Source organism: Erpetoichthys calabaricus, chromosome 17, assembly GCF_900747795.2.
Source record: "Erpetoichthys calabaricus chromosome 17, fErpCal1.3, whole genome shotgun sequence".
NCBI classification, from domain to species: Eukaryota; Metazoa; Chordata; class Cladistia; order Polypteriformes; family Polypteridae; genus Erpetoichthys; species Erpetoichthys calabaricus.
Genome location: NC_041410.2, coordinates 4,427,895 through 4,552,583, shown reverse-complemented (window position 1 = coordinate 4,552,583; position 124,689 = coordinate 4,427,895). Strand labels below are relative to the sequence as shown.

Genomic DNA, 124,689 nt, shown 5'->3' with positions numbered 1-124,689 from the left:
CAATGCTACACTTTTTCATTAAATATTGGGTCCACCATTTGGGGGCCCCCAAAATTGCGGGGCTCGTAGCATATGCTACATGTGCCTATTGGTTAATCCGGCACTGCTGGCATCTATTGAAGGACAAGATACCAAGCGTGTCACTTAGAATATTCTTTCACATATTTTTGGAGATGATGTTGCAAAAAAGATAAACTGGAAGGGAGTGAATGAAAAACGGGCCTTCAGTCAAATGGCAACCAAAACTCTTATTATGCATAAGTATCAACAAATCCAATTATATGAAATTAGTCTAATTGTATTAAGATATTACATTTTATGCCTTTGTTGGCTCAGTGGTAGTGCTGCTGCCTTGCAGTAAGGAGACCAGGGTTTGCCTCCTGGGTCCTCTCTGTGTGGAGTTTGCATGTTCTTCCTGTGTCTGCTCTGGTTTCCACCCACTGTCCAAAGGCATACAGGTTCAGTATATTGTAAAATGGCTTTTGTGTGTGTTCATTCTGCGATGGACTGGTGTCCTGTCCAGGGTTTGTTCTTGAATGTGCCCCAAAGCTAGCTTAGAAGGCTCCAATGAACCCCCCCCATGGTCTGAATTAAGCAGGTTAGAAAATGACATGACGTATTATTTTAAGATAAAGCCTAAGTATTACAGATTTCTGGAAAATAGCAATTATTAAATTATTTTCCAGGTCTCTCTCTAATACCTTCTGCTCCTCCTAAAACTTCTGCCACATTCTTAGGAGTACTTGGAGTTTCCTCTATATTAAGAAAGATCATTAGGAGAGGGTTTCTGGTTTTTATGCATTTATAACACAGAATCATGTATGAGCTAATTCTCAGGCAGACATGCCTACCCATCTATCTGCTGCAGCCAGGCGTTACGTGGTCCAGCCACTCGGGTCCCCAACAATGAGGATCTTACGAGCCGGATCACCCACGGTGAAACGCGCCACATGGCCGTAGTGCTGTAACGGATGCTCCCTCACAATGCAGGTCACACAAAGTCAAATCAACTATATAAAAACTTAATACGAGTTTACGATACCTTAAAATGCATTATTAACATTATCATTATTATATAGTTTTAACTTAAAATATTTTATCGTATTAAGTTTTTATATAGTATTAACATATTGAAAGTATGTGCCTACAGAAGCTAACTGGTCATTTATAACACTGGGGGGTCCGAACAGCTGAAGCTGCGTGAGAACAGCAACTCTCTGCTTTGCAGTGAAGCCTCAGCACCAAAAATGCTGACATTTGTACTTGAGACCAAACATTAGCGTTTCATAATTTGACTGCCATTCCCCCCGCCCCATCCATCTGTGTTTCTTTCCAGAATTGAACTTTACAGCTGACACTGGTGGGGGAGGAATTGAGGCTTAAAAAGTCCCAAACATTTCACTCGGAGGAAATGTTCATTTCTAATTGATACAACTTCAACAAAGAGGGTGGACTGCGTGGCGAACTTCAGTCAAATCATCAGAAAACCCTAAAAAGCAGGTAAGGGGACTTTAATGAAGGTGGCCGATGGAGACCCCCTGGTTTGTATGTGTGTCTGTAAGGGGGGGTTGAATATTAATGGGGAAAATCGTCATTTTAAGGATTTTATTTTAGGAATATATTTTTTTTTCGTTTCTCTTATGTCTTAAAAGTTTATTTTGTACAACATATACAATATTGTGCAAAGGTTCTAGCACCCTACAAATTTTTGTCATACAGGTTTAGCTTTTTGTTTTCTGCATTAATGCAACAGTAGAAAAAAAAAAAAGCAAATTTCAGATTTCCAAATACACATTTTCCGAAGGATTTGAATGTTCCAAAGAAATTTTTTGTATTCAATTAAAGACAAGGGATATATTAGGGAATGGGGTGCTACTGCTGACTTTCTAGCCTCTATCCTGGTGTGTGGTTCAAAAACATCAAAGACGTGCGGAGGATCGGTGACATCAGGAGTGCATGGAACCAAACTGTGGAGAAGGACCACCAAAGTAAAACAAGAGACTGTGGAGGGCACATGTGACAGCTGAACGTTCTAATCGTCACTTAAAGACTGAGCAGAGCAACCAGGCACGAAGTGGTCATCCTGCATCAGTGAGATCTCTCCAAAGCCATCAGGAGTCCCAAGAGGTGCCGTCCACGCTCTTTTTTGACAAAAAATAAAGAAACAAGAAAGATGGAGGAGTGGAAACGCAGCTCTTCACCATGCAAATGGAAGGAGACATCCGTGAAGCTGATGTTTCCTTGAAACTGGAAGAAGTTGGGCGCTGGTATCGACTCGGTAGAACCCAAGGGTTATCACAAGTGATCTTCATGGAGGAGTTGCTGGAAACAAAGCCAAGAAACTCACTTCCACATGCATAAAAACACTGAACAAAGCACGCTGAACAATGGCAGCAGAGCTGAAAGGCAGTTTGTCCATAGAACAGCTGGAGAACACAACATGGAGGTGTATCTGCAGACAACAGTGAAGGTACCAAATAGACTTAGTGATGAATGGCATCCTTAATGTTTAGAACTGTCAGCCATCACGCAGTACCAACATCATCAAGGCTGTCAACCTGGAGAGACCAAAGCGAGTGAGAGGACAGCTGAAGTCTGCACAAGAACTGGCTAATGCCCAGATAGATGTGAAAGGCACTATATAATAGATAGATAGATAGTGTGGACCACACAGGCCGCCCCAACCCGACACAGACAGGCAGAGACACGAGTTCCAGCAGAGCACACATTTATACACAAGTGTGGAAGTGCTTTTCCCTCGCTCCCCATAGCAGCACAGTATAATGCAGCACCAATAAACACTTTCTTTCCTTCTTCTTCTCTTTCTTTTCCTCATTCCGCCTCCACCCCTCCACTGGCATGTCTTGCCCCTCTTCCTCATGACTCTGGCTCTCCAAATGGAGTGAGGTGGCTCCTTTTACTGTATCTTGCACCTGGGAGTGCTCCAGGTGGCTCATCGGGGTTAAATGGAATCACTCCCAGGTGTGATGGAAACGCAAAATAGAGTTCTGCAACTTTCCCTAGTGGCCCCCACGGAACCCAACAGGGCTGTGCCAAACTCTAATTCCCAGCATGCCTTGGTTCCACAGCCAGGGGAGTCTGCTGTATTCCCCCATCCTTCTATCCAGCTGGCGTCCCGGCCAGGTAATGGCTGTGGCGGTCCATCACAATAAATAGATAGGCATTCTATAAAAGATAGATAAATAGAAAAGGCACTATATAATAGATAGATACCCTCTTTTTCTGCATACTTTATTGTGCTGAATATTTAATTTTAAATCAATAAATTTTCCACTTTTGTCCATCATTCTTCACTCAATAGGCCATAATAGTAAAATGAGAACATGTTGTTAGGTTTTCTAAGTTATTAAAAATCAAAAACTGAAATCTCTTATTCCTAGAAGTCTTCAGACCCTTTGCTGTGCCACTCCAAACGGTGCTCAGGTGCCTCCTGTGTCTTCAGTTCTCCTTGAGATGTTTTTAGAACTTGATGGGAGTCCATCTGTGGCAAACTGAATTGACTGGACATCCGTTGTGTAGAAAGGCAGGCGTCTATCTGTGTATAGGAGGTCCCACAATTTACATTGCATGTTAGGACTAAAACCAAGCAGTAAAGTCCAAGGTACTTACTTTAGACCTCCATAATCAAATTATGGTGAGCCATGGATCAGAGCAAGAGTGTTTCCAGGAGCACAGTGGCCTCAGGAATTGTGGATTTGGAGAAATCTGAATCCGCCAAGTTTAGCTGTCCGACCAAACTGAGCAACCAAGCAAGAAGGACCTGGGAGGTGACCAAAAACCCAATGGTGATTTTAACAAAGCTTCATAAGTCCTCTGTTGAGATGGGAGAATCTTTAAGAAAGGCGTCCATCTGAGCAGCACTCCATTAGTCAGGTGTTTATGGTCAAGTGCCCAGACAGAAGTCTCTCTTGAATAAAAGGCATGTGATAGTTTAAAAGACCCTGAGAGCAGGAGGGGAAAGATTATCTGTTCTGATGAGTCAAAAATTGAACTCTTTTAGCAGAACTACAATAAGTATGTCTGGTGCAAAGAGGCACAGCTCACCACTTGCCTAATGCCATCTCTATGGTGAAGAATGATGGTGGCACCATTGTGCTATGGATGTGCAGGGACAAGGAGACTGGTCAGAACTGAGGGAAGGATGAATGCAGCCAAATACAGAGAGGTCCTTGAAGAAAAACTTGCTTTAGAGTGCATGTGACCTCAGAATGGGATGACCCAAAGCATACAGCACAGACAACACTGGAATGACTTCAGGATTATTTCTGAATGTCACCGAGTGCCCAAATTTAAACCCCAAAGCATACATGTGGGGAGAGACCTGAAGATGGCAGATCAGACATTTCCCGTCCAGACTAACGAAGCCTGTGAGGACCTGCCATGAAGAATTGGGTAAACTGACCAAATCCAGGTGTGCAAAGCTTGTAGAGACCTACCTAAAAAGATTCAAAGCTGGAATTGCTGCTGAATGGTCTTCAACAAAGTATTGAATTAAGGGTCTCGGTACTTGGAAGAAGAGATTTCAGTTTTTCATTTTTAATACATTTGCTAATCCTTCAGAAAACAGGGTTTTCACTTTGTTATTATTGGTAAAAATGGCAAATGTATCGATTTTAAAATGAAAACCACAGCACAGTGAAGTGGCATTAAGTCAAAAGGGCTTGCATACTTTCTGAATCTATGGTATATGTGAAAGACACTATATCTGTAATTAAGACTGTGGGAGTGACTTTGCTCAGTGAAAATCAGAAAATCGATCAATCAATCAATAAATAAATAAAGCATTAAAATGTATATTAATTCAAACAAAGATGCCTCTGGTCTGTGATTTTTGGCGCTGAGGTACTGCTTTCCTATCAATATCTTGGACCTCAGTTCTAAGGGCAGACAGTCATTGTTTTATTTGTTTGTTTGTTTGTTTGGACTCATTCAGACTTATTTAGATCAACTGAAGACTTGTTTTATTGAATTATTTAGTTCTGTATTTAGTCATTTGTGTTTTAACTGAGAATTCTTCACAGCGCTCTGCTCCTGCGCTCGGTGAGGAGCGCTATACAATAAATAAGTTGTAATTGTTATTGTAACTGCAGTGGTATTTCTATATTTTATATCACAGCTAAAGTATGAGCTTACAAATAGTGTTTGACAGAGATAGTAGTGCTGCGGTGGGTTGGCACCCTGCCCAGGATTGGTTCCTGCCTTGTGCCCTGTGTTGGCTGGGATTGGCTCCAGCAGACCCCCGTGACCCTGTGTTCGGATTCAGCGGGTTGGAAAATGGATGGATGGATGGATAGTAGTGGGTGCATTTTGAGAGGATTTAAAGATAATATTGGAAACGCAATAGAAGTGCCAGATCTGCCTCACTGGCAAGTGGGACACGTGAAATCTGTGAAGAGAGACCACCATAAAAAGCCACAGGGATTGGGTGGGTCTTCAGCCTGAACGTCAAAGTCAAAACTGACGGAGCCTGACAAACAGCAGAGGAAGGAGACGCAAAGTCAAACCAGCGCACGGCACCGCACCGAGTCACTTCCTCGTCTATATGGCGCCTTTTCAGTTTTCATCTGAAGGCCATAGACTGACTGCCCGACATTATTGTCAACATTGAAGATTATTTGTTGGGATCCGTGCTTCGTTTCTTGCTCGCCTCCGTATAGGCGGCAATCGCCTTTTAAACTTCTGGTGACAAACACGTGAGTTTCCGCGGATGTCGGACCAGCTCTGTGCGGCACTGGTGATGGGACTCATCCATTCCTTGGCACAAGTAAGAGGTTTTATTATTGTTATTATTATTATTAACGCGACGTGGACCATCAATCTGATTTTTGCTACATGTTCATCGTATTTGTTTATGTCTCCTTTTTGCTTTTACCGAATCACAACATTTCCGTAGCGCAACTAATCCACTGCCGCTTATTTTCCAAAATATCATTTTTTTTTTTATTAATGATAATTAATAAAAATAATTCTTTGCATTTTTATAGCGCTTTTGCCACTACTCAAAGCGCTCAGCAATTGCAGGTTAAGGGCCCAACAGAGCAGAGTCCCTATTGGCATTTATGGGATTCGAACCGGCAACCGGTTGCCAGTGCAGATCTCTTGCCTCAGAGCCGCGATGAAAGTAGCAATAAGGTGTAAATGAATGTGTTAATGAAATACCTCAGGTATGCTTGCAAACCGAGCACTATTGAATAGAAATTACGGTAACAGTTACTACAAAAACGCATCGAATACTCATTTCCGATTATGTACCTTAACAAGCCCTTCTTTGGGTCTTCATAACACTTACAAAGCGCATCAGTTAAGTGTTTGTTCATCTCTGCAATGTGATCGACTAACAAAACTTCTCTTAGGAGTAGTCTGATGTGGTTTAACTGAGACACATTGCTCTTCATATTACATATTTAATATACGACTCGTGAATCCTTCACACTGTAGCAGGGGACACTGAATTATTAATAAGTCACCCCTGATTTTAACTAAAGCAATAGCATAAGAGCAGCATGTAGAGGAGAAAGAGAGAGAGAGAGTTTGCTGCCTGGTCCTTGATAGATAGATAGATAGATAGATAGATAGATAGATAGATAGATAGATAGATAGATAGATAGATAGATAGATAGATAGATAGATAGATAGATAGATAGATAGAAGGCACTATATAATAGATAGATAGATAGAAGGCACTATATAATAGATAGATAGATAGATAGATAGATAGATAGATAGATAGATAGATAGATAGATAGATAGATAGATAGATAGATAGATACTTTATTAATCCCCAAGGGGAAATTAACAATTTGGGTAAGATGTTATAAAATGGGGTTTTAACTTTTCAAGCAGTTTACATATTAATTACTTATTTTTTTATTTTAGCATGTAGGCTGCTTAGAAAGAAAACTTAAAACCCCATTATGAAACATCTTACCCAATGACCAGGCGACAAGCTCTCTCTCTTTCTGTTCTTGTCCTCTACATGCTGCTCTTATGCTATTCCTGTAATTAAAATCATGGTGGGACTGATTAACAATATTTCAATAGTAACAAGTCATTTTATCATCATGTCAATATGCCACACAGCACAGAGATGACTACCCCATCTACGAATGTTTTATATGCGTTATGAAGACCAAAAGACGCCTTTGTGCAGGTCTTTTAAGTGACGCATTTCTACAGTAAAGTGTTACCGAAATTCCAAGTAACATGTAATACGAGAAGGTGAATTCGTATGTGAGCTCAACTGGCAATCGTCATAATCCAGATTAAATCTGCTCAGTTACTTTCTTCACCACAAAACAGGCGTATCTTATGATTCACTTGGCTGTGATTTATTAGTTGCACAGACCCAGGCTTGGAGTGTTCAAGTCTCAGAGGAGAGCAGCAGTTATTCATAAAGCATTAATTGATCCATCCAGGGGCGGTGCTACAGGTGGGCAAGGTTGGACATTACCCACCCTATCAAATTGCTTGCCCGACCAATCATAAATTGAGGCAGATGGAAGACACATCACCTTTTTCTTTCTGATTGCTTTGAAGATGATGGCATCTGGTTTGTCAGAACGATGGTGAATTCCAGGGGTTGGAGGCATTTTTCAAGCCCACTTGTCCAGGACAGGGTCATTTGGATATCCCAGAAAGCAACAATCCCCCTGGGTAAGGTGAACGTCCATCAAAGGGTGAACAAACATACACACACAGCCATAAGAACACACGTCAGTTTGGCATCACCAGCCCACCTAAAGTGAATGTCTTTGGACTGTGGGAGGAAACCCGTATGGACCCAGGGAGAACATGCAGACTCCACACAGGGCGAACCCCGCAACACTACCCATTGTACCACCAGGCCACAGATTTAATACACCAGATAAAAATGACATTTTTGCAGAAATGTTTGACGTCCTCACTTTTGAATCACTAGTGACTGTAGCTTGAAGGCTGGCGCGGTGGTCTAGCACTTCAGCCACACAGATTTGGCGTCTTGGAGCCTAATTTTGCACCCAGCCGCAGTCTGCACCTTCTCCTTATGTCTGCTCGATTTGTTTTCCTCCAGTCATGGCGGCTTTGTCTTCCACGTCCCAAAGACATGGATATTCAGTTTTGATGGACTCCATTTCCCAGCTGCACCAAGGGTATCTCCACTCATTGGACGTCTGAAATGGGTGCAGGGGCTGCTGGAGATAAGCAGGAATCTTGAAAAGTAGCAAACTAAAAAGCAAGGGAAGGTTGTTTCATCTAACATAACCCCTGTGGAATATCGTTTGTACTGTGGATCATGAACCTGTAAGGATCGATGCCTGTCGCATGAATAGCGGTGGATCGATCGTCGTGAGTCTTCGGAGCTCCCACAAATCTCACTCCTCAGGACTACCGGTAGGACCGTTTATTACATTACTTACGGAAAGCTGTTCCCGGGATCTTTCACTCCATACCACTTCTTCTGTTACTGCTGATTCATGGACGCTGTCGTGGGTGTTTATTGTTGTGTTTGTTATCGCCGAAGGGGAAGGTTATCTAATTTTTTTTTCTCGTTTATATTTAATTTCCATTTAATATATTTGTCATTCATTTATTTGATTTATTGGATTTCGTGTCTGTCTGTGAGTGAGTGCGAGTCGGGCCAAGGTTGGGTGCGTTCCTGGAATCCCTCCCCAAAAAATAAATACCGTATATACTCGCGTATATGTCAGGTCTTGAAACCTGAAAAATCGACCATAAAATCAGAGCCCGACTTATACGCCCATTCAAAAATACAACACTTAATTTTATTGTAAAAAAAAAAAATATCTTCTCGCCTCCTCCAATCTCGCACCAGTTTCTCAGACACATCGAATTTTGTTGCAGCAGCGCAGTTACCAGTTTCTTTCGGCACTTCAACAATTTTAAATTTAAAAGCAGCTTCATATTTTCTTCTGATCGAACGCTCCATCGTAGATAATTGATGCTCTTACAATAAAGGTGTATGAGGGTGTGAGATACAAAAAACACTAAACAGTGCAAACGTCGCTACGGAATAGTTTGGGTATCACCGTGTGGTCACGTAGGCACAATACATAGAAAAGAAAAGGCCATGTGCTCCGTGGTTACTCTCTCAGGTGGGCGTCAGCATATCGTAATCTCTTGGACCAATAGCGTGAGTTTTCTGCATTCGATGTATACAACCGACATTATAAAATACCGGAAATTATACAGTAAAATCAAGTCCGTGGGAGAACTTATCTGCAAGTATATATGATAAATCACCTCCCCTTCAACGGTGTGAATCTGAGCAGCACCGGGCCACTACAGGCTAATGGACTCCATGGTCTGGGATTCGGTGGTCCTGAGTTTAGCACTGCTTTCTCACCAATGTCTTGATTTGGACCTAAATCCAATACCAAGAGTCGTCATTTTCGCAAATGGTGTTTCATCAGTCAGTCAATCTATTTGTTTGTTTAGACCCATTTAGACTCCATTAGCCAAGCTGAAGGTTGTTCTGTTTTATTCCATTGCTGTAATCTGACAGGACATCTCTGTGGATTTCTAACGTCCCGATGTCCCCATTTCAGGGAGTTTGTAGGAACGCGTGCCATGAATTAAAGGTGCCGTCTTTGGTGGGCAGGCGTATTTCTACAAGTTTTATTTATTTGTCCTTATGCCATTATTGCTGATTTCATAACTAAGGAGTACAAATGTTTAACGATTCCAAAGTAGCCAACAATGCAAATTCCTTTCCAATGGTGAGGTGATTATTTCAGTTGATCATGGAATTCTACACCCTAATAACTGAGCTGGAACCCTAAATTGTAGGAATCTGGAATAAATTCAAGAGCAGAAACAGAAATGTTGAAGACTTTCACAGAAACATCTGGACAAGATGATTGGGACATCTTAACTCAAAGTCGGATTAAGACCCCCTACGAGCCCCTGGGTGACTTATCTCCTCAGCAGACAGCCGCTTGAACGCCCATTCGTTTAATGCATTGTGGTAATTCTCTCTCTTGATTTCTGCGTGAGACTCGATTGTCTCATTGAGCCGTAGGGGTGGGGTCCACCATGAACATTTTGCTTGCGGATACTCAATCGTTTCATCAGGCTTGGTGGGGGTCTTGATAAAAAGGTCCTTGGGGGTGCACACTGTGCCCCCTAATGGAAGGTCCACCCGTGTCTTAGCTATTAGATAAACAAAGAAGCTTGATGGACTGAATCTCATCTTCTTGATTTGTCAAAGTTCTGACCTTCTCACAGGTGATGTTAGCTGGCCACTGTTCACTTGATTGATTGCTCACTCCTATTGCTGGGGCTCCATTTAAAGTGCTTTTTTCTCCGGTCTGTTTAATCAAATCTGCGTCCTTTATGTGTTCTCATTGTGTCACCTGTAAAGTTTGTATCTGCAGCACTGAGCAAAAATAAACCAAACTGAAGGAGTAGCATTGGGAGTAAAGCAGATGAAGGGGGGCACACACATGCTCACACCTGGAGCATTTTAGTGGCACCCGTCTCCTTGATCTGTAGTTCACTGAGATATTTAGGAAACTGGAGAATCCAGGGAAAACTCGCACGGACACCATGACAATACTGAATTGTCCTCCTCTGTGAATTTGACCAGGCAGCGACTCAAAGCCAACCACCTGTGGTCTGAGGTTGCAATGTTAGCCACTGCACCACCGCACTTTCACTTCTTGGTAATTTAAACTACAAAAGCAAAAATACAATAAAAAAGTCTGCAGCATCCAGGTGCACACCATCTCATATTTTGAACCATACTGTATCTTGAAATAAATGTAACTCTGTTGACTGAATATAAATAATGTTTCCTTCTTAACAGATGTGAGTCCATCTCTGCGGTTTCCATCATGACAAGAATGGTGCACCTCCAAGGACTGATCATTCAGAGTTTGAGTCTGAAAGGTAATCTTCTTCATCTTTTGGCTGCCTTCATTAAGGGTCCGCTCATCTTGTTCCATCTCTTCCTGTCCTTGTCATCTTGCTCTGTCACACCCACCACCTGTATGTCCATAAACCTCCTCTGATGCCTTCCTCTTCTCCTCTTGCCTGGCAGCTCTATCCTTAGTACCCTTTTCCCAGTATACCCAGCATACCAGGTAATCTCTTCTGAACCCTTTCAGCCCTGACATCCTATTACCAGTACATATATATGCAGCCATGTTTGTAAAGCACAGGTACGTTTGTTGGAACCGGGCATGACTGGAGAGACTGGCATACAGTCCACGAAACAAGGAAGTGAAAATGGAAGCTTCCGGACTGTGCACACCAATTTCAATTTTATTTCCTCCAGAAGATTGAGTATTTGGCAGCTATTGTATAATAATAGTGATAATTTTTTTTTTTCATTTTTGAGCTTCCTAGACACCCCAAAGGTAGAATATCTCACAAAATAATTTCTTCCCATAAAAACAGAAAATCCAGGGCCGAAAGGGTTAAAATCCAAAAATAAATCCGTAAAAATGAGAATCAATAAAAGTGAAAACACCGTAGTGTGGACATGAAAATCATGTGCCTCTGCATTTGAAATTAGGATTCAGTGACTTCAAAGTTCAGCCATCTCTTTATGTGTGAATGTTTTCTTTAGGAGAAATTTGTCCAGTGTTCTTCTTGTCATTGCCTGGTGCCATCTCCACCGTTCTACTCAGCTTAGCCTCTTCATGCCCTACTGTTAGCTTTTGAGGTCAGCGGTTCTCCAAGTGTGGTCATTTTTCTTAGAAGGACTTCCTTGCTGACAAAGTCACATGGAATGAGTCTAAGACTTTCTTGTAGACGACGACATCTTTTATTTCTACATCACTCCTGAGCGCCTTACCTGTTTTGTGTGTGTAAAGAAAGCTGATGAGATATGAACCATCACCAGTAGTCAATGTGCCAATTGAATAGTGAATAAGCGACTCTTTGGGGTTCATCTATTTGTAAAGCTCACTCTGAAGGAGTCACCAGCTATGAACCTCACCGCACGTCACTGGCCCTCTTTCCCCTGTTTGATAGCAAAACAGAAACATAAAAAGGCATCAGAAAAAATCATGGGCCCCTATGTTCATGTGGCCCCCATGCAACTGCCCAGCGTGCCCATGCATTAAGATGGCTCTGAGTATGGTCGCTCATAGAGTAATAGAACAAGAATTTGCTTGCAACATTGAAAGCACCTGAGGAGCAGTACGAGTCCAGCCGAGTTTCATTTGTGCTGAGCTTCTGCTGTCTTTCTTATGGCGCCTTCTAAAAACATAGCCGCAGACGTAACACAGGCACTCAAATGAAGGAGGTGCTTTCCAAATAAAGTGCCCCGCTCAGGCCTACTAACTCACTTTTTGTGTCCGTGTGCCAACTTGTTGGGTCATTACCATATTTTTCACACAAGTACCTTACAAAATAAAGAATGAGATCAATGTCATGCAAAATTGATGGTAATAAGTGGCTGTTGGCCAGAGGTGGTCCTCTATATCTGACATTGTGACCCTCAGTCCAAAACACTTTGAGAGCCGCTGCTCTAGATGACCCCATATAAGATAACATCTTCTATATTTTTTTAAAGACTGTTTGATAGCAAATGGCCACCGTAGGTGAGTTATGCTTTATTAACCCGTCCTGTGGAGAGAACATCAGACTTGAAAGCTGCCATTCTGTCACCATTCTGCTCAAGTACAAGTGGGTATTCGGTTTAAGAGTCTACTGCAGGGCATTCTGGGAAGGAGACATATGTATCTGGGCCAATGCCCACCCGTTAATGGTAAGAAAAGTGGCATTAGGTGTGGCATGCTTATGCCCTGATTGCATTTCTTGGCAGAATGTGTTTCTCTTGATTGCCCAACCACACGTCTCCTGCCCCCTAAACTGGGCAGATCTTTTGTTTCATTTTGAGTCGCTCTGAACTCAAAGGGTTCGTGGCCACAGCTGCTCAACTTCCTTTTTCTGAGCTCTCAGTGGTTTATTAGATATTTTAAGGTGGAGGAATAGAAATTGCTCAAGCGGAGTAAGTTGTTTTCACTTTTTTGTTTTTCATATCCTGTCCTAAAAAAGATGATCTACTGTAGTGCCAGCTTACTGTATCTGACATCACTGAGCCCCATATTTAGATAGTGGCCTTCCTCACAAAGAGCCTCTCATGCTTTTGGTCAGTAATCCATGAGAGTAAATTCAGCCATTCTATTAATTTTGCTAAGAAAAGAGACAGCAGCACAAGAACCTGAGCATAGAAGAACAAAAGGGTCCAAAACGGTCCATCGCTGGACTGGAGACCATGGACTACTGTGATAGTGAAGCCACTTGGACAGCCAAGTCCAGGTCTTCAAAAGACCTTATAGATCTCATCTCATAATATCTCATTTTCTTATCTGTGTTGGTCTACTATACAATAATACTATATGATAGATAAATAGATTTGAGAGACCCTATAGATAGATAGATTGATAGTTTTGAAAGGCACTATATAATAGATAAATGGGAAGGGGACTATATAATACATAGATAGTAAATAAGAAAGGCACAATATAATAGATAGATTGATAGATATTAAAGGCACTATATGATCGGTAGATGGGAAAGGCACTATATAATAGATAGATAGGAAAGGCACTATAAGCCTGACAGAGATAGATAGATAGATAGATAGATAGATAGATAGATAGATAGATAGATAGATAGATAGATAGATAGATAGATAGATAGATAGATAGATGAGAAAGGCACAATATAATAGATAGATTGATAGATATTAAAGGCACTATATGATCGGTAGATGGGAAAGGCACTATATAATAGATAGATAGGAAAGGCACTATAAGCCTGACAGAGAGAGATAGATAGATAGATAGATAGATAGATAGATAGATAGATAGATAGATAGATAGATAGATAGATAGATAGATAGATAGATGAGAAAGGCACAATATAATAGATAGATTGATAGATATTAAAGGCACTATATGATAGGTAGATGGGAAAGTCACTATATAATAGATAGGAAAGGCACTATAAGACTGACATAGATAGATAGATAGATAGATAGATAGATAGATAGATAGATAGATAGATAGATAGATAGATAGATAGATAGATAGATAGATAGATGAGAAAGGCACTATATAATATATAGATTGAAAGTTATGAAAGGCACTATATAAGTCCACGCCCCTTCAAACATGATGGGCACAAAACAAAGTAAGGCGTAGATTTGTTGTGTTTTCAGCTGATGGAGGCTCTTTTGTTGAGCAGGTGGTTTTGGCCGTGCTTCAGTGACCTCTATGGATGTCTGACTGGTGTACCATGAACAGCAGACCTGACTTTGGTGATCATCGTGTTTATGTGAAGCCTTTGACACCCTCCCCAGTAACATCTAACCCTGAGTTCCCAGTCAGTTTTCAAAATAATCTGCAAAACTGGTTCTCTGGAAAACAGAGATAGAGCAGCCTGTCGTATGTTCTGCTTTTGTTAATCTGCATGTGCAGTACGCTCTTCATTTGATCATCAGTTTTGCTGCTTTGTTTCATTGTTTTTTCTTCTTATTTGACTTTATTAAAGTTCTGTCAGTTTTGCTCTTCAGTGACACCTTCTGTCTAAAACAAAAGAGACAAGTCAACGCCACGAAAATATATTTATGTGTTGTGACCAGACATTGAATGAGCTGCACCCCCCTAAACTGCACATTGAAGAGGCACTCTGCTCACCATCCACTGAGTGATGTACACCACAGTCCAAATTTCTGTCTGGAGCAGCTCAGCTACTTTGGCTGGAGTTCATATTTGCACTATTTTTGTGCTGTTCTCCTGAGATTTTCATCCCTCTAGAGCTCCACAGGGAACAACAATCTTTCTTTTTTTTTCTTTCTTTCTTTCATGTACAGTATGCCTGCTTTTCCACTGTTAATTAATCTGTGATTAGACCAGCGGTTCTTAAACTGTGGGGAAGTAACAAAAAAGGGGGGCACGAGTGTTGCCATATGTGGCGTAATTTCGCTATTCGTAGGGAAATTTTAAACTTGTAGCGATGCATTGGCAGCAAAAAATATAGCAATATAGCAATAAATTTTATTAGGATTTCAAAAAAACATTAGGGGAGGGCGGCACGGTGGCGCAGTGGGTAGCGCTGCTGCCTCACAGTTGGGAGATCTGGGGACCTGGGTTCGCTTCCCGGGTCCTCCCTGCGTGGAGTTTGCATGTTCTCCCCGTGTCTGCGTGGGTTTCCTCCAGGCGCTCCGGTTTCCTCCCACAGTCCAAAGACATGCAGGTTAGGTGGATTGGCGATTCTAAATTGGCCCTAGTGTGTGCTTGGTGTGTTTGTGTGTGTCCTGCGGTGGGTTGGCACCCTGTCCAGGATTGGTTCCCTGCCTTGTGCCCTGTATGGGCTGGGATTGGCTCCAGCAGACCCCCGTGACCCTGTGTTCGGATTCAGCGGGTTGGAAAATGGATGGATGGATTAGGGGGGCGCGATTAAAATTGTTATGAAAACTCGGGTCGCAAATACTTAAAGGTTGAGAAACGCTGGATTAGACCTCCATCTTTTTTCCAAACCTGCAGCTGAGTGGGGCGAGGAGCCTATCCAGATAGCTTCAAGACAAAGGCAGAAAAAGATCCCCAGACTGGGGGGCTTGTATGTTATGCCTTTCCCAAACTCACGCAGTCTGTTCAGAGTTAAGGAGGCACAACAGCACTTGACAGCACTTTGTGTTCAGTGTGGCCCTCTAGTGGCTAAAACACTGAATTTCAAACCACAAGTTTTAAAGATTAAACGTTTCTTAGTATTAAAGTTCTGTATTGTAAAGCTTCTTGGGATTACATTTGTAAGTCACTATATAAAGTAAAGATTGTTATCATAAAGGACGTACACATAAGCTGCATATTTTGTAGGACCCTTGCAAGTGATGGACATCTGTCTGCTCTTTTTTGTTTCAGTTCTCTATTTCAGTATCCTTTGCCAGGCGTGGGAAGTCCAAGATATCCCTGAAAGTGTCCGAGCCCTCAAAGGTTCCTGTGTGGTCATCCCTTGCACAGTGTCGTATCCCGGGTCACCAAAGCCAACGGAAAACCTGGTGGCAATTTGGAAAAAATCACCAGAGGAGGAAATCTTTAACACGCAGATTTCGAATGACCGAATGAAGCTGGTGGGTGACATCGGCCAGAACAACTGCTCTCTGGAGATCAAGGATGTCCAGCCAAAGGACGGCGGCCCCCTGCACTTCAGAATTGTTGTGCATGGACTCGACAGTTACAGCTTTCTGAACAAAGTCGTGTCCGTGAAAGTTCAAGGTGAGAGCTCTGTCGATTCTGAGTTTCAAAACTATGAGATTGCATGCTGGGCTTCATTCCTTCCATATTTTTATTTTTTTTTAGTGTTGTTGTCTGTAAAGTCAGTATGGTGGTCAGTTCTACTGCATCACAATATTAGGAACTGCACTATCATGTCCGGGTGGCATGGTGGCACAGTGGGTAGCGCTGCTGCCTCGCAGTTGGGAGATCTGGGGACCTGGGTTCGATTCCCGGGTCCTCCCTGCGTGGAGTTTGCATGTTCTCCCCGTGTCTGTGTGGGTTTCCTCCGTGTGCTCCGGTTTCCTCCCACAGTCCAAAGACATGCAGGTTAGGTGGATTGGCGATTCTAAATTGGCCCTAGTGTGTGCTTGGTGTGTTTGTGTGTGTCCTGCGGTGGGTTGGCACCCTGCCCGGGATTGGTTCCTGCCTTGTGCCCTGGGATTGGCTCTAGCAGACCCCCGTGACCCTGTGTTCGGATTCAGCGGGTTGGAAAATGGATGGATGGACTATCATGTCCTCCGTATTTCTGTAGGTTGTGACTCCAGGTACTCCAGTTTTCCATCCATAATAGAAAGATGTGAATGTTAAGGCAATAGGGGTATTTAGTCAGCCCATTCTGATGATACATGTGTGTGAAGGTGCCCTGTGGCACAGGGGGGTCCCCCTCCAGGGTTGGTTCCCAACTTTTGTGATTTGCATTTACTCAGATTGGGACTCTGATTCATTAATTGCTTCTGATTCCAAGACTCCGAAGCCCTGGGTGACCCTCACGTTGAAAATAAAAACCAAAATGGCAGCCCAATTAACATTAAATGAGTGCCCAACAAAAACAGAACATTTTTATGAAAAATAATCAAAATTAACAAAGTGTGTGAAAAAATGAATGGAGTTCAGCGCCGACTCCCTACAACCCTAAGCTGATGGATTTGTGAAGACCTTTTAGAACGTTGGTAGGTGGAAGGCAGGCTTTCCATGAACTCCAGTAACATGCATCCTGGGTGACTAAAATTGCAGTGACACCCAATGAACTGAACAAATAGTGGATCAGATGGGCTTGGTGATATTAGGTTATGAAACTCAAACTTTGCAAGAGGTTAAAAAATGACTTTGGTTAAGAAATTGTATTCAATTCCAACACAGGGTGTCTTTCTTTAATTATGGGCACTGCCAAGCTCTTAGCACTGCTGGTTTAGTGGGTTTACGGCACTTCTGTTCTGAGGTGGGTGGCACTGGAAGGGTCCACTGATTTGAATTTCCAGAAAGGGACAGACAGCACAAGAAGACCACCCAGGTTAAAGTAAAATTTGATTCATATTGAATGATGTGTTTGTGAAACGGGTCACCTTTTGATTTTAGGCCTCCCAGACGATCCTGACTTGATAGTCTCAACCGATCTGCAGGCGGGTGTCGCCGTTGTTGCCTTATGCGTGGTAAAGCACACCTGCCCAACTCACCCCCCTAAAATCACCTGGACTTACAACACGACCAAAAGCAAAGTCCAGCACTTGGCTGCCAAAGACGCTGAATGGAAATTGACATCATCCATTACCCTCATCCCAGAGGCAAGACAGCATGGAGAGAAACTGACATGCAAAGTTAAATACTGGGGTGGGATGCAAGTGGAGACATCTGTCGTTCTGCAGGTCACGTGTGAGTATGCGCCTTAATAAAAGGACAAAAGTCTGTGTGTCTGCCCCGGTCAGTATGTCTCTGGGCTGTTATATGTCATTTGGTATGAGATATGTAAAAGCAGTGCCAATGTTTGAAATGCACCATCTGTTGGAATGAAAAAGAATACGCATTTTATTACTACATGCCTTACAAAGTACATTTGAATAGATGGTGCACTTCAAACACTAACTTTGAAAACGTCCAACAGAGAGGATCAGCCAACCGCATAGAAATCAGCCTATTCACGTTAATATTAGCACAAGTATCTGTGTATTTGTGTGTCCGACCGGTTGATAAGGTTAGGAAGAAAAATTCAAAAAATAGCCAATACATGTACAAGAAGGGTAAATAAAAAAAACAAAAATGATAATACAAATTTGTAATAAGGGTCTAAATATAATAAAATTGAACTTTATTGCCTATTCTGTTGCCTGAGATTATAAGCATAATAGCAACTCTATATAAAATATAAAAATAAAAGTGCAAAAAACAAGGAGCAAAATCAGGGAAGTAGGCAAGTCTAAAAATGTAAGTCTTAAGTCTGGATTTGAAATTGGGAAGTTAATCAATGCTGTGGATATCTCGAGGAAAGCGAGTTGTAATAACAAGCAGCCATGAAGCTAAAAGAGCTGAAGCCTGTGCTGGATCAATGAGCAGAAGGTGTAAACAAGGAGGTTTGAATGAGAAGATCTAAGAGTACAATCAGGTGTATAAATGTGTGACAGACCTGAGTGATATTGGGGTGCCAGATTCTGAAGAGCTTTGACTGTTAAAGCGATATATAATAGCTCACCTAGAATGGGAGTAACATGTTCCTTGGAGGTGGTTCTAGAAATAACACAATCCTGAACCAGCTGAAGTCTACGCAAAATCTTATGAGGATGTCACACCAAAGCTCGAACAAGGACAGCAGTACAATTAGGTGTAAGAAATGAATGAAGACAGATTATATTACAAAGGTGAAAATACGCAGACTGGGTAATATTATTAAAGACAGAATCAAGGATGGCACCCAAGTTCTTAACCTGAGGATAAGGAGAAGGAGTAGAACCATCCAAAGAAAAACTGTCAAGACTAGCGAGAGTGCCAATGAGGAGAACCTCAGTTTTATCATTATTGAGTTGGAGAAAATTGGAGGAGAACCGCACTTTTGTTTCAGCAAGGCAAGCATGAAAGGAGGAAGGAGAGGATTAGGCTTCATAGATAAATACAGCTGGGTGTCATCAGCGTAGCAATGAAAATGAATACCAGCTCTACTAAAAATATTATCAAGTGGTAGAAGGTAGATAATAAATAAGGATGTTCTTACGTTTTCACGTGACTGTTTATAACCAGACTAGCTAAGATTTGCATTGGGTGTGATGAGGATGGACAGGATTAGAAATGAGGACATTAGAGGGTCAGCTCAGGTGGGACGGTTGGGAGACAAAGTCAGAGAGGCGAGATTACGTTGGTTTGGACATGTGAGGAGGAGAGATGCTGGGTATAATGAGAGAAGGGTGCTAAGGATAGAGCTGACAGGAAAGAGGAGAAGAGGAAGGCCTAAGAGAAGGTTTATGGATGTGGTGAGAGAGGACATGAAGGTGATGGGTGTGACAGAATACGATGACGAGGATAGGAAGATATGGAAGAAGATGATCTGCTGTGGCAACCCATAACGGGAGCAGCTGAAAGAAGAAGAAGAAGCTGTGTGAGCCCATGCTGTAAAAAGCCTGGGGTACTAGAAACTATTGAAATCATTATCAAAATTGAAATGTAGAGATGTCAGGTAATTGAAAGGGACTACTCTGAGCGTCTCTCTCCTAGAAGGATTCGTTTTGCCGATGCGCTCGTCTCGCTCGTGTATCAGCAGCTACATGAGTTTCTCTTTTCTCAGCGGTTTCACTTTGGTGACAGAGTCGCTTTCTTTGAGCTTCACGCTGTAGCCTCGCACTTCCGGGCTGGACAGACAGACACACACACTTCCACACGTAGACGTTTATATATAAGATCAGTCACTGTGCTTTCAATGTAAAACTCAAACAATTCAACACTACGCTTTTATGCTTTGAAGAAAATGTAGAGTTTTGTTATTCGGCAGGCTGAGTTGCACTGTTAGCCATAGCAGTACAGAGCTGCTGGATCAATGGCTGATTAATGGGAATCTGGAACAAACAACCGAGACATGGAGTTGAAGCTGAAACCTTTAAGATGAATCTGGATGATATATTGGGACAGCTTAGCTATTCGCTAAACACATGAGCGTGCTGGGCTAAGGGGTCTCGTTTGTTAAATTTCATACTGATGGTTTGATAAGAAAACACATACAGAATAAAGAACGTTATGAAGGACAGTGCTTCCCAACTGTCAGTATAAGTACCAGCAGTGGTCCATTGAAATTTTTGGCAGGTCCGTGAAAATCAGGTATGCCATGTATGTTAATGCTGTCCGTCCCTACTGCCAGCCCCCTGGAAAGCAGGCTATGAATGTTGACGGTCCGTGGTGTTCTCCACTTTTAATAAATCCAGGATCCTCAAAACTCAAAAGTATAACCTGTTCTTAATTTAATGTGGTACTTGTCGCTGTTTGAAACTCTACGTGTTCCTGCCATCTTCTCTGTAATGTTAATCAGTCAGTTGAAAATTCTATGGTGGACTCCCATATTCTTCGATGTAATGTTAACTGATCGAACCACCTGAAATTCCATGGTACCCCCCTCCCTCTCCGAATAACAAACTCCTGCGCTCCTCATTATGCGATTTTTCCTGTAGAGGTCCACGAACCAGACCACTTGTCAAAAATCAGGCCACCGGTCAAAATGGTTGAACACCACTGATATAGAAGATGCGAGACCGACGATTTATTTTCTGAACTCAGTGGGTACTCGTGTGGAAATAAGAAGCTCATTCTTTATGTCGGGCAAGCATATCATTTTGTTCTATTTTTGCAGTGGCAAAATAGTTGTATGTTAAATTATGCGTCTTTGGAAAACCAACTGTTTATTTTAATTGTTATCCGTGTGCAACACAGAAGTCTATAGTTTTTTTCTTAATTTCAGATAAACCAATAATTCTGAAAAATACAACCTGTACCGCCAACAGCAGCTGGACATCATGTCAGTGTTTTGTGGACTGCAATCCACCTGCCGACATCAAATGGCACTTTGCAAATAACGACGTTCCCAGCAACAGCACAGAGCAGCGAGGAACCGTAACAGTGGGAACACTAGAGGGAGCTCTGCACGTGAGCAAAACGATAATTTGTTCGGCCACAAATCCTTATGGAACTGCCGAGCACACCATCACCTTGCCTGTTAAAGGTAGGCTTGAACCTCATCATCCTTCTTTTTCTCAGTATTTCATTTCATGTGAAGTCTAAGGACACAGGTGATTACACTCTTTTTCCAAAACTAAACCAAAGAAAATGATTAGTATTTATTTTTGACTGTCCAAAGGTTGGATGTCGAGAATCACACGCCAGCATCTTAAATAATGTTGATGCAACGATGTCCCACACATTGATGGTGCTGAAACATGGACGAAAAAGTGAATTAAAATAGCATAGCCTTGAAAAGCAAAGAGGAGAAACGTAATGCATTATTATGTGGATGATTGTCTTCCACCAAAAAGATGAGAAAGTCTAAAATTGGCCACAATATTTTCTCTCACTTTCAATAACTCACCACCTGGAGGTGCTGGTAGGGCACATAGTGTTCCTAAAAAGGTCCATCATATCCTCCATTTCCACTTCTAACTCCTAAACATGTCGTCTTGATCTCATTTTCTACTTTCAACTGATGTACATATTCATTGTGGAGGTTATGCCCACTAATTGTGTGCACACTAACACAAAGAGACACCCACACTTGCCCATGCCCACTAACCATGACTATCATGTCATCTCAGTATGCTGAGCCTGACAAGATGAACTCATTCAGTTTTCCTTCGTCTTCCAGACATAGAATAAGTCGAGTAAGGTGTCACTTCTCGGACCTTCCTCAGTTGCTGTTATATCCTTCATGTAACATGGAGGCCCAACTGTGCCCGGTATTTAAAAAATGGACCCATGGCATGTATATCCATAACCTCTTTTATCTTACCATCCATCATTTCTATATAATCTTGCTGTGAACTCAATAATAGTTTTATGTTATTTTTTAATGTATTACACATGCATGCTGACTCAGAATGAGACAGTACGGGTGTTTTGAAAGCTAATGACGGAACGAGCCAAGTCACCAGAATTATAATTGTTAACTAAGCCTCAAAGTACCTAATAAGCAGACCAAAGCTGGACAAACTGGAGCTGCTTTATTCAAATGTCAGCGCCTTCAAATGAACACCTGGACAGGTATGACCATCTCACTGTCACTTAGAGCCCTGCTATTGATGGCAGCAGTTCTCCAGTATCGAAGCCAGAAATTCTTATGTGTGTCAAGGATATCGCTGTTTCTTTTATCTCTCTGTTATAATAAAAAAAAAAAAAACTTGGGTCGAGACGTGATCTCCTCAGAAGACACTTGCACGTCACGCCCTACTTACAAACAATTTCTCTGAGACATTTTAATGTCACGCGAGACAAGGAAATGAGAAAGACAGACAGCTGCTGTACAGGCTTTTAAATGATCGACGCACAGCGCGACATGCAGAACACGCAGCACGGCAGCAGCAGCTGGCTTAAAGGACATAACTCATTAACTACAGCTTTATTACTGGCAAATATCAGGAAATAAAAATGAATGAAAAGGAATTAAATGAAATAAACACTCTCTTTAAATTGTATATCTGGTTAACCAAACCTGGGGGTTGGCGAGCAAAGCAAGCAGGGGGCAGAGCCCCCTAGTTATTTATATATTATTTAAATATTTTGCTTTCTCTCTCTCAAACTCTGTAAAGTTCTAATTTCCTCTGGGGGACAAATCTAATCTAAAGTTCTAAAATGAGAAGATAATTATCAGAAAGATACACACTAACACAGAAATTCTACAATCTCGTATGATCCAGATATGCTCTGGTGACATCACACATCCCAGGCCATGATGCTCTACAACATCGTGACAGAAACTCCTGATGTGAATGTTCTGAAATGTCAGCGCCCATAACAAACAAATATGGCATCACAGCATAGCGCTAGAATAATTCAAATTTTTCGAAATGCCTTGTAACAAAACAAATGTCATTTTCATAATGTTTGGGTTCTAGAACCCCAAACAGATACATATATAAATTAATTCTGTTCAGAGAAGCACAGAAACATTTAATAAAAACTGCTTATCATAACTGCATGAGGCTTTAATTTGTATGTAAAGCAAGCCTTTGCGGACTCTACTGTGAAGGCTGCATTGTGGTTCAGTTCCCCAGTTAGTTTTTGGAATCTTAGAACCATGGGATTACCTTTTGTGAGGTGTAAGGCATAGTGACAATAAATCAAATAAAACTGAATTGAATTAGTGCCTTTCTGTTGGTCAAATATTTAAATTGTTAGCTTCTTTTTTATCTTCTCTCTTTTATTTTATCGTATTCTTATAAGGCATGGAATTGATGACATCCTCATTCTGGTTGCTATGATGCCACGCGTCACTGGAAAGTGTGTCCTACATGCGTACCTGCTTGCATTCAAAGTCATAGATGTATCGGCACATAGCTTTGTCAGCCATCTTATGTAAGGCCGAGCCCTAATCACTATTGTTGTCTTAACTTTGTTTCAAAGGAAAAAAAAACTTGGCAAAACTATTATGTCTTGTGATTGCTTTTCCAACTTTTTTTGACTTTTAATTTTGAATTCTATGTCTTGACCACTGGCTCATCTCATCTGATTATTTTTGCGGATTTCTTAGAGATTTGGCTGCTGACTCTCGATCTGCCCTGATTATCCTTCAGGGTTTACCCATAAAACACTTCCATCTCACTTTAGAAATTCATTGACCTTTAGATTTGATTTGTAACCCTTTGTTAATCCCAGAGAGTACCAGTGATATTTTCATAATGAAAACAAGAACTAGAACTAAAAATATTGTTTTTTGTTTTCCAAGTATAAGAACTGAAATTAAGGCAAACAGAAAAACTAAAACTACATAAAAATTAGTGATATGAGAACAAAAATTGAGTAAAAATGAAAAAAACAGCAATATAATTTCCGTTCAGTCCTGTTCAGTCGTGCAGAAGGGTTGTTTGTAGGTCGCCCTGAGCGTTCAGTGATGTTGCGCTGTTCGCTATGCGGTGATCTTGTAAGTTGGGCTAACTAGAGTGACTTGACACAACTTCTGGAAAGGACCGACGTTTGTTTGTTGAGCACATTTAGCTCGTCGGGTTGAAGCAGTAAGCACGTGTGGTTGACAATGGCGTGTTTTGCACAGATGTTTGCGGGTATAAAGCAAGAAAGTAACATGTGCAAATAGTTTAATTATGGCACAGATGATAATAAAAGCAAATGTAGCATGCGAGAAGAAAAGAGTTTCGGAGTTTAAGTGCAGGATCAGCTGGATGAGTACTTAGCACTTCTCTGGCACCAGGACTGCACTTCAGTACTGGCAGCAGAAATCATCAACATCCAGTCTGCTGGTGCCAGTGGCCGAGGACCTGCATTACAGGCATTTGTCAAATGAATATTTTTACTGTGTGGCTATCTGTGCAACGAACATCAGTGCAACGTGAACAAATCTCTCGAAATGCATGCTTGCACTGACTGGTTTTTTGGGTTGAAACATTTGATCTTGCCGACTACGCTCATTAGGCCACTTCATCTATTTGATCATCGATTAATCAAGCTGTGTTTAACGGCATCATGAACTGTGAGTGTATTTTGTTGACTGAAACATAACTGGCATTGAAATGCGTGTAGGCTGGCGTTTGTGGTCTTGCAACAGGAAAAAAAAACTAAAATTGTACTAATATTATTTAAAAAGGCCAGAACTAAATAAAATAAAAACTAAAATTGTAAACACAGAACTAAATAAAAATAAAAATTGTTGACTCCACTGAAAACTAGAACGAAATAAAAATTAATTTTAGAAAATAAAATAAAAACTAAAACTACCATTAATATCAGAACTGAAATATCACTGGGGGGTACATTGTCTTTTTGCATTTTCAGTCAACTTTTAGGAAAGCTCGACTTGATCGCAACACAACTGCTATAAAAACAAAACAACTCAACACTACAGTTTTATACTTTGAAGAAAATGATTTTTTTTATTCAGCCAGCTAAGTCTCCACAGAGATGCTGCTTGTTATAAAAGAAATTACCCTTGAGGGATTGAGTGGCTGATTAAAACGCAAATGTATAAATAAGAGAGTTATAAAGAATATGTGAGAATGGCGATTTATTTGGTGCAGTGCAAGTCAGGTAGCTCCTCCCGTGAGAAGACAGGATTCTCGTTGTTTACGTCCGATGGAGTGCCGACCTGGGGGGTATTTTTCGTATGTGGATTACTCGCTTAGCCGGATGTAATTGTTGACGATTTGGCCTGATCCTGATCTGTCGGTTTTTTGAAACTCTTGCTGGAAGTGTTGTCATAGCAGCACATCCTAATCCTCAAACCCGCTCGGAGCAGGTTTGTTCTACGTAAACAAGGATTAGTTTACACACGTAATCAGTGACGGTGCGTGGAAGTCATCCAGTCAGGGCTTCGCCGTTCATGAATGAGCGACCAATTGATATCGGTGCGCAAATTATACGAAGAGAATTTCATATAAAGAGGGTTTTGCGCGATCGGCAAGATCCTTTATTGCTCCCGGAGGAAATTCTGTACGAAAGATACCGCTTTAGCTGAGGGGGAATATTGTACCTCAAAGATTTATTAGCTCAGTATATTCGAAGTCAAACTCGGCGAAGTCGGGCTCTCACAACCACACAGACAGTAGGCATTGCTTTGAGGTTTCTTGCAAGCGGCACTTTTTTTATATACTGTAGGCGATGCGGAACATCTACCGAAAAGTGCAGTTTGCCAGGCAATTCGTAAAGTCTGTTTGGCTCTGAAACATTTCCTTCAGGTTTTCATTGTGTTTCCTGGACACCTGCGTGTGCAGACAATAAAAGAGGCGTTTCATGCCATTGCAGGTAGGTAATACACAGGCTAAAACACCCACAATTTCATAAAGAATCTCACAATCAGCCTAACATTCTCATTACCAGGGTTTCCAAATGTGATTGGGGCACATGGGGTTGATCAGAGTGGAGTTTGATCAAACATTATTTGGAAAATGTACCTCTCCTCCTGATGAATAATCAGACACAATGTCTTCATCAAATATTTGACCTTCGTTAATATCTCGTTGGTCAGACACAGGTTCAAGGGATATGACATTCCCTGCAACTGACCCAACAAAAAAGAGGGCTATATGGAACATACCTCTGACACACATGGAGGACAAATATGCAATGACCATCCTTTACCTGAAATGAAGTGACCACTGCATCCTGCCACTGGTTCTGAGGAGGAGCTTCCCCCTGGAATGCCCTCAGAAACTGGGCGATGGGCATTTTGCTGGAGAGCCAACTCTTCTGCAGGGGTTAGGTCTGGACCGCGTGGACCTCCACCTGTTCTTTGCTTGTCTGCCTCCTTATTAGCTTTAAAATTAATGTTTTTTATATTATATATGATTATTTATGTCAACAATTCTTTAAATAGTTATATACCAATGTTTACCAGTTTGAAGTATATTCTTGTACTTCACTTTAACCTGTTCCCATGTTCTCCTTGTGCTCACGTTTGATCTGGAATTATGACATATTAAATAATAATTAATCTGACACATAGGAAATGAAACGCTGCATTCACTAAGTACAATGTACACTACTTAGCGTTTAATTTTTTCGGCCACTTTTTGCCAGCCGTCTTTTCTGGTCTGGGCTGCTTTTGCAGTGTTACCCCTTATGTATATTAAATCTTGAAATTCTTCGTGTCCTTCGAATAAAAGGTCTTGCGCCGCGTGTGTGAAAAAAAATGCGCCCGTTCTTTCGTCATTTTGTTGCAGCCTATCAAAGACTTGCTGATCATGTTTTCTAGACTCAATATATATGGGCTTTTCACTCAGCACGGGCACACGCATTCATCTCGGATGATTAGATCCAGCTCGACTAATCTAATACACGGCTGCATTTGAAAAACCGACTTATCTGGATGAGTTTCACTGGCATTAACTCATTCAGGATGAGGCACCTGATCTCGGATGGTTTAAGCGACGTACGAAAAATACCCCCCTGAGCTCCTTGTTTGTTTTGTTTCTTGGTCACTTGAATTCCCATGTTGTTTTTATTCAATTCTATGTATTTGGAGTTAAATTAAATTGCAGACCATGTGGAACACAAAAGTCCATGGTTTTCTTCTGAATATTTATTTCAGATAAACCAATAATCCTGAACAATACCACATGTATCGGCAACAGCAGCGGGACATTTTGTCGGTGTTTTGCGAATTCCAGCCCGCCTGCCGACATCGAATGGCACTTTGCAGATAATAAAGTGCCCAGCAGCAGCATTGAGCGGCAGGGATCAGTGTCAGTGGGAACACTGGAGGGACCTCTGAATGCCGGTGAAACAATCCTGTGTGTGGCCACAAACATTTATGGAACTGTCAAATGGCAGATCACACTGCCTGTTAAAGGTAGGCTTGTCAATTTGTACATTAGCATATTAGTTTCAGTTTTTATTTTTTTTTTTCTCAATTTGTTTGTCGTCTTTCTATGGTAGGAGACATGACAGCTCTTGTTATGATTTCCAAAAGTTTGGAAAACGTTTGAATTCCGTTTCAGGTTCTTTTTTAATCGTTACTTCCCTAAACTGTTTTTTTGTATTTTTGTAACCAACCTTTATTTTAAAAATAAATTTCAGTTATTAGAAAATTAATTTCTGCCAATTTTTTTCCATGTGACTTTAGTTTCCTGTGTATAATGTGTGCTGATTTTTGATCTATTTAGGGATTTTTTAGGAGACAATTCGGACATTACGCCTACCTATGAACTCAGTTACCCAAACTCTTCTATAACATTTCAGTAATTATTTATTGCTCTGATGCTGATCTTTCTGATCATAAAATAGGTCATTATGATAGCAATTGATGAGAAGAATTCATAATGAATTGTAAAACTATTGTATTTGAGGGTCCCTCTAGAGTGTAGTTTGGCTCAAAAACTAATCAGCACATCGTCACCTCATAACAGGCTTACGTTTCAAGTTTGGTAATTTTCCATCCAGCCGTTTTAACAATAAAAATAATTCTTTACATTTATATAGCTCTTTTTTCACTACTCAAAGCGCTCTCCACACAGGGAGGACCCGGGAAACGAACCCACAATCTCCTTACAGCAAAGCAGCAGCACTACCACTGCGCCACCTGTGAGGATTTTTAACTCACAATTTTAACTCTAGAGCGTCCTCAAGAAACTGTGACACACAAATACCCAGACAGACACACACCCATCATCGAGATATCGATGTTTTCAGTATCTGGGCACCCTAAAATGTTGAAATTTGTCAAAAACTGGAGATTAAAATTTTTGACCAACCTAAAGCTTCCACTCCTCTCTCATAGACAAGTTATGGTGGGAGAGGGCGCAAAGCAAAAATGCATTCCTTTTGCACTCTTTAAGCATAGGACTGGATAACTGATAGGTAGATTATGTGACATAAGTCACTGTACTTTTTTCTTTTCCTTTATCTCATTTGACATTGTACAACATTAGCCACCATTCATTTGTATTAAATCATAAAATTTTTTGTGTGTCTTCTTCATAAAAAAACATAAGATTAAACATTTTGAGTTTAAGACTTTTATCAGGTGTGAAGGTAGATAACCCCCAAGTAGTAACAGGGATTACTAAGGAAGAACTGAGGGATTTGGAAATTGTAGAGAGAGAAGAGCTGCTTAGATTAAACAGGCTGAAATGAAACAAATCACCAGGATTTACCTTTGAGTTCTTAAGGAGGTTAGCGAGTACAGATATAAAATCTTTCGCGCATATTTTTAGGAAGTCACTGCACACTGAAGAAATTCTGAATGACTGAAAAATAATAAATATAAGGTGACCAGGTAGATCCAAGCAACTATAGGCCAGTAAGCATAATGTGCATCAAAGGTACATTAATGGAAGGACTTATTAAGGATACGATTGAGCAACATATGGCAAGAGCAGGAATTTTACTGAATATTAATAAAAATTAGCAAAACAGACACACCTTTTACACATTTTGTCCACACAAATGGATATCAGACATAATGATTATGAGGTGCTACCTGTGTAAGCCCATGCTGTAAAAAGCCCACGCTCCTAGAAACCGTGGATTCTGGCACTTCAATCAATCAATTGCATCGATTGTGCATTAGTGGCTAACTGGCAAAACGAAAAACGCTGAGGAACGAGAACCTCAAAGTGCTCGCCTCACTTGTGTATTAGTGGCTAAGAGAGTCGCTTTCTTTGAGCTTCATGCTGTAGCCTTGCACTTCCGGGTCAGACACACAGACACACACACTTCCACGCAGATACATTTATATATAAGATGAGTTAAGTGAGAATTTTTTTTCATTTTTCATGGACTATTTTCACATCATTTGGCACTGTAGAGCATTCATCACCTATCGACTCCATTGAGTTTAAATAATTAATATTTAGTTTCTTCTTAAAAACATGAAATTAAAATGTTGTCTCGGCCACTATTACAAACTGTAATGGGGTATGCAACATTTTAAAAAGTATAATTTTTAATGGCGTATTCCTTTACGGGAAAATGTTGTCCAAATATTAGAAAGCTTTTCTTCCCCCAGATTCATAACTAAAGTTACCAAGTGATGAATAGAAATTGGTATGATATGTTTGGAGAAGCTGTCTCCATTCATTGTCTTGTTGCCAAACTGCCAGCCAAGCTTCCGGATCCATAATGTTATGTGACCCCTCCAGAAGTACACTTCTCCTTCTCTGACGGGTCACTGGACTTGCTGACCAAGAAAGGAGCAGGCAGGTGTCTAACCCGCTGAGTTTCATAGCATTGTTTTTTGCTGCACTCCTGCTTCCTCTTCCTATGTACCATAACTAACATCAACTTTAACCAGAGAAATTCCCAAAAGCCCCACACTGTATTTTGTTGCACCATTACAAGTGTAAGTCACTGACTTCCTCCCTGTGCAGTTAAGATGGCTTCAGGTAGACATGCCAAGATAAGCTAGTTATTTTATTTTTTTTTGTCAACTGAATTGCCACGTCGTATATTAAATTGTGGTGACTTTGCAACAATAAAATTAGAGTCGACAGAAATGTATCATTTCCTTCTAATTATTTATTTCAGATAAACCAATAATTCTGAATAACACCACATGCATCGCCAACAGCAGCTGGACATTTTGTCAGTGTTTTGTGGATTCATACCCGGCTGCTGACATCAAATGGCACTTGTCAGATAGCGAAGTGTCCAGCAGCAGCATCGAGAGACAGGGGACCATGTCAGTGGGAACACTCGAGGGAGCTCTGCAAGCTGGTGGAACAATCCTTTGCACAGCCAGAAATGACTATGGAACTGTTAGTCGGCTCATCATAATGCCTGTTAAAGGTTGGCTTGAAGCTTATTTTCAATATTTTTCTCAATCAGCATTTCATTTCATGTGAAATCCAAAAGAGACTTTGTTATGAGCTAGAGAGTTTCCCAAGCACACAAAGTCCCAAAAAATACTCAAAATATCCACTAGAGGGGGTAAACCATCAAACCCCAGCTAGTCACAAAAAGGACAATGAGCCTTCATAAATAAAAAAAGTTAATTTTACAAAAAACGCTCTGAAGACCGCAAAGCTCCCAAAAGCACAAAAACCCAGAAGGTAATGCCTTCAAAAATAAGCAAAGGGGAATACGAAAATCACAAAATGGTCAAAAGGCAGAATGAAAGGTCACAGACTCTAATCAAAAAAGAGCAATAGCCACAGGAGAACTCACAAACTCCACAAGTACATTCACAATGAACCGCATGGGACTGTGGTTTTTTCCCAGCCTTTATAGGTGTGAGGGCAGTTCCTGGAGAGTGACAGGCAGGTGGCCCCGCCTCTCGGAGAACCACCCACAGAACACATATCAGATAGTAACATATACTTAGAAAAATAAAGAAACTAAATAATCAACAATATGAACATAAACATTGAATACAATTGAAACAAAAGAGACATTTGAATCCCTCTGGCTTGAGTATATTTATCTTGTGGGACGATTCAGGCCTATTTTAAATATTACAATGGCCAGGTGTTCACCAGGTGTGTTTAAATACAAAAGAAACAGGAAACAGAGGATTCAAAAGGAGGAAGCAGGTCGTAGTGAAAAAGTAGGGTCAGATGTCGAAGGGTGGACTGTTACAATTCTTCATCTCGAAAGCTTGAAAGAAAGACAACACCCTCACTGTACTCACCCTTTGCTCTTCATCCTTATCTCTTGATAATATCCAAAAAAAAAAGCAAAAAGCTAATTAATGTTTTAAGCATTGTAATAAAATACGAACAAAGACAACATAATTTACATATCAACAAAATGGTCCCCACAAACCCCACAAATCTCTTAACAAAAATCCCTTTGAGTTCGTAGCTCAGTGAATTTTACAGGGGATGTACAGAAACAGACAGTTTAGACATAACCAAGAAAAGTCCAGTTTAACAATTAATGGTGGCAAACATGGAATGTGAAAAGGGTCAGTGAAGCAGGTGGAAGCATCTCTACCCAGCACTCTCCTCGACATGAAAATCTGCTGCTGCCTTACCAGATTTAGCATTCTGGAGCTCTCATTCAATGCCATCCAGACAGGGTCCTTTTCATGCTACTGGAGCTATTTACTAAATGCGCCACCTGATGTGGTCACATTTCTCACCACAAACTCTCCATCGATGGTCTGCCAAGTCTTTTATCAGCAGGAGACGTTATTTGAACAATATTTTCCTTTTCAAAACTGTGATGCTGAAATGAATCTATGTAGCGGTCTATCTCCTTCTTCTTGCTACTCTATAGTCCTTTTAAAGGGCTTTCTGGTGGCACCAACACCTGGGTACATTGTGTCCCCAATATCCGACCTGGGAGCAATCACAGTAATGGGCTGTCATTAAGCATTGTGCAACTCTCTCATACATCAGAACAATGAAACAAAATGACAGCTCTGGTAACAGAAAAGAATGCACTATGTGGCAGTGCTACAAAAAAATCCAACAAAACTGATCGACAAAGCCAAAATACTTAAAGTCAAAATGAACATTACAAAGGTCCTCCGTCTGAGTGTGTTATTTCTTGATCCCTGAAGATGAAGTTGAGTACATGCAGGCTTCAAGTGCTATGGAGTTTCAAGTTTTCTTCTGCCTACGATGCATCCTTAGGATTGTGATTGACAAGATTGCCATCATAATTGGCAAAGTGGTGTCATATTACCAGAACACATCTGGTGGCTCATCAAAATGTCTACTTGCGATAGGACAGCGTTTCTCAACCTTTAAGTATTTGCGAGTTTTCATAACAGTTTTAATTGCGCCCCCCTAATGTTTTTTGAAAGGAGCCCACTAATACCAATTTGTTCTTTTTTAATTAATGATATATCATAGATGCATATTTTATTATACCTACTTAACTTTTATCGACATTTATCTAACTCTAGATTTAATTTTCTAGTATCAGAATGTAGTTTAAGTTCATTTGTTTTGGTTTCAATGGATGTATTTTTCATATTTTTGATTCTTGTTTTCTTTTTTTCACATCTTCACGCCCCTTTTTTGTTACTTCGCGCCCTACAGTTTGAGAACCGCTGCAATAGGAAATGAGTCGGTTTTATTTTTTTTTTCAGTAGATATTTTTAATCAAATAATAACGACAGGCAGGTGTGAGCGGAATTAATGCATGAAAACGCTTCCAGACAGGACGAAACGAATACTCCATTCAGAAATTCTATGTGTTACTTACCTCATTGCAGTTTGTAGTGATCGCTGAGAAAATATTTTAAATCTAATGTTTTCATGCAGAAGACAAAGAATAACAATTAATATGGAATATAAGAAAATAGTGACCGATGCTTCACAATGTAAACGATGTGAAAAGTGTCCATGGAAAAAATATTTTTCTCACGTTACTCGTGTTGCAGCAGTTATCCAGCTGTATGCTCAAAACGCGGAAAACGCCTGCATTTTTGCTTAAATATAGACACAACAGTGTTACCAATGTCATAACATTGTGCTTTAATGGCAGAGGTACAATAAATAAAATCGAATTACGTCCCAATGCAGTCGAAAGCGGTGCTATAACACTATTAATTTTGTTATTCATATCTTATTATTACAGTATTTCAATAATTATTCATTTATATGATAAATGTGTTATGCTAATGTTAGGTTAGGTTAGCTTTTGGTAGGTTACTTTGGTTGGAACAGTATGCTGTCATTAAGCGAGATATGACTGTGCTGCTAAATCGGAAACTAAAACCACACTGGATTAAACATTTCTGAACTGAAAACATGAATCTTGGCAATCATTGATGGAGAGAGGCCGGTGTTACAGCAAACATGTAATGTGAATATCTAGCAGAAGAGGTCAGGTGATACCTTTAATCTGAGCACATTTGCCAGGTCAGTTTTTGTCCCAAACTCTTCAGTTGTGCCACCCAAAATTGTAGTGCATTGCTGTCCAGGAAAGCTGTCACAATTTACATTTTTCACAAGAGTAATCTTATTTTTATTATAGATTAAAATACATGCATTAAAAATATATATTGTGTTCTACGAGGGACATGTGGGAGGCAGCTCTGAAGCATTAAAATGTCACTTAAGCAATATGTGCTTCATCAGCAATAATTGAGTTCTCGTTAAGGAACTGGGTTGGAACAAAAACCTGCACATACTGTGGCTCTCCAGGACCGACGTTGCCTACCCCTGTGTTAAAAGGAGGATTTTGAAATCTGCCCTAAACTTAACCGGGAGCTAGTGTAAGGAATTAAGAACTGGAGTTATGTGTTTGTATTTTCTTGTTCTTGTAATAATTCTTGCAGCAGCATTTTGGATTAACTGAAACTGTATAAAGAACAATTTGAACATCCAGTGAACGCCGCATTGCAGTAGTCAATCCTACTAGAAATCTTCTTCTTCTTTCGGCTGCTCCTGTTAGGGGTCGCCACAACAGATCATCTTCTTCCATATCTTTCTGTCCTCTACATCTTGTTCTGTTACACCCATCAACTGCATGTCCTCTCTCACCACATCCATAAACCTTCTCTTAGGCCTTCCTCTTCTCCTCTTGCCTGGCAGCTCTATCCTTAGCACCCTTCTCTCATTATACTCAGCATCTCTCCTCTGCACATGTCCAAACCAGCGCAATCTCGTCTCTCTGATTTTGTCTTGCAACTGTCCAACCCGAGCTGACCCTCTAATGTCCTCATTTCTAATCCTGTCCATCCTTGTCACACCCAATGCAAATCTTCACATCTTTAACTCTGCCATCTCCAGCTCTGTCTCCTGTGCCACTGTCTCCAATCCATATAACATAGCTGGTCTCACTACCATCCTGTAGATCTTCCCTTTCATTCTTGCAGATACCCGTCTATCACAAATCACTCCTGACACTCTTCTCCACCTATTCCACCCTGCCTGCACTCTCTTTTTCACCTCTCTTCCACAATCCCCATTACTCTGTAAATCAATCCTACTAGAAATAAATGCATGAATTTAATTTCTCAGAATCCTGTTTATTTAGAAAGCACCTTAATTTCCCAACATTTTTAAGATGAAAGCACTTTAAATGACATGCTAGAGTCAAAGATAAGTCCCAGATTGCGGGCTGATTCGGTAAAATGAATGGCGATTCCAACTGAGTTAAATGATGACAAAATATTGTTGCGATCAGCGTCATTCCCTCCAATAATTAACATTTCTGTTTTATCGGTGTTTAAAGACAAGTAGTTCTCATCCATCCACTCCTTTAATTCACTAACACAATTAATTAAAGACAACATCAGAGAAACTTAATTTGATCTAAAAGAATAGTGTAACTGGGTGTCATCTGCATTCGAGTGAAAATGAACATGTTTCCTAATGAGAGATCCCAGTGGAAAACTGTAAAGTGAAAATAGTAAAGGTCCCAGTACTGAGCCCTGCGGGACACCATATTGAACTTCTGTGTGTAATGATGGAGTCCTGTCAGCACATTTCTGTATGTATTGGAATCGATTTGATAAATAAGAACTAAACCATGCGAGCACAGTGCCTGTAAGCCCAACAGAGTGGTGGCTCTGAGGCTAGGGATCTGCAGTGGCAATCGGAAGGTTGCCGGTTCGAATCCCATAAATGCCAATAAGGACTCTGCTCTGTTGGGCCCTTGAGCAAGGCCCTTAACCTGCAATTGCTGAGCACTTTGCGTAGTGAGAAAAGCGCTATAAAAATGCAAAAGAATTAAATATAATTATTAATTATAATTATAACATCATTTTGTAGCCTGTTTCTGTAACTATGACCAGTGCGGAAACCAGACTGGAATAAATTCAGTATAACATATTTAGCTAATGGAGGCTCAGGGCTGTAGCGGTTGGCTCTGCCATCCTCACCATCCCATGAACTGCCTCCTGGTCTCTACCACTGTGACCTGCACCTTCTCCCTGAGTCTGTTGTGTTTTCCTCCTGGCACTCCAGTGTTCTCCTAAATATCTTTGGATCGCGTTAATTGATGATTCTACTTTAGCTCAGGGTGGGTGTATGTGAGACTGTCACTAGTGGTGTTTTTAGGTCTTCCTAGGCTGAAGCCCCTGATCAGTTTGGTCACATTATAAATAAACTGATTGTGGCAAACCTCTGAGCTTTTCTTCTCCATTATATATTATCTAACCCATAATCAAAGCATATCTGATTGTGTTGAAGATGCACACAAAACCCCAAGGGGACTCCCGCTCATTGATTTCATTATGTTCCACATACACACTGATAAAAAAACAAGCTGGTTGTTGAATCCTTATACATCTAAAAGCACATATGAAAATCAAAGTTGATTCTTGCAAGTCCTAGAATGCCCCTGCTCTGCGCTGTCATGGCCTGATGTGGGTTTGGCTTCTTCTGCATGTTTAGTGCCACCAGGATAAGCCCTGGTGCCTTATGAATACAAATGGATGGACGGACATTCACATTTCAGCCTCATGTGTTGTATTTTGTCTACAGGTGTCCATTTGTCTCTCCTCGTAGCTGTGCCCCTCACTGCAGTGCTCCTAGTCACAGCTCTGGTGTTTACATGTCACAAAGTGCGGACCTGCACAAACAGGTGAGTCACATAGTGACATCTCAGTAGCTTTCACTATGAGGCCTTTCTGAAACGTTTACTCCATTGTTGAAATGACATGTGGCACCTGTCACCCACTCCCAGTTCAGCCTGATTTCAGTCTTTCCCAATTTTGTTTTTTTTTTTTTACCCAGAAATCCGAAGAACAAATCTTCAAGACATGACGGCAAGTTCTATCCGAGTGATGGCGCGCTGGACCCCCCACTAAAAAGGTGACTGGTTGACCAATTGCACTGAAGCTCTTTGACATCACTTGGTGTTTCGCAGTCCTCCTGCTTTTCCTTGTTTGTGTGTCCGTTGGTCTTGTCAGGCCATCGTTATTCCTTGATTGACTTTAGTTTCTTGAAAGCAGCTTTGAAAAGGAACTGAAGAGCTCAGTTTGGGAGAAGAAGATGACGGGTGCAAGTCAGAACAACAGTGTAGTTGCGGTTGTTGAGGGTTTTTAAAAAATAACTCCAAATACTCCTACTATAAAGATGCGAGTTGGGAATCGGGAGCCCGGGATTCCCAGACATTTGTCATTCCCGCATTCTTGGGAATGAAACTGCTGTAATTCCCGGGAAAACGGGAACGGCCAAGCTTGCATATATAGCGTGTAAAAGTGTAAAAATCGATCAAGAAATAACAGAGTTATAGTTGAAAATAATTAAGGAGGCGCCATTGCTGCAGCTTGCACTTCATCAGAAAACAGCTTTGAACAACAACTTGAAATTGCAATGCGTCAGTCTGTTGCATCTGCATTATATGTGCCAAGAAACTTGCCATCACAGAATGATGACAAGAAACTGGATGCATCAATAAAAGCTGAAATGGCGCTGTTTCAGAGCAACGGCAAGCGCGGGCATTGTTTAGAACAAGTGTATCAGTATCTGATGACTGTGCCGCCTACTTCAGTGGAGGCAGAGTGTGCTTTCTCAGCAGCTGGCGTACTCTGCACGAAGGTGCGCTCTCGCCTGGACGACCGCACCCTGGACTCGTTAATAATAATAATAATTCTTTACATTTATATATAGCGCTTTTCTCAGTACTCAAAGCGCTATCCACACAGGGAGGAACCGGGAAGCGAACCCACAATCTTCCACAGTCTCCTTACTGCAAAGCAGCAGCACTACCACTGCGCCACCTGTGAGGACGTTGTGCTTTCTATGCTCTTATTACCGCAACTAAAGATACATGTACTTCTATGACAGCATGAACTGCTTGTAGATAAGGTTAGTCTTTTATTTGTATCAACATATTGCAGTAGTTTTATTAAAAATAAGTGTCGGTCGTTCTAAAACCGTTCACAAGTGAGATGCCCGGGATTCCTGGGAATGAAATGCGGGATTCTCGGCCCGAACACAGACAGGTGGACATCGTTGGTTTACCCACAACACGTTTATTTACAACTATTTACAAGTCAGTGCAACACAAACCCCCAAAGTCCAGGCCTCTTCACTATGCCTCACTTCAGGCCGCCTCCTTTCCTCTCCTCCCGAGCTCTGTCCTTCTCCTCTCCCGACTCAAGCCACCGAATGGAGGGAGGCGGCCCCTTTTATGACCACCCGGATGTGCTCCAGGTGCCTCTCGACAATCTTCCACCAGCACTCCCCAGTGTGGCGGAAGTTCCGGCTGCACACCCGGAAGCACTCCGGGTGTCCCCGATCCTCTTCCCTCCAGCACTTCTGCCACAACCGGGGCTCCGTAAGCATCGGGGCACCCCCTGGCACTGACCACGGGCCCCTACAGGGCTGAGCTTCAAAGCTCTGTACCCGTGGTCCCCACAGCCACCAGGGTGGTCCCCCCATGTGGTCTGGGGGAGGAATAAGCCCTCCTCCGGTCCTCCAGGGCGTCCTGGCCGGGTACAACCCCCAGCCACCTATGACAACAGTAATAAAGGTTTGTAGAGTGTCCACCACCACACTGATGCCGATTGCCCATCACACCCATCCTGCTTCGCCTTCACTGGCTCCCTGTGTCTTACAGGATCCAGTATAAAATTCTATTAATAACTTACAAAGCTTGAAATGGCCTCACACCAGACTACCTCAGTGACCTTCTCTATCACTCTGCTCCTGTTTGCCCATTAAGGTCCTCTGATTGTGGCCATCTTGTTGTGTCCAACGCTAACCTGCACTCTGTGGGTGACAGCAGGGCCTTCAGCTCTATATAGTGCCCAGACTTTGGAATGACCTCACAGAATGAATCGGATCAGCTGACTCCATTCATTCTGTTTAAAAAGCAAAACTTTCAACTCATCTGTTCAGGAAGACTTGGAACTGAAAGAAGGACCAGAATGTTAAGTTTAGTTAATCTCTCTGCCCAGAAGCTCAGGATTTGTCTGTGTGTTATATCACTGACTATCTGATTTGTTCAGACATTTCTTTTAGTACTGAATTTAATATTATACACTGGTTTATTCCTTCATTTATTCTGTTTAATATATATATATATATATATATATATATATATATATATATATATATATATATAATATATAAAAGTCAATGTGTGTATGTATGTTCCAGCATCACTTTCCGAAGGGCTGGAGCAATTTTCACGAAACTTGGTACACATGTTTCTTATTGGTTTACTAAAAATACTGTAGGGTGAAATCAGCCTAACCCACACCCTCTTGGGTAGGGTGGGGGGTAATCTTGAGGTCTTGTATGCATGTTATCATCCAGTCGACACTCAGAACGATCACCAGAGGGAGAACTGGAGGTGACTGCCAGCATTCTTTATGTTTGAGCAACACCACCGCGCCCCTTTTGCTTTTGAAATTAAATAGAGTTGGCTGAGTTGGCATCCCAGCTATTTTTTAGGACTCATTCTGTCTTTGTGACTCAAACAGCCATATATGTATCTTATATATATATACGTCTACACGTGGATGTGTATGTGTCTGTCCGGCCCAGTAGTGAGATGTAGATGTAGAGTCGGGGTGAGGGCTCCAGCTCCAAGGATACGCAAGCGAGGCCAGCACACCGGCAAAATGAAAACTCTGAAGAAAGACGGTCGCTTAGCTGCTAATGCACAAACGAGGCAAGAACGCTGACAACACGAATACTCCTAGGAGAGAGATGCCCAGAATAGTTCTGACAATTTCAGTACTTTCTAGGATCCCATGCTTGGCTTACATAATTAGTTAATTTTATATATATATATACAGTAATCCCTCACTTATCGTAGGAGATAGGTTCCAAGGCCGACCGCGATAACTGAATTTCCGCGAAGTAGGGACACCATATTTATTTAATTATTTAACGTGTATTTGGACGTTTTTAAACCCTCCCTGTATTGTTTACAACCCACCCTTTACTCTGTTAATAACAGGGACAACTGCTAAGCAATATGAAATCGGTAGATAAGTTTACACTTACTGTATAGCGAACTACACGTAGCTATATATGACGTGATGAATATGCTGCGCAGTAAAAATGATGACAATGAAGGTGATGATCCCCTGAATGCAGTATAAAGAGCACGTTAATGCTGAATGAGTGAGATGAGATGAGACTTCCTGGTTAATGCAGCACTGCGTCGCTGAGCTAATCAGCAGCACACAGGAACTTAACTGCGTGCTCTGATTGGGTAGCTTCTCAGCCATCCACCAATAGCATCTCTTGTATGAAATCAACTGGGCAAACCAACTGAGGAAGCAACTATCAGAAGTAAACAGACTAATTGTCCGCAGAAACCCGCGAAGAATCGAAAAATCCACGTTATGTATTTAGATATGCTTACATATAAAATCCGCGAAGTCGTGAATCCACGAAAAGTGAACCGCGAAGTAGCGAGGGATTACTGTAATGCAAAAGCCAAATCCCACTGACTCACTCATCACGAAATCTCCCAAACTATGAGGACTTGGGACTTGAAATTTGGAATGTAGGTTACCCTTGGCCCATAGGTGCTTGCTAAGAAACGGTCTTAAAAATTTTGTGGTCTGTCTGCTTTTCACACTTAATTACTTAACGGATTTAGATCTGGTTGTTTTCTATAATTAGCTTGAACTTTCTAGTTGATTTTGTGACTTCTCGCATCACGCTAAGTACCAGAGTTCGCTTGCGGTATCAATTTATTTATGCAAATCCAAGAGAGTGGCCGTGGGCCGAGAGCAGGGGGGGCGGGGCCTTCCTCATTTACTCGCCAGCCTCTGTTCGAGTTGGTTTACGTTTCGCCACGTGTTGGAGTGCACCTTGCCTCGGCTTAGCTAGCAATACCGGTTTGTACAACAGATATTATCACCTACAGACTGTTAAGGAGTAACGTTTGACGTGTTTGAGAGAGAGATCAGAGCTTTTAGAGGGTCGCTGCTCATTGGCGGAGATGTCACGGCCACATGCTTTTCTTCCCACATGGAGAGCTGAATATGATCAGATACAGTGCTAACGTCTATTGATTTTTAAAGTTTGTCCTGTTTCATACATGCAAGACCGCAGGACAAACACATTAGTGAATCTTCATGGTTTGTTAATTTATTTTTATTTTTAAAGTTGTGTTTTTTAATTATTTTTCTCAAACAATTAAAAAAAAACCCACTTTATTTTCCTCCCAGGCAACACTGGGTACTTCAGCTAGTGTTTTATACATCCTGTATTTATTTATTGTTCTATGCAGAAAATGTTTGAATCCAATGTTACATCTACCCTGCTGTTCTTTCTGAGACTCTGTGAAGCGCCTTGAGCATAGAAAAGGCACTAAATAATAATAATAATACATTACTACATAATTAATAGGAAAGGTGCTATAATACAATGTATTATTATTAAAATTATTGTTATTCATTATTTATTAATATTTAATTAATATTTAATAACAAATAAATTATTATCCATCCATTATCCAACCTGCTATATCCTAACTACAGGGTCAAAGGGGTCTTCTGGAGCCAATCCCAGCCAACACAGGGTGCAAGGCAGGAAACAAACCCCGGGCAGGGCGCCAGCCCACCGCAGTAAATTATTATGTAATAATTAATTAATATTATTAATAATAATAGTAATAGCCTCTATTTTCCTGGGGTCAGACTTGCCTAGGGGTGAGCGTTGTTGTGTCCACTCCATTGCAGGCCTCACCCCTTTGCTATTCTGTGCTGTCAAATCACAGACGTGGTGTGCTCACTGGATATTCAGTTTACAGACTAACTTTGATTACATCTCTCCCTCTCGATTAGCTATACCCTGCAAGAACTCTCGGACAGAAACGTCTCAGATGTCGAAGATGAAGATGAGGTCTCCTATGAAAATCTCATGGTATGAAACGTTAGGTCTTTGCACACCAAGATGCTATCCTGACTGTCTGTCCTGTCATGAATATTCCTACTTTTAATGCTGTGAACAACAAGTTAATTCTTGTAGTGACCTTCCAATCCTGACAAATCCCATGAAGGCCAGAAAATACAAAAGTGGAGAATTTATTCACAACAAAAGCTGTAAACTGCAGAGTAGCTAGACATTGCGCTCTCTCAGAAACAAGAAAGTAGGGAATCTGGTAGGACCTTATGAAGGAGATCTATATGAAGAACAGACAGGTAAAGTGTGTCAGTGAGACTCATAAACATCCAGGTGGGTTCCATAAGAACTGTGGGGCAGTCATTCCATGGGGCTTTCAGTGTCTTGTGGAATCATCAGAAACAAAACCACAAATAACATCCACTTAAGATAACTGTGGACCAATAAGGCTAATCGACAAATGAACAGAAGCTGGAGTCGGACCTCCTAAATAGCCGTGATGAAGATGATTAATTAACTAAAACAGAACAACATGAAACAGCGAGTACACAAAGATCAACATAAGCAACACAATATAATGTCCAAACACAGTCCACATCCACATGTAGATGCAGATTGGAGGTGATACATGAATGGAAGTCCCAAGTGAACAGCTTTCAGTTTTGTCCTACAAGTAATGTGGTGATGGTGACGAATTTCAGGCTCTGGGAGTTCTTCACAGATGAAGACATTTACCAACTCTGATCAGATGGCACAAACATCACCCACAGGACACAAACACAAATCCAGAAATAGTAATCCTCAGGAAACTGTAGTAAGTGATTTTTGGGGTGAAGAGTCGAGACACAAAGGACAGACGATTGAGCTTGTTTGCCGGCTTCTTCTGGCATCCCTTTTCAAGTCCACGCCATACATTGTTTCCCCCTGCAGTCCCCAAAGGCTGACCAATGCCAAAGTACTACCGGGGCTGCTGGGATTTGTAGTTAATTTAAGTAGTGCTGCTGCAGTCAGAGACAAAGGCACCAGTTAGATGACCTAAATCAGGGTCTGTGGGAGACCTCGAGGAGGCACAGAAGCACAAGTGGGCAGAAAGATCACCTCTCCACATTAGTTTGAGAAGACAAGGGCCAGCAAGGAGCAGTGGGTTTGCCATTGTAGAGTAGGTTGTGCCATGGAAGCGTATCTTCTGGAAATTCCTCTGGGACTAAGAGAGGGAGATACCCTGTTGCTCTGGGAGGAGGAGGAGGAGGATGAGGAGGAGGAGGCTTGCAGAAACCGTGATTCCAGGACAAGAAACAAAGATAGGAATACATTACAAGGGTAATGACAATCACAGAGATATTAAGGAAGGCTGACAGGCGGTCAGCACAAGTTCTCTAAGTAATGTTGGCTCCAGAGTTGGCTTTAGCATTTTTGTTGTCCTAGGTGAAACTGTAAATGGCGCCCCACCAACCCTTTTGCTTTGAGTGGATTTATCACTGCCAGACCTGAACGTAGAAACCTGGAGACACGACAGAGGAGCTGGGACTGGGAAGTGCGAGATATGGAGGGTTTTGTGAATTTACAGTGTAAATGTGTGGACACTAGGGGTCACCATTGCCCCTTTTTCCCCCAACAGACAGACGCAGGACATAGGTTCTAAACACCAAGAAGTTATTTAATTTCTTCATTTCCTTCTATGAAGTGCCCACAAGCACCACAGCCACAAATAAACAGGCAAGAGAAACACCAAGTACAACATTAAATTCTCTTTCTCCACCACATCTCCCAGCAAGCTCTGTCCTACACCTCCTGCTTGCCTGCTGGGTTCCCAACAGTCCTTTAAATCAGGGGTGCCCAACTCCAGTCCTGGAGGGCCAGAGTGGATGCAGGTTTTCATTCTGACCCTTTTCCTAATTAGTGATCTGTTTTTACTGCTAATTAACTTCTTTTGAATTAATTTTACTTGAGTTGATTTTTGAGAAATGTTTCCCTGAATTTCTTCATCATTCCTCTGAATTGCTTCATTTCTTTCCTTAAATGGCACCCAAACAAAAGTGAAATGTGAAGTGAGTGAGCCAACAGAAGAGCAATTAAGTCAGGGCCTCAAACTCCAACCAATTTCACTCCAGCCAGTTCCTTAATGAGGCGCCGAGTCTTGTCTTTAATTAAACCCATTCTTTAATTCCATGGCTTGTTGCTGCTCTAATTGTGCAATAGCAGACATTTCCGAAATTGTGGATTTTCTCTTTTCTAAGAGCAGATCAGCATTCCTGAGACCTTCACCTTTCTTTATTTTCAGCTATTGTATGATGGTCACAGTTTGCTGGTCCTGTTTTGGCTCATTTTGTATCTTATTATTGTTTGGCTGCTAATTAAGGAAAAAGAAACAATTGAAGGGTCTGAGTCTTCATGAGAAAGTCAATTAAAATGAATTCAAAAGAAGTTAATTAGCAGCAAAAACAGGTCACTAATTAAGAAAAGGGTTAGAATGAAAACCTGCAGCCACTGTGGCCCAGCAGGACTGGAATTGAGCACCTCTGCTTTAAATAGTCCTTGTATACAACTAATATGTGAAAACAAAAGGAATAATAGAAACAGTGGCAGACCTACATTTTTGGAGCCCTGCAGGTTGAAGTGTTATGGGGGGCCCTTTGCAACCAGCAAGTGAGGTCTGGGTAACCCGCTGTTATCTTCTTCAATGGGGTTATTCCATGACAGATCACCACAAATTTTTTTAAAATGTAACCACTACATGTAGGGGGTTTAAATCACCCCACCCCCATCGAGTAGACACCCAAAATTTTTAAGCAATGTGGATGAAAGTCACTTCTTTTGTCCCTCTGGGATTAGAAGCCGTGAATCTTGAGCTTCATTAGGTTATAGTAGATCCACCCCTGAACAGAAAACAATATAATTGGGTTAATGGGAATCGGACATTAAAGTGTGAGTCTCGATTATTTAAATTATTTCACCCTCAAATTTTGTCACCCTAGGTGACCTCCTATTTCACCTAAATGGTAGAGCCAGAACTGATTGGTCACACCTCACATTTCAAAGCTGCTTAGATCTCAGGGTGTTGTTCCCACGTGGGCCACTAGATGCCACTGTAAGCTTGTGCCTCTGGACTTGTAGTCCTGCCCATGGAAGTGCTGGCGATGCTGGATCTGAACCCTGGCATTTTAAAGCTGTACTGGTTCAGTTTAGATTTAGGAAGTGAAGGTGAACTGGGCAAAGGTTCAGTGCAATGAGGAAGATGGGCCAGGATGTGATAGGGACAGAAAGTGACTGGGAAATGGTGAACACCAGTAATGAAAACTGAAATTATTTTATGAACAGGATATGTAATTAATTTTAAAATAATGAGTTGGTTTGTGAAATTAGGAAGTTGCACTTTATTATACAACATAATTGGCAGGTTTATATTCTGCTGAGTAGTAGTGAACAGCACAGTGGCTCAGTGATCAGTGCAGGGTTCTGTTAGACTGGATGGGAAGCATCTGTGAACTGTCATCTGCAGGTCTCCCCATACGTGTTCTATGGGGTTTAAGTCTGGGCTTTGACTGGGCCACTTAAGGACACTCGGAGACGTGTCCCAAACCCACTCCACCGTTGTCTTGGCTGCATGTTTAGGGTCCAGTCTGGGGTGCTGTGCCCCCTGGAGTAGGTCACCTTCATGAACCTCTGTGTCTGGCTGCATTCATCCTTCCCTCACTTCTGCCACTGAGGAATACCCCCCATGGTATGATGTGGATCCCACCATGCTTCACTGTAGAGATGGTAGTAAGCAGGTGATGAGCAGTGCCTGGTCCTCATCAGAGACAGCGCTTGGAGTTCTACCTGAAGAATTCAGTTTTTGTCTCATCAGACCAGATGATCTTTTCCCTCCTGCTGCCAGAGTCCTTTAAATGCCATCACATGCCTTCTACTCAAGAGTGACTTCTGTCTGTTACTCTACCATACACCCCTGAATGATGGGGTGCTGCTGAGCTAGGAAAACCTCTCAGAAGCACAATCATCTCAGCAGCACTCCTTCAATGGACTTCTGAAACTCTGCTAGAGACACCTTTGGGTTTGTGGACATCTTCTTGACCAAGTCCCTTCAGTTGGCCAGCTCTAGTAAAAGTCCTGGTGGTTCCAAACCTCCTCCATGTCACACTTCCTGAGGTCACTGTGCTCCTGAACACACTCAGCGTTTCAGAAATGGTTTGATCCCCTTATCTGATCTTTGCCTCACCACAATTTGATGATGGAGGTCTACAGAGAGTTCCTTGGGCCTCATGGTTTGGTTTTTGTCCTGGCCTGCGGTGTGAATTATGGGACCTTCTGTGCCTTTCTAAATGATGTCCATTCAGCTGGCCACAAGCGGACTCCAATCAAGTTCTAGAAACATCTCAAGGAGAACTAAAGCAAACTGGAGACAACTGAGCAGAATTTGGAGGGCCACAGCAAAAGGTCTGAAAATTTCTAGGAACGAGAGATTTCACTTTTTTAATTTTAATAAATTTGCAAACATTTATGAAAATATGGTTTTGTCTTTTTGTTATTATGGGACTATGAGTGTTGACTGATGGGTAAAAATGCCTGGTTTATCCATTTCAAATTAAATCTAAAACACAATGACGCCTGCACAAAGTGAAGGGGACGGAAGACTTTGAGTCCGGTGTAACAATAAAAAAGGAGAACCAGGCCCAGAAACACTCGGCAGAATTCAAAATGAAAAGAGGCTCGCTATAATCCTTAAACCAAAGATTAGTAGAAGAGGCAAACGCACCTCAATGACTAACAACAACCTCAGATGTGACTCAGCATGTGGCACTGCCTTTTAAAGAGTCACAGTGACGGCCTTGTGACGGGGACTCGCGTCCGAGCAGCGGCTACTCAGTGCGTCTTAATGGCAGTAAGTCAAACACGTAACAGTTATAATCACTAACAAATGTCTTGAGACAATAACTTATCTTCTCTGGAACAAACTACCAAGACATGGAGTTGAAGCAGAAACCTTTAAGAAAAATCTGAATGAGGTATGGGGGACATCTTAGCTATCAGCTAAACAAACAGGCTGGACGGTCTGAATGCATCCTCTCGTTTGTCAAATTCCTTATGTTCTTATGTCCAAAATTTTCCAAAATGTCAAAAAATCGTGGAAAAAAAACCATATTTGTCTGAATCACAGCAGTTATATATTGCTTACTATAAGCTGTTAATAAAATGAATTTTCAGACATTAGACACTTTAGGGCTGCTTAATGATTCAGATTCTTGATGTTGTTAACATTTCTTTTGTTTCCTTATTTTTTTATTCTGACCAAAACAGGAACAACCAGAATATGGGAACATGTTTCAAGATGAAATTTATGCAAATCACCAGCGCTGCTCGTAAAAACTGACAAAGTGGAATGGACACGAGTGACATGAGGCATCCCAATGTGGCCTCTGGCGTGGTGTGGCTCTGCTACTCACTTGTGCATGAAGTTCAAAATTCATTTGGCCTTTTATATTTGTTCTAAAAAGTTATACTGATTATCTGTTCATCATTTATTTACGTGTGTGACAATTGATTCCTGGTACATCAAACCGGTGGTGCCACCTTATAGGACGAAAAATGTAACTTTGTGACAAGCACCCTCATTATAAAGGGTGCTTAAACTGAACACCTCATTGTCATCCTCAATCAAACCATCCAAAATATCCTCCTTAATAAAAGGATAAGTGACTGTTTGGCTGTATCTGTGTGTCGGTCTGGTTGCTATGTCTCTGTCATTCCAACAGATGGTGTGTAGCGGACTAAAAAAACCCAGCTAAGATTCACACCATCGATAGGATGGTGATTTATTTATTTTTTTGATGGGGATCCCAGGAACGCACCCAGCCTTGGCCCGACTCACACACACTCCCTCACAGAGACAAAAAAGCAACCGGTAATAAAACAAATTAAAGAATGTATTAAACAATTATAAACAAAATATATGTAAACTACAACGATCCCACCCCAGTTCCCTTTTGGCGATTATACAATAAACACAAATTAAGCACCCACAAATTACTAACAAAAACCACACACGATGAAGTTCATGAAAACGTCGACTGATGAAATGAAATGATGGAGGTGGATAGTCCAGAGATCAGCACGCTGTATGTGAATGGAAAGGTCAGTCCTGCCGGTATTTCCTGATGAGATGATGACGTGTGAATGGGATCAGGAGTGCTCCTTTCTTTACAGGACGACAACAAACCCTCACATAGTCATCATGCAGACACCAGACTGTCCATACACCGAACAAGAGACGATCCCAGACCAAACAAGAATCCACAGGTAGAAAACGGAAAGGCACACAGACAGGCAACTTAAGACACAAAACAACAAAAGACTTTTTTCCTCTGTAGAACTGGCCTCCTTTTAAGTCTCACGTCACCTCCTTGTCCCCAGCAGCCCCTGCAACCTCAGCAGATGACAAATCAGAGCCACTGCAGGGACTGCTGGGAGTTGAAGTTTCATTCCCCAGTAGCACCGCTACAGGTGCATCACATATAACACGAATGAGCCGACCAATCTATTTAGCCCTGAAATCATTTGTCCCCTTTAGCATTTAATGCTGTCAGCATCCCAATTATTTGTAGTAATAAAACGTATTGCATTTTTCATTTCAACAGATACTCATAGATAGATAAACTTTATATCTCCCCAGGGGGAAATTTGGCTTTTTACAGAAGCTCTTAAAATAAATAAATACAAAAAATTATAGATAAGTCAGTAAATAAATAAACAAATAAATAAGTAGATATACACAGACACTGTCAATCTGAACAAAAAAGAAAATTGAAAACAAGGAAAACTTCTGGCTTGGCAGTCCGAGTCCTAGATATGCGCTATACAGGCGTATTTCTGTTTGTATAAAGGAGCTCCCCATTGTGTTTCTTCACACTCTCCTACTGAATAATTCATTGGCTGGAAGTCCTCAGTGTTGCTGTGTAAGAGAGAGGTTGTGCAGCGTTTGTTCATAATGGCACTCAGTTTTATCTTCATTCTCTCCTCCACTTCTACCTCCAAGGGGTCCAGAGTCTGTCCCATCACTAAGCCTGCCATTTTACTTAGCTTGTTAATATGGTGGTCCTCCCTTGAAGTGATGTCACCAGCCCAGCACGCCACACTAACCATCACTGAGCTGTAGAAGATGTGAAGGACGTCACTACACGGATTAAAAGAGAGCATTCACCTAAGGAAAAAGACTCTGCTCTGCCCTTATATACATATATATTGTGGCAGACAACCGGCAGCTCATCCTGGCCGTGACACCCCTGAGATGGAAGGATGGGGGAAGGCAGCATTTCCAGGACTCTGCCTCCCCCAAAATGCTAAATGGAAGCTGCCCTGGAGTGTAAGGGTGCCCCAGATTCCCGCAGGGCATCCTGGGACTTGGAGTGCGGTTTCTTAGCCCTGTTGGGTACTGTGGGTGCCACCAGGAGCTGTGTGAGGACCGGAGGAGCCATGCCTAAGTCACGAGGACGGGAGCCCTGAAGTACTTCCGGGCTGAAGAAAAAGCCAATTCTCCATCTGACCCAGCAGTGATAGCAAGTCCTGTGGATGGAAGAGAAGAAGCATTTCCAGGGCAAGGACTATATAAAGGACTGGTGGAGACCCAGCAAGTGGGAGTTGGGAGGTAGAGGACAGAGCTTGCTGGGAGGTGTGGAGGAGAAATTAGAAATTATTACTGAGTTTTTGTTGTGTTTCTTGTGGCTGTGGTGCTTTGGAGGCACTATTGTGCAGGAAGAAAATAATTAAAAGTCTTCTTAGTGCTTTTAACCTGTGTCTTGGATCTGTCTGTTGGGAAAAGGTGGGCAACAGTGCCACCAAGTGTCCATTCTCTTACTATATATATATATATATATATATATATATATATATATATATATATATATATATATATATATAATATATATATATATATACTGTGGCACCCGGACGGGGGACATGCCCGGAGGAGGGCTCATTCCTCCTGCAGACCGCGAGAGGGTGTCCGCTCTGCTTGTATTGGGGGCCACGGGTACAGGGCTTGGAAGCCCAACTCTGTAGGGGCCCATGGTCACTGCCAGGGGGCGTCCCCCTGCCCGAAGGACCCTGGTCCCAGTACTACCGCAACACCAGGAAGTGCTGGGGGGAAGAACAGAGGGAACACCCGGAGTGCTTCTGGGAGGACAGCCGGCATTTCCACCACACTGGGGCGTGTCCGCGGGATTGCCGGTGCACACCTGGAACACATCCGGGTACGGATAAAAGGGGCCGCCTCCCTTCATTCAAGGCTGGAGTCGGGTGGAAGCAGGACAAGGTCGGAGAAAGAGAGAAGGAGGCGGTCCGAAGAGGAAGAGCGGTTGGCCTGGACTTTGGGGAAGATTGGGGTTTGTGGCACCGTAATTGTAAATAGTATTGTAAATAAACATGTGTTGGGTGACATGAGTGTGTCTGCCTGTCTGTGTCCGAGTCAGTCTCCACAATATATATATATATATATATATATATATATATATATATATATATATATATATATATATATATATATATATATATATATATATATATATATATATATACAGTGCATCCGGAAAGTATTCCCAGCGCATCACTTTTTCCACATTTTGTTATGTTACAGCCTTATTCCAAAATGGATTAAATTCATTTTCTTCCTCAGAATTCTACACACAACACCCCATAATGACAACGTGAAAAAAGTTTACTTTTTTTTTTTTTTTTTTTTTCAAATTTATTAAAAATAAAAAAATTGAGAGAGCACATGTCCATAAGTATTCACAGCCTTTGTCATGAAGCTCGAAATTGAGCTCTGGTGTCATCCTGTTTCCCCTGATCATCCTTGAGATGTTTCTGCAGCTTCATTGGAGTCCACCTGTGGTAAATTCAGTTGACTGGACATGATTTGGAAAGGCACACACCTGTCTATAGAAGGTCCCACAGTTGACAGTTCATGTCAGAGCACAAACCAAGCATGAAGTCAAAGGAATTGTCTGTAGACCTCCGAGACAGGATTGTCTCGAGGCACAAATCTGGGGAAGGTTACAGAAAAATTTCTGCTGCTTTGAAGGTCCCAATGAGCACAGTGGCCTCCATCATCCGTAAGTGGAAGAAGTTCGAAACCACCAGGACTCTTCCTAGAGCTGGCCGGCCATCTAAACTAAGCGATCGGGGGAGAAGGGCCTTAGTCAGGGAGGTGACCAAGAACCCAATGGTCACTCTGTCAGAGCTCCAGAGGTCCTCTGTGGAGAGATGAGAAGCTTCCAGAAGGACAACCATCTCTGCAACAATCCACCAATCAGGCCTGTATGGTAGAGTGGCCAGATGGAAGCCACTCCTTAGTAAAAGGCACATGGCAGCCTGCCTGGAGTTTGCCAAAAGGCACCCGAAGGACTCTCAGACCATCAGAAAGAAAATTCTGAACTCTTTGGTGTGAATGCCAGGCGTCACATTTGGAGGAAACCAGGCACCGCTCATCACCAGGCCAATACCATCCATGCAGTGAAGCATGATGGTGGCAGCATCATGCTGTGGGGATGTTTTTCAGCGGCAGGGACTGGGAGACTAGTCAGGATAAAGGGAAAGATGACTGCAGCAATGTACAGAGACATCCTGGATGAAAACCTGCTCCAGAGCGCTCTTGACCTCAGACTGGGGCGACGGTTCATCTTTCAGCAGGACAACGACCCTAAGCACACAGCCAAGATATCAAAGGAGTGGCTTCAGGACAACTCTGTGAATGTCCTTGAGTGGCCCAGCCAGAGCCCAGACTTGAATCCGATTGAACATCTCTGGAGAGATCTTAAAATGGCTGTGCACCGACGCTTCCCATCCAACCTGATGGAGCCTGAGAGGTGCTGCAAAGAGGAATGGGCCAAACTGGCCAAGGATAGGTGTGCCAAGCTTGTGGCATCATATTCAAAAAGACTTGAGGCTGTAATTGGTGGCAAAGGTGCATCGACAAAGTATTGAGCAAAGGCTGTGAATACTTATGGACATGTGACCTCTCAACCTTTTTACCTTTAACAAATCCGCAAAAACCCCAAGCAAACTCCCTTCACGCTGTCACCATGGGGTGCTGTGTGCAGAATTCTGAGGATAAAAATGAATTGAATCCATTTTGGAATAAGGCTGTAACATAACAAAATGTGGAAAAAGTGATGAAGCGCTGGGAATACTTTCCAGATGTACTCTATCTATCTATCTATCTATCTATCTATCTATCTATCTATCTATCTATCTATCTATCTATCTATCTATCTATCTATCTATCATATAGTGTCTTTCATATCTATCTATCTATCTATCTATCTATCTATCTATCTATCTATCTATCTATCTATCTATCCATCCATTTTTCAACCCGCTGAATCCGAACACAGGGTCACGGGGGTCTGCTGGAGCCAATCCCAGCCAACACAGGGCACAGGGCAGGGAACCAATCCTGGGCAGGGTGCCAACCCACCACAGGACACACACAAACACACACCAAGCACACACTAGGGCCAATTTAGAATCGCCAATCCACCTAACCTGCATGTCTTTGGACTGAGGGAGGAAACCCACGCAGATACAGGGAGAACATGCAAACTCCACGCAGGGAGGACCCGGGAAGCAAACCCAGGTCCCCCAACTGCGAGGCAGTCCATCTATCTATCTATCTATCTATCTATCTATCTATCTATCTATCTATCTATCTATCTATCTATCTATCTATCTATCTATCTATCTGCCTTCATGTACATCTCTTTATTATATAGTGCCTTCATATGTATCTTGTGTTACATAATGGCTTTCCCACTTATCTATTTTGTAGTACGTTATGAGCAGACACACTTATTATTCACTTTACGAGACTTTACCATATTGATAAAACACATTATAGTATGTTTGATATTTCAAGAATTCAGCACGGTACTCAAACTTATGATGGGAATTATTGATTGATGTCAAATGTAAATGTTCACTTCATGGAGTAACTCCATGAAAATGTTTATTACTTAGATACGTTCAAACAGAAGTCGATAGTGATAAAGGCATGTGCCAGGAAGAAGACAAAAAAGACGAATGCTACAAGAATATAAAGGTATGAGACTCATAAAATATTTATTATAGTAATATAATAATATGCCCCCTGCTCACTTTGCTCACCAACCCCCGTGTGGGTGCTATGCATTAGCCTCTTTGTGGTTCTGCCGCTCACGTATGGGGATGCGGATGTACAATATAAACAGATTTTTATTTTTATGGGAATTGTTACATATGCATCAACGTGACAATAACTGCGCATGATTGAATTTCGTTTCTCTCTATTAAATAAAACTACTTTTTCGAATGTTTGGCTCTGAGATTTGTTGATTGTCATAGCAAAATGGGAAACTGTAAACATTTTAATACGAATGGCATATCAAGATCTCCTTTGTTGTCTAATGTTATCCGCGTTTGGACGTAAGGATTTGTATTCATTATTGGCTGTAGAATTTCTAATACATCCAATCGTTTAACTCTTTCGATTCGATGTTGCATCTCTTCTCCGTGATCATAAATCTAAACCTGACCAAATTGTGGTTTCTTTGAAATTAAACTTGTCGTAGCTTTAATTGTTGCGGGACCACTGATTCTCATAGCGTATGGTCCTGAATCGTGTAAATCTACGTTTTGAGCATTGAATGATGGGAATGTGAACAGATGATTGTACATTTGGATATTTTGCCTGTAGCATTTGTGGATTTCACTTTCACCAAATAACCAATCTTTTAATTCTCACGTATGCACCTCTTCATTTGAAGAAACACTACTTTTCCCTGATGGCAACACAAATTAGACAATCTACAAGTCTCCGACTTAAAGTTTAAAGCCGAACAATATATTCAATTTCTTTTAGCTATTCCATTATTTCACTGAGTAATAATTTCCATTTGTTTGCGCTAATGCGATCTTTACTATCAGTTTTTTGAGACATTTGAATTTTTGTACTTCCATTATCTCCAACCTGCTCTGCATGTGTATCACGGCAACGTTTTTGAATTATTTACGACGTTCTACATTGTCTTCTACTCTTTGTCTTTTCTTCTTCTACTGTTTGTCTTTTATTTCTGCCCCCGCTTGGACCTGTTAGGTTTTCAATCCATCTCTTGGCACAAAGTCTCGCCTCACGGGACATGAAATTATCTCTCGGAAAAAGTCTCGTCTCGTCCCAAGATTTTTTTTTTTATGTAATAGAGAGATATGAAAACTTAGCAGAACTATACTTATTAATTCACCCGTCCATGTACAGGACCTGCGTAGTCGGAGTCTTTTGGAGCAGAGCATTGGGCACGAAGTAGAAACCGGACCCCTGATGAAACGCCACCTCATCACGGGGCTACGGAATTAAGAGTTAAATACGAATCTTAGCTTTTGAAGATAATTGTCCCAGTGTTTAGAAAAGTCAGTTGATGAAAGAGGAAAATTTAAATGTTTTCTTTGTTTTCATGTAAATCATTTTCCTTTTATACGCTGTACATTACTGATCTGTTATTTGATGAACTACCTGGTAGGTCAAGTTCAAATATTATTTCTTCAACTTTGGATCAGTTATTAAATTATTAGTATAGTTTTTAATTAAATAACTATTTAAAAAATAACAACAACATTTCCTAATATGCCAAAATAAAATGTATTTCCTAATTAGCGGTTACACATTTTTGAACCTTTTATCTGTTTGATGGTTTATAACCAAAATCCAACTGGCATCCAATCATCTGCTTCTCTTCTGGAGTCTAACCTTGGGTGGTAGGTAATAATAAACCATTTTATTTATATATTTATCTATAAGTTTTGTTGTGGTAGGGTCCTAGGGTGACCCCATTTCCAATTTCAGACCCCTTATTACTCAGACCTTAACCCCCCTAACGATAGACCCGAGCATTGCTTAGGCAACGGTGTAGATGCGTGTTGTAAAAAACGTTTATCAGCAGCCCAGGTGTTGCACGCTCTTGACGGTGATACGAGCAGTGAGGTCGAGGAGCCTCTCATCAGCAGTGATGACGAAGTCAACGTGTCTTCAGGCAGTGAAACTGAAACGGACAGGGAGGCCGAAAGTGAGTCAGGTGAGGGTCATCATGAAAAGTAAAAAAACGAATAATGATAACATAAAATAAATGTGCCCACTGCTCTGTGCTATAAATTTGTTTTCCTGTATGATTCCAATAATTTTGATCATTTTTATAGTCCAAATCGCTGATTTTGCGCATTTCTTGTTCAAATACAAGACAGAAACATGAGGTGTGGCAGGGACGACCCTTTCCTCCCCTCAGACTGCGCTCTCCCTCACACACTGGCTGGCACGTGCCTGTTGCCGTCTCTCTGTATGTCGCCAATATAATGTGTGCAGACACCTTTATTATACACCCTGACTTTCCACACTCCGGCTAATATCTTTAATGAATGTGTGTTTAATATTTAGCCTTGCTGATTGGACATAAAGCCACAGTGGAAAGGCAGAAGGCGAGGCAGACAGTACCGTGCCGCCCTGAAGGGGGCACATGTGAGCCCAACAGGCGCTCGTTGCTGCTGTTCTTCTTGGCAATAATCACCACTGAGGTGGAGAGACTTTTAAAACAAAAGCTAAATAAGGAGGACTTTTACAAGATAGTGACGGAGATTTTCGTAGAGTAGAATAGGCGCATGGACTTCATTTACAAATAAAGGTAAGGTCATAAATGGCTTTCAATTTTATAAAAAATTGGGATCAGACTAAAAAAAAACAGTCCAATATTTAAAAACTTAATTTTGACCTTGAATAAAATATTCTTTTGTTTTTCTTGTTATCCTTTTGTTGATTAAAATGGATTAAAGCATCAGAATTAAAAGCTTTTAAAAGACAATTAAATATATTAACGAAGATCAAAACTGAAATCAGTTTTTTTTGTTCACCACTCTATACTATCATTTGTATTGCATGAGTGTGAATTGTGGAATTGCAACGGCAAATACAACTTAATAAGTTATAGCGTAATGAAAATTGCATAATTAGATCTGGACCACCCTGTATAGAACACATGGAGCATGCGGAGCAAATGCACTCTCTCCACTCTCTCTGTCACCGCTATAAACGTAACGTTCTTTCTTAGTCAAATATGCGCCTTACCTGCTGTAAGTGTGCGTAAAGAATGCTGATGAGATATGAAACATCACCGGTAGTCAATGTGCCAGCTGATTAGTGAATAAGCGACTCTTTAGGGTTCATATATTTGTAAATCTCACTCTGAAGGAGTCACCAGCCATGAACCTCGCCACACATCACTGGCATCATTATTATACTTTTTACACTTCCGACTGTGTATGTTTAGTGTTTTGCACGTGTTACAGTAAAGAAAAAGGCAAAAAATACAACACTTTTTATGTGTTTTTTTTGAGAAAAAATTATAAGGCTAAGGAGGTTAATAGATTGCCCCCAAATCCAATGCTCTTATCACGCTGTCAGGATCAACGCTATTATCATTGAATACGTCCTCCTTACTTTTAAATCTGTGATCACAACAAATTAGATAGAGGACCAGGAAAGGTATAAATGTTTTAATGTATAACAGAAATAATAAACAACTCACAGTGAATAAAAACACAATTATAAAACCTGGATAACAGACCACCAGGAGTCTCTCCGTCTTAGTACGTTGACAGGTCTCTGCTCTTGGCCCTTGGATTGAATGGCAGAAGTAGGCAGCATGGCCTGCCCAACAGAGAGAGACAGAGCACGACGTTACAGGCCTCGTTTATCCAGTCCTTGACAGACCTCTTGCACTTGTGTGGTATGTAGTTCCCACTGTTGTTTTTCATTTATTTACTAATTCGTTTCTACTTTGGTTTTTGATGTATTTGAAGAAATCGGTATCCTCGTATGTGATAGTTCTGTATTTCGTGAGTGGTATCATCTATTGTTGCATTTTTGCCTTGAGAGCTGTCGCCTGGTCACTCGGTGTGGAGCTGTACAAGAACAAAGTCATTTGTACTTCTGAGGTGAGCACGATAGACTGGCCATCAAGCTCTGTGAAGAGAGGATCGCTTGTGTTGTGTTTAGTTTGTTGTATTGATCCCATTTTTTGACTCTCATAGCATGCCCAACCTACCTGGAAGGGGGTCTCTCTCTCTGTCTCTGAATTGCTTTTCCCAAAATTTTTCCAATTTCTCTTTACTGAGAGGTGAATGCTCAGTCGGTAAAAAGTTACCAACATGAACAATTCAGAAAGGACTAAAATTATGAAAGGTGTAAAAAATAACTTTACTTCAACCCCTGGTGTCAAACTAATCCAAATTGGGCTTAAGACTCCCTTCTCTGAGGGTTGCAATCTTTTGTATCTAAATTTAATGGTAACGCCTGAGGCTATTTAATTGCAATTTAACTATTTAGCTCATTATTAGCTGCTTAGAACATCATTTTTGTTTATTATTTAATTTTTTTGTTGGCCTTTTCTTTATAAGTATGTATTGTTTGTTGAGGCCTTTGGCTTTTTAACTGTGATTAACTATTGAGAATCCTCTTTTGTTCAGGTCACTCTCCCTAAAAGCATTTTGCTTTTTGGTTCTTGTTTTTCTTTTCTTCTGATTTCTTACTTGAGACTTGGCCTTGAGATTCTCCTTCCTTTTCTGTAACTAAACTGTGCAAAAAATGAAAGGCACACTTATTAATGAAAGGAGTACAGCATCAAGTCAGTGACACTTCTGGGCTGTTGATCTGGTCAGTTAAGTAACAGAGGGGCTTGTTCATCAGTTTCAGCTGCTATGGTGCACTAGAGGGGCAACAATGAGATGACCCCCAAAACAGGAATGAATGGGTTAACAGGTGGAGGGAGGCCACTGACATTTTTCCCTCCTCATCTGTTTTGTCATTCGTTTTGCAGTTGTCTACACTCGGTGTCACTACTGGTAGCATGAGGTCATACCTGGACCCTACAGAGCTGGCACAGGTAGTCCAACTTCTCCAGGATGGCACATCAATACCACGTGCCATTGCCAGAAGGTTTGCTGTGTCTCCCAGCGCAGTCTCAAGGGCATGGAGGAGATTCCAGGAGACAAGCAGTTACTGCAGGAGAGCTGGACAGGGCCCCTCGTAGAAAGTCCTTAATCCATCAGCAGGACCCACTGGTATCTGCAGCTTTGGGCGAGGAGGAACAGGATGAGCACTGGCAGAGCCTACAAAATGACCTGCAGCAGCCAGGCAGGCCACTGGTGTGAATGTCTCTGACCAAACAATCAGAAACAGACTTCACGAGGGTGGCCTGAGAGCCCAACGTCCTCTAGTGGGCACCGTGGAGCTCAATTGGCATTTGCTATAGAATACCAGAATTGGCAGGTCCGCCACTGGCGGGCACCCTGTGCTTTTCACAGATGAGAGCAGGTTCACCCTGAGCACATGTGACAGACGTGAAAGGGTCTGGAGAAGCTGTGGAGAATGTTCTCCTGCCTCAGCATGACCGGTTTGGTGGGGGGTTCAGTGATCGTCTCGGGAGGCCTATCCATGGAGAGACGCACAGACCTCTACAGGCTAGACAACGGTGGGCACCTTCATTGCCATTAGGTATCGGGATTAAATCCTTGAACCCATTGTCAGATCCTATGCTGGTTCCTCCTGGTGCATGATAATGCCCAGCATCATGTGGCAAGAGGATGAAGGCATTGATCCCATTGACTGCCTATCCTGCCAAATTTGGTAGAATGGAGCATCGGTTTCAGAGTTGGTGGGTGAAGTATAAACAATCTGCGTTATGCAGATGACACCGCGCTCATTACCAACAGCAAAGAGGACAGAGAAAAATAAAAGTCAAAAGTCATAACATGGAATTAGAACTGAACATAAACAAAATGAAGATCATAAACGTGGAAAATGATGAAGATTTTGAGTTGGAAAGTGATAGAACAGAAGTTGTAAAGAATTTTAACCTCCTGGGCTCTTTCGTAAACATATTTGGGAGGATCGAAGGAACCAGGAGAAGAGTGCAACCTGCAACCAGATGGCTGGGCACATTGGATTTGGGCTAGTCTGGTGAGGTCCTCCAGCGTTATCCCCATGGTTGATGATGATGAATGTACCCTGAGTTGGGCTGATGACCTGGCCACGGTGGGCTCCTGCCTTAACCCTGGCACTCCTCAGGACCCTGAATTGAATTCAGTCAGCTCATAAATGTATGGATAGATGGCTAAACCTATAATGTTAAGAGGTCCTCTGGGTGTAACTGGCTAATGTTCAACAGCGGACATCAGACATTAACTGTTGTCATAAAACAGATTTTAATGGGTGGTGTTAGACCTTCTTAATGTTGTTAAAATGTGGTTATTTTTATTTCATTCTTACAGGAGTCTCTTCTTGAAAATGTTCCTTTGAATTAAACTTACATAAATGGAGAAAGCTTTTCAAGATGCCAGCAAACTGGACAGGAGCGACAAGCTGAGACACCTGCACTGATCTCCTCAGTTGTCCCTTAAGCCATTAAATGAGTTTGTAGTTGTTTGGTGACAACAGAGCTACAGCCAGCCTCACGGGTCTTTCAGCATTAAAACTGCACTCCTTTTTTAATTAGCTCATCATTCTGTTCATTTCCAATATATGTTATATATTTCTCTGGCCTTAAAGTTTAAATAAACAGAGATACAAGATAAAATGGTTTGAAAAAACAGTGGCATTTATTATGCAGTGCATGGCTTTGTCTCACATTCAAATTCTTTAAACATATCAGATCAGTTTTCATTTCAAAGCAAAATGCAGCCAGTGTTTTAGTTTAGAACTGAATTACACAAATGAATATATCTTATAAAATAACTGTAAAACAGAACACAATATTTGAGAACACTAAATACTAATACTACTACAGTAGTTATCATGAAATGCTACATCAGCGTTTACTCAGTTTCAGTAGTGCACTTTTGATTTGACTTTATTTAACAACTAACCGCACCACCCGTCACAGACAGGTAACGGAATAATTCAAACCATATTGGCGGTCTCTTACCCTACACGTACCTTCAGCGCCTTCCCTCCGTATTCGGGTGTGTGAACGTCTCTTAGCCGTGTTGCTGTAAAGCCACTTCTCAGACTCTCGGCCGTCCTCACACCTCCTGTCTGCTTTTCTACAAGGCGGCTCTCTCAGTCTGCTTCATGCGCCTGTACTCCTCCTCATGCACCTCACACTCGCACTTCCTCTTTCTTTGTGACACCAAAAGTCAAACTGACCAATCAGATCGCTCAGAGGGACTGGACACACTGACCTTAGCGTTTCATTACTGTATACAGTAGACAGATGGACAGGTTAACTTATTTTTAAAGCTGTTCTTAGAGCCAGTGTTAGAAAGTTAAAGCTTTGAGTTAAACTCATATTAGTGTTTGCTTAAGTATAATAGAACAGAATTTTCTTTCATAGCTATTAGAATATGGTATTGTCGTTTATCCCCTGTAAGTTAATATGAGATAGAATTTTCTTGCTATAATCTGCAATACATCGTATTAACTGAGTCAGCGTGTTATGGAATAGGCTAATACCTAGCAGGGACTGAAAGGGCCACTTACTGTACGATATGAAAATGGGATAAGCATGCAATTATCTGACTGTATAGAAACTGTCTAGATAGATATGAAAGGCACTATATAATAGATAGATAGATAGATAGATACTTTATTAATCCCAAAAGCAAATCTAAGAAATGAAACAAGATTTACAGGCTTTAAACAGAACTTTTCTTAAACAAGAACCTTTCTTTTCTTTGCTACATCAATTTTACTTTGAATTTTTTTAAAGTTTTTAAAACGAACATATTTTGTCTGTGGAATCACTTCAACACGTCAAGCTGTTGCTGAATCCCATTTTGCAAACTACAGCTGCTGAACTTTGGTAATTTCTGGTAAACGCAGCTACACTGTTTATATTTCATAGCAGGACATTTCCAGACGGCACATTTCAAATTTGCTTAATATTTATTTTAAATGCCTCTTTTAATCTGGTTAATGATTTATTTATATATATCATTATACTTTTTCATGTGATTGTTTCAGAATTACTTTTCTATTTTTTTTTCATTTTGGCATTTTCACACAAGATGATTTTCTATCGAGATCACCAGCCTAACGTAATACACCTGACTCACAGCAAAAGCAAATCCAAGCCGATCGTGGTTGCTCTGTGTATTATCGTAGTATTTCCCTCTACCTACCCTTTACCTGTTCTCTCAAGGGTGTGTACTCGTCAAATTCATTCTACTGTTGCATTTTAAGATGAACACACACATACATAGCTATACGCACACACACAGAGCCTAACCACAACAGGGCCCCATGAATGACACACACACACTGATCAAACTTTAGCACTTTAGACCACACAAGTGCTTTAGGAATAACACAGCCTGTCACTCAGCACTTCAAGAGACTTACTTATTATCGGCACGAACAACATACAATGTTTTAATGATATCTCAGACCTAAATATTACTTTTGGTCTACAAGAATACATTTAAACATACAAAGACTCAGCACTCTTGACTATTGGCCATTTATCAGCCAAGAATACCTTCTTTACGTCCTGTTCCCTGCTATTGAGTGGAGCTCCCACCCTCAGCCTTAATACACCTCGCAGCACAGAGCGTATGGCAAATCTCAGGCTGCACTAGGTGCTCAAAGAAATCTAACTTATTATTTCAATCACTCTATAGACATTAAGACAAAGCATAGAAAAGTTAAAAGCAGCAGGGTATTTATTATTACAAGAATAATAATAAAACCACTGGAACAAAGAATAATAGGAAATAGGTACTGACAGGAAAGTCTGGATATATATAGTCTTTAGAAAAAGCTTACGAAAAAGTTACAGATGGAAAGGATGAATGTCCCAGGGCGGCGTTTGATTTAGCAATCGATGTTTATGATGCTTTGCTGATGACCAGTGATGTATTCATCCGTTCATCTTCCTCCCTCCTTCCTTACGTCCTTACTTCCCTACTCACTCCTCAGACGAGGCATATTTATTCTAAAATTGTACCAGGGGATTTTGCAAAATGTGATTGTTAGATATTCTGATTGGCTGGCTGTCAATATGAAGAATTAATTTACTGTCCGTTTTCCCAAACAATAAAACCTTTACTGTTCTTTGAGGTGTTGGCAGATCTTCCTTTCCCAGGCTGTAAAATAATTAGGCATCGGCTCAGTCTTCCTTTCCCAGGTTGTAAAGTAATTGAGCCACCAGCATGTCTTCCTTTCTATGTTGGAACAGCTGTTTTAAAAGTGAGGTTTAAGGGAAGAAAAGCTGCTTTGATTTGTCCTAAATGTAGTTCATCTCTTGTCTTGAACAAAATATGATGGAAAATTAAACCAAAATGTGCAGTTTTTGTACCCCACAACACGCTGTAAGCACCTGCAGTTGATGGGTGATGCAAGGAACATTATAACTGCAGGGAACAGGATTACTTTGCCACTAACCTGGCCACGATCCTGCCTGACTGCCGTGTCTACAGTGGCAGATCCTGCAGCAATAAATAACCCAACTGTTCCTGTTTTGAGTTGAATAAAGTTGCTTTTGTTAAAGTACTGAAATTCGGCCTCGTGTTTTGGGGTGCAAGACAAGGAGTCACATGTCACAATATAAATAATCTGAGAAGAGTGGACAGGTGACATTGAGCGGGGGGAAATACTCATTTTCTAGCAATTTATATAAAAATAGCTGCATCAACTCATTTCCGATTTTTTTTGAAAGAGTACTTTTTTCTATTAAAAGACACAAAAACATGACTCTTCTCCCTTTTTTTTTTTCCATTGGGATTAATAAAGTATCTATCTATCTATCTATCTATCTATCTATCTATCTATCTATCTATCTATCTATCTATCTATCTATCTATCTATCTATCTATCTATCTATCTATCTAAAATCCAAAGTCTAATCTGTAGGCCACGCGACTAACCTGGAAGGCCCTTGAAAACGATAATTTACATGTTTACGGAGAGTGTCCTTCATTCGGTTATCTGAACAGCACGATTCACTGCCACTCTTCTCTTCCAGTTTCCATGCTGAAACACATACTGACTTTGCATCACTATACAGCCCATCATAATGAATGCACACACAGGGCGCTATATCCTTCCTTGGGGGTATCTTCCTTAGTTATGCTGAAATCACAGAATGGTATTCAGTTTACAAAGCTATATTTCCTCTTTGGGACAGATAAAGTATCATCCATCCATCCATTATCCAACCTGCTATGTCCTAACTGCTGGAGCCAATCCCAGCCAACACAGGGCACAAGGCAGGAAACAAACCTCGGGCAGGGCGCCAGCCCACCGCAGGGCACACACACACACCAGGGGCAATTTAGAATCGCCAATGCACCTAAACTGCATGTCTTTGGGCTCTGGAAGGAAACCCACGTAGACACAGGGAGAACATGCAGACTTCATGCAGGGAGGACCCAGGAAGCAAACCTGGGTCTCCTAACTGCAAGGCAGCAGCACTACCACTGCGTAACCATGCCGCCCCCAGATAAATTACCATCTATATAAAAATGTAGAGATGTGAAAGAATATTTAAACAGACAAGATGGCTTAGGAAGAGCACCAAAGAGACACAAGACAATGAAATGAAATACTGTAAATGCTCTGTAGGAACCTTCTAAAACTGCATTGGCTCATTTTCCTTATTAGCAGACTGTGCCAGTTTGTCCGGCGTAAATATGAAGAGCTGAACACGAGCCCGAGAGACAGCGTTAAGAATAAGGTTATCCTGCAGATCCTTGTGTTTTTCATGCACTTCTGGGTGAACGACAAACACGATGTTTCTTTCAAGGCCTGAGAACCTTCTAACCGTATCCAGGATAATTTTGTTTTCATGAACCGCATGTGCCTGTGAAAATGACGGTGGAGGCCTCACTTTTTTGAAAAGGGGAACCAGTGCAGCATAGTATCTCTCATAATCCGCCTGTTTGTTGCAAAGAATAGCAAAATCCTTGTTGGTGTAACCTTGTTTTAGCTTTGCTTTTATTTCTTTAAATATCTCGATGGTAAGGTCTTCACCGTTTTTAAAGTGAATCACTTTACTCACTCCCTGAAATGAGTGTCCACATTTTGCCACATTCATTTGTTTCCTGCAAAGCGCGTGAACGTTTTTTTGATTTTTCAAAAAGGAGCCTTCAACTATTTTGGTCATCTCCTCATACATTACGCCGTAAATGGCTTTGCTATTGCGAACACAAAAAGTTAAATCCACTTTTGGACGTTGATATTCAACTCCTGGCAAACCGTTGGAGTATGGGTGATGCAATTGAAAATAGTCCAGGAAGACCCAGAATACACCGGGGCCACAAGCGTCAGATGCTCTGTAAATAATGGAAATGGCTTTGCTGTACCAGTTTGGCTCTTCTCCACGGAAATTGTGAGCTTCATCCACAACAATGTGTTTTACTTCAGGAAATGAGGAACCAATAAATTTTGATCTTGTCTCACAGTGGCAGATTTCAAATCTCCTAAAAAAAAGAAATAAAAGATGTATATTAATATAATAAATATTACAATCAAAATGTGCATATTTTTCTGTCCCCCACTGTGAGTGCTGTGCAGAGTGGAGGCAGACCTTCTGTGTTTTTCCCAGTTGATTCTGGGGTCTGTTCTGCTCCTACTCTGTTCAATGCTTGTATGGACTGGGTGTTGGGCAAGGTCATGGTGTCCAGCGGCTTTGGGGCATCTGTTGGTGAAGAAAGATTCATGGATCTTGACTTTGCTGACGATGCTGTGATGTTCGTGGAGTCAATGGAGGCTCTGATTGGGGCTCTCGAGAGGCTGAGTGAGGAGTCTGAGTGTCTGGGCTTGCGTGGGTCCTGATAAAAACCAAGATCCAGGCCTTTAATGACCTCTTGGGCACGGCCATCAGCAGTGTGTCTGTCTGCGGAGAGAGTGTCGACCTCATCAAGAGGTTTACTTACCTTGGTGGTGACATTCATGACTCTGGTGACTCTTCCTATGAAGTCAGTAAATGGATTGGGAGAACATAGGGGGTCATGAGGTCGCTTGAAAGGGGTGTGTGGCGCTCCTGATATCTATGCAAAAGGACGAAGGTCCAAGTCTTTAGAGTCCTGGTGCTTCATGTCTTGCTATATGGTTGTGAGACATGGACGCTCTCCAGTGACCTGAGACGAAGACTGGACTCCTTCATGTGTGTCTCTCCGGAGAATCCTTGGGTCCCGCTGGTTTGACTTTGTGTTGCTCATGGAGTCCCGAATGAGGCACATGACCTGCACTGTTAAGGAGCGTCAGTTACGGCACTACGGCCATGTGGCGCATTTCCCCGAGAGTGATCCAGCTTGTAAGATCCTCATTGTTGGGGACCCGAGTAGCTGTACCAGGCCAAGGGGTTGCCCACGTAACACCTGGCTGCGGCAGATAGAGGGTCATCACCGGAGGGTGGGACTGGACCGCGTGTCTGCCCTGTTGGGTTGCAAACCGGGATTCCGAGTTGTTTCGTTGTGTGGTGGGTGCGGCACCGCAATGTACCAGTGCATGCTCCCCAACTTGACTTGACTTGACTGATGATGGAGTGGAGAAATATACAAAATTCCCTGTCTGTCCATAGGGTTTCTTAAATACTTCTTAATTCGTCATTGTCTGGAGGATTCTTATGTGTCGATGGTGTATCTCCTCACTCTGGAGAAACAGCACATTCCAGCGAGCTTCACCTACTTATATTCTGCCTGATAAAACTGCTGGAAAATGAAAAGGTGAAGACCAGGGGCCTCATGAATAATGTGTGCGTAGAATTCACACTAAAACACGGCGTACGGACAAAAAAAAGAAATGTGCGTACGCACAGGTTGAGGCTGGCGTGAGAATGTGCATAGCTATATGGCAAGTTTCGTTTTTATACATCGTGAAGTGAGTGTGGTATGGAAGTAACCCCCGGGGAAGACAGGAATAGTTCAATCAATCAGTCAGTCTTTATTCAGCCGCAGATGAGTACGTGGATTCATGCTTTGCAAACCAGAAGAGCAAAGTTTCCCAGTTTCATTTGGCTTTTAATATTCATTTCCTCCCTCCCCCTTACTTACGAAACAGCATCTAAGCATTTCATTAAATTGGCCAACCGTTTCTTTTTTGTGTATGTGTCAAGAGGGGCCCCAAAGAAGGAAAAGTCATCTTTCGTGTGTCTAACAGATGCGTTCCTAAAGAAGGAAGTTGTCTTATGTCAGCTTACTGCAACCTGTCTTATGACAGACACCTGCATAAATAACCTACTGTTATAGCAAAACAGCTTTTAACACTTAATTGCTTGCAAGCAGTTAAATCTTTCACAGTGGAAACGGGCGTACGCAACATTTTTGTGCATATGCACCATTTGTACATGAGGCCCCAGAAGAAATGGAGATCGTCAGGTTGAAAAACAAGCAAACGCCTAAAGGTCAAGAATCTTAAATTCACAAAACCAAAAAATGCTAACATGAAATCTTTGTTGAAAAAAATATTCCTGAAGCCCTGAATTCCTAAAGTAAATGGATAATAAAGGAACATCACAACCAGGTTTGCTACACGTATCCAAAATCTTACACGCCACAATTAGCACAATGACACTTTCAATAGCACTGCAGTGAGGACATGACATGTTGCAACATCGTAAGTCATGTAATAGCAAAAGGGGGCCATCGTTATCGACAACATAACACAAGCTGTCCAAAAATGCACAAAATTGTAGCCCAGTGATGCCATCAAAATACAGATAAAAATAATAGAAGAAAAACCCTGTTGCACAAAATTAATAGAATAAAATTCAAAGGAGGGAAAGGACCCAATTCACAGCGAGATATTAAAATGCTTGAATTGTCATTTTCACAGCTAGGCCATAGAGCAGTGGTTTCCAATCTCAGTACTGGAGGACCTGTGTGACTGTAGCTTTTTGTTCCCACCAGTTTCATAATCAGTGAAATATTTGACCTATAATTGATTTGTTTGCAGTTTTCCCTTATTTTATTCTGCATTTAAAAAACAGTAGTGCAAGATTTACATTCACAAGCAATATTCATATTTTTGCATTAGCTTAACTGTCTTCTGTAATTTTTCTATTAATTTACTTTATTCAGTAAGAATTTCTACCTTAATTGTGTCCAACTAATGACACTTAATCAAAGACAAGAAAATCAGACATTGACACCGCAAGTGTCAAAACTGGATTTGCTAAACTTTACCCTCATGTCTTCTCTAGTCGATAACAATCATTATTAGGGTTAAACATGGCAGAGTGTGTACTCCACGATACTTGAGCTTTTCTCCTAACACCACCCATCCACCTTAATAAAAGGCTAAGTGTCTGGGAGTCCATCCTGTTGTTTTGTCTCTGTCATTCCAAAAGATGTTACATCACAAATGTTTTCAGTAATAAAATGCTAAAATGCATTGCATTTGTCATTCCAACTGATGGTGCATCACATAAATTAACAGCTGCTTTCATGAATCACATACCAAATAGCATGTAAACATACTTATAAGCATTGCATGGTGGACTGCAAACGTCGCCACTGAGCTCTATGTTAATTATTGATTAACAGATGGATAGCCCAGCTATTATTGTATATATTTGTTACACTGTTGCATTCATTGTCTTTTTAATTGTTGCTATTTTATTATGGTAACTAGTATGAAGTGGAAATACATTTCACTGTACTGTATAAAGTAAAGCTGTGTTATATGTAAGGCTTAATTCTACTAGTATGGAATAAAACAGCAAAAATAAATTTAAAAATTTCCCACAGGCCAGGAGTGCTTACTTTAGAATTCCATTGTGAAATTCTTGTCAGCTTCTGAAACAATTATGAACACATTTTCAATTTTATTTCCCCCAATTTGAGATGATATAGTTCATTGCTTTCCCACTGGGTTAGTTAATTAGAAAGTGGTTTAGGATTTCTTTCAGTTAAACAAAATAAATCTTTGTACAAGGAGGGGTGGTACAGAATATCCCTCTACTGTTCCCTGAACTCAAAAAAATGAATTATTCCTCCCTAAGCTCCATTTTCTTCCCCTTCTATACATGTACAGTTCTCTTATAGAAATAGTAATTTATCAAGTACCTGACTTTTCTCCCTCACATAAAAACTACTGCAACCTTTTGCAAGCCGGGGGAAAAAAGGAAGGTTTGTATCCCAATTTACTCACCGCATGTAGTCTCTTAACGGTTGATTCTCACAGATATAAAGGACTTCTTCTGGTCGGCAGTGAAAGGTTCTTTGGATTCTCCTGATGAGCATCTCTGCAATCACCGTTTTTCCCGTTCCTGGTAAGCCATGAACAAACATGCTACTAAAGTCTTCAATGTTACACTTTGAATTAAGAATTTCAAATTGTTCAATGGTGAGCAAATTTAGAAATTCGCAACCAAGTTGGTCACTCAAAGGTGACTTAAAACTTAGCATAACAAGCACTAAAGATCTCAGAATGGCTTTAACATCAAAAATACGGTAGTCTTCTGGATATTGGTTCTTCAACTTGAAACCGGGACAGTTTGTCTCACTTGAAATCACAGTCCTGGACGGGAGTTCAAAAAGTTTAGGTATCACGCAGATCCAATCAGAGTATCCCCCAACATTGACAAGCTTTTGCTTTATTTGATATGCAGTTTGCCTTGAATACTCCAACAGCTCTTCAGTGGCCTTCTCCACTACAGTGTACAAGACTGGGAAGCTGTTTGTGCAGAACAACAGGGCATCGCAGATAACATTGTCATTCTTCTCCATTTCAATGTCGACTGCCCAACTCTTAGAGAAAATCAGAACACCTTGTTCTCCATTTGGCTTCAGGTTGTCATCAAACCTTTCAAACTTTTCAAAGAGGCGTGAGCATAGTGGAGCTGGGATGCTTTCTATCCCTTCAGACTTAACTACACAAAAGGAAATATTGAGAAAAGTAGTATGTTTAGTATACTGTTGTTTTTGAACTGATAATGACATTCATCCATCCATTTTCCAACCCGCTGAATCCGAACACAGGGTCACGGGGGTCTGCTGGGGCCAATCCCAGCCAACACAGGGCACAAGGCAGGAACCAATCCCGGGCAGGGTGCCAACCCACCACAGGACTCACACAAACACACCCACACACCAAGCACACACTAGGGCCAATTTAGAATTGCCAATCCACCTAACCTGACAAATATATCATATATTCATTTACTTTAATTGATAAGAGAAAAAAACAAAAGCAATAAACAGACATTTAGATAATTTAATGTTCAGTATTTGAATATACTTTGTGCAACAGAAAAATGAACAAACATGCTTTAAAAAATAGCAAGAAAAAATGATGTGAAATAATAATGTAATATATTAAAAAAGAGTAAAGGTTATATTCCCACGCTGAAAAAAACAAAGAGAAGGAAGCACGTTTACATGTGTTTCAATAACCCAATTATTTACAGAAATTTGATTTCTAAAATGTCATGTGAACCTTTATTCTGAATACAGAAATCAGGTTACTGATCTCTGAGAATCCTGATTATCAGAGGTAGATATCCTCCATGAATATTCCAATTATATGGCCATATAAACCCTTAACCGGGTTACTGTTGAGGATTCTGTAGTCTGTGTGTGTCCATTGAACTCTGTCAGCCCACACATGTGTTAGCTTCACACACACTTTTCAGCAGTTACAGGTAGAAGTGAATAAAAAATAAATTTCAAGTGGCAAATGTTCAGATGATTGCATTATTCCTTCTCCTGGCTAAAATAAGCAGTCTCAGTATTTCAGAGATCGCTAAATTTGCGTTGATGAGCCAAATGATTGTGCTGCTGAGTTTAGCACTGTACTCGAGAGCAGCAGGGGTAACGTGCGTTACATAGCTCAATTACTTTTTAAAGTAACAAGTAACCTAACACAATACTTAATTTTACTGAAGAAAAATACTGGTGCTATTATTATTCCAGCAACACTGTGTGTAAGGCAAGAAGCACACGTATCAGTATGCCTGTCTTTTGCAGGGCTTAATCGCACAACCAAGCAGAAAAGAGTGCCGTGTGCAATCTGATAACAGAAACATATAAATAAAGCGTCAATTTGACTAAACATATTTATAAAACATAAGAATATTATTACAGGCATCTTGCTTATTTTCTGATTCACAGTGACCGATGATGACATTTAACTCTATTCAGAGCAGATTAATGACATCAGAGCATTTTGGCAACAGAGAACTCCAGGAGGTTACTTGCGCATGTACAGTAAGTACGGATTACTTAGAAATCCAGGTTTCTGTCTTAATGGTGTTATTCTGCTAAATCCAGTTAGGTGTGTGCATGTAAAATCACTCAATGTTCTGGCAGTACCACCTTCATTATCAGGTGCGTGACTCACCCATATAAACCTGACGCAGACTCTGTAGTCAACACACCTGATGGAGAGACCTTGTGACCAAAACATTCCCTCTCGATTCTCTTCTTTCTTCAATGTGGGAATTACCCTTACCCTCATTTTCTTTTTTTTTTTACTTTTTTAGATGTGTGCTGACATAGCCCTTCATTATGAGATTAATATTTATTATGATATGTGTGCTAGACATTAAAACAGTTTTATTTTAAATTTAGTAAAGGTTTTTACCTGGGTATAGTGCATTTTGCAGCATGTTCAGTCTGGCTGTATTTTTCAGGCCGTACACTGGTTTACATTGTGGTGGTGCCAAGGACATACTTAGTTCTTTCTCAAAATTTTTACAAAGCTCTGCACTTTCTAAAAGATACAAAGAAATTTATATTTATACATTGTATATATATTAGGGATGTTAAAATCCTATAAATATAGCAAATATTTAGCATACAGAAACAGAAACATGTAAATTACAGCAGCTAAAAATGTGCATGTTTAATTTTCGTCATGTTTTTTCCCGTATTATACTTGAGCATAGGTGGGTTCGTCTAGTTAGTACATGTTTTAGCTGATTGATGCTTCCTGCCAAGGCCAAAAACTCATAGGTTAGGTTGACTGGTGGATCTAATTTCGGCCTGCCTGTGCTCCCTGCAGTAAACTGATATGCCATCCACGGTCAGCTCCTGCCTTGCAATGGATGCTGCCGGGATAACTGCTGGTTCTCCAAAAAATCTTTGCTAGAAAAAGCGGCTTCATAAAACAACAAAAGGATGGTTTATTCTCTTTAAAATAAAGTGTCCTTTTACCATCCTCTCGAACTTACACAGTTTTTAATGTTTGTATGGGATTAAATCATTTAGAGATTTGTATATAAATAATGTCTTTGTATCCTATGAACAATTATACTTCAAATGTAATCTATCAAAACAATTTTTCCACTGCCTCCAAATTAGAAACTTTGCTAAACGAAATCTGCCCAGTTTTCCTCACCTCCCACCTATTTCTATTCCTTGGGGACTCAGACACCATTTCTATAATATATAAATACATCTTCAAGTCCATTCCTTTTAAAAATCCTAGAGTACAACAGGAAAGCATCTCTTACTCAACATTTCAGAAACAGAGTGGAAAGCAGCCATGCACAGAATTCACTCGAGCTCCATATGTGCAAACCATTTAATTATTCAACTTAAAATCTTTTATCGAGCACATCTCTCTCGTTTGAAATAGTCCAAGATGATTCTAGGGCAAAATCCAACCTGTGAACGTTGCAATCGAGCTCCAGCTTCACTAGGCCACATGTTTTGGGCCTGCACCAAATGAACATCATGCTGGACAAAAATCTTTAAATGCCTATCAGACAGCCTGGGTGTCCTAATCCTTCCTAATCCACCAATAGCTGTGTTTGGGGGGCTCACAGAGGGTCATAAAGTGGAGAAGGACAAACAAACTGTAATGGCCTTTACTTCACTATTGGCACGCAGACTTATCATGCTCAACTAGAAGAATCCGAACTCACCTTTTTTAAGTCAGTGGGTAACTGATATTATGTACTATGGACGTAATCAATAATATTTTAGAATAAGCATTTATATTGGGGGGAAAATACTCCTCTTAACAGTTTTGCTCTGGTTGTTGGCCTTCCTCTCTTTCTCATGGGGGCGTGAGGGTTGATTTGATTTTATTTTAGCTTTGTTAAGTTTAACTTGATTGTATGGAATGTTATATGCTTTTAATAAATTCAATAAAATAAATAAAGTGTATTTCACAAAACCTGCTGTAAGCTGAGTCATTTACAATATATTTCTGATGAATATGTAATATGTAAAGCTTTCAGGTAGTCCAGACTATTTATGACAAAGAATACAAGGGCTATACAATGTTTATATAAGTCAAACATTATGTCTGCACAAAAATATATATTAAAAAACTTCTCTCACCTGGATCAGTTCCCATCATCATCTGTAACCATTCTCCTGGTTTCATATTTGTTATGGCACCTCCCTCAATTTTGAATGATTCAGGATTTTTTGAAAAAATTACACAGCAGTGCTTTTTAACTTCGAGTGCCATTACATAGCCATGGCGAGTTTCCAAGTCATCGATAACATTTATAATATGCAGATTGTACTCTACACTCCTTTGAGAAGAGCAATTATCAAAATGGATTGTGATTAATTTCTTGAATGTATTTTCCATCAATATTTTAAAAAATTCTGGATCTATGCCTTTCCCACAGCCCACTACTTTTTTTGTTTTATCGTCAATGCCAGTAATGAAAAACCCTCCATTTGTGTTTCCAAATGCTGATATGTACTTTACCAGATTTTCGCCAAGCCTAGTTTGTAAATTTCTGCCTTCAAAACTTTTGAACTCTGTATATTCACTTTCTCCAAATTCTACAGCTTCTGAAATTTTAATATTTTTTTGATTGCAGAAATTCTTTACTACCTTCAGCATTTTATCTTGTGAGTTATTTATTCTCATTCTTTTGGGAGACAAACCTTGTGCTCTTCCCACCATCAATTTCTTCTGATTAAAAAAATGATAAAACTCATTTGGTGCAATTTTTAAAGTTGATGTTCCGCATCTCTTATAAGCCTGACAATCAATACTCGAAATCCTGGCTTTGACACCACCACTGCTAATAAGGTCTGCAGACCAGGATTTGACAAAAATGATGGTGTAGACGTCTACTTGTAAATAAGTAAAGTTATCTTGTATTGTTTGGGGCCTGACAAGCTCCCTTAAACCCAATTCTATATCAAGTCCTAATCCATCAGATAAAGTGTAATTGTCATTTTTGGGGAGCATTAGTATCAGTCCTCCTCCAGAGTTCAAAAGAGCACATGCCGCATTTATAATCTGACGTCTTTCACTTTCACGACCTTGAGTATTCTTCATTCTGTTCCTTGTTTCTTCTCCAAGTGTTATTTCTCCAATATTCACTACTTGATCTGCATATGTAGTGTTTATGAGCCGGATGGCATTCTGATTTGAAACCATCCTTGTTTCCTGTGAAGAGAAGGGAAAAAATAAGTTTGTTTTAGAGTGGACTGCTTTTTTGGTGTTGTGTAAACACTTCAGTTCTCACATACGTCTTCCTAATGAATGGTTTTCATTGCTTTATTTGACTGAACTGTCCACAGAAACACACTTTCTTACACGTTTGTTTTAACCTCCAATTCCCCTTAATTAATGTTCCAGACAGCTTTTAAAATTAAAGTAGTAGCCTCACTTTATTTATTACAAATTACCTGAAAAATTCCAATGTTTTTGCAAAGGACCCAATACAGAAACAACATTAACTCCACTTGTGTTGTCAATGACCTTCTAATGCCTTCTGATGAAGGAAACTCTACAGTTATTACTTTTTTAGATCTAAACATAGCTGTTGGTTCACTGAACACGATCTTCTATTACCAAGGCTTGAAAATCATGTTGGGCTCTCAGGCAGAGTGGTGGCTCTGAGGCTAGGGATCTGTAGCGGTTCGAATCAATGTCAATGTCAGTTTATTTATATAGCACATTTAAACAAACATAGTAATGCTGTGGCCAAAGTGCTTTACAAAAATAGAACAAATTAACATAAAACATAAATAGAAATAAAATATATGAACATAAAATAAAATACATAATAAATAGAAGTAATGTTATATACATAAAAAATAGAAGTAATGTAATATAATCACAAAGAGGAAGCCATCAGTATTACTGAAGGTAACTGAATGCAAGTGAGTAGAAATGAGTCTTTAATCTTGTTTTAAACAGTTCAATTGTAGACGACTCCTTTATATGATGAGGTAAAAAGAGTTCCACAGGCGAGGAGCAGCAGCTGCAAAGGCCCTTTCCCCCTTGGTTTTACATTTGGTACGAGGGACAACAAGAGACAGCTGACCAGAAGATCTAAGCACTCTAGATGGCTGATGTAAAACACACAGTTCAGATAAATAGGCAGGAGCAAGCCCATGTTAAGATTCAAAAACTAGCAGCAGGATTTTAAAATCAATTCAAAAACTGACAGGCAGCCAGTGTAAAGAAGCTAAATAGGAGAGACAGAGTCATACTTTCTTGCCCCAACCAGAAAGCGAGCGGCAGCATTTTGTACCAACTGTAACCTGTGTATCAAGGATTTGTTAATCCCAGAATACAGCGAGTTGCAGTAATCGAGGCGAGAAAAAATAAACGCTTGAGTAGCTATCTCAAGATCCCTAGAAGATAAAAAAGGCTTTATCTTACCTAATAGACGAAGTTGGAAAAAGCAGCTCTTGACTACAGAATTTATTTGTTTCTCAAAAGAGAGGTTACTGTCAAAGGTAACACCAAGATTGCGGACTTGAGGTTTGGAAAAGACAGAGAAAGAGCCGAGAAGACCAAGACCAATTTGGGCTTTACCTGATGGAACCACTATAAGCACCTCCGTTTTATTTTGATTTAGATCAAGAAAATTATTAGCCATCCAGGATCTTAATTCAGACAGACAGTCGTAAATGCCAGAAGTGACTCTACTCCGTTGGACCCTCAATTGCTCCGTCCTGGGTATGACGTTAATCTTCATCCAGCCCTGCTAGCAGGTCCTCCAATTTACAGGGAGAACTTGGGGGATGATGGGAGGATTGGCACTCCAGCCACCATAAAAAACATCACACTGTTCCAGTGTGGTGCTGAGGTGTCACCTGCTGTGCTTATAGAAAATAAAAAGTCAAGTATGGGTACAAGTAGTAACTTAGTATGAACTTTTATAAGCATTAAACTTAGTGTGAACTTTTACACAAATCAGGTATGCCAAGTAAATAGTTAAATAATTTCTTAAATTAAATAGTGACAAAACTGAGGTTAATAATAATAATAATTCATTACATTTCTATAGCGCTTTTCTCAGTACTCAAAGCGCTATCCACACAGGGAGGAACCGGGAAGCGAACCCACAATCGTCCACAGTCTCCTTACTGCGAAGCAGCAGCACTACCACTGCGCCACCTGTGAGGTTCTCCTTATTGGTGCAAAATCAACATTATCCAAAACTGATCATTTTTCATTTGTTATTGATAATTCCTCTGTCTCCCCTTCCCCACAGGTGTCATCCTTGACAGTACTTTATCCTTTCAGTCCCACATCAGTAACATCTCCCGGTCTCCATATTTCCACTTGCATAACTTTAATCGTATTCACCCCTCCCTCACTCCCCAAACCACTTCTCTCCTTGTTCATAGCCTTGTCACTTCTCGTCTGGATTATTGCAATTCCCTTTTCTTTGGTCTTTCTCACAAATCTCTTTATAAGCTTCAACTGGTCCAGAATTCAGCTGCCCACCTGCATCATTACTAGAACCCCCTCCATTCACCATATCACTCCCGTCTTGCAGCAGCTTCATTGGCTTCCAGTTCAGTTCTGCATTCAATTCAAAATTCTTCTGTTAACTTTTAAGGCTCTCCACAACCTCGCCCCTCCATATCTGTCTGACCTCCTCCATGTTGCCATTCCTTCCCGCACCCTTAGATCCTCTTCATCCATCCACTTGACTGTCCCCTTCGTTCGTCTTACCACCATGGGGAGACTCATTCTCATTCAGTTGCTCTACTCCCCAGCTCTGGAACTCAATACCATCTAAGCTTAGAAATATTGAATCATTTTCACTTTTGAAATCTAAACTTAAAACTCATTTAAGATTGTTTTTTCTCTTTGAGTATAATTGCTCTGTTTGATTTTAATTTTTGTATTTTAGTTTTGTTATATAATGTGTGTTTTATCTAATGTTTGGTGTCCTTGAGTGTTTAGAAAGGCGCCTGCAAATAAATAAAATGTATTCATCCATCCATCCATTACCCAACTCGCTATATCCCAACACAAGGTCACAGGGTCTGCTGGCACCAATCCCAGCCAAGATAGGGCGCAAGGCAGGAACAAACTCCGGGCAGGGCGCCAGCCCACCGCAGGGCAATAAAATGCATTATTATTATTATTATTATTTTTTTTTATAATTGAGCTCAGAGAGAAACCACCAATATTTAATAACCCAAAAGGACAGAGAAGGGGGAGAATGATGAATGTAGACAGCCCGAGGTCAGAGAAGGGGGAGCACCTGCCGATTGAGGGCCGGTTAGGAAATAAGGGAAGCAAGGAATGATAATGAGTGACAGGTTATGAGAAATATTGGTGGCTACAGAAAAGGCCTGCAAGGGACCAGCTGGAGTAGGGAGTCCGAATAAGCAGTGGATGAGCCATTTCAAGTGAGGTCAAAATGATAAGAAATGATTATATTAACTGTAACTTTTGGCTTGTTTGGGGCTCAACTCATCTTGGCTTAATTGGGTTGAGTCCATGTTATTGTTTACTGCAATAAAGCTAATTACTCTGTTTGCCTATCCTTCGACTCCTAGAGCCTTCTTTCAAGGAGAGAATCTCTGGTGCATTTTGCACTCCAACACGCTCGGGTCCCAATCCAGAGGGTTCATCGCGTGGTGGGTGCGGCAACGCTCTATCAGTGCATGCTCCCAAAATCTCTCTCTGTACTTATTATCAATTCATAATTACCAAATCAATTTCAGCAGGTACAGAAATGTGGTTCTAATACTACGGCAACCTGCAATCTCCCACCTCTGTCACCAAATGTCAGTTTCTCACCAAAGACAGTCAGAAGCAGAAAAGAGGTAATAAGAAGATGAAATGTAAATATCTCACCAGTTTTAACAGATATGTTACTTAATTTGTTTTGACTTATAACAGGAAAACAAATGTAAAATGAGAAATGCTGGGTCTGAGCCTTTCCGCATAGGACTGCTTGTTGTAATATTTTAATGTTGTCAAAATCTACCATTGAGTTTTCAATATTATATTTGAAATTATAAAACACACTAGCCAACTAGTGATATATATAATTTATAAAATGTTGTTTACATAATAGCGTTTTTTTAAAGTTCTTTTTCAGTACTAATATTGTTTTCTGCCCATGACGGCCATAACGGTGCTTGTTCAGCCTAAATTGAGGTGGGCTGCCAGATAAGAAGCAAAGGTTTTTCAACAGCTGGTCTCCTAAATGCATCACACCTGAACTTTCATTTCACTATTCTCACTGGAAAAGGTTAGCTTTTTAATAATTTGGTTATTTTGATGAATCTGTAACTGTTTTAATGAATATTGCCAGGGCATTTTTGAAGTACTGCGGTGGGCTGCCGCCTTGCCCGGAGGTTTGTTTCCTGCCTTGCGCCCTGTGTTGGCTGGGATTGGCTCCAGCAGACCCCCATGACCCGGTGTTGCGATATAGTGGGTTGGACCATGACTGACTGACATTTTGGAAGTACTGTATTTAGGATCAGTGATAAAAGTGCAGGTGAGTTCCATTGACAGGGCCTGCTTTTTAACACACATGATAAGGACATATCTGAATCAAATCATGAATTAGTGTGGACACCCTGCATTTAAAATATTTCATGAAAACAATTAGAAAAATCAAACAAATACCTGCACTCAAAAACAAATGAGCCATATAATTCAATAAAGAGATTGGAAGATGGCCTGTATATGACACACAGAAAGGATTCATCTGCAGAAAACCGTTAAAGTGACAGCACATCACGGTCATCAAATGAATTAAAAAATAATGAAAATGTCAAATGATATTCATTTGTTGCTAAATATTCATTATGTGCAGATACCACAGATACAGCTCTCTGTTCTGTGACCACCTCAAACCGTGCCTACCCTTTGCACTGATTGCAAATGGTTAGTTCTGATATTCTTTTATTTAAAGATTCCATGTGCTTATTATTTACAAGTTATTGTTGCTATTTGTATATGTATTAATTTAATGTTTTGTTATTCAGCTGCTAATTTAAACACTCTTTTCCATTAAATTTTGGTGTCATTACTATAATTGCTTTATTGAAATATGAATTCTGCCCCATGTTATTTTAGTGTTGCCTGTGGTAAAATAGCCTTTCCTCAGGGTGATATCAAAATTCTCAATATGCAGTATTTAGACTGCATCCAAAAAACGCTTCCCATATCATTATATACAGTGGCTTTTAAATTGCATTTCAATTCTGATTACTCTGTCTGAGGGGGACAAATTAAAATCCTGCACCTTAAAGCAGGGGTGTAAAACTTCTTGAAGACTGCAAGGGCTGCAGGTTTTCATTCCAGCCATTTTCTCATTTAGAAATCAATTACTACCACTGATGGAACAAACTTGTTTTGCCTTAACGTTAATTCACTTGCTTTTTTAGATTCAGAATCTTAATAGCAAAGCAAAATGCAAAACAAGCCAACAGATTACTTAGTTAAATGCATCTCATTTGAACCTTTTTTGTCCATTATATCTGTCTTCCAAACTCGCTTATCCAGAGCAGAGACTTGAGGAAGCTGAAGCCTATCCAAGGCAGGAACAATCTCTAGACAGGGCACTGGTCCATCACAGTGTGAACACACACACACGTACACACCATCTTCTACCCACCTGTCCTAATAATAATAATAATAATAATAATACATTTTATTTATATAGCACCTTTCCCATGCTCAAGGCACTTCATAGAGTTTAAGAAAGAACGGCAGGGCATACAGTATATAACATGGTACTAAACCAGATAAATAAATAAAGAAGATTACGACAGTGAATTTAGAGAAAAAGCCTAACAGACAACATAATTGATGGTCTCGCACACACACACACACAGGTTACATGAGCATCTTGACAGAGAGGTAAACTGAGAGTAATAAAGTCAGGTAGAGCTAAAAGCCAAACTGAACAGATGAGTTTTGAGTTGTTCTTTAAAAGAATCCATGGAGTCAGCTGACCTGATTATTTCAGGAGGTCATTCCAGAGTCTGGGCGCTATACAGCTGAAGGCCCTGCTGTCACCCATGGAGTGTAGATTAGTGAGGGGCACAACAAGATTGCCAGAATCAGAGGACCTTAGTGGGCGGGCAGGCACATAGTGATGGAGAAGGTCACTGATGTAGTTTGGCGCGAGGTTATTTAAGGCTTTGTAGGTTATTAGTAGGATTTTATATTCGATTCTGTAAGACACAGGGAGCCAGTGAAGGCGAAGCAGGATGGGTGTGATGTGCTCGCTGCTGCTGGTTCGTGTCAAGACTCTTGCAGCCGAGTTTTGAATAAGCTGGAGCTGTGATATAAGATTAGAAGGGGCACCTGCCAGTAGGGAATTACAATAATTGATGTGGGATGTGATAAAAGCATGGACAAGTTTCTCAGCATTAGAGGAGAGGAAGGAGTGAACACGGGATATGTTACAGAAGTGAAAGTAAGTCCTGTATGCATTTGGACTGTGGGAGCAAATCGGAGCACCTGAAGGAAACCTACTTGATCACAGGGAGAACTTCAAACCTCCATGCAAGAAGGACCTGGGATGTGAACCATGGTCTCCTTGTTGGAAGGCAACAACACTACTAGTGCTCCACCGTGCTTGCCCCTCCATTATATCTGACTTAATAAAAGAAGAACACTGAGAAGAACAGGAATTCCTGGAGTGAAAATGTTGGTATCTATGAACTGAATTCGAGAACCCTTAGTGAACCCAGAATTAAAGAATGAAAAGTTTTAAATCATGAAAAGGAAATTGATCAAAATTAAAGCAAAAGTGGTCTATTCAGTTCAATGCATTAATTGGCTTACAACTGACAAAATGGCGGACACAAAAACTGCCCTAAAGACTACGCTGTAAAAAATAAAAACCTGCTGTAATCTTATAGGTATTTTTCAGAGTCAACATATTATTTTATTAGTTTAACGGTAGCTATTATTTTACAGTATTTTACTGTTAAATGCAATGCAATACCTTAGACGTATGCATGTTTACAGTAAATTATTGTAATGGGAGTGGAAATGCAGTGCATCCCGAGAGGTCCAACTTCTAACTGAAAATAGAAGAGTTTGGAATAAAATCTGTCATACATACTGCATCACAAACACGTCCTTCTCCTCATTACAACATGTGTAGACTTTTTTTGAACTGCTGAATGTCTTTCAGTGTCCAAAAGAGAGTAGACTAATGACTCTACCGCTGTAAAGAGGCTTTTAATTGCATTTTTCTTTTGCCCAGTCAGTAGTTTATAAAGGTTTATTTTACAGTAAATTACTGGTGCTGTGTAGGTGTTCAGTTTCTTACTGTAATATTTACAGTACTTACTGCCAACTCTGCTGCCACTAATTTACTGTACTTAAATTTACAGATCATTTTGTTATTGTGTAGGGCCAGCCCTGCTTTTCAGTTGTTCCGGCCATTAATCTTCATGCCAGTGTATATTTTTACTTTGTTGTTTTACATGATAGTAACACTAAAGTAAAGTATGTTATACTACTGCACATTTATCGCTGCAGTGACATGTTAAAAACAAACGATTACTTACCTTGGGGCATTTTAAACTTATACTCTATAGAGATAAGCATAACTGCTTTTATTCTGGTGCTGAATTCAGTTTAGCCTTTGTAGCATAATCTTTCTGAAGATAAGTTTTTAGATGTGATAAAGAGGCACGGTGTAGTTAATTAGATAAAAATAAAAAGAATTATGAAACATTGCCAGACAAATTAACCAGCTGGTCATCGAGTGCCGTGAATAATCTAAACCATGCACTGCGTCACCGACCTGGCTTTGCATTCACGAGCTCTGTTGGCAGCACCGTTTAAAAATAAAATGTATTAATATTATTAAGAAAGTTCCTTCTGTGGGGATATCCCGTCGCCGCTGACAATAGATAGATAGATAGATAGATAGATAGATAGATAGATAGATAGATAGATAGATAGATAGTGTTATGTATTAATAATTTGTAGCACTTTATCGGAGGAAAACTACCAACGGTAAATATTTGGGTTCATAAACTATATACAAATCTGCAGAATTGTTTGGAAAAAAAAACAGGCTGTTGCTCCCAAATGCGCGGCACGGCTACTTGCCCGCCAAGAAGCTCCAGATTTAAATTCAAATTTGGCGCCAGGCTGGGCGTCGATAAAAGACGTAAGCTTATTAAAAGTGAAAACTTCATTTTACCTGATCACGATGATCCGATGTGCAGTTACTGGAAAACAATACTAAAAGTAAAACTATCAATATGCAGATCAACACTGCACGTCTGTTTTGTAAATACAGCTAACGTCCGATCACTGTAACTGTCAGTTATTTCTCGTCAAAGTTGCGCGATGAAATGCAAATAGGAAGGTTGGGAATTGTAGTCTTTCCAGCTCCTGCAATAGGGAGAGCGGGGAAATATGACGCAAGTATCAAGCACGGACTCCAATAGTTGTGATTGGTTATGTTATGACCGCTTGCATTAAAATCATAAACTTTATTGGCAAGGCACATTGCAGTTCAGCTTGCCATAGAGGCTGAAAGTGTGTGTACGTATAAAACAGAAAAAAACGTTATAATTTCGGTAATTGGTTTGTTATCCGCAGCTTGAGTCGGTTCGGTTTGGACTGAATAGTATAATGCTTGCAGTTTAGTCGTCGTGTTTACATTATAGATCGTTGTGTATTGAGAGACGCACTTTGTTTTTATTCCGTGTAATTGAGGAGTAGTCTGTGTGGTCCGTTCAGTAGTAGCGCTCTGTCTCTCTCTCTCTCTCTCTCTCTGCTCCTTTGGCTAAAGAAAAATAGCCGTGGCGCCGAGCGGTCTCGGGTTTTCATGATTCAAATAACTTTTGTGTTCGTTACATAGTAGATGACACTCGTCCGACCGGACTCCCTGTGTTTTATTTCTGTGTTGGCCTTCTTTTACCGGTTAGAATTTGAAGGGGATGCAGGGAAAAGGGCGCCGTCGCTTCCAGCATTTAACGAGCTTGTCTGTTTCTTGAACAAAACCCCGTTCAAACCTTGAAGTAATGACGATTTAAACTACTGCATCACCACGATTAAATCATGCTCTATCTGTGGAACTCTGGGGTGTTTCTTTGGCTGAGGGAAGAAGGGAAGTTTAAATGCAACCTTCCAAGGCATTAAACTTCATTCTTTACGGGTTTTCTAAAATTTCTACAATGAAAAGTTAAGATCTGTTTGTAAACATGAAGAGTAATTGTTCGTTATACACCCGAGTTGGGAACAATGAAAATATCCGATTAACAGGCTTGCTTTTCACTTTTTAGTAATAAGGCATGAAGTGCTGTCTCTGAATGAAACTTTCATCTTTACATTCTTGCGGTAAAATTAGAACAGTTTCTCAGTGTCGGTCCTGGGGACCCCCTGTGGCTGCAGGTTTTTGTTCCAACCAGCTTCTGTTTTTAATTGGACTCCTGGGCTAATTAAGTGAACTGTTATTTCACAAGTTCTGTGTTTTGGGAACAATATAGAAATTAGAAAACGAAGTTTGGTTAAAAAGAAAAAATATATATTAAAATGTACCAAGAAGTTATATAGGAATAATGTATTTTTTTTTCTTTTTAACAATATTTTCGTCTTGATTTTCATTCTACTTTTCTAGGTGTTCTAATTGTTTAATTAATCCATTATTTACTAATTAGTGGATCTGATGCTAAAGTAGTTGCAGCCTTTGCTTATTCAGTGTTTGCTAGCGTGTCTGCTCTTATTTTTAATTCTCATTAATAAGATACAACAAAGGGGAAAAACTGCACAAAGGGCAAAATATGATGAAATCGACAAAAGAGAATTAAGCATTTAAATCTATAGCAAAAGCAGAAATATTTCTAAATGTCTTAAATGTAAAAATCATGCTGCTGTGCTTTTTTGAATGAAGGAAAAAAGAAAAATACCAGCTAATTAAATGAGGTCAGTGTTATCAGGTGTTGTCACTGATTAGGAATCTGGTTGGAACAAAAACCTGCAGCCACAGGAGGTCCCCAGGATCGAGTTTGGGAAACACTAGAATAACTTGATCCCAAGGGTCAATCAAGGAGCATTCCAAAATGAAGTTCGAGGGTCTGTTTTGTTTGTGGCATTAGGAGGAGGAAGCATTGAATTGGCAGATTTTATATAAAAACAAAAAAAAAAAAACTCAAGCAGCATTTCTTAACACAGCATGTAGAATGAGCCTGTGGCTAAAAGAGAGCACCTCCTGGAGGGTTGTTTGCATAATGGCATCCAGTTTTCCACAGTGGAAGTCTGGTTGAGTCAGTACATTATGTGATATGAACTGTTCTTTTGCATTTTTGAATGCAGAGTCCTGTTTAAGCCCCCTTAGTTAAAGGATAAGTGTGTGTGTGTCCATCCAGTTGGTATGTTGTTCCAACCGATGGCGCATCATGGTCACTTTTAGTAATGAAATGCATTTTATGCCATTCCAACAGATGGCGCATCATGGTCACTTTTAGTAATGAAATGCATTTTATGTCATTCCAACCGATGGCACATCACAAACCTTGACACTGGTGTTTTGAATCCCAAACCAAACGGCATATAACCGACACCTACTGTATGCATTGTACGGTGTGCTGCAAACGTTGCTGCTGAGGTCTGTGTTGATTACTTAGATTTCAACCCGTCTTTGACAGGTAGCACAGCTAATTCCAAAAACATGCTCATATGGATTTTATGCAATGTTTCTACATAAAATAATTCAGAAATATTTCACGCACTGCTTTCTCATTCTCTAAAAAAAAAAAAAAAGTGCAAAGCTGTGTTTGATAAACAGCTCTAAGCTTTCTACCTGGACCAATTCAAAAGCAGTTTGGTCAACTTTGACTGATGATTAAGTTGTCTGATGCGGTAGCAAGTCCTTCTCTTCCCAGTGTCGCTTTGACCAACCATATCTGTACATGTCCACGAGGTGAGCATGCATGAAGATAACCGATGGTTCAAGAGCTTTGCTTTTACGCCTTTGGAAAATCCAGGAAATGACCACTTAGTTACCCTGCCAGACTGCCCTTTTTACACAGACCAGTTTCATTTTTGCTAGTTTAACCTCCTGTCGGCTATCATTTCCTCCACGTTTAGACACACGGCTTTCAAGTCAAAGAAATGTGGTTAAAGTTAAAACATTCAGCTATAATATTATATGTTGTCTTGTGATAAAAGGTGCTATATTGCGCCTGACCCGGCGCACACACTGAGGCACGTGTAAAAACATAACATGACTTTATTTTTCTTTGCCTGTTGAGCACGTCTTCCCCGTGAACCCCACAGGCACAACAGTCCAAAACCAAGCACAATTTACATTCCTTTTGGAACCACCACTCCTCCTGCCTAGCTTCGTCCTCCACCTCCCGACTCTGGCTCCTGAGTGGTGCTTGCTGGCCCTTTTTATAGCCCACCCAGAAGTGCTCCAGGTGCTTAATTACCTGTTTCTGATTGGACTTCTAGCCGGGGCTGTAGAGTTGTCCAGGCTGGCTCTGGGACCCGTGCAGCACCCCCTGGTGGCCACCCCAAATCCCAACAGTGCTGTGGAGAACTCCATCTCCTATGGAGACTGCGACACCATCATCAGCCAGGGAGACTGCCACCGAGTGTCCCAGGGGAGGTACCGACAAGCCCATTGTTGCTCCCCCGGAACATAAGTAGAAAGGGCATCCAGGCCGGGCATGGGACCTGGCTGCCCGCCACAGTCTCTAATCTTTGTAACAATCTGAAGAATCCATCTCCATGAAAGGATATGTGGGTTGCTTTGTCTCTGACATTCCAAATAATGGCGCATTGTAAACATTTGTAGTAATAATATGTACTACGTTTGCAATTCCAACAGATGGTGCATCACAAATATTAGAGATTTTTTTGTCCCCGGGGGGAAATTTGGATAATACTGCTTTTACGAGTCCCATACCAAATGGCATGTGACGGAGACGTGTGCATCACATTGTGCATTGCAAAGCCTGGCCGTTACTGTATGTCTACACTGATTATTTTGATTTCAGCCCATCTTAGATAGATAGATAGATAGATGGTAGCACATATAGTATGAAATCTAACCTAATAAAAACCGTTTCCTCTACAGTCCTCATTAATCTCATCTCAATATCCGTGTTCTTGTTATGATTCAGTTGTGATTCTGCACAGCTCACTTTTCTTTATAGAAGGTTCTGCTGACAAGTTTTCATTCGAGGGCTCCGTGTTACTACAGTGGGCTGCAGCTCAAAGCTGTCCCCTTGCAACTCTGCACAGAGTTTATGTGATTTTGGAAATTTATATGATGGATGAAATGCCAAGCTTACCTTGCCCAAGTTGTTTTACCATGGTTGGAAAAGAGTGTCAGAAAGTACAGATTTGTAAAATGCCACCACTGAGGAGATCAAGGTGCAGATGATCTTCTCATCCGGCCAGTCGTTCAAGTCCCAGGAGAAAAAAGTACGTAGGTGCAGTGGGTAAACTGAACGAAATGAAGATATGGCATTGGCCATGTGGCCGCCCAATGAGAGTGTTCAGCTCAGGTGGGGCTACTAAGGAGTTTCCAGCACCTCCCACCCTCCAACAGCAGCCCAAACAGATCTTGAAGAGCTGCCATGTCACAAGGGCACAGTCTGAGAAAGACCCACTTAGGTGGCAGTTGTGTTCTTGGAAATGCCCAAGTGGAGCATAAATCGCTGCACCAGCCCCTGGTGGCACCTAAGGGAGCCCAAAAAGGGCTGCTCCATGACACTACAATTCCCATAATGCCCTGCAAGTGCCCATTTGGGTACTGAAGCCCAGGGATGCTGCCATCTATTGTAGGGAGTCCTCCCTAATTGGTCCATGATGCTGTCCTTCTGGCAAATGTCATGAAGTCTCCTGCCTTTTCTTTCTTTTGACCTCCCAGCCAAGTAATGGACCAGGACCCACCCCAGCAGGGATGCCAGCCGAAGCCTGTCGTCCATGACTCCTGGTTATAGAAGGTCCCGCAATTCACATTGCATGCCAGGATAAAAATCAAGTCATGAAGCTCTCTCTGATCAAAATGTGGAGAGGCATCAAAAAGGGAATCAAACCCTTTTTAAAGCTTTTAGTGTCCCTATGAGGACAATGGCCTCAGGAATTGTGAAATGGAAGAAGTTGGGAAACAATGGGACACTTTCTAAAGTTGCCCATCTGGCCAAACTGAGTAACCAGGCACAAAGTGCCTTGGTCAGGGAGGTGACCAAAAAGACAGTGGTCACTCTAACAGAGCTTCTGCTGAGATGGGAGAACCTGTTTGATGGATGTCATTCTGCACCAGACTCCATCAATAAGACTTTCATTGTAGTTTGGCTAGACAGAAGACCATTAAGTAAAAGGCAGATGATAGATTAATGGAGCTCTCAGAGCCCAAGAGAAAAAAAATGTACAGTTTGGTCAGAACTCGGAACACTTCTCCAGGCAAAAACCGGGCACTGCTCTTTATCTCCTTAATACCATCATTATGATAGAGTATGGTGGTGGCAGCATCATGCAAGGAGTTCTGGGACAGCATGACTGGTCAGAATTGAGGGAAGGATGACTGCAGTCAAATACAGAGGGGTCCTTGAAGAAAACCTGCTTCAAAATGCACGCCACCTCAGACTGGTGTGACTGTTCAATGACCCAAGGCGTACAGCCCAGACCACACTGAAGACGCTCTGAGTGCCCTTGAGAGGCCCAGACATAAACCATTAGAACTTCAGACCTGAAGATGGTGTGAATGCTGAAGTCAAAAAACGGGAAAACACCAATTTCTTTATTCTTGGTTAATTAAAAAGACTGTGAGCGCTCTGCCGCAGGTTTTCATCCAGGATGTCTCTGTACATTGCTGCAGTCATCTTTCCCTTTATCCTGACTAGTCTCCCAGTTCCTGCCGCTGACAAACATCCCCACAGCATGATGCTGCCACCACCATGCTTCACTGTAGGGATGGTATTGGCCTGGTGATGAGCGGTGCCTGGTTTCCTCCAAACGTGACGCCTGGCATTCACACCAAAGAGTTCAATCTTTGTCTCATCAGACCAGAGAATTTTCTTTCTCATGGTCTGAGAGTCCTTCAGGTGCCTTTTGGCAAACTCCAGGCGGGCTGCCATGTGCCTTTTACTAAGGAGTGGCTTCCGTCTGGCCACTCTACCATACAGGCCTGATTGGTGGATTGCTGCAGAGATGGTTGTCCTTCTGGAAGGTTCTCCTCTCTCCACAGAGGACCTCTGGAACTCTGACAGAGTGACCATCGGGTTCTTGGTCACCTCCCTGACTAAGGCCCTTCTCCCCCGATCGCTCAGTTTAGATGGCCGGCCAGCTGTAGGAAGAGTCCTGGTGGTTTTGAACTTCTTCCACTTACAGATGATGGAGGCCACTGTGCTCATTAGGACCTTCAAAGCAGCAGACATTTTTCTGTAACCTTCCCCAGATTTGTGCCTCGAGACAATCCTGTCTCGGAGGTCTACAGACAATTCCTTTGACTTCATGCTTGGTTTGTGCTCTGACATGAACTATCAACTGTGGGACCTTCTATAGACAGGTGTGTGCCTTTCCAAATCATGTCCAGTCAACTGAATTTACCACAGGTGGACTCCAATGAAGCCGCAGAAACATCTCAAGGATGATCTGGGGAAACAGGATGAACCTGAGCTCAATTTAGAGCTTCATGGCAAAGTCTGTGAATACTTATGTACATGGGATTTCTCAGTTTTTTTATTTTTAATAAATTTGCAAAAACCTCAAACTTTTTTCACGTTGTCATTATGGGGTGTTGTGTGTAGAATTCTGAGGAAAAAAATGAATTTAATCCATTTTGGAATAAGGCTGTAACGTAACAAAATGTGGAAAAAGTGATGCGCTGTCAATACTTTCTGGATGCACGGTGACATATTTTCTTATAATATTAAACAAGAGTAAAGAAATGATCACATTGATTTATAATATCACAGGGTGTTCTGTTAGTATCAAGAGGTCAGCATTTTCTCATAGAAGAATGTAAGTTAATCCTATAATTCTGTGCACAAGCTTAATTTTTTTCTACCTAAATGAAGAACAAATTCATATAGAAGTTATAAATCATATAGCTCTCTGCCACATGATTAATACAAAATGCGGCCATTGGTATTTGTGAATTAAATCCTTCTAATCATCTGCGGTGGGCTGGCGCCCTGCCCGGGGTCTGCCTCCTGCCTTGCACCCTGTGCTGGCTGGGATTGGCTCCAGCAGACCCCCTTAACCCTGTAGTGAGGATATAGCAGGTTGGATGGATGGACGGATACTTATAATCATTACAGTTAATGTTTTTTCTGCTTTCTCAATGGCAGTTCACAGACACTTCCCACCCAGTCTAACACAGCTTGAGAGGATCTGTCAGGAAGAATCAGATAAACTGCCCAAAATCCAAGGGTGCAAAGCTTGTAGAGACTTACCAAGAAAACTCAAGGCTGGAATTGCTGCCAAAGGGGTCTGAATACTTGTATGAAGGAGAGATTATTTCGGGTTTTGATTTTAATAAATGTGCAGACCTTTGTCATTACGGGTTACGGAGTGTAGATTGATATGCACAAATGGCAGATGTATACATTAAATGTACAACGCAATGAAGTGTTCAGGAAGGGAAGTGGTGTAATTACTTTCTGAACCGAATGCATTCAAGGTGTGAAAATAAGACTTGTTTTTTTTTTTTCTTTTGAAAGTCACATGTGACACGGTGTGACAAACAAAACGGGGAAGTCTTCTGCACTGGAAAAAATGAAATAAAAACTCACATTTTTCAGTGTAAACAAGCCTCATTCTGGAGTTTAAGGCAAATAAAAAGTAAAGCAAAAAGGAAATACTTCGGGCCAAAAAATAGTTTCACTTCCTCAAGTGCAGACGTCTGTTCTCCAGTCTTCTAAATTAGCTGGGCTGCGCTTATCACAGGCGACAGGCCCTCACACCCGCTGCACAACACGAGTCGCACAAGTGTGAAGAATAAACTGACTTGACAAACAGAAACCTGTGAACAAACAGAGGTTTGTAAAAGTGCCATTTTGAATTAAAAAAAGGAAATCGCTTGTAGCGGGGCCACGTAGTGTTTAAATGTCAGTTCTGAGTGCGTCTCGTTTCATTGTCCCGTTTACTGTTTGTGCATCAGTTTATGTCGTCCCCGTAAAAAGGGGGACGGATGATGGAAGGAGACCACAGCCGCCAACCTGGAAAACACCTGTTTACAATCATTCAATCACAGCCGTCACAGAACTATATAAGCCATCAGGAGGAGAAGGAAAGGGAGGGAGTAGAGAAGGAGATTTTGTTTCAACATTACGACCACGAGCAACCTGTACCTGTTTTCCATATTGCGCTTATCCATCCAGTTTGTTTTCCATCTGCCGGATTTATTTCAAGGACCTCACCACGAGATACCCCGGGGTAGGACTTAATCATCCACCACATACACGAGGATTCACGGTGAGGCTGTTCCATTTTTTTCCGGGGAGAATCAAACAACTTAATATCACTAATTCAGTCATCCGCTTTCAGGACATTTTCTTTTTTACCGGACTCACGTACTCATTCATTTTCAGTTTGTCTTTCATTGTCGTTATTCGTGTTGTGTGTTTATTTGTTACAGGGACAAGGGAGGGTTTTTGTTGTATATATTTATATATATATATATATATTTGGTGGTGTGTTATTGCTGGGGTGGAGGGATATTTATGTTTCTATTTTGATATTTCATTTAATACATATAATCTGTTTAATTTTACATCCTGTTTGTATGTGCTTATATTTTTCACCGTCGATTGTGGGGAAAAGTTCAATTGGTAAGAAGTACGGCTTGATAGTTTCTCTCAGTAAATTATCCAGGCCACTGGTCTTGGAGGTGTAGCTGCCGGCTGGGTAAAAGGGGTCGGCCATTACATAAAGTGGTGCCCTCTCTGAGGAATCTAAATATCTATCGCTGTCTGCCTTTAAACAATTTCCCCTATTAATGTCTATAGTGCGTGCCGAGCAGGACGACACCATTGCTTCGCCGCGGTGTGATGATGGAGTAGCCGGGGCGCGGCACGTCACGGTCAGAGCGTGTTCAGCGGTGCAGGAGGTGGTGGATTCGTTGCAGTCGCTGTACCTCGAAGATCACCATGGACCTGAGGAGGAATGCCTGGAGGATGTCTCGCCTCCGTGGGAAGATCTGGCGCAACAACTGACCCGGCTGGATGAGAGAGTCCGCGAGGTTGCTGAAAGTGCGCTCGGGCGCGAAGATGCCTTGCGGGCTCGCATCAGCAGCTCCCAGGATGAAGTAAAAGAATATCTTAGTGAGCAAGTTCAACTCCTGGGACGGGAAATCGTGTTGTGCCTCCAGAGGCGGGATCAACCCTGGCAAGAAACTCTTCAGGGGGAGGTCCGAAGGAGTCTCCAGACGTTACGTCAGTCACCCCGTCATTCAACGCCGTACGGGTCTCGTGTGGGGGGGGGGGTGAATACATCAATCGGCCCTCTGTTCCTGGGGTGCGCCTTTCCTTTCCCAAGTTGGGGGCCCCTTAACATCGATGTCTTCAACTTTGTGGAAGGAGAGGCGTACCTGGCTGTTAACCCTTTAACCCCAGAAGAGCTTATGGGGGTGATAGGGGCATCCCTCTCGGGGCCGGTGCGGAGCTGGTGGCTGACGGCCAAGAAGAACATTAAAGACTGGGGATCCTTTCGTCGATCTTTCCTCGCGGCTTTTCTTCCGGAAGACTATGAATCTGAACTGGAGGACAAGCTGCGATCCATGGTGCAACTACCTTCGCAATCCATCCGGGACTTCGCCTATGAATATCGGGCTTTGTGTTTGAAGTGGCGGCCGGCTATGTCTGAAGAAGAGGTGGTCCGCCGCATTCTTAATGCCTGCAACCCGCGGTTAGCTGGGGGTCTCAGGGGGGTGGTGGGGTCGGTGGAAGACCTGGTGAAGGTGGGCTCGCAAGTGGAACGGGACTGGGGAAACTCAAAAATGTACTGGAATAAAGTACAAGCCAGTACACGAGAAACCCAGCCCCTAAAACCCCAACGAGCCAAACCTTGCCGGTCGGAAGCCGATCTCGCCATCATGCAAGCGAGTACGTCCCTCCTGATCGTCCCAGTGAAGCTGCGGGGGTGGCAGGTGGATGCGGTGGTGGATACAGGGAGCCATCACACCTTAATCCGCTCAAGCATGTGGAAGAAGATTAGCCGACCGACAGACAACTTAACATCTGCCCCGTCTGTCCGCTTTGTATTGGCAGATGGGAGTGAACACAGAGCCCTGGGCAAAGTCCCCTTGAGGTACAGTGTACTTTCCACCACCTGGGAGATGGATACATATGTCCTGGATGACCGGCACCTGTCCGTCCCGTTACTCCTTGGGCTGGACTCTTTAACCACCATGAGGATGACCATCCATCTCAGTCCCAGGGGGTATACGGTGCCAGGGGAAGGGGTATGCGACTTCATTCATAAATCCAAAGATGATCTGGGCTCGGAATTCATTGGCTTCTACGCAGCAGTGAGGAGTGACGCAAGCACCTCGGCGGCAGCCCCTGTAGAGGAACAGCCCGAAGAGGTGAGGCCGGTGCTGAAGAAGTGGGCCGAGGTGTGGACTGAGAAATTAGGAGTCGCCCGTGGAGTTACCCACGTGATCCACACCTCGGACGAAGTTCCAATAAGGCACCGAGCTTACCGTGTTTCTCCACTAAAGAAGGGCATAATTAAAGAACACCTGGATCGAATGCTCGCCGAGGGAATAATCGAACCATCTTCCTCCTCCTGGGTGTCCCCTGTGGTCCTCTTAAAGAAGACGGATGACGCCTATCGTTTCTGCGTGGACTACAGGGGGGTTAACGGGAAGACGAGCCTGGATGCATATCCCATGCCCCTGGTTCATGAGATTCTGGAGTCACTGCATGGAGCTGCAGTTTTCAGCACACTAGACCTCCGCAGTGGCTATTGGTAGGTGCCGATGGACGAGGGGAGTAGGAAGAAGACGGCAGTCATCACCCCTGAAGGCTTGTTCCAGTTCCGTCATGCCTTTTGGGCTTAAATGCTGGGGCCACCTTCCAGCGGCTCATGGAGCAAGTCCTGAGGGGGTTGATAGGCAAGATCTGCTTTGTATACATCGATGACGTCATTATTTACTCCCCTTCTATTAAACAGCATCTCCAGGACCTCGACACCATCTTCCAACGATTACATCAAGCGCACCTTACGCTGAACACGAAGAAGTGTACCTTCATTCAACCCCACATATGCTTCCTCGGGCACATTCTTTCATCTGAGGGGGTCGCTGTAGACCCTGAGAAGACCTTAGCCATCCGAGACTACCCCACGCCCACAGATTTGAAATCTTTGCAACGTTTCCTTGGGTTAGTGGGGTGGTATCACAAGTTCATTCCCCGGATGGCTGATATAGCAGCTCCCTTGAACAACCTAAGAAAAAAGGATGTCCCGTGGGAGTGGACAGCAGAGTGCCAGGACGCGGTCGAGCAACTAAAGAGCCACCTTCAAGAGCCGCCCGTTCTGGCCCAGCCAGATCTGCAGCTCACTTTCCAGGTACAAACAGATGCCAGCAACCTGGGGCTTGGCGCCGTGCTCAATTATTCAACAGCTGAAAAAGAGTGTTTGGCTGTCGTGTGGGCTGTGGAAAAATGGAGACACTATCTGGAGGGGGTTGAATTTGAAGTGTACACCGACCATCGCGCTCTGACCTGGGTATTTAATCACCCAAAGACCTCCTCCCGTCTAACCAGGTGGGTACTCCGCCTCCAGAACTTCACTTTCAAGGTGACCTATCGGAAGGGCTGTGGCAATATTGTGCCTGATGCTCTGTCCAGGGTGTCAGAGCCACCGGGGATGGTGTGTTTGGCAGAGGCAAAGAAGATGATCCTCCCTCTGCCAAGAAGCCTGGAAGACCTGGCTCAAGCACAAGCCACCAGTCCATTCTGCCAGAGCATCAGGGAGGGACTGGAACAGCCGTGTACCGACTGGGTACACTTCGTGGACTTCCAGGGGGTTCTGTACAGGACCACTCCATCCTCCCTTGGGGGTCTGCAACACCAACTAGTCGTCCCGGAAGGGCTCATCCCCGACTTTTTAAATTACTATCACGACAGTCCTTTAGGTCACCTTGGAAGGACAAAAACTTTATTAAAGATCCTGGGGGTTGCGTGGTGGCCGTCTGTCCAGAAAGACGTTTGCCACCACGTGAAGTGCATCACCTGCCAGCAGCTCAAAAACCCACCTGGTAAACCGGCAGGATTGCTACAATCGCGGATGGACCGGGGGAGACTTTGGGAGCCGACCTGATGGGGCCTTTTCCTGTTACCAGCTCGAGGAAGACCGTCCTGATGGTGGTGATTATTTTTCAAAGTGGGTGGAGCTGTTTGCATTAACAGACGCAAAAACTAACGATCTGCTCCACCCTGAAGAACGAAATCTTCACCCGTTGGGAGGTGCCGAAGAACATAATCTCAGACCGGGGTCCGCAGTTCACGAGCTCTCTTAGATGAATTTTATACAGCCTGGGGAGTGAAGAAAAACCTGACAACAGCTTACCATCCCCAGGCTAACATGACAGAGCGAGTGAACCGGACCCTGAAGAACATGATCGCCTCCTATGTGGGTGAACGCCATCAGGATTGGGATAAATGGCTCCCCGAGCTCCGGTTTGCCCTGAACACCGCTGTGCATGAAGCCACAGGTGAGACGCCTGCTTTGGTTGCGCTGGGCAGACCGCTAAAGGGCCCGCTTGACCGACTCCTTCTCAGAGCCCCTAATCCAGAAACCACCACTTACAATAACTTATTCAAAATTGAGGAATTACGGCGGAGAATCCAACAGAGGTTGGGGAGTTCGACATCCAGACATGCCAAGTTATACAATGCCCGGCGTAAGGAAGCACACTTTCAGCCGGGTGATTTGGTCTGGATTAGAGCTCACCATCTCTCGGATGCCAGCAAAAGGTTCTCCGCCAAGCTAGCGCCTAAATGGTTAGGTCCGGCCAAAATCATTTCTCAAACAGGTCCCGTTTAATTTCCAGTTTCAAAGGGGTATCGGCACTGACTCCAAGATAGACACTATCCATGTGGCCAATCTCAAGCCGTACTCCAACCTTCCCTTGTCCAAGGTTGGGGGGGGGGGGGGGGGGGGGGAATTGTAGCGGGGCCTCAGTGTTTAAATGTCAGTTCTGAGTGCGTCTCGTTTCATTGTCCCGTTTACTGTTTGTGCATCAGTTTGTCGTCCCCGTAAAAAGGGGGACGGATGATGGAAGGAGACCACAGCCGCCAACCTGGAAAACACCTGTTTACAATCATTCAATCACAGCCGTCACAGGACTATATAAGCCATCAGGAGGAGAAGGAAAGGGAGGGAGGAGAGAAGGAGATTTTGTTTCAACATTACGACCACGAGCAACCTGTACCTGTTTTCCATATTGCGCTTATCCATCCAGTTTGTTTTCCATCTGCCGGATTTATTTCAAGGACCTCACCACGAGATACCCCGGGGTAGGACTTAATCATCCACCACATACACGAGGATTCACGGTGAGGCTGTTCCATTTTTTTCCGGGGAGAATCAAACAACTTAATATCACTAATTCAGTCATCCGCTTTCAGGACATTCTTTTTTTACCGGACTCGCGTACTCATTCATTTTCAGTTTGTCTTTCATTGTCGTTATTCGTGTTGTGTGTTTATTTGTTACAGGGACAAGGGAGGGTTTTTGTTGTATATATTTATATATATTTGGTGGTGTCTTATTGCTGGGGTGGAGGGATATTTATATTTGTTTCTATTGATATTTCATTTAATACATATCTGTTTAATTTTACATCCTGTTTGTGTGTGCTTATATTTTTCACCGTCGATTGTGGGGAAAAGTTCAATTGGTAAGAAGTACGGCTTGATAGTTTCTCTCAGTAAATTTATCCAGGCCCCTGGTCTTGGAGGTGTAGCTGCCGGCTGGGTAAAAGGGGTCGGCCATTACACGCTAACCTAAAGGAAAACGGCCCTCTTCATGTGTGGCGTGAAGGGGAGAAGCGGAATCCAGAAATAGTGGGGAAACAGAAGGTGACATTTTTAAACACCTCACTTGTCAAACTGTCCTTCTGTTTTCTTATACAAACACTAAGAACCGGCCGCTTGAGCCTAACCAATACGGGCCATTCCACAGAGATGGCTCAACTTACCGTCGTCGACAGGGTAGAGCTACTGGCGTGCCATCTGGGCTCTTCCTGCTAGATGGAAGTCGTCCACCAGCTCCTCCTTGTCACCCTCTTGGACCCCAGCATTACTGGGACTGCCCTCTTGGGAAGATCCTACCATATGTCCTAGTGAATTAGATATGTCAAGGGTGCCCCAGGGACTGGTGCTGGGTCCTCTCTTCTCTATACGCCTCCCCCCTTGGTCCTATCATATCCCCTGGTTTCTCTTATCAGTGCCTTGCTGATGATACCTGTCATTCCTTCCAGAGCATGACATGGTGTCATCTAGAATCTCGGTGTTCCTTCATCCAAGCTGCAATATCAGCATCTCTGGTTCAACCAGGCAAAGATGGACCTTCTTGATGTTCCATCTCCATCACCCCTCCTCTGTTCAGCTCTCCATATGTTTTGCCTCCTCAATAAGTCCTGTCATTGAGTCCCATGGCTTTTGTTGTCGGTGCCATGCCAATGATCGGACAGCCTGTCATTTTCTCCAGAGGACCACTCGGTATCATCTAGAATCTCAGCATGTCTCACTGATATTATAACTTGGATGAAGGAACACCTTGTCCAGTTCCAACAGGCTGATGGACCTTCTCGTTATCCCAGCTCATCCATCTATTCAGCACCCCTTCTCCGTTCAGCTCCGCTCATGATTACCATCACCCGCCATGCCTTGTTGAAGCAGGCTGACACGGCAGGGCCGCCCTCGGCCCCAATGAAGGCACTCAGACTTTAGAACAGACGGCACAATTAAGCTTTGTTGTATGGTGCACATACAGATTCATTAGATGGAACAGTGAGCCAACAACTAAAAAGCAGCTCTTACATTTATTACAATTCTTATCACAATTCATTCCTCATCTGACTCCTTAATCTTTCACTGCTCAAGTTCTGCCCCTAATTTAATCTACCATTATCTCTCGACTTTAACTTGAGAGTTAATGGTTGTCTGTGGCATATATAGGCATGAGCTCCTACATCTTAATATAGCTCCTACATCTTAATACTTAATAAAATAGTGTCTACTTTTCTCATGTGTTTATAGTACTTTTCTAATATGTAGAGTTTGCCAATTTTAAGAATGCAATTTTCTGTAGCCTCTATGCAACCTTGTGGTGATGGTGACCGATGACCAGTTGTCCTTCGATGACCATGTTGCAGCTGTTTCTTGGCCTTGTAGCTTCATGCTGCACAACATCTTCAAGATCAGACCGTATTTGGCATAGTCTGCAGCACAACACCTGGTCCAGGTTTTGGTCTTGCCGTGTCTGAACAACTGTGGCCCTCAGCTGGCAGGAGAAACCTTCATGTGTCACCAAGCTGCTGCAGAAGATTCAAAATACTCAACCAGTTGAGGTGGGCACATGTCCCTCGTCTTTTCAGATCACTGCATTGGCTTTCTGTAGTGGCCCGTATTAAGTTCAGATCCTTGATGCTCGCCTACTAGTCAACAGGTCACCACCAATGTGTATGGAGACACTTGTGAGGTCCTACACTCCCTTTTGACCAGTCGGTTCTGCTGATGACTGGCGTCTGGTGAGGCATCACATCTCAGTCCAGGCTCTCTTCATATGTGGCTCCTAGCTGGTGGCGCAAACTGCCCTCCTCCATGTGAACGTCTGACTTCCTCAGCAAGTCTCAAAAGTGTTTGCAGAAGACTCTCTCATTTGATGAATTTCTCTGATATCGGCAGTTGGGTAGAAAAGCCTAACTAGCTTGCATTTCATTTTGAGCTCTTCACTCATGATGGTCAATTTTGTCCTGTATTCTGTCACACTTGTTCCCAAACAGTCCCCCTGACTGATGTTTCCTCGATTTTGTTGACCTGTTTTGTAAATCCCATTGAATAAAACCATTTGCGCAGCAAATGTAAATTGTAATGTAAAAGTTTTTTTTCCTTACAAACGAACGTTCTTTTATATAGCACCTTTCCACAGTGCGCACCGTCTAATGCAGCTTTACAAGTACACAGATGCGACACTTCGCTTAATTAAATCTAGAGTCGGACTGTAGGTAGCATGGTGGAGCAGTAGTTAGTGCGGCTGCCTCTTCTTGGGTTCAAATCCCGAGTCTGGATGTTGTCTGGAAGGACTTTTCATGTCCTCCCTTTTATCTAGTCTCATTGAAGGTATAGTTGATACGTCCGGAGAGAATCATTAATGATTTGTGCTTACAAGTGGCTGGGAACGTGTTTTTTTTTTTTTTTTTGACATTGCTTCAGTGCATGACGAATGTCACTGGGTACAATGGTGCGCAGCTTTCAGTTATGACTACCAATGAATATTTATGGTGCTCTGATTTATCTGTCCCACAACAATGTGAAATCTAATTCGGTATTTTACGACTTGCAGATATCGGTGTGTAGCTTGACTATTTTCAGTTATAGTGCACCATTGCACATGTGAGAGTAATCCTTGATAAAGGAACCGGGCCAGTTCCACAATGCGTAGGAAGGGAAGTAAGACACGGAGTGACGGCTTCTGCTACAGATGGGATGGCATTGACCTTCAACTGATCTAATGTATTGTGGATCACTCTATGGTTGAGGATCGGTAGTCCTTCTTTGGCTCATTCCAGGACTTAAGAAAATCTGAGCACATCACACCAGTCTTAGCGTCGTTACACTGGTTACCGGTGCCATTTAGAATTGACTTTAAAATCCTGCTGATGGTTTACAAAGCCTTCAATAATCTACTCCATCCTGTAACTCTGAATGTCTTCACCTTACACTCCAAATCGTAACCTTAGATCTTCAAGTGAGGGTCTGCTTATAACCCCGAGAGCTAAGCTTAAAAAGTGGTGAGGTGGCCTTCTGCTGTTATGAACCTAAAATCTGGAATACAAGTTTACCGATAGAAATTCGCCAGGTTAATATAGTGGAGCACTTAAACTGCTAAAAACCTGTTATTATAACATGGCTTCCTCATAACTTCATTTTAGTGTCACCCTGATATTCTGAATATGCATTGAATTATCATTTTTATCATATCTCCGCAATCCATTGTGGACACTTGGGGCCGCTGTTGCCCCATGACAGACATTCAGGACACACATATAAAAGCACAGAGTATAATTTTTAATTATTTTCTTGAATAAAGTGCACAAAGCACCACAATTCACCAGTACAAATAATCAATAATCCTCCACTCCCAGCAGTTCCGTCTCACACCATCCCAACTCCAACTCCCCTTGCACGACACATCAGTTCTCAAGCATCCCGGAAGTACTTCGGAGTCACGAGGACGGAAGCCCACAGTACTTCTGGGTTGTAGGAAAAGTAGGAGTCCCCAGGTCCTTTATGAGCTCCCCCCTGGCCGCACCTATGGCACCCAACAGGGCTGAGAAAATGGACTCCATGTCCCATGATGCCCTGAAGGAGTCCGGGGTACAGTTACCGTCCAGGGGAGCTGCCACCTAGTGTCCTGGGGAAGGCAGTGTCCTGGAAAGGCTCCCCTTCTCCATTCTTCCCATTCTGGGATGTCCCGGCCGGATTGAACTGCCGGCCATCTATTACACCATACTAACCCCTACTTTCTCCTCTGTTCTTTCTTTTTCCGGTTTTCTGTGGTGTCGATCTGCGCCCCCTCCACCTGTTCAGGGCACCATGCAGTCCAAACATTCGTGGTTTGAAGGCCAGAGGTCCACATGACAGTCATCATCATTATCATCTAATTCTTCCATGTGAAGCCTGAAAACCACAAGGACTGATTGAGGTCATTGTGAGGTAGAACATCCAGTGGGAGTTGCCTGGGTGGTCTCGGAACCCCTGCAGATTTTTTTTTTTTTTTTTTCTCCAGCCCTCGAGTTTTTTATTTTTTCTGTCCTCCTGGCCATCAGATTTTACTTTATTCTTCATTAATTTCTAAAGCCTAATCTTATTTTGATATTTTTTTCTTTCTTCATCTTGTAAAGCACTTTGAGTTACATCACTTGTATGAAAACGTGCTCTAGAAATAAATCATGTTGTTGTTAAGCTTTATCATATCTGTATTTTGGTACATTGCGACAAGACCTCCTTTCACAGCATTAACATGTGGGATTGATTTTTCCTTTTGATTTCTTTTGTTCTGCTGTTATTTTCATACCATTTCCTTTGATACTGTTGCTGCTGTTTGTATTCTTCTTTATAACATATATTAAGATATGCTTTGTATGGTGGGGGGGGTTTAGAGTTTTTTCATGGGGGCACTTTATTTGTGGAATTTTTTTTTTGATGATCTATAGTGAATTTAGTGTACTCAGTGTATATTGCTGAGGTGCAATTCTGATATCGATAAATGGATTTACATTTTAAAGATATAGATATTGTAAGGGACAGTTTATCCCGGCTGGGACGCCCCAGTACTGGAAGGATGGGGGAAGGCAGCTTATCAAAGACACTGCCTCTCCCAAGACGATCGATGGCAGCTTCCCTGGACTGCAGCAATGCCCCGGATACCTGCAGGGCACTATGGGACTTGGAGTTCGGCAGCACAGCCCTGCTGGGTATCGTGGGTGCCGCCAGGAGACGCTGTAGGAAATTGGTGGGAGAACAAATTTTCACCTAGTCCGGAAGTACTAATAGACTATGACAACAGAAGCCCCGAAGTACTTCCTGGCTGATTAACACCTAAATCCTCCAGCTGACCCGGGGACGGAAGGACAGAAGCACTTCTGGGTCAAGGACTATATAAAGGACTGTTGTGAACCCAGCAAGCGAGCCGGAGTCAGGAGGAGTGTGACAGAGCTTGCTGGAAGGTGTGGAGGAGAATATTGCATTGAATAATTTATTGGTTTATTTGTGTATGGTGGCTGTAGTGCTTAAAGGGCACTTTGAAGAAGAAAAAATAAGTAAAAGATCTCCTTTTGTGCTTTTACCCTGTGTCTGCCCTTTTGCGTTTAACGTGGCAACAGCGACCCCAAACGTCCACAATATTAATAATTGTGCTGATATTTTTCCTTTAATTGACTGGCTAATCTCACCTTAACCTTAAGTTTCATTAATTTTAACGATACAATTTAGATTTTATAATAGTCTTACACTTCTTTTACTGTGACGCTCTTTTCTGAGTAAGGGTATATTTGAATAATTCTGACAGTTGCAGTGATAGGGGGAACAATTAGCCGGCTCACGGAGTGTCGCGTTGCTAAACCAATCCAACGCCTCCTGAAGGCGGAGCTCAAATTGGAGGCGGGGATTCTGAGCTGTGCAAATCAGAGGTGCTCTCGTTAACCTGGTCCAACAGCCAGCAAGCTTCTGATTATGATGAATAGTCGGTCTCCTAAAAAAACCCTATTTGACGTATAAATGCGTTTCATGTGTGCCAAGAGCACATTGCATATTTAAAAAATTAAACAGAACCTGATGGGAGGGAGAAACCTTTTATACGTTTGCATGCAATGGCATCAATGGACGAATGTTGAACGTGAAATACGTTGCCGCTGGTGCCATGTGTGTGCTCTCTGTTATTCAGTGTTAATGGCGATAGTGTCAGAATCGATGGAAACTTGAAAGAACTGTCAGCAGATAAACGCAGGAGAAACTCTCCACGCCACAAGCACATTTAATGAACCGCAAAGGACTGCAGGTTTTTCTTAGCCTTTATAGGGCTGAGGGCAGACCCTTGTGGTGATGGGCAGGTGGCCCCACAATTAACAAAACATAGCAAAAGATACGCCGACATATAGAAATGAAATGATCGACAATATTAAGTTAAATAATGAACTCAAAAGAAATAAACATTTGAAACGCAGGCAGCCGAGGAATGTTTCTAGGAGCACAACACTGATCTACTCGGGTGACCAAGATCAGCAGCCACAGTCATCTCCTTCAATGCATGAAAGATTTCAGTTTATTTTTAATACATTTTAACGAACCACTCTTGTCACATGTACCCATGTGAGTGTCGATTTGATGGGCAGAAATGACAAATGTATTCATTTCAAATTAAATCTGTAACACAGTCAAGCCTGCAGAAAGCAAAGGGGTCACAACACACTTCTGAATCCACTGTGTGTGAGGCTGAGGAGCGGACCCTTCAGTGGTTCACTGTGGTCGATTTGTGGTTTTTACGAGAAGTGCATCATTTCAAGAATTTTGTTTTTCTCTGGGGTCTGCATTTTTGCTTCTTGCTTATGTTGTGGTTTACCTGTTTAAGCAAACCTTGTGCCTCATTCTGGCTTTTTCCCTTTGAAACTAATGTTCGATTGATTTGAAATAAACAATAACGGAGGATTTAACATTTGATTTTATTAAAATCAAATAGCATTACATACAAGCAAGTCAACTTTAACAACTAGGTATGAAACAAATCAACCCCCCCAGATTTGTAGCAGAAGAAATTTAATGTCAGTAAATGTAACGTATTACACATAGGGAATAAAAATGTGAGGTCTGAATAGACAATGGGAGGTCGGAAAATCGAGAGTCCATCGTATGAGAAGAATTTAGGAGTCATAGTGGACTCTAATCTGTCGACTGGCAGACAGTGTTGAGAAGCCATTAAGAAGGCTAACAGAATGTCAGGTGTTATAGCGCCTTGGCATGTGGAGTACAAGTCACAGGAGGTTTTGCTTGACCTTTATAACACTCTGGTGAGGCCTTGTCTGGAGTCCTGTGTGCAGTTTGGGTCTCCAGGCTACAAAAAAGGACACAGCAGCACAAGAAAAGGTCCAGAGAAGAGCAACCAGGCTGAATCAGGGCTACAGGAGAGGAGTTATGAGGAAAGATTAAAAGAGCTGAGCCTCCACAGTTCAAGCAAAAGAAGATTAAGAGGAGATCTGACTGAAGTGTTTAAAATTATGAAGGGAATCGGTCCAGAGGGTCGAGACGGTGACTTTAAAATGAGTTCATCAAGAACACTGGGACACAGTTGGAAACTTGTGAAGGGGAAATTTCACACAAACATTAGGAAGTTGTTCTTTACACAAAGAACGATAGACACTTGGAATAAGCGACCAAGTAGTGTGGTGGTCAGTAATACTTTAGGGACTTACCAAAACTATTTTTTTGGAAGACTAGGGGGCTTCACCCTCCTGCTCACTTCGCTCGCTATCCCCCTACCCCAGTCTGCGTTTATACTCCAGCCACTTTGCAACTCTGCCGCTGGCGCATGTGGATTTCACTTTCACCAAACAACAAATCTTTTAATTCTCGTGGATATGTCTTTTCACTGGGAAGAAACACTACTTTTCCCTGATGGCAACACGAATTAGACGATCTACAAGTCTCTGACTTAAAGTTGAAATCCGAACGATGTATTCGATCTCTTTTCGCTGTTCCATTATTTCACAGAGTAATATTTTCCATTTGTTAGATAGATAGATACTTTGTGAATTTTCCCCTTGGGATTAATATACTCCAGCAGCACCTTACTGATACAAAAAACAATATTAAATTAAAGATTGATGATAATTCAGGTAAAAACAGACAATAACTTTATATAATGTTAACGTTTATCCCCCCGGGTGGAATTGAAGAGTCGCATAGTTTGGAGGAGGAACGATCTCCTCAGTCTGTCAGTGGAGCAGGATGGTGACAGCAGTCTGTCGCTGAAGCTGCTAGTCTGTCTGTTCAGTGGATTCTCCATGATTGACAGGAGTCTGCTCAGCGCCCGTCACTCTGCCACGGATGTCAAACTGTCCAACTCCATGCCAACAATAGAGCCTGCCTTCCTCACCAGTTTGTCCAGGCGTGAGGCGTCTTTCTTCTTTATGCTGCCTCCCCAGCACACCACCGCGTAGAAGAGGGCGCTCGCCACAACCGTCTGATAGAACATCTGCAGCATCTTATTGCAGATGTTGAAGGACGCCAGCCTTCTAAGGAAGTATAGTCGGCTCTGTCCTTTCTTGCACAGAGCATCAGTATTGGCAGTCCAGTCCAGTTTATCATCCAGCTGCACTCCCAGGTATTTATAGGTCTGTACCCTCTGCACACAGTCACCTCTGATGATCACGGGGTCCATGAGGGGTCTGGTCCTCCTAAAATCCACCACCATCTCCTTGGTTTTGCTGGTGTTCAGGTGTAGGTGGTTTGAGTCGCACCATTTAACAAAGTCCTTGATGAGGTCCCTTTACTCCTCCTCCTGCCCACTCCTGATGCAGCCCACGATAGCAGTGTCATCAGCGAACTTTTGCATGTGGCAGGACTCCGAGTTGTATTGGAAGTCCGATGTATTTAGGCTGAACAGGATCGGAGAAAGTACAGTCCCTTGTGGCGCTCCTGTGCTGCTGACCACAATGTCAGACGTGCAGTTCCCGAGACACACATACTGAGGTCTGTCTGTAAGATAGTCCACTGTCCATGCCACTAGGTATGAATCTACTCCCATCTGTCAGCTTGTCCCTAAGGAGCAGAGGTTGGATGGTGTTGAAGGCGCTAGAAAAGTCTAGAAACATAATTCTTACTGCACCACTGCCTCTGTCCAAGTGAGTGTTTGCGCTAATGCGACCTTTCCTATCCTTTTTTTGAGACTTTCCAATCAATTTTAGTACTTCCATTATCTCTAGCCTGCTCTGCTTGTGTTATCGCACCAGCGTTTTTGAATTTTGTTCTACTTTGTCATCTACTCTTTGTCTTTTATTTCCGGCCCCAGGCGTGGTTAAATCTCCTGGGACAAAGTCTCATCTCGTGGGACCTGAAAGTGTCTATCTGGAAAATGTCACATCTCGTCCCAAGATTTTTTTATTGTAATAGAGAGAAATAAGTGGATAGGACTGGCGAGCTTTGTTGGGCTGAATGGCCTGTTCTTGTCCAAATTGTTCTAATGAGAGAGAGAGAGAGAGCCAGGCCAGCAGAGCAAAACTTTACAACAGTAAAAAAAAATAAATAAATAGAATCCGCTTCCTCAATTTAAATCCTTATTCTAAAATGTTTTTGATTAGATCCTGCCAAGTTTTGAAAGGTTTGTACAGATCCTTCAAGTGAAGTTTTTTTGTCCAATTTCAAATAGTAGATAACATCAGTTACCCACTGACTTAACAGAGGTGAGTTAGAATTCTTCCAGAAGAGCAAGATAAGTCTACGTGCTAATAGTGAAGTAAAGGTCATTAGTTTTTTTTTTTTTTTTTTTTTTAAAGATCCTTTGAGGACAGGTTCCTCATGTCAAAGATTTTTGTGGCTCTCCCCTTTCATAATATTTTGAACTTTAAAAGCCAGTTCTTTATGTTTTGAAGTTTATCAGCAAGGTTTGGGGTCAAGCTGCCTTGGATGAGGCCTCTCTTCAGCAGCTCAGTGAAGATTCTGGCCTGGTTCTGTGGGTCCTTTCAGATGCCTCACATACTTTCACTTATTGTAACACTTTGGTGACCTTTTCAAATTTTGCACAGTCTTCCTCAGCAGTGGGTGATAATCAGAATGCAACACCATGTCTTGTGCTTACTGTATTCCTCAGTATTGTGAATGTGATATTTTGCCAAGAGAGGATGCGGCTTTGGGAAGTAATCATAACTAATATTTATTATCTAAACAATAACAACAACATTTATTTATATAGCAAATTTTCATACAAATGATGTAACTCGGTGCTTTACAAGATGAATAAAAAATATATAAAAAAGAAAATTAGGCAACACTAATTAACATAGAATAAAAGTAAGGTCCGATGGCCAGGGAGGACCGAAAGAAAACTCCAGATGGCTGGAGAAAAAAAGAAAAAACTGCAGGGTTTCTGAGGCCACGAGACCACCCGCCCAGCCCCCTCTACGCATTCTACCTAACCTCAATGATCTCAATCGGTCCTCATGGTATTCGGGGTTCACATAGAAGAACTTAATGATGATGGTCTTGTGGACCTCTAGCCTTCAGTCCATCAATGTAGGGACATCATGGTGCTCTGATCAGGTGGTGGGGTCGCAGATCACCACCACAGAAAACCGGAAAAAAAACCTCAGAGAAAGTAGGGGTTAGCACGGATTTTGGAGCCACCATGAATGATAATTAAATATATATAATATATAATATATATAATATATATATATATATATGAATATCAAGATTAAACTAAAATGAAGCTATGAGGAAGCCATGTTACAATAATGAGTTTTTAATCATTTTTTTTAAGTGCTCCACTGTATTGGCCTCATGATTTCTATCCGTAAACTCGTATTCCAGATTTGAGGTTCATAACAGCAGAAGGCCGTCCACCTCCCACTTCTTTTAATGTTTAGATCTTGGAATTCTAAGCAGACCCTCGTTTGAAGATCTAAGGTTACGATTTGGAGTGTAGGGTGAAGACATTCTATACTGAGAAAAGCGCTATATAAATGTAATGAATTATTATTGAAGGCTTTGTTAACCATCAGCGGTATTTTAAAGTTAATTCTAAATGGCACAGGTAACCAGTGTAACGATGCTAAGACTGGTGTGATGTGATCGGATTTTCTTTTCCTTGTTAAGATTCTAGCAGCTCCATTCTGCACTTGTTGTAATCGATTGATGTCTTTTTTGGTGGTCCTGAGAGGAGTGCATTACAGTAATCTAGCCGAATAAACGCAAAAGTGTGAACTCATTTCTCAGCATCTTGCAGTGTTATAAGAGGTCTAACATTTGTTATATTTAAGTGAAAAAATGCTGTCCTAGTAGTCTGACCTGAATTTTAAATCACATATTAATCAGAGTCAATAGTTACCCCTAAATTCTTTACCTCCATCTTGACTTTTAATCCTAATCCTAATAAAATTATACCTTCACAGATATCGCAAAGGTTTTATAAAATCATACAAAGAGCAGAGTAGCATCCTCTGTCCAAAATACTTCTGAGGGGGCTGAGGTATAAAACAAGTGATCAGTGATCTCCTTTTTGTTCAAATTTATTGCGAGTACTTTTAAGTGTGCAGAAGGTACTGGATTTACCTTTTCACTGGTGTGTACTGCATAACCTTAACTGGAAAAAGATCAAACTGGAAGGGCAAAGTGCATAGAGGACACTGCAGGGCCAATTGGTCCACTCCTTGTGTGGAACCAAGCTGGCAGTACTCTACACACAGACGATTTCACAGGCTACAAGATTCGTCTAGATAAATAAATGCAATAACCTTCTAATATGATATTGGAGAAAATGCTTAAGACAAGATTACGGGTTGTTCTGAACATTTTAATAATAAGAGTACATTCAATTACTGAAGAACACTTGTAACATATTTTGCACAACATCTGGTGCCCCACTAGCCTGTAGTGCAGTAACCTCCCTAAAAAAATTTGTGTGGGGAGTATTTTTTATTAACACTGGAAAGTATTAAAGAAAATTGAGCCCAGTGCCATTGCTTGTAACATGTGAAACCTGATTCAGTAACTCGACCCTCACCCTCCATGTCTTCATCATTTCATGTTTGTCCAGCAACCACATGGCGTATGCTGATGACAGGGGAGACCACTGAGCTGATTCAGTGTCATGGTGGGCCTGCTTACTATCTATGTATGTATTGTTTTCCTGTGTTTCTTGTATTCTGTGGGTGGAACCCCACAGGTTTTGGCCCCCATGACATCACAGTTGAAGACCACCCTCAGCTCCTACTAACAAATGTTGAAGAAGTACAAGTTTTTTTTTGTTTTTTTCTGCTACTGTAACTCCTTCTGCCGGTAATGTTATTAGGAAATCTTATTATGCAATTCATACTTTTTCATGTGAATGAGGAAGTGTAGGGCACTAGTCTAATAAGTTAAATCAGTCTGTAGACATAAAGGTGAAAAGGGAAGATATGTTCTGCTTAATCCAAGTAATCAAGATGGGAAAAATCAAATTCACTAACTTTTATATAGTAGCTTCCTTGACATCTAACCATTAAAAGTTTAAATTTATTTTTAGAAACTGTAAAAAAAAAAAATAAATGAATAAGCCCCAAGTATTGACTTCCAACATGCTTAGTGTTTTAGTAGGAGTGTCCAGCAACTGGTGGACATCCTCAGGCACCCACAGCAGGAGATGCAAGAAGTTGCAGGAGACATCTGAGGGCCAGCAGACAGGCAGGTAGATTGTCCTAGTAAGGCAAGTGTCAGGAGTGGGATTGTTCTCTGCCCTTAGACCCTCCTTTACTCTGCATCTGCTCAGCTCTTAGCTTCTCCTTTGGAATCTGTTTGCTCCACCAAGCCTGCAGTTGCTTCACTCACCAATCCCCTCCCTTGTCCTGCATTTTGCTCTGCCCATAGCTCCTCCTTGAGCCTGCATTTGCTCCACCCTTAGCCCGTCCTTGAGCCTGCATTTGCTCCACCCTTAGCCCCTCCTTGAGCCTGCATTTGCTCCACCCTTAGCCCCTCCTTGAGCCTGCATTTTGCTCCGCCCATAGCTCCTACTTTGACTCCATTTGCTCCACACTCATTCCCTCCCTGATCCTGCATTTTGCTCCGCCCCTTAGCCTCTCCTTGAGCCTGCATTTGCTCCACCCTTAGCTCCTTCTTTAAACTGTTCTTACTCCACCCCATCCCATCTTTGAGCTTGCATTTGCTTTGCCTGTAGCCCCTCCCATTCCAGGGGGGATTTGGCCCTGGCCATGTCCTTCAGTCCCTGTTGATCTAGACACACAAACGGAGGGGCACTAGAAATGAAAGGAGGAGCCTAACTGGAGGTCTGTACTCCAGCATTGGGAATCCTTGTGAAAGCTGCTAGTGAAGCATTTTTAACAGAGAACTGAGTCAAAGGCAAACTCGTGAGCATATCAGCAGTACAAGCAATGTGTTCTAAAAATAATTAAAAAAAAACGCAAGAAAAAAATTCTTCAAACTAAAACGAAAACGCACAACTTCCTTCCCCAGCCCACATCAGAGAGCCTGCACATGGCAGTAAAGGGCAAAGAGATTCCTCATACAGGATGCATTAAAGCAACTGAGGAGACCAAGCACAGACCCGGCAAGCTATGTGATGATACCATTAGGAATTCTTACCAAAGCCTAAAAAAATAACTTGAACCATTCCCTGGAGGGAGAGATTCATTTTTATTTATTTATTTTTATTCTAATGTATCACTTTCCCATTGACAAAGGATGCTTCCAATTGACCGAGACAACTCTCCTAGATTTTCTCAGATAATGTAATCCTATCAGGTGTTGTGATTCTGTTTTTTCCTTAATGACTAGGGGGCTTAGCCCTCTGCCTGCGTTTTGGACCAGTAACTTCACATCTCTGCCGCTCGCATATGTGGATTTCACTTTCACTAAACAACAAGACTTTTAATTCTCGTGGCTATGCCTCTTCATTAGGAAGAAACAGTACTTTTCCCTGATGGCAACACAAATTAAACGATCTTCAAGTCTCTGACTTAAAGTTTAAAGCCGAACAATATCTACATACTTCTGTCATATCACCTGTATCCATATATTACATCTCTTTTCGCTTTTACCTTTTCATCAGTATCGCATTGAATTTTGATTCCGTGTTTGGAATTACATCGTGACAGTGCAACGTACAACTGCCCATGAGTGAATATTGTTTCTTTCTCTCTCTACAAGAAATGTGTCTGACAATAGCATTCACACAAATGAGAAATGATTGAACCGTGTGTGTGGTTGTGTGGCGGGACTTTTTCAAATCTTTTGCATAAGCTTTAGTCTCACGGGGCTTGAAATTTTCTCTCACGAGGATTCACTTTCACCAAACAACAAATGTTTTAATTCTCACGGATACGCCTCTTCATTGGGATGAAACACGACTTTTCTCTGATGGCAACACGAATTAGACGATTTACAAGTCTGACTTAAAGTTTAAAGCCAAACAATATATTCGATCTCTTTTCGCTGTTGCATTATTTCACGGAGTAATAATTTCCATTTATTTGCACTAATGTGATCTTTACTATACTTTTTTTTGAGACTTTTGAATTTTCGTTCTTCCATTATCTCTAACCTGCTCTGCATGTGTACTGCACCAATGTTTTTGAATTCTTCACGACGTTCTACTTTATCTACTCTTTGTCTTTTATTTCTGGCCCCGGGCCTGGTTAAATCTCTTGGCACAAAGTCTTGTCTCACGGGACATGAAAGTGTCTCTCTAAAAAAAGTCACATCTTGTCTCCTTCCAAGATTTTTTTTATAATAGAGAGATTTATAAATTCATTTAGCACAGAGCTGTATGAAGCTCTTGGACTTTAAACTGCAAGGCTCAGCCACCGCCCCTGAGTCATTTAGGCCAACTCCATCTTTAAATTTGCTGATCTCCCGGTTTAGACGTCTGTCTCCTGGTTGGCTCTCAAATCTTTGTTACATTTGCTGACAAAACACTAGGCTTTGGAGTTTAATGTTAGTTTTTGGTTTTTTGACAAATTGAAAAGGTTAAATGTTGAAGTTAAAATCTTTGATTTTCAGTGGACACCACTGGAGCAAAAGCGTTGGGCGTTTTGGATGACAATCCTACCCTGAATTCCCCAAACGTCATCAAAGTGAATGTGTGAAGGTCGGTGTGTGCATTTTCCACGGTGTCCGAGATTATGGACAACTCCTCGTGTTGCGTATGAGCTAAAAGATGTTTAATATTTTCCTGGTTTGAAGTCTAGAACGCCATGAGATCTGCTACTAGAGTTTTTATTCTTGACGACAGATCAGTTTTGATCTTTGGTTTGTCCTGACTTTTTTAATCTCCCAGTCCTTTTCATTCTGTTTGCACGGAGTCAGTAAACATATAAAGTAGCTGTATGTGGGAGGAAGTCAAAGAGAGCACTGTATTACTTTTTTGTGCAGAAGTTATTAATAGGATAATGAAATATCTAATAACTAAGTAAAATGACACCCCATTACAGTAGTAGTCGGCCTTGCAAGTTTGCCTGCCGACTGCGACTGGGGGAGTCGGACCGTGCAGCTCCATACCCATTGTGGACAGCATTGGTCCTTCCTGAATCTCCAAATCTGGGGTCCACCAAATGGTTTCTATTCTGACAGCTTATTGTAGATGTTTACATTGCATTCCTTGTATACTTTTGTTGCCGTTGTGTTACTGTCCTTATTCTGAGGAGACGTGTAAAACTGTGGACCATTGACAGTAGACCTGCACTTGAGCCTGCTGAGGCCCCTGGACAAATCCCTTCATTTTTCTGTTGCACCCTGGGATGGTGCTTGCTACAGAAGGGTGGGCGCTTTATGCCAAGTACAGCTTACTTTTTGGGCTTTCTCCCCATTCACTCTTCGCAGTCTGTCTGGTCACTCCGGGGTTGTTTCCTGTGGTAGACTGGAGCTTCCTCTTCTTAGGAAAAGGAACACTGAGCTGTTTCAATGAAGGTTGAAATGTTAAGCACTTTGGACTTGCAGGCATTGAGCAAGTCGAGCTTCCTTAAAGTATTTTTGGTGCCGGGCCGGCAATGGGGAAAATCTGTAGTGAGCCCGTCCGTCCAAAGAGGTTCAGACACACATGGAACCCGAAGAAAGGCCATGAAGGTGAACGTTAGGGCAGATATTTTTACTTGTATTCCGTTACCTGTCTTTGATTGAGACACAGGAGAATACTGAGAAAAGGTGTAGGAGGAACGCTGAGAGTCGCCTTCAAAGACAGGAGGTAGAGAAGCAGACACGAGGCAAGTAAGATCAGGGCAAATGACAGAGTCTGAGAAGCAGGCTTCATAGGAACGCGCTCAAAAAGGGCAGTGCTGGCTAAGTGAGGTTCAGACGCTCAAGGATACAGAAGGAGCAAGTAGGGCAAGAAATATCAAATATTTTAAATTTTCTTCTGTTTCCTATCTTCGATTAATACACAGGGGGATACCAATGAAAGGCATAGGAGGAATGCTGAGAGTTGCCTTCAAAGACAAAGTATAGAAGCAGACAGGAGGCGAGTAAGATCAGGACAAATTACTGAGAAGCAGGCTTCACAGGAACGTGCTCAAGGATACAGAACGTGCAAGTATAGCAAGAAATATCAAAAAGTTTTCATTTTTATGCGTTACCTGCCTTCAATTGAGACACAGGAGGATACCGAGGAAAGACGTAGGAGGAATGCCGAGTGTCGCCCTCAAAGGTGGGATGTATTTGCGATAATACGGGAGAGGTTTTCACAGAGGTTGATGGAGGCCCATCTGTCAATGTGGTAGTCAGAAAGCAGACAGGAGGCAAGCAGGACGAGTCTGAGAAGCAGGCTTAACGGGAACACGCTAGAGAGAATCTACACTGGTCAAGAGAAGTTCAGAAACTTGACACCAGGGCGAGAGAAATCAAATATTTTCAAAGTGATTCTATTCCCTATCTTCATCCATCCATCCATCCATTTTCCAACCCGCTGAATCCGAACACAGGGTCACGGGGATCTACTGGAGCCAATCCCAGCCAACACAGGGCACAAGGCAGGGTGCCAACCCACCGCAGGACACACACAAACACACCCACACACCAAGCACACACTAGGGCCAATTTAGAATCGCCAATCCACCTAACCTGCATGTCTTTGGACTGTGGGAGGAAACCGGAGCGCCCGGAGGAAACCCACGCAGACACGGGGAGAACATGCACACTCCACGCAGGGAGGATCCAGGAAACGAACCCAGGTCCCCAGGTCTCCCAACTGCGAGGCAGCAGCGCTACCCACTGCGCCACCGTGCTGCCCCTATTCCCTATCTTTGACAGATATAATGTGGCCAGTGTATTTACAAATGTTAGTGCAAGATGAACATCCTATAAAGAGTAGAGAAGTAGCGAATATTACAACTATCATTTGGAAGCAGTGCTACGGTAGGAAGAACTCCATTTCCCAGCAGACCAAGGGGGATTACCCGCATAGAAAGTAGGGGCTGCTGGGGACAAAAGTGCCAGCAGGAAAGTTGAAAAAGGGAGGCCCTGGCAGAGCAACTGTGGGGATCAGTGTTTTTGTGTATCTTGTCCAACGTGTCGTCTGAAAAGTCAATTGTGCCCCTGGATTGTTTCCTGTTAGGATGAATGGACTGTCTCGTGCCTGCCTGTTGTTTGTGTATATAGTGGTGGATTCATCGTCGTGCTTCTTCAAAAGGAGCGCTCCTGGAAATTGTATCCCTCACCGCTCAGGACTACTGGTAGGACTGTTTCACTCATTTACTGAAGAAGCTGTTCTCGGGATTGTCATCTTCACACCAAACCATTTCACCTGCTTTTGCTGTATTGGATTGTATGAGGGTGTTGTCATGAGTGTTTATTGTTGTGGGTCGTTGTTACAACTGTATCGCCGTAGGGGAAAGGGGAAGGCTTGTCTGATTGCTGTTGTTGTGTTTTGGGTTTTCATTTAATATTGTAACGTCCCAGCCAGATTGAAGGCCTTTTGGAGTGACTGTTGGGTCCGATTGAGGGAGAGGGGAGTACAGCGTGGAGGACTGACAATGGGGGTGTGATTGACGTGTGGGGAGGGACGGGAGGAGGGTTAGGAGGTTCATTGGAGAAGGGGCTAGAAGGTTGTGTTGTGGGGTTGGTTATGAAGTTGGCGTTTTTCTTTTTCTGTTTTTGCTTTTCTTTAATGGCGTCTCTCAGGACCACAAATATAAAAGAAGTATAGAAGATTGTAAATACAGTCGACCCTTGATATACGACCGGCCTGACATGCGAACAACTTGCTTTACGACCAAAATTTTTGTTTTGAATTACGACCAACATTTTGCGTTACGACCCGAATGCGGTCACGTGTATTCGCTTGTGCGATTGTAAACAAACAGCCGAGAGCATTCATAAGCGTCAGTCAGAGCCCAGATACATGAGTTTGTGGACGTAATTTCAGTCAGTGCAGTGATTTATATAATTCGATAATTGCTAAGGAAGGAAGCGAAGGAAACTAAGGTAAAGAAAGCGATCACAATCGAAACGAAGAAGGAAATTGTGTGGAAATATGAGAGTGGCGTTCGTGTGACCGATCTCACTAAATTGCATGGACAGAGAGTGTTAATAAATATAAAAAAGCCCTCTTTAAAGCTCGGTCAGAATATTATTCTACATTAATAGATAGCAATAATAAAAATCCTCGGGCACTGTTTAGAACAGTGGCTAAATTAACAAATGGAAATTCAGATCAACAGTGCAAAATACCAACAGACATTAGCAGTACAGACTTTATTAACTTCTTCAATGAGAAAATTAAAAATATAAGATCCCAGATCTCTGCATCACAGTACAAACCAAATACTAGCTTAGCAGACCCTGTCTCACATTGCACTCAGCACTTTAGTAATTTTAATCCTGTAACTGAGCAGGAAGTCTTAAGTTTAATTTCTAAAATGAAGCCCATTACTTGTTCCCTAGATCCAGTGCCAACAAAACTAGTAAAAAGTGCAATGGATGTTCTTGCAGCGCCTATCCTAAACATTATCAATAGTTCATTATTGCATGGCACAGTACCTGATACACTAAAAGTGTCAGTCATTAAACCATTACTTAAAAAGTCAGACCTTGACCCACATATACTAAATAATTATAGGCCTATTTCAAATTTACCGTTTCTCTCTAAAATACTAGAAAAAGTAGTCGCCAGTCAGCTTCAGACACACCTTATGCATTACAATTTATTTGAGAAATTCCAGTCTGGTTTTCGCACTGGTCATAGTACAGAAACGGCACTAACACGGGTTGTAAATGACATTCTGATATCCTCTGATGAAGGAAACTCATCTGTAATTATGTTGTTGGACTTAAGTGCAGCATTTGACACCATCAACCATTCTATTTTACTGCACAGGCTAGAAAATGATGTTGGGCTTACAGGCACCGTGCTCGCTTGGTTTAGTTCTTACTTATCAAATCGATTCCAATATGTACAGAAATGTGCTGACAGTACTCCATCATTATACACAGAAGTTCAATATGGTGTCCCGCAGGGCTCAGTACTGGGACCTTTACTGTTTTCACTGTACATGCTTCCACTGGGATCTATCATTAGGAAACATAATGTTAATTTTCACTCGTATGCAGATGACACCCAGTTATACCTTTCATTTAAATCAAATGAAGTTTCTCCAATGTGGTCTTTAATTAGTTGTGTTAGTGAATTAAAGGAGTGGATGAATAAGAACTACTTGTCTTTAAATACAGATAAAACAGAGATGTTAATTGTTGGAGGGAATGATGCTGATCACAATAATATTTTGTCATCATTTAACTCCATGGGAATCCCAGTCAATTTTACTGAATCAGCCCGCAATCTAGGAGTTATCTTTGACTCTAGCATGTCATTTAAAGCGCATATTACAAAGTTGTCCAAAACATGTTTCTTCCATCTTAAAAATGTTAGGAAATTAAGGCGCTTTTTAAATAAACAGGATTCTGAGAAACTAATTCATGCATTTATCTCTAGTAGGATTGACTACTGCAATGCGGTGTTCACTGGATGTTCAAACTGTTCTCTATACAGCCTCCAGTTAATCCAAAATGCGGCTGCGAGAATTATTACAAGAACAAGAAAATACGAACACAACTCCAGTTCTTAAATCCTTACACTGGCTCCCGGTTAAGTTCAGGGCAGATTTCAAAATCCTTCTTTTAACATATAAAGCATTAAATGGTCGAGGTCCGGCTTACTTCTCTGAACTTATCATGACTTACAAACCAGAGCGCACATTAAGATCTCAAGATGCCGGTCTGCTTATGATTCCAAGGATTAATAAAATAACAGTGGGGGGTCGAGCTTTTAGTTACAGGGCCCCTAAACTGTGGAATGGTCTGCCTGCTACTATAAGAGATGCCCCTTCGGTCTCAGCTTTTAAATCCCGGCTGAAGACTCACTACTTCAGTTTAGCACACCCTGACTAGAGCTGCTGATTAACTGTACAGACTGCATCTCTGTTGTTAGTCATTAGCACTTAAACATAAGTAACATGACAGTTATAATTGGATACTAACCCTCACTTATTCTGTTTTTCTTCTCGGTACTCAAATGTGGCACTTGGTGCCACGGCCCACCTGCCAAGTTGTTTTGCCTGCCTAAGGAAAAGTCATCCCAGATGGAGGATCGCAGGAATCGTGGGAAAGAGGGGTCCTTTCATCGGATTGGCTGGCCCAGCACTGTTTCAGCTGTGGAATGGCCAAATGGGGGAGGCAGCTTGAAGGATGAGGTCTCCAGGACTCTATACAAATACAAATCTTATTATGGGATATATCATCTACTGTTAAATTCTGCTCTGTACTTCAAAAATTTATATATATATTTTTTTATTTCTTACTATATTGAGAAATTGTTCTGTGTACTGTACTGTATTGTATTGACCCCCTTCTTTTGACACCCACTGCACGCCCAATCTACCTGGAAAGGGGTCTCTCTCTGAACTGCCTTTCCCAAGGTTTCTTCCATTTTTCCCTACTAGGTTTTTTTGGGAGTTTTTCCTTGTCTTCTTAGAGTCAAGGCTGGGGGGCTGTCAAGAGGCAGGGCCTGTTAAAGCCCATTGCGGCACTTCCTGTGTGATTTTGGGCTATACAAAAATAAACTGTATTGTATTGTATTGTACTAATATGTACAGCATGTTGAAATCCACCATCTCGACAATTTTACAAAGAAAAGATTTGTATAAGGAAACTCCTTCCAAACAATAACCACCTTCCATTTCATTCTCCTCCTTCCTTCCTTCCAGCAGCCCAAAGATGTCAAATTAAATGGGGAGTACAGTAGGAAATTGTTGTTTCTGGTAGGCTAGGCACTTTTTGTAACTTTTTGGTCAGTACATTAGAAAAAGTATTGGTGTTTTTGGTAAATTCTGCACATTATACAACCCTTTTCTATTAAAAAAAGTTAAGTGTTGCTGTGGGCGGTTCAGAACACATTAAGGGCATTTCCATTATTTCTTATGGGAAAAATATTCTTGACTTACAACCAACTTGAGTTACAACCAGCCCTCACAAACAAATTGAGTTCGTAAGTCAGACACGTTCATTTTTTTTTTCACTGTTACAACCCTGTGTTTCTTTTTCTTCATCACTGTTCAAGTAAACTGTTTTGTAAGCTTTACTTTGTCTGTATGGTTTTTTTTCTCCTTTTCGAACCTGATGCGGAGGTCACTAGCTACAATATTCTATTTATTAATTGGTTGGTTTGTGTCTCTGCTTGTGAGTGTGTTTACGGGTGCATCCTTGGAATCTCCACCAAAAAAAATAAATCGCCGTCCCATCGACGGTGTGACTCTTAGCGGCACCGGACTGCTACAATTTTGTCTTGTATTTTTTTTTTTTTTTTTTTAAGTAATGTTTTATTTCCTTATTGAAAACCTCTGCTCGTAATGTGGTTTTATCTTTGACTTTCAACATGCACGTTCCTTAAACAGATGTTCAAGACAGCACATTTGGAACCCTCTAGACGAGAACAGGCCATTCAGCGAAACAAAGCTCGCCAGTCCTCTCCACTTAATTCTTCCAATAAAACATCAAGTCGAGTTTTGAAAGTCCCTAATGTCTTACTGTCTACCGCACTACTTGGTCGCTTATTCCAAGTGTCTGTCGTTCTTTGTGTAAAGAAAAACTTCCTAATGTTTGTGCGAAATTTCCCCTTAACAAGTTTCCAACTGTGTCCCTGTGTTCTTGATGAACTCATTTTAAAGTCACCGTCTCGATCCACTGGACTGATTCCCTTCATCATTTTAAACACTTCAGTCAGGTCTCCTCTTAATCTTCTTTAAAGACTCGGCTCTTTCAATCTTTTCTCATAACTCATCCCCTGTAGCCCTGAATCAGCCTAGTCGCTCTTCTCTGGACCTTCTCTAGTGCTGCTATGTCCTTTTTGTAGCCTGCAGACCAAAACTGCACACAGGACTCCAGATAAATCCTCACCAGGGTGTTTCAAAGCTTGAGCAGAACCTCCTATGACTTGTACTCCACACATCAAGGCGCTATATAACCTGACATTCTGTTTGCCTTCTTCATGGCTTCTGAGCACATTGTCTGGCAGTTGATCATGTCGAGTCCACTGGACTAATTCCCTTCATTTTAAACACTTCAATTACTACTTCTCTTAATCTTCTTTTGCTTAGACTGATGAGGCTCAGCTCTTTAAATCTTCCCTCATCACTCATCCCTTGTAGTCCTCTAATCAGCCTAGTCACTCTTCTCTGGACATTTTCTAGTGCTGTTTTGTCCTTTTTGTAGCCTGGAGACCAAAACTGCACCCAGGACTCCAGATGAGGCCTCACCCGTGTGTTATAAAACTTGAGCAGAACCTCCTGTGACTTGTACTCCACACATCAAGGCGCTATATAACCTGACATTCTGTTAGTCTTCTTAATGGCTTCTGAACACTGTCGGGAATTCAATAGCTTAGAGTCCACTACAACTCCTAAATTCTTCTCATAAGGTGGACTCTCGACTTTCCAACCGCCCATTGTGTATTCAAACCTCACATTTTTATTTCCTTTGTGTAATTCTTTACATTTACTGACATTAAATTTCATCTGCCACAAAGCTGCCCAAGCCTGTATGCTGTCCAAGTCCTTCAGTGATGATGTAAAGGATTCCAAATTATCTGTTAATCCACCTATCTTGGTATCATCTGCAAACTCAGATCAATCTTATCCTTAGTAATTTCTTCCATTAATTTTCCTGTGATGCATATTAAGCTTACTGGCCTATAGTTGCTTGGATCTGCCCTGTCACCCTTTTTATTTAACGGGATGATATTTGCCATTTTCCAGTCCTTTGGAATCTCTCCAGTGTGCAGTGACTTCCTATTTATACACGTAATGCAAGGTAAGCATACAAAATGCAGACTGTCTACAATTGTAGTCATTTGAAACATCACACAACTACCTTATCATGTTCTTCGGTCCTCAGGACGACTTACGATATTTCTAAACGTCAAAATGAAAATGCGGTACATGGAACATCCACATCTGTTAAAATTAGGAAGCTCAATTCACTTACTGAACAAACTGTTCAGACTCAAAACGAAAATAAAACCACCAGTAGTGCACTTTACACCACAACGTATACAAGAACTAAAACTGTCAAGGTTGCTCTTTTTATATTTTTTCCTCGTATTTTTGGGCAGATGAACATCCACGCTGTGCGGATGTGTTAGGGGCTGGTGGTTTTGGGTTGTCATCTGAGCAATGATAAAGAATGAGCGCTTTTTATTGCTCAAGTTCAGTAAGCGAATGATTGAAAATTCAGTTTCTTTTCTGTAAGTCAGGGGGATAGTTCAGCTGATGGGGTGACACCTCCCTACATGACAAGGGGTTTGTACTGGTGATATGCTTTTTTTGTAATGAAATATTTCTTGATATAAACATAGAATCAACTACTATAATGAACGTTAAAAAATAGAAAACAGCTAAAATTTTTGAACGTTACTCCTAAACCGTTTTTCATCCCATTGCGCTTGCTTCAACATTTATTTCTACAGCACAAAACATGTGTCTCAAGGTGCTTTACAAGATGTTAAAGAAAAACAATGGAAATTAATACATTAAATGCAAATACAAATGAATAAAGAAATGAAATACTGAAAATAATCAATTAGAATTAATCAATAAACTCTTACATAATATAGATAAACAAGTAATAAATAGTTTTTAACTATGGATTTAATTGCTAAATTATTTTTTTTATCTGTAATAATAAGTTGGATGCTTTAATCAATGTAATGTTTTGAGAGCATAAAAAATAACAAGGGGCCTGTAAAAGACCCATAAAGCAGGCCATAGCTTGCTTAGACTAGGCCTCCCCCTAGGCAGCCTGACTCCAAAATCCATAACAAGGGCTTAATGAGACGAGTGCAGGTAGAAACCCTTGATGTGCATTGTTGTGATCTCCAAACTTTTTGATTTTTTTATGTTGTAATAAGCATAAAATCGACTCAAAAAACGTCATTTGGGATAATTGCCCCGTATGATGTCCGTCAGACTTGAAGACGATTGTGATCAAAATAGGTCAAAAACCAAAACATTTGACAAATTACAGTATTGGGAAGGTGGTATTTATACACAAAAATGGCAACAGGATGTGATATGGCAGGAGATGACATCTGTGCTATGTGCCAGAAGTGATGTCATCAAGAAGGAGTCAGAAGTGACGTCATTGTGGCGGGACTGGAAAGTGATGTCGTCATTAGGAGCCGGACGTGACATCATCTTTTTGAGTAGGAAAGTGGAACTGATGTGGAATGGCCATTTTGGTAACCCGGAAATGGTGGATGTAAGAACATAAAATTCTTGTTTGTCTTCTTTGGGTCTGATGAAAGAGAGAGAGAGAGAGAGAGATGTTAGTACTCGAAATCAACCCTTCATCTCATGGTATGTCACTCACTTTAGGGTTTGTTGGATCCCTCCTAAGCACACGTGTGTGACACAATGTGCATTCCTGTGCAGCTCTTTTCAATCCTCTTAGCGATTATGTAGTTATGAGACTCTAGGAATTCAAATATGGGGTTTGATTTTTGTCTAGAATGTGTTTTGGGAAAGTTCATTAATTAATCCCAATTTGGTTGTGATGCCCAATTTGTTCCCTGTGTTAAGTTTCTGTTCCTGCCATCTCCTTGGAGATGTATCCCAGTGCTCCCAGGGGTGCGCTCATTTCTGACGTCAATCTGACGACGATACAAAGTCCACCTCATGCATCTCTGGGGTATCCAAGCCTGACAGATCTAACCCTGCTTCCCTGCATTCATAAAACATTCTTTAGTCCGTCTGGTTTTTCAAATCCCCGCTACTGTATTTTTGACTTTCCGATAGCATTTTGCCTTTGATGAATGGTCTCCTTCGCGGCCGGTTTCAACTCTTAGGCAATTCTTTGACTCCTGCTCATTTTCATTTCCTTTTTTTACTGTTTCTTGCAAGTTAGTATACATATTTTTTCAAAAGTTGATGGACACTAAGGGACTTCCTAAGAATTCTCTTCGGGTGTGGGGTGGTAGTCTGCTTTAACTGAATTGCAAAATGTACAATCAAATAATTCATACATCATTATATACAGTATACTAAATTATACATGAAATATCATGATAAATAGTATAACATTTTCCTGATTAAAAGCACAATATATGGGAATCAGGTGAAGTGAATAACATTGATCATCTCGTTACCATGGCACCTGGCACCTATAATGCCACCTTTTCCACAAATCCACTAATCGACTCTAAGTGCCATTATTGTGAAGTGGAGGGCTTCATGAAATGGGCTTGCATGGTCAAGCAACTGCAGACAAGCACACCACTTCCAGACTCTGGAGTGACGGATCACGCTTCACTTGCTGTCGTGGACAAATCTGGGTTTGGTGCCTGCCTGGAGAACACTACGAGCTGGACTGCAGAGTGCCTACTGTAAAGGTGGAGGATGGATAATGGCAGAATTTGGGATAAACCCTTTGGTTCCAGTGAATTATCTCATTAATACAACAGCAGACATTTTAGACAATTGTGTACTTCAGTTTGTTGAAGGCCCTTTTCTGTTCCAGCATGATTAAGCCCCTGTGGTCCATAAAGACATGGAGGTACATGAGTGGCCTGCACAGATACCTGACCTCAGCCCTACTGAACACCTTTGGGATGAATTAGAATGACAATTATGAGCCAGGTCCTCTTGTCCAGCATCAGTACCTGATCTCAAAAACACCCTTTTGGTTTGAATGGGCACAAATTTCAACAGGCACATTCCAAAATCACTGTTATAGGAGGACCAACTCCACATTAATGCCTGGAATTGGAATGGAATGTCCAACAAGCTCATATACTGTAGGTGTGATGGTCAGGTGTTCACCAACAGTTGGTCATATAATGTAACATAACATTCTCACACCCGCTTAACCCTTCCAGGGTCACATAGACCAGGGCCTATCTAGGTAGCACTAGCTGTATGGCAGAAATCCTCATTGGCCAGGTCCACGCTAATTTGAGTAAACACATCCACCCTTTACCTCTGATATAATCAAGTGCATTACCACTTTGTGAGCACCACCCTGCCCACATGTTGTGCCTTCAGTGGAGTAAATTGGCACACCTACTTTGAAATGAAAATTGTGAAAATCCCCCCCAAAGAGTTCTAAGATGAGATAGGTGTGGCATCCTGATATGAAGTCACCTGTGTGTGTCACTCTCCATCTTTGAGTTGTAACCATCAGCCTCTCCTTCCAGATGAATGCCCTCAAAATGTAGAAGTTCTGAGGCAGCACTTGTCACAGGCCTGATGCCATCCATTCCATGTCCCTTCTTAACAATGAATTGCGCATGTGGCGATTCAAGCAGGGGGGACTTACCTTCCTTCAGGGACGGTGAGGATGTCTGACCATTTCCATTAGCAAACGTCACTTTCCTCTTGTCCAGCATACTGAGACTTGGCTGACACCTGTTTGGCGCAATGCTGCAGGTTTGTGCCACACAGAACTTCATCTTTCCTGAGGTGGGTCTTATTAATTGTGGTGGGAGTAAACAGCTAAAAGGGTGAGAGTGTGGCTTTTAGTTCTGTTTAAGTGTTTGTTGGCTGTCAAGGCACAGAAACCACACGGTGATCTCCAAACACCATGTTATTCTAATCACTGGGTGCCATCTGCTAGACTTTGGGTGCGGGTTGTGAGTCCGGCCTCAACAGGATGTGTACTTTAGGGCAGTGCTGCTTGCACCTTTGGGGACTGCGGAACGCTACCCAAGCATATTTGAATCGGCAGAACACCTATGAAAATATTTTAAAAGATGAAAAGGAAGTTCCAAATAAACAGTCATGTGAAAAAATTGTTTTAATCAAGAAAATATACACAATGTAGAGATGTTTTAATATACAGTATGAGGACCCCCCCTCCAAATGACTGTGTTCAGGTGTTTCATTGTTAAGAGCTACATCAAGTCAAGCAGATAGCCGGGCCATCGTCCTTGATTAACATTGAGTCAGGCTGAAGAGCTCAGTGACTTTAAGTGTGGCACTGTCACAGGATGCCACCTTTGCCACAGATCAGTATGTGAAGTTTTTGCTGTGCTGCATCTGCCCTGGTGAACTGTCAGTTTTGTTATTGTGAAGTGGAAGAGTTGAGAAGGAGTGACAGCAGCTCAGCCACGGAGTGGTAGACCACACAACCTCACAGAGATGGGCCCCCCCAAGTGCTGAAGCCCATAAAAATGAACAAACCCATGAGGCATCACTCACAAGAGAGTTCCAAACTGCCTCTAGAAGCAACATCAGCACAAGAACTGTGCGTCGGAAGCTTCATGAAGTCCAGTTCCATGGCCGAGCCTAGAATCACCATGTGCAATGGCAAGCACCAGCTTGGAGGGGTGTAAAGCCACCATCTCACCATTGGACTCTGGAGCAGTGGAGACGCGTTCTCTAGTGTGGTAATCACAGTTGAATGTCGGGCAGTCTGATGGTTTTGGCAGCTGTCAAGACTTTTAGACAGCATAGGGCCTACTGTAAAGTTTGGTAGAGGAGAGATTCTTTGCAGGGTTTGGGCAAGGCCCTATAGTCCCGATGAAGGTTCCTGTTAATGCTACGTCATTTTGGACAATTGTGGACTTCCAGTTTGTGGAAGGCCTTTTTGTGGTCAACAAAAAAACGGAGGAACCCGATTGGCCCGCACAAGAGCCCTAACCTCAACCCTACTGAACACCTTGAATTGAGAACATTGATTGTGAGCCAAGCCTTCTCATCCTCATCAGTACCTGACCTCACAAATGCTCTTTTGGCTGAATGGGCACACACATCCACAAACAAACCCCATAATTTGCTGGAAAGAAAAGTGGAGCAAGTTATGGGGGTGGGGGGGCTACTCCATATCAATGGGCTTTCTATTGGAATGGGACGTCCAACAAGCTTATACAAGCTTGATTGTCAGGTGTCCACAAACTTTTGCCCATATAGTATATTTGGGACTATAATATAAATATGTAGCCATACAGTTATTACTCTAATTAACTGATTTTTATTTTTAACCCCATCGGCAAAGATATTCATCTCGGGTCCACTCCCTCTCGTCAGACGATCAAACGAGTATTACAGTCGTCTGCTTGGTTTAAACAACTGGCTGCAGGGCTTCTGCAAGAATCAAGACATCGGGTTCATTAACAACTGGGACCTCTTTTGGGAAAGACCGCGTTTCTTCAAGCGAGATGGCCTGCATCCGAACAGCTTCGGCGCCCGGGTCCTCTCCGAAAACATAGCGAAGGTAATTCGTTTATCTTGACTATCTATCTCTGCTTTTAAACCCTTCCGAAATGCCACTCCTGTGTTTGGTCATGATAATTGTTTAAAAAAATCTTCCATAAAAGTGCGCAACATAAATACTGTAATAACCAATCTTAATGCACATAGAAAATCTAGGCAATACGGCATAAACGCCAATAATTTAATTAAAGTTACTACTTTAGATGAACAATGTATTAAAACTGTAAAAACAGATCATAGATTAAACAAAAAATACACACAGAGCGGCGCTAATAAAAATAACTTAATTCCTGTTCCCTATATCAATAACGCACATAGTATTCATCTCTGCTCCTCCGAAACATTGAATATGGCACTATTAAATATTAGAGCTTTAACTAACAAGACGTTTTTTTATCAACGACATTATTAGTGAAAAAAAAATAGATTTTATTGCACTAAGTGAAACGTGGCTTAGCTCAGATGGCGCAGCTGTTTTAATCGAATCTGCGCCTCCGGATTACAGTTTTACTCGTGCAGATCGCCAAGGAAAGAGAGGTGGTGGCTTGGCAAACATTTACTCTAGCAGGTTAAAATGTAAAAATATCAGTTTTGGTAAATTCAAGTCTTTTGAGTATCTCGCCATTATTATTCAGGGAGATTCTCACGTTCTAGTATTATCCGTGTATAGACCTCCAAAATTCAACGCGTCTTTTTTTGAGGAATTCTCTGACTTGATGTCAATCTTAATTACGAACTATGACGCACTCTTAATAGTCGGCGACTTTAATTTTCATGTAGATAATCAATGTGACCAAAAAGTAAAAGAATTTATGAACCTCCTGGACTCTTTTGATTTGAGACAGCTCGTTAATCAGCCTACACATAAAGCAGGTCATACGTTAGACTTAGTAATTACTAAAGGACTAAAAGTTGATATAAAGCAGGTCATTGATACGGGTCTTTCAGACCATTTTCTTCTACTTTTTAATATAGAAATAATGATAGAAAACACTCATGAGAAGCATATTGTTAAAAAACGCTTCTTTGACTCATCAGCAACTTTAAAACTTTCAAACATTCTAACCAATCAGTCCGTTTATAGTGCCAACTATAATAGCGAGGAGAATGTAAATAGTAAGGTGGAAAGATTTAATACTAAAGTGAGGGCTGCTGTTGACATAGTTGCACCTGAAAAGACAGTTAAAAAATCTTCTAGCATTGTTATACCTTGGAAGACCCAAAGAGTGTCTGATTTAAAGAGAACATGCCGTAGAGCTGAGCGTAAATGGAGGAAGACTAAACTAACTATTGACTATGAGATATTAAAAGTTAAAATAACAGAATACAATAACACAGTCCGTCTTGAGAGGCGCTGCTATTTCTCTAAGATTATAAATAACAATGCTAGTAATCCCAGAGTCTTATTTTCGACAATTGATCATCTGTTAAACCAGGTAACTCAAAGGAATGCCTCCTAAGTACTTCCAGTAAAACCTGTGAGGCTATCGCTGTATTTTTCAATCAAAAAATTAATGATATTAGAAATAACATAGTATATCTCCCCAACACTAAGGATCCCCCGAAACCCCAGTACTCCATAATAAATAAATTAGAGTCTTTCACTAGGATAGATTTACCTGATTTACATAAAATAATTTCTCAAATGAAACCATCCACCTGTGCCCTTGACCCAATACCAACAAATTTTTTCAAAGAAGTATCGGGCGTGCTTATTGATAATGTTCTTGACATAGTAAATTCGTCATTAGATACGGGGGTCTTCCCAGACTGTCTTAAGACTGCGGTAGTTAAACCCCTACTTAAGAAAAATAATCTCGACCCCTCTGCTCTTGAAAATTATAGACCCATCTCTAACCTGCCTTTCTTAAGTAAAATTCTAGAGAAGGCAGTCATTATGCAGTTAAATGAGCACCTCAATAAACATGCTATTCTTGATAAATTTCAGTCAGGTTTTAGAACAAATCACAGCACAGAAACTGCACTCGTTAAAGTAGTAAATGACTT

The 124,689-nt window shown here is 41.6% G+C and overlaps 2 protein-coding genes across 5 annotated transcripts; one reads left to right on the top strand and one right to left on the bottom strand.

Moving 5' to 3' along the window:
* The first annotated feature begins 5,658 nt into the window (after positions 1–5,658).
* On the top strand, positions 5,659–46,999 carry LOC114668003 (sialic acid-binding Ig-like lectin 13). Of its 4 annotated transcripts, XM_028823579.2 has the most exons (11): positions 5,659–5,785; positions 10,826–10,908; positions 15,897–16,250; positions 17,607–17,900; positions 20,959–21,219; positions 27,244–27,504; positions 30,180–30,440; positions 36,038–36,137; positions 36,290–36,367; positions 41,314–41,392; positions 46,667–46,999. In XM_028823579.2, exons 2-11 carry the CDS (start codon positions 10,854–10,856, stop codon positions 46,730–46,732), a joined length of 1,809 nt encoding a protein of 602 aa, XP_028679412.2. In that variant the 5' UTR covers positions 5,659–5,785; positions 10,826–10,853; the 3' UTR covers positions 46,733–46,999. The 4 variants fall into 4 exon arrangements, with proteins under 4 accessions (XP_028679412.2, XP_051776646.1, XP_051776647.1 ...); XM_051920686.1 differs by lacking the exon at positions 27,244–27,504; XM_051920687.1 differs by lacking the exon at positions 30,180–30,440.
* Positions 47,000–62,922: 15,923 nt separating this feature from the next.
* LOC114668098 (schlafen family member 13-like) lies at positions 62,923–72,731 on the bottom strand. The gene is made up of 4 exons (XM_028823725.2): positions 71,666–72,731; positions 69,960–70,088; positions 67,527–68,247; positions 62,923–63,853 (listed from the first exon to the last, which is right to left on the bottom strand). The coding sequence occupies exons 1-4, from the start codon at positions 72,729–72,731 to the stop codon at positions 63,004–63,006; spliced, it is 2,766 nt and encodes a 921-aa protein (XP_028679558.2). The 3' UTR covers positions 62,923–63,003.
* Between the last annotated feature and the right edge of the window lie 51,958 nt (positions 72,732–124,689).

What these genes read in the sequence shown, in the direction of transcription:
- LOC114668098 (XM_028823725.2), bottom strand. Translation starts at nt 72,731, where the DNA reads ATGGTTTCAAATCAGAATGCCATCCGGCTCATAAACACTACATATGCA. An exon ending in GCAAAATGCACTATACCCAG is followed by an intron (nt 68,248 to 69,959) that starts GTAAAAACCTTT and finishes CCTTTTGTGTAG; the next exon opens with TTAAGTCTGAAGGGATAGAA. An exon ending in CCGTTAAGAGACTACATGCG is followed by an intron (nt 63,854 to 67,526) that starts GTGAGTAAATTG and finishes TCTTTTTTTTAG; the next exon opens with GAGATTTGAAATCTGCCACT.
- LOC114668003 (XM_028823579.2), top strand. Translation starts at nt 10,854, where the DNA reads ATGACAAGAATGGTGCACCTCCAAGGACTGATCATTCAGAGTTTGAGT. An exon ending in CATCACCTTGCCTGTTAAAG is followed by an intron (nt 21,220 to 27,243) that starts GTAGGCTTGAAC and finishes TATTTATTTCAG; the next exon opens with ATAAACCAATAATCCTGAAC. An exon ending in GTGCGGACCTGCACAAACAG is followed by an intron (nt 36,138 to 36,289) that starts GTGAGTCACATA and finishes TTTTTTACCCAG; the next exon opens with AAATCCGAAGAACAAATCTT.